This window comes from Carlito syrichta, unplaced genomic scaffold (assembly GCF_000164805.1).
Source record: "Carlito syrichta isolate Samal-C Ts95f unplaced genomic scaffold, Tarsius_syrichta-2.0.1 Scaffold287385, whole genome shotgun sequence".
Taxonomy (NCBI): Eukaryota; Metazoa; Chordata; class Mammalia; order Primates; family Tarsiidae; genus Carlito; species Carlito syrichta.
In genome coordinates this window covers 5,470-149,648 of record NW_007231481.1, presented here as the reverse complement: position 1 = coordinate 149,648, position 144,179 = coordinate 5,470, and the positions used below count along the sequence as shown (strand labels likewise).

At 35.9% G+C, this 144,179-nt stretch overlaps 2 protein-coding genes across 3 annotated transcripts in view; one reads left to right on the top strand and one right to left on the bottom strand.

The window, feature by feature from the left end:
* Positions 1 to 22,314, top strand: part of AZI2 (5-azacytidine induced 2) — a 23,481-nt gene extending 1,167 nt beyond the window's left edge. The window contains exons 1-8 of one of the 2 annotated variants that reach the window (XM_008052730.2): positions 3,622 to 3,646; positions 3,801 to 4,012; positions 5,409 to 5,534; positions 6,214 to 6,313; positions 8,034 to 8,182; positions 13,205 to 13,263; positions 17,697 to 17,815; positions 20,184 to 22,314. In XM_008052730.2, the coding sequence (XP_008050921.1) occupies positions 3,806 to 4,012; positions 5,409 to 5,534; positions 6,214 to 6,313; positions 8,034 to 8,182; positions 13,205 to 13,263; positions 17,697 to 17,815; positions 20,184 to 20,596 (1,173 nt within the window). In that variant the 5' untranslated portion in view covers positions 3,622 to 3,646; positions 3,801 to 3,805 and the 3' untranslated portion in view covers positions 20,597 to 22,314. Of the gene's footprint in view, positions 1 to 3,621; positions 3,647 to 3,800; positions 4,013 to 5,408; positions 5,535 to 6,213; positions 6,314 to 8,033; positions 8,183 to 13,204; positions 13,264 to 17,696; positions 17,816 to 20,183 lie in introns of those variants that run through there. The other variant, XM_008052729.1, reaches the window with a different exon arrangement.
* Positions 22,315 to 25,174: 2,860 nt separating this feature from the next.
* CMC1 (C-X9-C motif containing 1) lies at positions 25,175 to 114,433 on the bottom strand. The gene is made up of 4 exons (XM_008052728.1): positions 114,370 to 114,433; positions 84,579 to 84,668; positions 28,481 to 28,571; positions 25,175 to 25,452 (listed from the first exon to the last, which is right to left on the bottom strand). Exons 1-4 carry the CDS (start codon positions 114,386 to 114,388, stop codon positions 25,332 to 25,334), a joined length of 321 nt encoding a protein of 106 aa, XP_008050919.1. The 5' UTR covers positions 114,389 to 114,433; the 3' UTR covers positions 25,175 to 25,331.
* Positions 114,434 to 144,179: the final 29,746 nt, after the last annotated feature.

Below are 144,179 nucleotides of genomic sequence, written 5' to 3'. Positions count from 1 at the left end.
ATACTTTCCAACGCACCAAAGCAGTTTCTTAGAGTTGGACTGGCTTGGAGTCAGCAGCCTGATTTTCATTCCTGCCTCCCCCATTTTCCATTGTCTGCATGTCTCAGTTTCTCCACCTGTAATGTGGGGAGAGTTGCCCACCTCAGAGGTGTTATGTAGATTAATGAATTCTTATGAAGAAAAAATGGCATAGTTCCCCTAAAAGGCGAAGCTTACTGCCTGGTATACCATAAACAATTGCTATTAATTACCAACATAGAACATTGTCATGATTATTAAGTAAAATGAGACAATGAAGTTTTTTATAACCCATGGAGTGATAGAGAACTATGTAAATGTAACTTACTTTTTTCTGTTTTGTGGCATGTATATTCAGAATTGAGGTATAGTTGTCTTACTACTGTTGGAAAATAACTATTGATAAAAATCAGTAATATTTAATGTGTAATAGGTGCCTAGTGGCACCGAGATGTATTACTTTTTGAACGGAATGAAAAGAAGTAGACTGCCCTTCATACCTGCGCTAACCCTGAGAGTCATAAGATTCCACCCGGCCATACAGACTGATTTCTGGACTAATGCAGTTAGTGGGATAACTCATAAAAATGAAAATGGAGTTTTTCATATCGTGTATTTGATGCTGAGTACATTTTGGGGTACTCACTGAATTACAGAGCATTTGACTGTCTAATGTCCATAGATTAAACGATAGCATCTTGAAAAAGAGGCACTTGATGATCACTTCTTTATGAACTAGCTAGGCTGTGTCTGCACCTAATTTATTCATTACAGATAGAGGAAAGAAGAGTGAATGTTGATCTTTTCGCCTCCTTAAGACTTCATTCTTGCTCCCTAGTATCTTGACAATACTAGAGGTATGAAGTGGACTATTCTCACTTCTCAGAGGTAGAAAGCTGATGGAAATTCTAAATAAGGTTCACTTCAGGAGGCAATGTAGAATACAGAGTCTCCCATATAGGCCTTGATTCAAACCCTAGCTTTGTCACATACTGCTGTTGTGATTATAGGCATATTCATGTCACCTCTTTAGACTCGGTTTCCTTGTTGGGGTGGTGATATTACTTTTCTTACCAAGTGTGGTGTGAACTTGAGGTAATGTGTATACCTACCTTTTACTCTGTTTCTAGACATTTATGATAAGCAGACATTGTAGGTTGCTGTTGTGTATTTGGATGAAACTTCTGCCTTCACAAACAATCTAAGAAGGTGGCATCTTAGTGATATAGTCTCACCCTACCATTTCATTTCATTTATTTATTTATTTTTGTGTTGGGGTCTCATTGTCACCAGCTGGAATATAGAGGCACAGTCACGGCTCACTGCAGTCTTGAAATCCTGGGCTCAGGCAATCCTTCCACCTCAGCCTCTCCAGTAACTGGGACTGCAGGCACATGCCACCATGCTTGGCTTAACCCCATCATTTTATAGGTAGGAAAATTTAGGTCGGGAGAGGAGTGAACTAATCTATAATCAGGGTGGCAGATCCTAGGCTGGAATCTGTTTTTCTGAATCTTGGGTGAGTGTTTTTTCTACCAGAGGGTTATACATTGTCCAGATTCTTATTAGAAAAATCAGAATCTCTTTTGTGTTGCCTCTCAGAATGCTATTTTAAAAGCATAGATTTAAAAGACAGCTTAGCAGGGTTTACATCTCGGCTTTGCCACCGACTAATTATGTAGCTATAGGTAAGGTACTTAGCTTTTCTAAGACTTTGTTTATATTTGAGAATATACCTACCTAAGAAGTAATAGCATTAGTACCTGGTATATGGTAAGTGATCAGTAAATTATATATATATATAAAGATGGTAAATGTGGGATAATCACATTTAAAAAAAATTTTTAATGATGTGGGATACAATTCAGGATTAGGTATACAAGTGGTTATCCTACAGGTAAAGTTTGGACCTTTGTTTTGTCCCACTTTGCCTGGTGTGAAATCAGGTACCCTTATTGATGTTTTTATTTATTGATGTTCCTCCCTCATCCCTCCCCACCTCCCTTCCTTCCCCAGCAGTATCCCGCTACTGCCAATCCCTTTTTTATACTATTACGGTCAATGTTCCAGGTCCACTTATGAGTGAAAACATGTGGTACTCAGTTCTTTGTTTCTGTAATAGATCGTTGAGTATTATAGACTTTAGAAGAAAGATCAATCTGATGTCAGAAGATACTTTTCCTAGTGTCTCAAACCCTAGTAATGTAGAAATGAAGGTTCTTTCAACGTTGATTATGGTAAAGACTGAAATTTTAGACATTCTAAAAAAATTCTGATTTAATAATGTTGTGATCTTTTTTTCCTTGTGTTTCTCCCCAAGCCTTAGGTACTACTGTTCTCATTTCTGTCCCACCTTAGCTCACTGATTGTGCCCTTCTTTCTCCGTTATCTTCTTCGGAATTTCACTGTTTTCAACAGTAATTGTCAACATCTTTCACTTCAGTATTTTCATTCTTTTTTAATTTATATTTAAATAAATCTCTAAGATGAAACAAAATTTAATTGTCATATATAAAATATTTGCATGATTACATATAGATATATTTGCCTATAAATATGTTGTATCTGACTTTCCAAAATTAATGTGATGAGCTCATGAATGTGAAATTACTTTCTATAATATAGAAACAATTACTAGTAAGGAAAGAATATAGTAGGGTATGTATTAAGACTTCTGTAATAATGTGTTGTAATGAATTATGCTCAAAGAATTCTTGAAAATTTATAATTTGGGAATGATAAACTGGCAACTGATAGATCTAAGTAGAAATGTGGGCATAAAGTATTTAAACATTTTGATGGTTTTAATCCAAGTGATGTTTCAGATTTATATAGAATTTACTAATATTGGATTATGGCTTTAAATGCTTTATAGATATCAAACTATTTAAATCCTTTTTCTTTTTTTCTTTTTTTTTTGTAAAATAGGGTCTTGCTCTGTTGTCCAGGCTGGGTGATAATTGCATGATCATAGATTACTGCAGCCTCGAATTCCAGGACTCAAGAACTCCTCCTGCTTCAGCCTCCACTATAGGCATGCATTGCCATGCCCAGCTAATTTAAAAAATTTTTTTGTACAGAAGGGTCTCGATATATTATCCAAACTGGTCTTGAACTGCTGGTCTCAAGCAGTCCTCCTGTCTCGGCCTCCTAAAGTGCTGGGATTACAGGCATGAGCCACCAAACCTGACCTTATTTAATATTTTAAAGACTTTATGAGGTATTTGCTGTGATTTTTCTGTACTTTTAAGTAAGAAAACTGAGGCAAAGAGGTGACGCAACTTGCCCAGAGTCATACAAGCACTAACTGGTAGACGTTAGATTAGAAACCAGTCTGATACCAGAGTCTATAATGTTAACCACTATGCTGTACTGCCTCTGAAGGAAATAGGACTATTTAAACATTGTCCCAGCATTTATATTATTCTTTTTTTTTTTTTTGAGTTGGAGTCTCACTCTGTCGCCCAGACTGGAGTGCAGTGGCCGCTCCCAGCCACCGCAGCCTCGACCTGCTGGGCTCCGGCGATCCTTCCGCCTCAGCCTTCCAAGTAGCTGGAATTACAGGCACGCTCTACCATGCCCGGCTAATTTTTTATTTTATTGTAGAGATGAGGTCTCGCCTGCCCAGGTAGGTCTCGAACCCGAGGGCTCAGGCAGTCCACTCACCTCAGCCTCCCAAAGGCGCGGGATTACAGGCTGAGCCACCGAGCCCGGCTATATTATTCTAAAGATACCTTTTTTCCTGCTCATTTATTCATTCATATTTATTTTCTTTTAAATAGCTGTCATGGATGCACTGGTAGAAGATGATATCTGCATTCTGAATCACGAAAAGAGAGATCCAGTGACTCCAGTTTCAATATATTCAGGAGATGAGTCTGTGGCTTCTCATTTTGCCCTTGTTACTGCATATGAAGACATCAAAAAACGACTTAAGGATTCAGAAAAAGAGAACTCTTTGTTAAAGAAAAGAATAAGATTTTTGGAAGAAAAGGTAATTTTATTTTCTACCATCATGTTTCATGTCATAATGAATAATTCAATATATTGTTTATACTAAATTTTCAAGGATTACTCACTACTAATCTCAAAACTCTAGATGTTTTACTTGTCCTCCTGTGTTTCACACCATGTGCTTGGTGAATATTTGTAAAAGAGGATTAAACAACTTGGATGAGTTGTATTCCAAATAATTTCCTTTCTTCTTTTTTCAGATTGTCTCACTGTATAACTCTATGTATTTTATTCAGAATTTTAAAATCTGTGCAGAAAATAACATACCCACAAAGGAAATTAAGTGTCAAAGGAAGAAGTTTCTGGAACATTTTCATAATACATTAATACATTTAATAATATCTTCACTAGGATCTCAACATTCCTTTTTAAAATATATATAACACATTGATAGGAATAATACTTTTGACTGATAAATTAATGTTTTCTCTTTACATTTTCATAAGTAATAGTGACATACCTAAATGTTATAGAATATATAGCAAGGTAGCCTATTCAATATAGATCACAAAACCTAACTTGGTTTTATGTGTTGGGAAACTTCTTCAAAATCCATTTATTTTTGAGTTTTAAAGTTTTAACTTGGCTTAGTTTATATTTCTTCAGATCAGATCAGTGCATTTGACTCTCACAAATAGCAGCTTCCATAAGGGTAAAGAAAATGGATTCTTAGCAGCAAGGGAAATGAATTTTCCTGTATAAAAAAACTTGAGGGTGGTACCTGATATAATTCAGTTTATTTTCGGGAGGCAAGACGCAAAGAGTTCATTGTAAAAATAATCATAATTTCTTTGTATTCATATGATTTTTTTTTTACTTTAATGTTAAGTAAATTTGTAACATACTGGTTAGAATGAGAGAAGGGAACATTTTGGAGCTCATTGCTATTTTTATTTTAAAGTTGGGTAGAAAATGGGATTTGGTATATATTTAACATTGGAAATATTTCTGTTTTTTGTCACAGCAATCCTATTAATTCCTATTTTGTAATGATAAACTAGCATGTCTTTTCCTTAGAAAGTATGCCTTAACGTGATACTTTTTCTAATCCTGGATATTAGATACTATTGACTTGGAAAGCACCTAAACACTTCAGAAGAATACCGTACTCTGTTGTAGTTATGATAATTTAATATGCTATAAAGCAGATAACATGAAGTATAAAATACTGATTAAGTGAAAGCATAGAATAGAAGGCTTTTAAAAATATTCTGTACTTTTTTTGCTTTGTTAGTCAGTAAAGATTAATTATATGCAAGTTCAATGTTCACCTAATTATAATCCAGGCTTTAGCCCTGCATTACAATTAAAGTAAGAAGACATGGAGCCATCAGAAGTCTGACTTATTTTTTATGTGTATAATTTCATGCCATTAGCTTATAGGAGCTCGATTAGATGAAGAAACAAGTTCTGTAGGACGAGAACAAGTAAATAAAGCCTATCATGCATATCGAGAAGTTTGCATTGATAGAGATAATCTGAAGAGCAAATTGGATAAAATGGTAAGTTGGTTTGAAAAGAATGACATCTGTATGTTGCAAATGAGTCTTTCTCATATAAGAAGTTTAAAATTAGAAATAAGTATTTGCATTTAGTAATTAAACATTTAAAATATACCGAGGGGTTGCTACAAAAATGTACACATATTTTAAGAGCTGTTCACTGTAATCAGAAGTGTCTGGATGCTGGATGGCAACTACTTTGAACACCTCTTGTAATTGCAGAGACCAAATGTGACTTGTATTCATCTTATTGAGTATTACAATTTTAATACAGTTTTTTTCTTAAGATGCATATACATTTTTTTGGCACCATTTGTATATGTTGAAGTCAAAATGGAAAGTTTAATAATAATATTTGTTACTTCTATACAAAATAAATACTTAGTATGTAATAATGTTTAAGAATACATCTAGTACCACTAACTTATTTTGAAAAAGTTTGACCTGATAGAATTAGTCATTATGCTATTAAAAAAGAAAAAAAAAAAGCTAATGCATAATAATATCCTCAGCTAGCAAAAAGAAAAAAAAGAGATTCATGAGAAGCTTGAGCTCATTTTCTCCTTACCTTGCTTTTAAAGGCTAGAATGAGTTTTTCAATGTCTACCTGAAAATTACTATATAATACCAACCTATAGATTTTGTTGAATGTAATTTGGCATTTTCCCTTCTTAACTAGAATAAAGACAACTCTGAATCTTTGAAAATATTGAACGAACAGCTACAATCTAAAGAAGTAGAACTCCTCCAGCTAAGGACAGAGGTGGAAACTCAGCAGGGTATGCTACTTACTTGTTATAAATATTCTAACAGAATTATTATATTTTCCTTTTTGTGTTACATACATTATCAGTTTTCTTCATCTGTATGCTAAGGCCTTAGCTTATTTTTTTAATTTTAGGGCTATGTTAATTTCTTTTTTCTCCTTTCACACAGTATCAATCTCTTTTACCTTTTCCTTAGCTCTGCATTGCACTTTTCCTAGCGAAGATTTGATGTTTTTTATTCAGGGCTAGTTTGTGACAAAGTAGAGGAGGAAAAGAGTAGAACCCCAGAAACCGAAGCCAAAACTTGTTTTTTGTGTTTTTTTTTGCGTCGGAGTCTCACTCTGTCGCCCAGACCGGAGTGCAGTGGCCGCTCCCGGCCAGCACAGCCTCGACCCGCTGGGCTCCGGTGATCCTTCCGCCTCAGCCTTCCAAGTAGCTGGAACTACAGGCGTGCGCTACCACGCCCGGCTAATTTTTGACTTATTGTAGAGACGAGGTCTCGCCAAGTTGCCCAGGCGGGTCTCGAACCCGCGGGCTCAGGCAATCCACTCATCTCAGCCTCCCAAAGGCGCGGGATTACAGGCTGAGCCACCAAGCCCGGCTCGAAGCCAAAATTTCTAACCCACTGTGTGTCCTGGCCTTTCCCTCTTTGAGCATCTTGCCCACAGTTAGATACACTCGTGGAGTACATACAGAATTTTTCCTTTTTCTTTCTGAAGATTGTTAAAATAGTGCAGTTGAAATGTTGGGGTGGAAAGTTAGGTCTGGGGGATATGGAAAATAGCCTGAACATTCCAAATGAGACAAGCTAAAGGGTAGGCCTCTGAGAGACCATCTGATAGGAGACAGTTGAAATCTCTTATGTAGCTAGTTGGACTTTTTATAAATAGAAAGTCTAAGGTACTAAGTTCAGGATAAAGGACTATCCAGTTCTAGGTTTCTACAGGGAAATGTTTATTCAAAAAATTGTTTTGACATCATGTTCCAGGCCTGTTGGTAAGACTTTATTTACTCTCTGAGTATAAGTTTAGAATGATCAGCTGAGATTCCATTTATTCTGTTTTTTTTCATTTTTGTCACTGCCATAACCTTGACTTATGCAAAATAGATTATTGATTTGTCTGCAGTTTTTAAAAATTTTTTAATTATTTTTTTTGAGTTGGAGTCTCACTCTGTCACCCAGACTGGAGTGCAGTGGCCGCTCCCGGCCACCGCAGCCTTGACCTGCGATCCTTCCACCTCAGCCTTCCGAGTAGCCGGAATTACAGGCGCGTGCTACCACGCCCGGCTAATTTTTTGATTTTATTGTAGAGATGAGGTCTCGCCTGCCCAGGCGGGTCTCGAACCCATGGGCTCAGGCAATCCACTCACCTCAACCTCCCAAAGGCGCGAGATTACAGGCGGAGCCACTGAGCCCGGCTTGTCTGCAGTTTTAACATATGCTTGATTTTAGTGTGGTATCTTTTAAAATTCCAGACTGACAAATTTGAACTTTAACTTTATAGAAAATCATAGATGGGATAATTAGCATATTCTAAAACAAGATTGCTGTATCTCTTACTCTCATTAGCATAGATCTTTGAAAGTAATTACTATTTTTTAAGAAATACTAATTGTATATGTTTCATATTAGTTTTTTTTTATTATCTACATTTTATCAGCATAACCTTTCTAAAATTGAAGTCAACATAGAAGGCAAAGGTAACAGTTTTGGTGTTCATCCTTTCTGTAGTGATGAGGAATTTAAATCCACCGTCATCAAACTGGGAGGTGGAAAAGTTGAGCTACGACCTGAAGATTCATGGTTTGGAACAGGAGCTGGAACTAAAGAGAAAAGAATGTAGTGATCTCAAAATAGAACTACAAAAAGCTAAGCAAAAGGTACTACAGAATTATTAAATTGAGAAATTCAGTATTCTCTGTCTATCATATGTAGGATTTATAGCTAAGTATGTTTTAAACCATAGTGTTAACATAATTTGTAACTACTTAGAAATGTTCTAGTTCCTGAAAAATTCATGTTTATCTTTTTCTTGAACCATTTCTGGTAAAATTTGACACACCATATGCTTTTACTTTGATTCTCAAATTATATAATTTTGTTTTTTAAAATGTTTATTTTTTAAAAACCTTATTAGTGTGTTGTAACTGTTCTTTTCAACTCCCTTTCCTTCAGTTTTCGTGAGTTATTTATTTTCTCTGTAAAGTTTAAAGAGAACTCAGATTTTAAGTTTTTCATTTTATTCACCTTTTAATTTGATTAATTTAGATTTCACAAAAGACAACTTGATTTTTAGATTTCCTTTTTTTCCCTTAAGACTACCAACAACAAAGGAAACTTTACAGAACCCATTTATTTTCAGAAGACTAAAACTTGTGGGACAATTTTAACTACTAGCAAATAGCCAAGAATTCAAGAATAGGGAAAAACAATAAAAACTTGCCAAGCTACGGTGGTGTGGTTAGCCTGAATTCCTCAACTATAGTACAAACTGCCTCTCAGGTCTTCCCCAAGAGTTTGTTTACTAATACTTTAGATTGGATTCTAACTAGCTTGGGTATGTGATTTCAGATGGCATGACAGTGCTGAGAATAAAAAAGGAAATGACATGGATGCAGGGGAGTGTGAGAGCTTAAAGCAGAGTGAAAAACTCTCTAGTCTGGAGGAAGTGGCCTTTTTATGCATTTATGTACTTCAAACTAAAGTATAACCAGTTATGTAATTTTTTTCCTCAGCTCAACCATTTTGCTCATCAGAGCATTCAAAGACTGTTGAGGAACTGTGCTTTTTATTCTCTGTTCTCTGGAATGCCACCCCTGAAAGCCTCCTTCCATACTTTCTGCTGCCAGCAGATTCTGCCCTCAGGTGTCAACAGATGGAGCTGACACTTCTCTTTTCTGTGATGTAGTTTTTAAAGAAAGATGACCACTGGATAAGAATGAGATAGCTTTGAAAATAATACAGCGTTTTGCTTTGCCCTTGACCAGATGAATTATCTTGCACTGGGCAACAAGAACTTGCTTTGGTGCCCCCAGCCCTTATAAAAGGGAAACACTACAAAAATTCCTGTCAACTCCTGTTAGAACCAATTTTCCCCCCTACTTGACATCTTCCTGGCTTTGAACTTGTGACCACACACCATAATTCCCTCAAAGTCTTCCAGTATCTTGTTCTGCAAGCCCAGTTGCTGTAGCCACTGAGAAGCCCCTTTCAAAAAGATGTGCTTGCAAGAAGAGAGTTCTAAATTATAACTGTCAATATATACATTCTACTTGAAATAATTTTTTTTTTGAGTTGGAGTCTCACTCTGTCACCCAGACTGGAGTGCAGTGGCCGCTCCCGGCCACCGCAGCCTCGACCTGCTGGGCTCTGGCGATCCTTCTGCCTCAGCCTTCCAAGTAGCCGGGATTATAGGCATGCGCTACCATGCCCGGCTGATTTTTTGATTTATTGTAGAGATGAGGTCTCGCTGCCCAGGCGGGTCTCGAACCCGCAGGCTCAGGCAATCCACTCACCTCAGCCTCCTAAAGGCGCGGGATTACAGGCTGAGCCCGACTTACTTGAAATAATTTGATAGCATTAGTGAATATTTTGTCATAGAGTAGCAAGTAGTACCATAGAATCATAGAAACTTGGCTCATAATTGTGGTGCTTATTAACTATGCAACATTAGGAATGTCATTTAACTTCTTGGAACTTGTTCTCTATAAACAACATTAAATACCTAGGTTTTTTTCCTGGGGTTAATTAGTATATGCAAAGCAATTAGCATACTACCCAGTGTACAGTGTATTCAGTAAGTAAGTGCTTTTTAAAGAAAACTTAGAGTAATCCAGAAAAGCAGTGCTTTTAGGTATTTGTGTATGTGAATTACATGCAGTTTAAGTTTCTGATTTTCAGTTCCACTAGATGGTGCTAGAGAGTAAATTGCTTTTAGTTTATGTGTGGTAACCAAAATCACAGAAACAGACTTTTAGGGGTAGAAGAAACTTTAGAAATCACTTTTCTTTAATGGATGATGAAATTAAATCTGAAAGACAAGAAACTTTTAAGAGCTGAAGGTGAGATAAGAGACGAATATTGAAAAATTAGAAAAAGAAATACTTAAAACATGGACCTCATCTTCACAGGCATTTATTAGGGTTGAGGTGAGGCTGTGAAGTAAAAAATGCTCACTACTAATACTTTAAAAATGAACCAGGAAAAGGAATAGCGGAAATACCAGTTTATAAACAGTTTCAAGTTGAAATCTTGATGCCATGCGGTGCATACTTTCAACGCTTTTTTCATAGATGTTGCTGACTGCCCTCTTGGACGTGGGAATCGTTTGAGAGCAAGCCAAGGAAAGAAATCCATGTTTCATTACTCGAGCCATATTCACACATATTTTTAAGATGGCATTTTCTATGAAACGTATTTTATAATAATAGGTTTTGAAGTATGTACTAGTATCCATCATGTGGTGCTGCTGTTTTTAAGTATTTAGTTAATGAATGCATTTGATGTTCATGAGGTTCCAGGGGCATTCCAGTGTGGGCCTTTTAGACTTTCTCTATCCCCCCTATCCCTGCCATTTACATTCAGTACAACTGATCCTGTGAGAAAGACTCTAGGACCAAAGAAGCATAAAAAACACTGGATCATTAAAAATGGATTTGGTTTAGAAGATGTCTAAGCTTCCTAATAATAGCCCATTTATACATTCACAGTGTACTCTAGTATAGTAAAGGTTCTGAAAAGTCCTGTGGTGTAGGACCTTGTATAACCTGAACGTTGTTTCCCAAGATTTTGTAGCCATGGGCCACTCTTTATGTGAAATGCCCACATCATATTGCACTAGTTGGAAAACAGATCCATGTCCACCTTTAGAACATGGTAGAATGACTGTTGGCCAGGAGCTGGGTCTTTGAATACTAGAGACCATCCCTTTGAGCGTATTGCTGATTTATGTCTGGCTTTCTGAATTGCTAGACTGTCGCTGGAAAAATATTTTCCTATCCCATCAGATTTTTAAAATATTGTTGGCTTTAAAAATGAGAGTTTTCCAATGAACACATGTGCTTAAGTACAAGCTAGTTTTAATTTTTTTTCTTACTTAACAATACAAAGAATCTAAAAGTGATCTGATCTGATTCTTTTATTTCCTATAGAAAACAAGAGGACAACCCCTTCGGGTTCCCTCCCACTGTGGGAGCTTTTCTGTCCTCTCAATAAATCCTGCTTTCTCACCAAAAAAAAAAAAAAAAGGAAAGAACAATATCTAAGGATATGTACCTTCTTGGTCATATTGCCCCTGGCTGTGGACCAGTTCTGTTTCCCCTTTCCATAGGGCTCCCTAAGATGCAACTTAATTGTAATAGTATTCAAATTAGAGATCCAGAAATGCATTAACTCCCATTAGATGAATCATTTTTGAAATTTTACTCTTTGAGGTTCAGAGTACTCATATCCTTGTGTAGTTTTCTAATGTCCCACTTTAGAACATATAATTTAGATTATGTCAGAAATAGTAAAATTAAATTTTGTTCTCTTATACTGGCCACTTCTGCCAGTAGACTTAGTACCTGTGACAGTTATTTTTGTTTGTTACAGACCCTTAATGAGAATGTATTGTAAGCAAGCATGCTGCAGAGTTGTCTAGAGCATATTTAAAAGTATTTTTTACTTTTCTTCTGTCATGTCTGCAACCTAAATATACTACTGAAACTGGTTGGGTATGGTGGCTTACACCTGCAATCCCAGCACTTTTGAGGGGCCAAGGCCAGAGGATCTCTTGAGACCATGAGTTTGAGACTAGCCTGGGCAACATAGCAAGGCCCCATCTATGTGAGAAATTTAAAAATTATCCGGGTGCAGTTGTGCACACCTGTAGTCCTAGCTGCCTGAGAGGCTGATATGGGAGGATTGCTTGAGCCGTGGAGTTTGAGGTAAAAGGGAGCCTATGATTATGCCACTAAACTCCAGTCTGGGTGACAGCAAGACCCTGTCTTTTAAAAAAAAAAAAAAAAAAAAAAAGAGTAAATGGCAAGAACCTGTCTCAAAAAGATGAATGAATGAATGAATAAATAAAAGAATAAAGGACTAAAACTTCATAGTAAATGGGGATTTATGACATCCTTGCCAGGTCTTTTTTTTTTTTTTGTATCTAGAGAGAGAGAGGAAATTTATGCTGCTCTTTTAAAATAGTAACTTGTTAGAATTCTGTTACTTTTTAAAAAAAAAATAATAGTACAAAAAGTAAATACCAGAGAACTCCCATTTTCCTTTGGAATTCATTCAGCTTGAATAAACAGTAATGTGATAAATGTGTTACACTTTTTAAAGTATAAACTTCAGATTGGTGTTTTTAGAAATTTACTTGTAAAACTCCAAGTTTTTTTACGTGAGAGCATGTTTTTTTGAGTTGGGGTCTCACTCTGTCACCCAGACTAGAGTGCTCACAGCTCACCACAGACTGAACTTCCTGGGCTCAGACGACTCTTCTGACTCAGCCTCCCGAGTAACTTGGACTAAAGGCGCAGGTCACCACACCCAGTTAATTTTTTGTAGATTTGAGGTCTTGCTATTTTGCTCAGGCTGGTCTTGAACTTCTGGGCTCAAGTGATCCTCCCACCTGGGCCTTCCACAGTGTAGGATGACAGATGTGTGCCATGGTGTCCAACTCAGTTTTATTTTTTTAAGAAAATTAAAGCTTTAATGCTTTAATTGGAAGAGATTTAGAAATATTTGATATGGGTTGGAAATATTTTATTAAAACTGAGCATGAAATTTAGTTTTATGCTGCTATAGTTATTGATGTAATCTATAAAAGCTGAAACGTATCTCTGGTAATAAAACGTTGAGATTAAATAGAATGCAAAAAATTACAAATTTTAAACTTTTTTTTTTTAAACAAATGACAGGATCCGTATCAGGAAGACAATCTGAAGATCAGAGACCTCCAAAGACTAAGCATTTCAAGGTATGAGCGTTATGTAACAGAGTAATACATGTTCTCTTCCATTGCACTTTGTGTAGGTACCTTGATTTCTTTTTTTAACCTTAAAAACAAAACGAATAGGTACTATTTGGATACCGAATAGGTACTATTTGGATACTTATCATAATATATTTATTAAAAGATTTGTTACTTAACAGCAGGCGTGAACTTTTTAGTAGAAAGTTGCACATTGAGATGCTGTAAACAAAGTTTCTGAATATTTAGTAATATTTTAGATAGGATTTTAGGGAACTGGCTACGTGGAAGTATTTTGTGCTATTGATTTGTACATGAAAAATTAGCGATTTTTATATTCAGGACTAACTTGGGCAACCTTAATCTTTTGGATAGCATAAATTTTAAGAGACTGATTCCTTCTTAAGGTAAGAATAGGAATAGCTATCAGAGTTCACATGCTTAACTTCAACCCTTTTCCCATGTACTTATCATTTTTACTTAAGTTGCTTAAGTTCTGTGTTTTAAATTACCTAGTTATTTTTGTTTATACTATGTTAGAAACATGGAGACCTTCCATTTGATGAAAAATACTGACTTGGCTTTAGTGTTTGATCATTTAATGTCCAAAGTTTACTGACCTAAGTAAATAATATGAATTGTTCCTATCGAACACCTGCTGGGGAGAAATAATCAGTTGGGGAAAGTAATTTGAGGAAATGACATGTAGCCATTCTTTGAAATCAGGGCTCAGCAAACTTTTTCTATAAAGTACCAGCAGCCAATATTGTAAGGCTTATGAGCTAGCCATACAGTCTCTGTTGCAACTACTCAGCCCTGCCATTTGAATAGTACTTCAATTATGCCTTCAAATTTTATCCAGGTTTACAGCATGGAAGTTTTTTCTTTTCTGTTTTAAACAATGTGTCTAGTACAATGTCCATATAACTGTTTCTTAAAATTATGTTGTCAACATTATCCTCTTTTCTCCTGTCAGCCTAGGTTTGCCCTTATTACTTTTGCTACCGTTTGTATAAGCCATTCCAAAACATTTTTGGAAAGAAGCAGGGAGTGGATAAATACATTACAATCAGAGTAGATCAGATAAAAATGTTATATAATAAATAGTGTATTTGAAGTACATGATATAGAATGGGACTTTTCTTCCATTCTTGGGGGATTATGTAATTTGGATCACTTGCACTGAGAGTATCAAAAAGCTGACTTCCTTAAAAAAAAATCTGTTGAAGGCAACAGATAACTAACACGACAGTGAAGAATCTCTCTGCCAGGATTTGGGAGAGGGCGAGTGATGAGGAGGTGAGTACAGTTTTTGAGACTGCAGATACAATTGTGGCTTCCAAGTGCAGTCTTGAATTGTTTAAAACATCTGGGAGAAATAGTTTTTAGAGGGAATTGCCTTAACTACTATCTAAAAGTTACTTTGTGTTAAAGCCATATCAAGGACGTGGTATGTTAGAGAACCGTGTAATTTCAGCATTTCCTAATAGCTCCCTTAGTGCTCAGGTGCATTTGTGGCTCTTTGCAAATTGGTTTGTGATTATCTTATACAGGCAGCATCAACTGCAGAAATGATTAGGTTTTTCTCTTCTGCTTAGCCACTAGAAAACTTATGACCAAATTTGTGGTCTACTGTTGGTAAACTTTGAATCATACATTTTTATGTTAGTCTCACTCCCCACTGCATTTTTTTTAAACCTCATCATTTATACCCATTACCAGTTTATATTCCTGTGTTTTATTAATTTTTGTAAGTTACTTAAACCACTTTAATGGTTTATTAGCAGAACATACTAATATAGTAAACTTAATTTATCATTTGAATAGGGATATTTAATAGAGATATTTCCATAAATCCATTAACTAAGGGTTTAGATATCTTTAAGAATTATTTTTCAGCTATTTGGGAAACTCTTTTTGGAGCACTCCTCTTTTTTGTATTTCCTCCATTATGTTGCCAGGCAAATGAGGTAGTATATTGTTTCCTTAAGACAGAGTGAACCTTTTAATTAGTCCAGTAGACTCCTAGGCCTGTGTTCTCATGTGTGAAATGAGGTCACCCGCTGTGCCAAGTTGGTGTGAGGATGTGGATGAAGTGCCTAGCACATAACAAATGGTCAACCATCATTACTTTTGTTTCATCTATTTTATTTTTAGGGTTCTCATTTGGGATGCATTCATTTCATATTTCAGTATTTACGTAGTTAAATAAATTATTTATAGACAGCTGTATACGTTACTAGGATTTTGCTCGTGTGGCATTTAAGGCAAAACTTAACTACGTTTGTACGCCCAGCTGGGAAACTGGGAGGAGGATGGAGGGTCACAATCTATGCATAGTCTGAAAAATACCTAGATAAAAAGTTTAGTTGGAACCCTGCTAAAAATTTGAGGGATGACAATTTTCCCTTTCCAGTCTCACCTAAGTACTAATGTAAACATTCTGTTCAAGTAAATAGAATTAAACTTAACTTTGAAGACTGTAGCACTTTAGTAATAACTGTTTAAGTGGGTAACACTATCTGCAATTACTTTGTTATCCACCAGAGGGAGAGCTCATACTTAGTAATAATTTTAGATTTTTTGTATCTGCAGTTTGTTTTCAATTCAGGTGACATTAAGGGCAAAAGACAAAAAGACAAGATGTATATTAAACTCAGTGACCTAGTTTTCAACTTAACCTAAAGTTTAAGCAGTCTTTATTAAATTGCATTGAAAATTGTATAGTAGAAACTGACTTAACACTTCTATTACAATTTTTTCTTTTTTATTTTACATGCCTAGCTACTTTTAAATGATTGGATATGCTTGGTATTTCAGTATCCAAACACTGTCTTGAGTAATTGCTTTTCTTTTCTCCAAGTCAGGCACTGATTTATTGTCTCACACCAATAATAAACTATTTTTAAACTGTATTATTCATATCATGCCTGTCTGCATGAATTAGCATGTGCTCAGTGTTTGCGTTTACTGCTATATAATGTGAGTAACTCTTTGGGAAGCATACTGATGAGTACCCAGAATTGCACCAAGGAAACCAGCAGCTCTCTTCACACTTAAGACAGGTTCCTGTGTGAGACATTCATTGTAGCAAACATCTCAGATGTTTACTGGTGGAGTAGATGTGGATAGCTAATTTTTGTGAAGTAATTATTTCACACCTATCAAAAAACCTGTAAAAAGCCCTGTGATTTTTTTTAATACACTATAACGTAACAAAAACATTCATAACAGACTAAAACAAGTATGTAGATATTTCTCTATTCTCCTGCTTGTATTGATTTATAGTGTGAGTAGAATGGGAATATTTTGACGAAAGAGATATTTTACCTTACATAATTCAAAATAATTCTGTTTTTTAATATATCTGTTGTTTCTGTAATTGGGATATTAGATGTAGATTTCAAGAGTGTCACCCCTTGCAGTTTAAATGTTTGTGTATGGTTAGACAAAAATTGAAGTATGTGGTGACACATTTTTCTAGTTTGATATCTGTACTACTAAAATTACACTGATATCTCTCAGGGACAGTAATCGTTGTTTGAATACTATGAGATTATTCTTACGTTTTTAATATTTTGTGTATTTCTGTACAACAAAATAAGAATGCATGATTAAGATTTTAATGCATTAGTTGCATTTAAGAACCTGAAAAAGAAGAAAGTCATGAATGTCCAATTAAGAATGTTTAATGGAAAACAAAACCTATAAAAATTAGATCTAAAATAACTAATTCATAAATTCTTAGATAATTGAGGTAAAATAATTTTAATTATAAAAATGGGAGAGGCCTTTTTGAAGTTCTTATTTCTGTCTCATATAACCCTGCCTCTCTGGCTTCTTTTTCCTTACCAAGAAATCATCTGGCTCTTCATGTCTTGTGCTGTCATGTCACATTGGTTTAGAACCAACAATATGAGACAGCCCAGTCAAACATAAAGAATGTAATGCATGAAACCTAAATTTTTATTTTAATGTGGACTTGGGTATACATTCAGCAATTGATATGTCATTTTAGTTCACAGTGTTGAAACAATCAAAAGATAAGTACAAATTTACAATCCATATATGAATTAATGTAACTTTATTCTTGGTCAGATTTGCAAATGAAGAACATATTCTTTACTACTTACTAATTATATTAACAGCTACACATAGGCTATAATAAAATCTCAATTCTGAGAAAAGACCTATAAGAAACTCTCATCAGTTAGGATATTTCTTTTTATTATACCCTGCTACAAATCAGAAAGTGTTAGGTCTTTTCACTTATTAATGCCCTAATTAAATATCCTCCAATTGTTTTATTAATTTATATCATCTCCAGACTAATTGTGGCAAGAACTTGGAGCTTGGAGCTATTTATTTCTGTTTTAAATTTATTCGTTTTTGTCCATAAAAATAACAATGAGTTAACTTTTTTTAACCCTGTATTTCAGTGATAACATGCAGCATGCATACTGGGAACTGAAGAGAGAAATGTCTAATTTACATCTGGTGACTCAAGTACAAGCTGAACTACTAAGAAAACTGGAAACCCCAACTGCAATCAAGAAAGGCAAGTCACTATTTGCCGGAAACCACTGATTCCAGCCAAACTGCTTGAAGAGCAACCAGCTATTGTATCTTATCAAAATCTCATCAAATGAGTTTGATAAGCCAAAATATACATAGTGTATTTGCAGCCTACCTGTTCTCTGCTTTGGCTTCAGTCTCATACTGGTCAACTTCACACATAAAGGTGTTGCTGATGTGTTTTTTCTTCAGTACTGTATTCTTTTCCCCTTGTGGCTTTTCTCAGCCAAGTGTTGCTTATGTGTATAAGGCTGAGGTGTTAAAGTTTGCTCTAGTTGACCTTTTACCACAGCTACTTTATATATTAAAAAAAAGACACTAAACGCAATTTTTCATTCCATTGCTACAGAATACACCAAAAAACTAGCTTTAGGAAAAAAAAAACTTTGATTCATTATTTGGTTGTCTACATTTTTTATAAACTTAATTTTCTTTCCTTAAAGAATAGCTGACTAAAACAGAGACTAGGTGTTCTCCCCTTATGCCCTTTGGCTAAACAAAAATTTTCATCGCTTTGCCTTTCATATTTAACTACTTAACTGAACTTTTTGAGTTCTGTGTTAGTTAGTAGTGGCTACTCCTGCCAAAGCTGTTTTTAATACCTTGGGGGGGGGGGGGAAACCGGTGCACTTGTATCTAGTATTCTGAAAAGTTGTGTAATATAAATTTGAGTGCCCTAAAGTTTACTTTTTAAAGGAATGAGATGTGACTTTTTATAAAGTAATCACCATCTAATTTAAAATTGTTATTTGAACCTCACTTTGTCTTAAAGAGGACACAAAAGAATTGTGTTTCCTAAAGAGTTCTCCTCAGGAGTGCTTATTAGTGGGGGGAAATGTTGCATATGGGAAGGAAAATTAAATTCAGAATTCCTTTCAGTTTCTGGAGAGTTGGTTACATACAAATCAGGGAAAATAATATGGTATTTTAGCAAGTCTAATTTATGGTTCATTTTTTCTTGAATCCTCTAGTGGTCAAGGTTATTTATAAGACTATGTGCTGATGACAGAAATAAGATTTGCCTTTAAAGGGACTTGTAGAGTAATTTTGCAGTGAGTTTTCAATGTGGCTTTTTGTTTGCATAATAAATATAACTTCCAAAGAATATGAAAGGGGAAATGGTCTTTCAAGACTTAGAAGTGGCTCGTCTTTGTGTTCCCTTCCTAGCTAGTTAATGGTAATATTCTTTTATGCTTTGGAATCTAAGTTTTCTTTCATAACATTTCCTATGACAGTGCAGGCTTGAGGTCACCACTCCTTACTACAGAACTCATTGCTTTGAGAAGTACAGAGATGAGGTCACCTTTTTCCTGACCTCCGTGTCACCTTTGTCCAGAAGCTGAACACTGTTGGTTCCAGTTCTCCTCTATCCCTATGTACCTTCCCAAGAAACAAGGCAATAAAACCTTCTTTACTCGTAATGTGGTTCTTCAAACTACATGGAGTCAAACCTTAGTTACACTTGGCCTTCCTTCTTGGGCTGAGGATAAACTTATCTTTCCACCCTGGTAGGTTGAGTTGGAGGGGAGGAGAAACCTGTATTACTGTCTTTAAGCTGACATTTAGCCTGTGCTTTCTTTAGTTGTGGCTAAATAATAGCTGTCAAACAGTTTTTTTCTAAGCCATCACGTGTTTTTGTTATTTTTTTTCCTTGACCCATATTGTGACCATAGCAGAAATAAAAACATTTGCTATTATGTGTGTTTTACAAGAACAGGATTATTTTACAACTTTTATTTCAAATGCTTTATCCACAAAAGCCTGTGATATGTACGTGTTAAAACTTCATGTGGGTCCCACCAATTCAAAATGTAATTATTTCTGAAAAAAATTTACTTTTGGACTGTCTATGGAGAAACGATTTGACTTAAGCAAAGGTAAATTACATTTAACTAAAAAATGCTAAAACTTAAGAACAACTCTTCCTGTACACACTGACATGTAATAGTCTGCAAGCCTTCTCTGGACACAATTAAGAACCAAGAATAGGATCTTTATTGGTATTTTAACTTTAGTGGTTTCCAAATTTTTGCAATATGCAGTTCTTGATCTTTTAAAAGCTTTGTGACATAGGTGGGACAGGATTACTATATCCATTTTGCAGACGGGGAAAGTAACACCTGGGACAGTTAAGTGACAAGTATCTGAAGTCATAATATCAGCAAATAGCTAATCTAGGATCAGTACTCAGAACATCTTTTATCTCCAGGTCACAGTGCCTCAATAACCACACAAACTTGGACATGTTGATTTCATTACCAGTTCTAGAACTCAACCAAATCAATGAGGTGTTACAGTATTTTATCACAAGTGCCATGAAAACTGACCTTGAGCCTGTGCTTTTTCTTTAGCCTCTGCCCCAGTAGGATGCGTTGAAGACCTTGGGAAAGACAGCACCAAGCTGCACTTGACGAATTTTACTGCAACATACACAAGATATCCCCCTCTTTCACCAAATGGAAAAGCTCCTTGTCATACTACATCTTCCCCTTTACCAGGAGATACGAAGGTTTTGTCAGAGAAAGCAATCCTGCAGTCATGGACAGACAATGAGAGATCCATTCCTAATGATGGTACATACTTTCAGGAACACAATTCTTACGGCAGAAATTCTCTGGAAGATAACTCCTGGGTATTCCCAAGCCCTCCCAAGTCAGGTGAGACAGCATTTGGGGAAACTAAAAGTAAAACTCTGCCTTTACCCAACCTGCCACCACTGTATTACTTGGATCAACATAATCAAAACTGCCTTTATAAGAAATAATTCTGAAGAGATTCGTTATTTGATCATGAGGACACTCTCTCTTTCAGTGGCTCTCCCAAGAAATTATTTAACAAACTGAAAGTGGATTTTGATTAAAATTTTGCAGAGTTCTTCAGTATATACATTTGAACATACTGTACAGTATTATGTAGTTGATTTTCCAGTATGAAAGAGCACCCTCCAGCTCTGTATTCTACGAATCAGATATATGTTTACTATACTAATCAATAAACTTAAGGTGTTTAAAAAAGACAATTCTACCTTTGATAACAGTTGTAAAATTTCGCCTCTCAGAGAAAGAACGGAATTGGAGATTTTAGACATGGTTTTATGAAGTATGTGAAATGCTTAAAAATCCAGTCATAAAAAAAAAGGAAGTCATTAATATAGGAGAAAAGCTGTAAGTTGCTTCAAATTGCATAAAGATTAAATGGCAATGTAGATAGGTTATATTTCCATTGATCTTTTGATGCATAAAGATATGGAAAATATAATGGAATAAAAGTGTCTTATAACATCTCTAGATGATATTGTGTTTCAAAGTTTAAGATTTAAAATGAATTTTTGGTCACAACATTTGTTGATAAAATTTTAGCATTGCAGTTTGAATTGTAAGACCTGAAATAACCTATCATTGAAGCCAGCTTTGTCTCAGTAAATTCCCCAAGTTCCAATTCGAAAAAAAAAAAAAAACTTGGTGAAATAGTTGAAAAACTATGTGGTGTGTAAATAAATAACTATAACCCTATGCAGCATCCAATTAGAAGTAGAACGAGTATGACACAGGTTTCAGTCTAATCTGTCCCTTCACTGGTCCATAGTGAAAACCTAATTATATATATATATATGACTACATAAGGTCATTTTCTTCAAAGGTACTACTGCTGCTTGTTATATTGAACAGCTTCTAAATTGTTAGACCCTATTTTGAAATGTAATACTTATTGAGAAAGTGATGTTTAATTAGAAACTTTGATTCAAATAATCAAATTTTGGGCTATATAGTGCAATCATGAAATATCCCCAAACTTTTTTTATTCTAAATGGCCAATCACTTGTAAACAAGAAAATAACAAAATAGCTTCACATGGAAATTCATCTAAATTCTTTCAGGGTGGAAGTATTAAAAATATTAGTATATATTACTTTGTTCATATACCTATTGCTTGAGTTAAAGTGTTTTATGTAGGAGGACTTTATCCTTTTTGATAGTCTGGTTCATACACCTTGAACTCAAAAAAATCTCAGATCTCTTCTATATTACTGGATAGTATACATACATAGCCTGTGTTCACCATTCACCAGATATTTTTGTTTCTATTATCTGACACTTATTCAAGCTTGTCTGTGATTAATGGAATTGGTGTCAGATACTGGAATTTATTCTGACCAATGAACACAGCTGACTCAAGGGAGTGCAATCTCCTGCCAAGTAATAGAAACAAAACCCAATATGCATAAAACAAATACAATACTCCAGGCTTTAGCTGAAGGAAGCAACTACCTGTGTAATAACAAGGCAGCAAAAACTATTTCTCATGTGGCTGCATAGGCTGTATATTTCATCTAATCTCTAATGTAGCTTACTGGTTTGCTTTTTTTAAAACCAAGATTGGAAATTTTCCTTTGTAGAGCATACAAGTCTTGAGAGAGAACGGCTTGATTAATATTTTTAACAATGCAAGAAATTAATTAAATTATTTTTGTTTGAAATTGAAGTGGATATGAAATACCATCCTTGCCTATACATTTCAAAGTCTGGTACTGATTGTTAATATGATTCAAGAAACAGACGTGTTTTATTAAACCAACTTCCTTTGAGTGGAAAAAATTCTTTTCCATCTAAACAGAGTAATGATAGCTATCAAACAGGTATGCTACAAAGTCTGTCCTGTGTTCTTGACAGTTTGAAGTACTAAACAAATTAGGTGTTCTAAGGCTCCTTAGGAAAGAATAACCAAAAAATTTTTTTACCCAGTAGAACTTTTTAAATGTACACTTGATGCTCTCTGTTCTAGGTAAGACTCAAAAAGAAATGTGAGTAGCCCGTCTGTAACTTTTAATTTATTTAAATTTGACCTCTTTCATACTAGCTGAAAATTGCTCCAAAGAGCTTCCCTTGAAAATTTCTTCATAATCTTCAGATCTCTTATTTTAAGAAAACACAATTCTGTACGTGTATCACTCAAATAACAAATAACAACAACAACAACAAAAAAAACCTAGTCCTTCTTTCTCCCTTATGAGCTGTATTTACATCTTTATAAAGAAGATTGCTTTATGGAGTTGTTACTGCAATGGAACTTACTCATGCATGTGAAACATGAGAGAACCAAAATAAATGGGAAAATTCAGTCTTAAGTAACTGAATCATGTGACAACAAAATATTGATCTTATCCAGAAAGGCTACTTGGAAAAGATAGATCTGAAGGGGGAAAAAAATCCTGTGAATTGTCACTATGAACAGGGAATAATATAGACAGAGGTACCAACGAGCAAGCAAGATACAACTGACGCAGATGTACCAGTTGGCAAAGTGGTCTTGAGTGTGGCTAGACATGCGCATTCTGAAGGCTTACAAGTACAACGAACAGTTTAGTTTTTGTTTTTTGAGTCAGAGTTTCCGTTGCCCAGGCTGAAGTGCAGTGGCACAATCACAGCTCTCTGCAGCCTTGACCTGGACTCAGACGATCCTTCTGCCTCAGCCTCCTGAGTAGCTGGGATTACAGGTGCAAGCTACCACACCTGGCTCATATTTTGACTTTTTGTAGAGACACAGTCTCGCTATTGTTGCCTAGAGTGGTCTCAAACTCCTGAGCTCAAGCAATCCTCCCGCCTTGGCCTCCTAAAGAGCTGGGATTATAGGCGTGCAGCACCACACCCAGCCCAGTTTCCTTTTTGACATAAAAAGGATGAATATATTTATACTATATAATTTGTCTAGCATCTCTGTAAGTGAATTTTCCACATAAAACTGAAATTGGCTATGTAAGATTTAATCAAACTTATCACAGATTGTGTATTTCATTAGCTTCTTAAAAAGTAACTGCCTTTTCATTTGAGTCTTTAAAAACAATAAAGATCACGTGCTCTAGGAAATGCACCAATACCAAAAGGTCAACAGGCTTGCTTGCCCTAATCTGTGTGATCTCTAGATGCCCACATTTGCTTTCCTTTTGTCTGCACTAGTAATCTCCCTCCTTTCGATCTGTAACCTGGGAAAATGTGGTTTCTTTGTATTTCAGATAAGAACAAAATAGTTCTTTGAGTGGTTCACTCAAGAATAAAGTGTGGAACTTGAATATCCATTGGTTCTTTAGGGTCTTATTTGATTCAATTTAACTAAGTTCTTTAAAATAAAACAGCTCAAAAAAATAAATAAATAAAAATAAAATAAAATAAAACAGCTCAGATCTATTTCAAGGGCTTAGGCAAAAGTTAATTCTTGTCTTAATGGACAGTAATTTCTATCTGTGATTTTAATAAGGACTATGTGAAAACATACATAAAATTTACTTATCTGGAAACTTTATAATGGCTATGGGGAAAAAAACTTTAATATAAAAGCTTAACCTGAGACCAAATTATTGCATTGGGACATAATTTTTTTATACTACTTCCTGAGTCCATTACTGTCCACATGTATAGAGATGACTTTTTAAAATGAAAGATTAAAGTATTATCAGTAGTCAAGTTAACAGGTCAAGGAACATATATTTTAGAAAATTCTATGTCAAAGATGTTAATTAAAATTAATTCATGTAAGTACATAACTCCTTATCTATATTTCTGCTATGGCTCGAATGTACCTCAAAAGTTGGAAACCTGACTGCCAATGTCACAGTATGAAGAGGTGGGGACTTTAAGAGGCTCTACCCTCATAAACGAATCAATGACTTTACTGCAGGTGTGAGTTCTGGAGAGAACAAGCTGTTATAAATGCTAGTTCAGTGTGCTCTTGTCGTTTTTGGCGTGTGCTTGCTTGCTAGCTCTATTTGTTTTTAAAACCCTTGCCAGAAGCTGCTGTCATGCCCTTGGACTTACCAGCCTCTAAAACTGTGAGCCAAACACACTTCCTTATAAAGGACCCAGTGTCAGGTATTTGTTGTAGCAACAGAAAAAGGACTAAGGCAGTTCTCAAATAAGCCTCTACTACTAATAACAGTAACAACCAATTAAAGGCATCTGCCATGTCTGAGGCACTGTACTGTACACCTAATTGCAACACTCAGTAGTCACAGTATCTGTGTTAGATTTACTTCCACAGTTGTACAGACAGTAAGTGGTAGAACCAGGAAGGATTCTGGTTCATAGCCATTCTGTACTGCCTAGATATTATTAACATCTCTGAAGTTTGTCCATTCCTACTTTTCTTAAGTTACTTTTGGCCCCTATAATTAGCCATTAGCCTGAACATTGGAAGAAAATAATATAAGATCTATATGAAACTCCAAAAATCAGTATCACTGCTATAGAATCAGTTCTAGAAAAACTTATAAAAAGTCCAGAATGACCAGGAAAACTATATATTATTTCAGCATTTTACTCCTTTCCCGCCTAATAAACCAGAACTTTGATATTTTTAAAAAACCTTTACTTCAGATAAAATTAATATTTCCATAATTAGGATAAATCAAACACACATTTTTATCTTGAGCCCATTATTCAAGGTGATTCAGGCTATAAATGACTTTCATGAATATTAGAGTTCCTGAGTGTTATTTGAATATTTGCCTACATGCTTGTGGGAAGCTTCTGTAGCCTTTTTTTGGTAGGAATTCCAGTTTTCCTGAATTCTTCCCTTTCCTTCAGGTATTCCATTTTGCATTCTTCATAAAAGGCTGGATCATTATAGCTACAAGAAGGAAATAAAAATATTTTAAAATGAATAACTTTGCAAGTGTTCAGTGTGCTTACTTTAATAATATTCAGACATCTATTTCATCAGATTCAATCTTGGAAGCAGACTTTTAGAAATGGTCACAAATTCACTGTAAACATGCTGCCAAACTAAAGAAAAGACCTAATTATTCATTTTTCTATAGCACTGCCACAGAATAAAGCAATGAGAAACACAACTTTTGTCATCAAGGAGCCCGTGGTGTTACAGGCAGACAAGTCAAGACGGTATTACAATTAAGCGTACAAAGTACCATAATAGAGGTATGGTCCAGTATACCATGGAAACACAGAAGAAATGGGGAGGTGGAGATACCAAAGGGAAATGCTTGAGTTGCATTTTGAAGGACCAACGGAAATCCATGAAGAAGACACATGAGGGAAACTGTGATATGCAAAGAAGTGCAAGTAGACTGGCACCACTACGCAGAGAGTGCACAGAGAAGAGAGGCCCTTAAGTGAAGATGTAATGGACAAAGGCCAAACCATGATGGACCACTGACACCACACCAAGAGATTACCATCTATCCGAGGGCAATGGGGCATCATTAACAGCAACTGTGAGATCAGTTTTGTGACTTGGATGAATCTGACAGCAAGTGGCAGACAGGATGAAAGGGGGCCAGCAAGGCTAGAGGCAAGATGGCCAACACACCACTGAAATAATCCAGGCCGGAAATGAAGAGGGTGTAGGCCAGAGGAGGAGCAGCCGGAATGAAAAGGAAGATGGATGGGGGGAGATTTTGGAAATCAGCAGGAAATGACCAATTAGAGTTAAGAGACAAGTCGCTAGATTCTAGACAACTGGTGTAAATCACAAAGACACATGATGCAGGAGAAGCAAAAGGAGCCAAATCAGGTCTGGACTTGAAGAAGGAAATAGAGACGTGTCGTTTTCTATAGAAAGTAATGGAACCCATGGTACAAACGGAACTCCCTCAGACTGAAGAATGAGAAGAGAACCCCAGAAAACACCAACTTAAAGAAGCAGATTAAGGAAGTTTGAGAAGTACAGAGAGATGTTGGGGAAATGGGAAAGACAGTTATCAGAGAAGCCAGGAAGAGGAGAATTTTAAGAAAGGAATTGCCAGAGATAAGTAAAAGAGAAAGAACCACCTGTTGCATTTGGCTACTGTGAGCCCATTAGAACCTTTAGAAAGAGCGTTCCAGTAGAGTCAGGGCAGAAATCAGATCACAGTGTACTAAGGAATGAATGAGTATGAGACACAGAAATAAAGCACAAACCATTAATGTTTCAAGATGAGAGAGGACAGTGATTATAAAGCAGAGTACTTTTTTACTTAAAGATGAAAAATTACTGTTTCTTAGAGTATTGGGGAACCTAAGGTCAAGTGCAATTTTCCTTAATGCCTTTCCATTCATTTCGCAAATGTCACATCCCCTTGTTTTCCTCTCCACTTGTCTCTCTTCTATACACACAGAAGCAGCCTCCTCCACCCATCCTAGCACCTCCCCCAGGATGGACTAGAATCTGTTCATTTCTCCTCGTATTTCTAGGGTGGGAGATAGAAGGATATGAAAGTGATTCATATTCAGAGACATTTACTGAGTGCCTATTGTGTGCCAGGCATCGTGGGAGATGTAGTGACACACAGGACCTCATAGTCACTCCATGAGTGTCCTCATCCCTTTTTAGGGCAAAGCTGCTGAAGGTCATGTGGCTGGCTGAGCTCTCCCTCATCCCAAGGTTGAGCCCAGGCTGCCCTCCTGGTTGCTCTACTCCTGTCCACCCTGCTCTAGAGCTGCCCTGTCTGGAGGGACAATATGTCAAACTAGCAGTGACAATTCATTATGATGCCTGAATCTGAGGCATACAGATGTTTAAATTAATACATAAAACAGTTTAGCAATTCAGTCACACAACCGTTTAAGAGATTCATTTGCTCTTGGGAGCACTAGGGAAGACAACTAGAAGAACAGTAAGTCATACAATGAACTTTCTGTTGCTCCTCTATGTCTATGGTAAACCGAGTGCAGTTTTTGGACCATAAATTAAGGCTGCTGTTGATTTTATTAATATGAGAAAAAATATGAAGATTGAGTGTTTTCTCATCTACAAATGCAGAGATGAGTTTAGATGATCTCTAGAGTGTCTTCCAATTCCAGCTTTCTGAAAAAGTTTATAAACTTATGTGTACATAATTTGTTATTTTAAAAATGTATATATCTATATGTATATATGATCTAGGTAATCGTTATGTTCCTTTTTTATTTAATCCTGTAAGAACTCTCATACCATACTGACACATGCTTCACAAGCTAGAGGAGCAGAGATATAAAGGAAATAAAGGGCTTACCAAAAGTAAGAGCTCACAACTTTCAATTAACAATACTCACTACAGTATTCTGCAATATTATCTGTCCATTAATGTGGGTAATAAAACATGGGGAGATAAAACCACCTGAATTCAAACACTTCACATGTTTTTATTTAAAGATTTAAAGAACTACAACAAAATATTAGTAAACATGATATTTAAGATATATTTTTAAAATAAATATAACTTCAAAATTTTAAATTTACCTTTGTATCATTCATATGATTTATTGCAACTTTCCTAGGAATTAAACTTTATCAATCCAACAAATCACATGGCTGGAAAAGGTCTTAGAGATATTCTAATTCAGATATCTTTCCATTAGAAAAAATAAAAATCTGTCTATACTATATCCTACAGATCAACCTATCCATGAAAAGGGATTTGTTAAACCATGTAAAAAAAATCATGTATTATTGTTTGCTGAGTTCATATTTTTAATCAGATATAATTCTGACAAACATAAAGACTTTCATTAATATGTCGCTTTTTACAGAATATGCTTCAACATATTGGAACTTTAGACTCAGCCGACAATATGACAAATTTGGTAGGGGGCAGTACAGAAGACAATACATGCGATGAGTTAAATAGCATACTCTTAACTAACACATACACACAACAAACACTGAGGTAACTACTTACTAAGCAGTTAGACATTCTTTCAATGCAGAATTTTCTTTCCGGCATTTTACTACCATAAGGAGTCCAGAGTCCTTGCAACATTTGGTAAAATCTGAAATAAAAATTTTGGAAGGAAAAAATATCTTGTAATTGCATCTATATATACACATACACATTACATGTATTTTTAAATTTATTTTTCTTTTTGTTTCTTCTTTTTCACAGACAGAGCCTCACTCTGTCCCATAGCTCACTACAGTCTCAAACTAGTGGGCTCAAGCTATTCTTCTGTCTCAACCTCCTAATTAGCTGGACAGACATGTGCCACTATGCCCAGCGAATATAATTTTTTAATAGCTTTAAAATATTCATTCTTGTAATATCTATTCTCTAGCACACAGTACCTGCTCAACAAAAGACATGTGCACTAGTAAAAGGCAGAATAAGATGAATATTGTTCACTTTGTAGAAATAAATCAGATTTGAGAGAAGGAGGAGGGAGAACTACTGAGATAAAGGGTGAGGAGGCTTCATAGAGCCAAACAGGATGTAGAGACTGAGTAGGATTTCTAGCGAGTACAGTCATGCGTAGCTAACGACAAGAATGCGTTCTGAGACCTGTGCTCTTAGGTGATCTCATCATTAAGTGAACATCACAGTTACTTACACAAACCTAGGTGGTACAGCCCAGTACACACCTAGGATATACTGTATAGCCTATTGCTCCTAGGCTACAAACCTGTCAGCATGTTACTTACTGAATGTTGTCAGCAAGTATAACACAACGGTAAGTATTTGTGTATCTAAACATGCCTAAACACAGAAAAGGTATAGTAAAAATATTGTGCTATCATCTTATGGAACCACTGTCATATATGTGGTCCAATGTTGACCTGAACATTGTTATGTAGCACATGACACGATTTCTCAATATCTTTTGTAACATTCTAGGGTCAAAGTAGAATTGCCTCCTGACATTAGTATCTGGGGTCTTCTCAGTACATGGCAACAAAGCCACTGGATCCCCACCTGATAGAAATCTCCAGGCAACCTCTTTCTTTTACATGACCCATGCCATGGCACCTTAACTTCAAATAACAGGACTCCCAGTTCATTTCCAAGTCAGCTTTAGGTGCCCGAGAAGTTTCAAATGGCTTTCTGCCAAATTTCCATTCTGGTAGTTTGTCTTTTAACTTGTCCGAACCCCTTTGATATTCTGTCTTCTCAAGACGACCAATCCAGGAAAGCCTGATGCCAGTTTCTACCCACAGCTGGGCTGCTCACCATTTGCCTTGTGCTTGCTTTAGGTCAAACTCAGTCCTATCTTATCTCTTCCACAGGACGATGTGCTTGGCTCCCCACATTTTGCAGCTACTCTCTCCTGGACTATCCACGTCCTTCCTTCTGACCACTGGCCACTACAGTTCCAGGCTCTGCTAACTCTAATCTGCTATAACCAACCAACCATTTCCATGTCACATCTTAAAATGCATGTCACATCTTAAAATACAATGTCATCCTCACAAAGAAGTTGTAGGCAAAAAAAATGTTTTCTCAATATCTTTTGTAACTTTGTAAATACAAAATTATCAAGATTCACCTCTTTTCTTGAGCTATGTGTTATCCTTCTAATTACTAGGAACATAAATTATTCATAATTATTGTAAAGTATCTGCATAATTTCAGGAGTCTTCATAAAGATAAATATGTAAAAAAAATTTTTTAAACCACGAACAACCAAAAGTGATTGAGATTTGTTAGATGCGTTAAAAAAAACTCATCGGGAAGCTTTGTTGGGGCAAGAGCCTACAGCACAGATATCTGTATCCACCCACAGGGTCACAGTCACACTTAGAAGAAAATCGGTATAACAGGAACAAGGACAAAGGATGGAAGAAATGACTTTAGTGCAACTAACTTAATATGCAAGATCACATGACATCATGAGTGATGTGTAATATTCCCTTTCACAGAGACAGGATGGGCTTCCTTGAGTTTCTTGTTCACTAGTCTCAGCACTTCCACCATTTGCTCTCTCATTCCCAACTTTGCCTGTTAGACTCCGAACAGAATCGGGTATCTTCTTTATTCTAACTACTTTTGGTGCGAGTCCCTGAGTATAGGTCAAATCAAACCGAGGGAAAGCAGAGGCAAATTAGACTTATAGCCAGCTTGTTTTCAGAGGAGACACTGAAGGGTGGTCATGTGGCTACCAAAAAGTTTATTAGCTTTCACTCTGAAATTCTTGTCTAGTTATCAATGCTAATTTTTCTACTTATAGCGTAATGTTAAGATCTACTTTTATATAAGCAAAGACTATGATCCCAAATAAAATGGCATGGGTCATTCTCAAAGACTATGTACATAAAGCAATCCATAATTCACTAAACCTGGGTGAAGGCTTCTTTAAGAGAACTGCCATGTTCAATAGTGGTGGTAAACCACGGCCTGGCTACCGCTGCACCACCTTACTCTTACTGTCACTTCACCAGAGAAGTTCACGCAGATGATATCTAGAGGAAAGACCATTAGATTACAAATTCTGCCTAATGAAATTATGCTAGTTGACCAAACCCTAGACTTTTTCTGGAAAACACAAATACAATGGCTAACATCAAAGATCTACTTTCTAAATTTAACAAACATAATGTTTTTCCTTACTTGAGAAATTCACAGTAAGATTCTTTAGGCATTATATTGTTTAAAGATTCATTTTCCCTAATATTAATAAAAAATGTCCTTGGTAGCTAACTAATGCAAGATAGCATTTTTGTGTTCTGGTCACAATAAAGGCATAGTCTATCTATTTTCACACTTGTCCAACTCTCTTCAGGAATAACTGTGACTGACCTGAAGCCTCAAGCTGTTTGTAAGGTTTTTGTCACTTGTTTGGCAATAAGATTTTAATGAGGATGTTTCTTTCACCTTACATTAGCATATATTCATATAATACTGATATTGCTAATACTTACAACTGCTTTCTAAAATGGCATTCTGAAACAAATCCAATTTAAATTGCTTCCATTTTTCAATTCTACATTAAAGAGTTTATACATTTAATTCTGTTGATAATTTAATTTTAGTTACTATTAAAGACTATAAAAATCAAATTTCATTCAGTTATATCTATCTTAATACAAATGATATCAATAGACAGTGAGACTACAAGTACAAAGAGATTGTTCAGTTATTCAAAATCTTAAAGAAATATGCATTCAAGACCTTTTTTCTTTGAAATATCAAGAATATAAAATTCCATATCTTTCTTTTGTAAACACTTCATTTCTTCCAAAGAAATTACTTGATATTATATAATACAATATTGGAAAAAAATATTATTTGGATATAATGAAATTTGAATCAAGAACATCTAGGAAAAAACAAAGATAAAATCTTCTCCTAACTTTAGCTTAACTAAGATAGTGGACAAAATAATTATACATATTGTAATTAAGTACAAGTAATATGTGTAATTTCCAGTTTAACTATGATATTAAAAAACATGAAATCCTCCATATACAAGCAGTAACAGAAATAAAAACTTGAAATTGTTTTTAACTCTTTTGGTTTATGAAACCATTGGATATATTTAACCCCAATAATAGAGCTCCTTAGTTGAGCCAAGGGTAAGTACTCATGGAGCAACAGCTGGGCATCGAATAAAAAATTCCAGATATTTGAGCTTTTCTACTTTCTCTGCATGCAGTTAGTTTCAAGCAACATGTTACTTTAAAAATGCAGTTATTCAGTTAAAACTAAAGCATTCACTGAGAGGTGCCAATTTTAAAACATGACAAAATTTTTAAAAGAATCCCCATTATTTCTTTTATCTGACTAGAACCATTCTATTTATATCTCCATTGGCTTGCAATTTAAAGAGCAAATTTAAAGAACAAATTAGACATAGCAATTATTTCTGACTTTTCAGTTCTATAATTTCCTTAACCAGTAAAGTGTTTATAAAGTGTTTATAAAATGCTTGCCTTTTCCCAGTATTTCAAAAAGAATATATATTTGGATACCAATATAATTTAGAGTTTTAACATATAAGCTACTGGCAGTATTTCCATGGCTACACCATCATCTTAATGAGTTTCACCTCTAAACCTGAAACTCAAATTAATCTAAGTGAAAGACATTTAGGAGGTCCTGTTTATTAAAGAACTTAACAGGGCAGACTTTCAAAAAATTCACTCTGAATTCATAATATATCACATCAATTCTACAATGCAAAACTTAAGCACAAAACTTTCCTTATATGAAACTGCATAAGAATAAAAACATGAGATATACTTTAACCATAATGTAGAAAAGATCTTTTAACCAGTCATTTAATCATAAGAGGTTTTTAGAATATAGGACTAAAAATGCTGACTTTAGTAAGATTTCTCTTCAGACAAAGAAATCTGCAATTTCAAACTGTAATGTAGTTACAATCTGAAACTAAAATTTCTCCAGAAAAGTTATCTTTTATGTGAAGAATTCTGTAGTGAACAGCCTAATGTCAGGTCCCTGTAGAGAATGCCTAAGTGCTGTGTTGCTCTCAGTAATCATCCTCCCTTCTGGAAGCTGTGAAGTAAAAAGCGCCTGAAGGCAACAGGAGGTCACCATCAGGCTGGAGCTCCCCAGTTTCAGTGCAGTGATGAAGGCTTCAACCAAAGCAGAGACGAGGAGACCGTATTCTGTCCTCTTCTTTCTAGTGACCGCTCAGCTGAAGGAAACCAAGGCCACGGGGCCCCCAAGTGCATTTTTCTGCATAACCAGCATGCAGAATATTGCATGAACAGAATTTCATGAGATTCTGATTTTATGTACATTCATTTACAACATTTAGTAAAGAAGTTGGAGATCTCCTTGCTTCCCCTGTGTCAACTGTCTCTATAGTTTGACTTTTGGAAAGAATCTAATCCAACCTACAGACAAAGCCAAATAGTATATAAGTAAATCCAGACTGGAAGTAAATTAGGACAAGTTTAAGTAAGTTAAAACATGTGTATCAGTGAGTCTCTTCCAACAAACATTCTAGTAAAAAAAAAAAAAGCATTCTGTAGGTGATTTCCTAAGGATCCACAAGACTAATAGTTCAGATGGAAAAACACAATGTGCAGGAAAATAAGCTTATTTTATAAAAGACATACAATGAAATAGTGGCTTCTCCATTGCACTCACATTTCTAAAACTATTTCAGTTTCAAAAGGCATATCTATAGTAACTGCAGATGGGAAATCACCAAACTGTTTTTACCTTAAGGTTTAAAGACCATTTGTAAATACTGCATTATTTTTCTTTAATTACCAAAGTAGTACAAAAGAGAATAAAAATCACCTATATTTCCGCCTCCACAATAGCAGTAATAGTTAATATTTACTGTGTTTAACTATATGAGGGGGTACCCAAAAAAGCTGGAATGTATTTATTTTAAAAATTATGAATTGATTCTTGCATGTTTAAACTTCAGTCACCTTCAAAGTCTCTTTGTTTGAGGCAATACACCTAGCAAGACTTTTTTCCACTGCTCAAAATATTGTTTGAACTCATCAATTTTGATGCCTTTCAGTGCTTCTGCCCTTTTTTGTTTCACCTTTTCCACATCTGCAAAACGTTTTCTTTTGAGGACTTTTTACATCTGAGAAACAAAAAAAAGTTGCTCAGGCAAGATCAGGCAAATAAGGAGTGTAGGGCCCAGGGCTCATGATGTTTTCAGTCAAAAACTGCTGAACACTCAGCGGAGGTGTGCTTGTAAATCACCCACCATGAAATGGGCAAACATTTTAAGGGCCTCCAAAAAAATTTCACTGACGCTAAGCACAGCCTCTCACAACAATGCTAGCTGGTACACTGATGCCGATGGGTTCCTAGAATACTTACCTACCAGAGGAAGGCTGTATTACAAGAGGCCTGCCCTCCAAAAGATAATTTGGGGTTTTTTTTAGTCCCCCCTCATATACCAGGCATGCCCAATGAGTTAATTCGTGTTACATGTATTAGCTGAGTCAATCAATTAAAATATTTAATTATTTTCACATAGCCTTTCAGTACTTATCCAGAGGCTAATAAAATATCACTCATTCATTCAATAACCATTTTCAAAGTCCTTACTATGTGCTTTTAGCACTGTGTTAGGTTCTGGGGTTTCTTTGTTGAATAAGAAAGACAGGGTTTCTGCTCTGTCAGAGTTAACAGCAGTCCCTGAGGAAGACAGGCAATGTAAAAAACGTAACGGTTCAATTTGAGATTTGCTCTGGTAGAAAGGCAGGAGAGGTGCCACGGAAACACAGGACAGGAAACCCAAACATATTCAAGAGAAACTTTCCGTGAAGCACTTTTATTAAAACCTACACTGTATCGTGTCAGCTAAAGAAGAGGGGGAGCAGTATTCTGAACAAAGAAAAGAACACTGAAGAAGGTCTAAGGTGAACAGGCAGGACACAGGGCAGAGAGTAAATCGGGGGACCGAAACATTTGCTATTTGAGGTGTGTGTGTGTGTGTGTGTGTGTGTGTGTGTGTGTGTGTGTGTCTGCGTGCGTGTGTTTTGGATGTGAGGTGGAAGAGGAAAGGCTTGTACCAAGTATGACCTGTAGACAATGTTTAAATGTTTAGACGTTGTCCTAAGGGCTATGGAAATCTTCAGAAGGGTTTTAAACCACGGAATGACACGGCCATATTTTCTTCTGGAGAGAGCTTTAGAATAGGTATGTGAAACTGGACAGGAAATAAGACTAGTTGGGAAATTCAAGCAAGAGATGGCAAGAGGCTAAAAACATTTAAACCTGTGACAGAGGAAGTAGGAACAGACAGACGTGGATGAATACAACTAAAACTAGAGAACATAACATAACTAGAGTTATGAGGGTAAGGAGTCAAGGGTAACTCTTAAATGTCTTGCTGTGTGCATGACGGCAGTTTTGCAGACTTTAGAAACACCATATAAACAAACAAAAGCAATGTTTTATATAACATACACATACATCAGCAAAGGAACAGCATAGGATTTTGTGGTTTTGACAGGAGCCAGTGGAGGAAGAAGGAATAAAGAGGAGTATGACGATGAGTTGACTGCACATGCTCAGTTCAGGGGCCTGTGAAACATCCAAGCAGTTAGCTGTATGAGTCTGAAACAAGTACAGAAAATACTGTTTTGATAGTAGTCACTTACCATAAATAATGAAAAGAGGCCCTGGATAACCACTGAGGAATACTAATATTTAAAGTTCTAGAAAAGAAGGAAGAGACTGGAAAGATATGGAGGACTATGAGCATCATGGAAATCCAGGAAACCAAGTATTTGGCCCCAGCATATAATCACAGGCCACTAGTCCTTGGTGGACTAGCTTCAAAATTTTGTAAGTCATTCTACAACTATTGCAAGGAGGATATTTCATGTTTTTATTCTTTCTTATTTTTATGACACATTTTATTATTTCATCATTCTAGACATTATTTCATCATGACTTATCGGTTATTGCCAACTATGCTAAAAATGACTAAAATAATAAGAAAATAGAATGATTAAACTCCCTAGAAGGATGACACAACAGTGAAATAAGCACTGTTATATCCTCCTTACTATATTGCTCCATCTATTATGTCATAATTCATAAAAATATCAAAGTAAACCCCCCCTTTTTTTAAAGCTTTCATTGGACACAGTAGAGATTTGAAATTTTTTTCATCTTCTGTTAGGTAGAATAAGAGCCCCCAAAGATGTCCAAGTCATAATCCCTGAAACCTGGGAATGTGTTAGGTTACATGGCAGATAGGAATTAAAGATGCAGATAGAACAACATGTGCTAATCTGCTAACCTTAAAATAGGGAAGTTATCCTGCAATATCCAGACAGGCCCAAAGTAGTCATAAGGGTCCCAAAGAGTGAATGAGAGAGGTAAAAGAGAGTAAGATAAAAGAGATGTGAAGTTAGAGGCAGAGTCAGAGAGATGCTATATTGCTGTCTTTAAAGTTGGAGGCAGGGCAACACCTTCAGCTTTGCTGAAAAAGGCAAAGAAACAAACTTCCCCCTAAAGGCTCCAGAAATAAGCAGAGCTCTGCCAACACCTTGATATTAGCCCACTGAGACCAAGGTCATACTTTGGAACTACAAAACTGTACCATAATAGTTTTATGTTGTTTTAAGCTCCTAAATTTCTATAATTTGTTACAGCAGCAATAGAAAACTAATACACTGCCACAGTGGGGGATAAAACTGACCAAAAGATATTTCACAAGTATTAGATGAATTAAAAGAATGCAAAAAAAAAAAAAAAACCTGATGGCAGCATTGTACACTTTAATAATAATGATAAAATTGATGATATAAGGATATATCATAGACTGTGAGTCTTCAGATGACAATATGCTAAGTGAATTTTCTCAAAATTGGGAACTAGTAAGTGAATAATACATTTTTTAATGCTATATTTTTATGGACAAAAGGGAAATATAGTATTTTCATCCCATTAGTCATTCAACAGCAAAGATTTTTCATGCAGTATTATGTAACAAAGCCCTATAGTAGCCCATTTTTGCTAAAAGGACAAGATGTTGGTATTCTTCCATCTTTTATGATACCTATGTGATAAAATGTACTTGATCTAAACGCTGAAGGCAGGTGTATAAATAAAGATAATTAGAAGGAAATATATTTATACATCTTAAAAAGAAAATATTTGAAAATTATGAAGCAAAAAAGATGGCCATCCACACTTTAATACAATGAGTCACCAACGTTTTGAAAAATATTGCATTTTTAACTTACAGGTACAAGAAGAACTAGGATTAATGATAACTAGAACCAATAAGAGATATACTTGAAATCTAGAGTCAAAAATATACAAGATAGAGATGCTCCAGGTTCATAATAAGCAGTTATCTGCATTCAAAGGACAACGATCATTTCAAATATAAAACTTTCAAAACAAGGAAAATGTAAAATAAAAATTTGAGCTTGTTTAAATTCTTTTTTTTTAATTTTTAATTTTTTTATTTTAAAGATGTGGGGTACAATTCAGGGTTAGGTATACAAATGTTCATTACGCAGGTACCCGTGTTGATGAGGTGTGCCCCCCCTTCATGTGAAGTTCATGATTTTGTTCTTCCTTACAGTTGCATAATATTCCATGTGTATATGTACCACATTTTTAAATCCAGTTCTCTAAATACTTATACCTTCTAAAGTCACTATTTCTTTATTCTTCTATAAGCTATTTGAATATAATTTAAAAACTAAATAAATACAAGGTGTCCCTCAGATGACTATTTTTTTCTGGGATAGTCTGAGTTAAGGAAGGAACAGTCATTATTGCCAAACGCCACTGAGACATCTACTAAGATGAATGAAAGCTACCCATCGATTATTATGTTAAGAGTTCAGAGGTCACTGTTGTCCAGAAATATCTTTGATTCACATAATCCCAAGGAGAAAACGAGAACATATATAAATCCTTACTCCTTATCTCTGATGCATTAAACACAGCTTTTGCTTTCAATTCTCTAGAACAATTATCTCCTTAAATCAAGTGTTTATTAAATATACTATATGGTTCCTAGCATCAAGGTGTTTGTGATAGAATGGCAACACATAACAGAGCCAATGGTACCAGTTGTATCTTCATTAGGTCAACTTGGGTTTGTAAGCCTCTAGACCTGCACTGTGCAACATGTAGCCCCTAGTCACTTATGGCTTCTGAGTACTTGAAATGTGGCTTGTCTGAATTGCAATGTGTTGTCAGTGCAAAATACATACTGGATTTTATTGTATTTTAAAGATGTGGGGTACATTTCAGGGTTAGGTATACAAACGTTGATTATGCAGGTACCCTTGTTGATGGGGTATGCCCCTCCCTCCCCTAGCAGTTTCCCTCAACTGCCAATCCCACCTCCCCACCCCTGATAGTTGCCCACTACTCAATTGCTTTCTTATAGTATTATAAATGCTCAAGGTCCACTTATGAGTGAGAACATACAGTACTCTGTTATTTGTTTCTGTGATAGATCTAAATCCATCCAAATTGGTGTGAAGTCCACATTTTTTTATCCAGTCCAGCTTCAATGGGCAACAGAGTTGGTTCCATGTTTTTGCTATTGTGAAAAGAGCTGCAACACATATACGTGTGCAGGTATCTTTTTTGCAAATTGATTCGAGTTCCTCCGGGTATATTCCCAATAAAGGAATTGCTGGGTCACATGGAATGTCAATTTCTAATTCTTTCAGAAACTGCCACACTGTCTTCCAAAGAGGTTGCACTAGTTTGCATTCCCACCAGCAGTGTAGAAGTGTTACTTTTTCTCCACATCTTGGCCAGCATCTGTTGTTGTTTGTTTTATTAATGATGGCAATGCTTACTGGGGTTAGGTGGTATCTTAATGTGGTTTTGATTTGCAATTCTATGATGATGAGTGGGACTGAGCACTGTTTCATGTGTCTGTTTGCTGCCATATATCTTCTTTTGAAAAGTGTCTATTCATGTCTTTTGCTCACTTTTTAATGGGGCTGTTTTTTTTTCCTTTCGGTGCATTTGAGTTCCTTGTAGATCCTAGATGTTAGGCATTTGTCAGATATACAGTTGGCAAATATTTTTTCCCATTCTGTGGGCTGTCTCTCTGCTCTCTTGATGGTTTCTTTTGCTTTGCAGAAGCTTGTTAGTTTGATAAGGTCCCACTTGTCTATCTTATTTCTTAAGGTATGGGCATTGAGGGTTCTGAAGAGAAATTGGTTGCTGGTTCCAATTTACATAAGGGTATCTCCTGCATTTTCTAAGATTCTTATAGTTTGACGTTTTATGTTTAGGTCTTTGATCCATTTAGAGTTAATTTTTGTGTGTGGTGAGAGGTAGGGTCCTATTTCAATCTTCTGCATGTGATCAGTTCATTTTCCCAACACTATTTACTGAATAGGTTCTCCTCTCCCCAGTGGTTGTTGGAGGCTTTGTCAAAGATGAGTTAGTTGAGAAATTGAGGCTTTGCTTCCGGAATCTCTATCCTGTTCCATTGGTCTATGTGACTGTTCTTGTACCAGTACCAGGCTGTTTTTATTACTGTAACCTTTATAGTAAAGTTTGAAGTCTAGAAATATAATACCTCCTGCTTTGTTTGCTTTGCTGAGGATTGTTTTGTCTATTTGTGGTAGTTTATGTTTCCATATGAATTTCTGTATTATCATTTCCAGGTCTGAGAAGAATGATGGTAGTAACTTAATGGGTATTGCACAGAATCTGTAGAGTGCCTTTGGTAGGATGGACATTTTAACAATGTTGATTCTTCCTATCCATGAGCATGGAATATTTTTCCTTTTGTTTGTGTCTTCTTGGATTTCTCTGAGCAGTGTTTTGTAGTTCTCATTGTAAAGGTCTTCCCCTTCTCTAGTTAGGAAGATGCCAAGTATTTCTTTTCTTTTTTGGGGGGGGTGGCTTTTGTGAATGGGACTATGGGACTATGCTTTTAATTTGGGTCTCTGACTGCTTGTTGTTGGTGTTTGGGAATGCAACTATCTTTTGCACGTTTATTTTGTACCCTAAGACTTTGCCAAAGTCCTTTATCAATGCAAGCAGGTTATTGACAGATTCTCTTGGATTTTCAAGGTATAGGATCATATCATCAGCAAAGTGGGATAACTTGACTTCCTCTTTCCTTTTTGGATACCCTGATTTCCTTCTCCTGTCTAACTGCCCGAATGAGGACTTCCAACACAATGTTGCACAAGAGGGGTAAGAGTGGGTAGCCTTGTCTTGTTCCACTTTTTATTGTTCATTTAGCAATATGTTAGCTGTGGGTTTATCATAGATGGCACTTTCTATTTTGAGGTATCTTCCTTCTATACCTAGGTGTTTGAGGGTTTTTATTAAGAAGGGATGCTGGATTTTATCAAAAGCTTTTTCTGCATCTAATGGTATAATCATGTGGTTCTTGTTTTTACATCTGTTGATGTATTTAATTCTATTTATGGTCTTTCGAATGTTGAGCCAGCCCTGCATCCTGGGGATAAAGCCAACTTGGTCATCGTGGATGATTTTTGAGATGTCTTTTTGGATCCAATTTGCTAGAATCCTGTTGAGGATTTTTGCATCTATGTTCATAAGGGACATTGGCCTGTAGTTCTCTTATTTTTGTTGGATCTTTACCCTCTTTGGGTATCAATGTGATGTTATCTTTGTAAAATGATTTGAGGAGAATTCCATCTTTTTCAATTGCCTGAAATACTTTCAATAGTATTGGTATCAGCTCCTCCTTGAATGTTTTGTAGAATTCTGCTGGAAAGCCAGGGCTTTTTTTTTTTTTTTTTTGTAGGTAGTTTTTGTATGACAGAATCAATTTCCTGGATTGTTATTGATCTATTTAGTGTCTCAGTGTCTTCTTGTTTCAACCTGGGGAGGTTGTGTGATGTCATAAAGTCTTCCATTTCATTTAGGTCATCAAGTTGTTTCCATATAGGTGTACATAGTAATCTCTGATAATCTTTTGTATTTCTTCGGGGTCAGTTTTGTGATTTGATCTTTTGTATGTATGATTGTGTTTATTTGGGTTTTTTCTCTTTTTCTTGGTCATTCTGGCTAGGGGCCCATCAATCTTGTTAATCCTTTCAAAGAACCAGCTTTTTGTTTTGTTGATGTTTTCTACGATGTTTTTGTCTTCTATGTCCTGTATTTGGGTTTGTATTTTGGTGATTTGGAGTCTTATGTTAAAGTTGAGATTTTGTTCGTCTTCTCTTTCTAGTTCCCTTAGGTGAATTTTTAGGCTCTCCACTTGTGATCTTTCCATTTTCTTGATGTGTACTCGTAGATATATAAATTCCCCTCTTAGAACTGATTTCATGGCATCCCAGAGGTTTTGGTAAGATGTTTCTTCATTTCCATTTATCTCTAGGAATCTTTTAATTTCTGCTTTGATTTCAGTGTTGACCCAGCAGTTGTTCAGCATCATGCTATCTAGTGTCCATGTCTTTGTGAGCTTTAGGGAAATGTTGTTGGTACTGATATTTATTTTTATTCCACTGTGGTCTTGGAGCATGCATGGCAAGATTTCAACCTTATGGAATTTCTTTATGCTTGATTTATGGCCAAGGATGTGGTCGATCTTGGAGTATGTTCCATGTGGTGATGAGTAGAATATATATTATGTGGTTGTTGGGTGGAAAAACCTATAGGTATCTATTAAGTTCATTGGTCAAATGTCAAGTTTAGTTTCTGGATCTCCTTGATTTTTTGCCTTAATCTATCTAGGGCTGTTAGTGAGGTATTCTGCTATAATAGTGTTAAGAGTCAATATCTTTTTTTTAGTTTACCTAATAGTTGCTTTAAAAATGCTTGTGCTCCTGTGTTGGGTACATATATGTTTAGGATGGATATTTCTTGTTGATGGATTGAACCTTTTATCATTATATAGTGTCGTTTTGCATTTTTAAATTTTTGATAGCTTAATGGTTGCTTTTGTCTGATATTAAGATCACAACTCCTGCCTTCTTTTGTCATCCATTTACCTGCAAACTCATTTTCTATCCTTTAACTTTTGAGTCTGTGTGCATCCCTGATAGTGAGATGAGTCTCCTGGATGCAGCAAATAATTGGGTCATGGTTTTTTATCCAGTTTGCCATTGTGTGTCTTTTCAGTGGTGAATTTAGTCCATTCACATTCAGGCTGATTATTGAAATGTGATCGTTTATTGCTATCACAAGGTTCTTATAAAGTTTTGTCTTTGCTTGTTTTCTTTTGGCTTTGGGGTTAATGTATATGTGTGTTTTCAAGTTTCTTGTTGTGCTGTATTCTCTGTTGATTCTGTGATCTGCTGTTCTCTTGGGAATTTTGTGGTCATTCTTTTTTTTCCTTTTTTCTATGCTTAATATCTTTTTAAGTGTCTCCTGTAGAGCTGGTCTGGAAGCTGCATAATCTCTCAAAGATTGGATTTCTGGGAAGGATGTTAATTCTCCATCACTGATGAAGCTGAGCTTGGCTGAATAGGAATTCTTGGTTTAAATTGTTTATCTTTGAGGACTTTGAATATAGGGCTCCAGTCCCTTCTTGCTTGTAGTGTTTCTGCTGATAGGTCTGCTGCTATTCTGATTGGTTTTCCCCGGTAGGTAGTCTCATCTTTCTCTCTCTGCCTTTAGGATGTTTTCTTTTGTGCCTACTTTGTGTAGGCAAACTACTATGTATCTAGGGGTTGGTCTTCTCATTTGATGTCTTGTTGGGATTCTCTGTATCTCTTGTGCTTGGTTGGTCACATCTCTGGTGAAATGGGAAAAGTTTTCTTGGATTACATCCTGGAATACTTGCTCCAAGTTGTTCTCCATTTCCCTTTCTTCTTCTCTGATACCAATCAGGCATAGGTTCAGTCTCTTGATATATTCACACATCTCTTGTAGGCTTTGTTCTTTCTTTCTCAATCTTCTTTCCATGTTTTTTACAGATTGGGGTAATTCCATGTTCTGGTCTTCAAGTTCTGAGATTCTTTCTTCAACTAGATTAATTCTGCTTTCCATGCTTGTTATCTTATTTATTTCCTGGATGAATTTTTTTATTGCCAAAATCTCTGTTACAAGTTCTTTCAGTGTTGCATCTTGTCTTTCTTGAGTCTTATCACTCTTTCTCCATTTCCTAATCCCTGCCATATTCTGGGGCCAGTTGTTGGTGACTTCCATTGTTTTGGGCACTAAGGTCTGATTTTTCAGGAGTTTTGTCTTTGGTACACTTGAAATTGCTTGAGGTCTTCCTTTGGCTTTTCCTCATTTGTGACAGATCTCTTGATTTTCTCTTTAGTTCTGTTATTCAGTGTCAGTGGGAGAGGCTTTCCCTTCTGTTGTTTGCTCAGTCCTCTATTCTTCTCTGCTCCAGGTTCTGGATTTGTTCTATTTTGAAATAGGACAGTAGATGGGAAGCTTTGCTATCTCTTGTAGTTTTTGAAATGCGAATAAAGTAAGGGATGGGTTGCTAGAATTCAAAAACTACTTGCAAATTTCAATGCTCACTTATTGTGTGTGCTCCTTAAGACCCACTCCCCACCACCACTCTACATGATTACGCAAAGCAGAAAGCAATGCAAAAAAACAACTGAACACACACTCACAGAGGCATACACACACACACTCCAAAACAAACTGAAATAACAACAAAGTGAAACAAAACAAACAAAAAAACAACAAAACTAAATGCACATATACACACGCCTAGCATAAAGTGAATAAAGAAGAAAAACAGAAAGACCAGAAGAACAAAAGACCAAAAAAGACCAAAAACAACAAAATTGAAAGATAAACATTCAATCATTCACACATACACATAAACAGAAAATGACAAATAAAATAAAAAATAAACAGAAAAAGAAAAGAAAAACTATTTGGGTGGGAGCAGATCAAACCCTCACCCTCATATACACATTCATGCACAAAGGAAAAATATTTTTAAAATAGATGAACTAACAAACAGTCAAAAAAGTTTTAAAAATTATTTTAACAATTGAAAATTAAATTCAAAAACCTGCCCTCTTGTGGCTGACTCTGTAATTACTCCTCTAATTCTCTCCTGCAGAGCCACTTGTTTCACTTTCTCCTCAGTGTCCAAAGCAGGGAAGGAGAAGGGGCACTGGAGGTGGGTGGGGCTGCAGTGCTCCCCTCTCACTCTCATACCGTCAGGGAGAGCTCCTGCAGTGGGGAGGTATGGATGGGATTGTGTCTCTTCCCCAGGTATATACTTGCAGGGGGTGCCCCAGCCAGGCCTACCTTGGAATGGAGTTCTCTTATTGCGACTGATGTCCAGGCTCTGCCTGGGTTTGTCCCTCTCAGTCGTGGTCCAGCTGTGTGGGTCTGACATTCAGAGGACTGCTGGGGAGGTGGAGGTTTGAGTCAGCCCCGGACTCTTTGGATTTCTTCTTCATCCTTTTCTGGTCACACCCTTTGTCCTGCGACTAGATCAGGGTAGGGGGTGGGGCACCTGGAACTCAGCACTCATCTGGTCCCTCCGAAGTTTGTGCTTTCAGGATATTCCCTCTGGGTCACAATCAAGCCTTGAGTAGTTGATCCGCCAGTCACAGAGATCGGGTCTGTGGTGAACAAGTCAGAGCACTTTCCTGCCCCGCCTTCAAGATGGTGGCAGGGTGCCTCTCTTGTCCTCTTCCAAGGAATGTTGCCTCTGGACTCCTTCTGCAGCCCCTGCTACCGGTGCCCTACCAGGCGCTGAAGTGGTGAGGCAAACCCAGGAGTCAGCAGTGTCTCTCCTGCTACACTGGTGAGGGAGATCCTGGGGTGATATTTTCTCCCTGCTGCTTCTGTCCATTTAAAAAAAAAAAATGGTGCTCAGTTTCTGCAACGTGGCAGAATGACAATGCACCTGCCCACAGTACACTAAGTGTTCAGCAGTTTTTGACCAAAAACAGCATGAACCCTGTGCCCCACACTCCCTATTCACAGATATCACCCAAGTGACTTTTTTTTTCCTCCTGAATGAAAAAAGTCTTCAAAGGGAAACATTTTGCTGATGTAGAAGAGGTGAAACAAACAAACATAAAAACAACAGAAGCACTAAAAGGCATCAAAACTGACAAGTTCAAAACCTGTTTTTGAGCAGTGGAAAAAGCATCTTACTAGGTATATTGCATCAAATGAAGAGTACTTTGTAGTTGACTGAAGTTTAAATGTGCAAGAATCAATCCATAATTTTTTATAAATAAATTCATTTTTGAGGGTCCCTATTCTAATTAATGATAAATAGAGTCTTAAATCATTCTTAATTCATTTCTCCTTTGGAAGAAACTGTCTTATTTCAGGTGGCCTTTTTCTTCATTTTTCCGTTTTCCCATGTAACATCTTAATTATTTCTTTTTTGCAGGATATTTAGCAGTGTTGATAATAATAGCAATAAGAACAACATGATAACGGCAACTCAGATATACTGACTGACTACTGTGTCTACGATCTACACTACTAACTTGGTACTTTATGTTTGTTAGCTCACTGGAATTTTACAAAAACACTATCAAGTAGATACTAATATTATCTTTATTTGCCAGATGAGGAAACTGAGCTTTAAATAGGTTACATCATATTTGCAAGATTATAGTGTGGTATGGCCAAGTCTTTTTAATTTCTGAAAAATATCTGTAACTACTATTGGATCACTCTTATTCCTTTTCAGAACACAGGAAAATCCCCTATGCCAAGTAGAAATTTCCACACCTACAGAATAGTGACAATCTAAGCCAGTAATCTCCTATGCGGTCACAATAAGACCTGGGACATGAATGGCAATGGCTCAGCACATTCTATTACTACCACAGGAAGAAATTAGGTAGAGCTTTATTGCTCATTTTCTACTAAGTGACCACCTAGCAATCATATAAAATAAAATAGCATCAATTACTTCAACTCTAATCCCACACTCCATTCTCCAGAATCCCTATAAAATATGTTTAAATATTTCAAATGAGGATTTTACACACTAGAAAATGATTTCTCTACATTGTATACAATAAAGTGCTAAAATTTTGTTTCAGATTTTGAGTGCTACCAGAATTTGAAAGGGAAACATTAGCACGACCTGGTGTGGCCAAGGAAAATACTACATCACCCTATTTTTCTAAAAGACTGCATGGAAGAGACGCCCTAAGTCTCCTAAAATAGTAGAACCCATGAGCATTATTTATAAAGACACAGGTGGAAGATTTAGAAAAATGGCAAGCGAGTCTGATTTATACCACACAGTTTTGAAAAACAGACTTCCTCTTTGCTCCCCAATCAGTCTTCAGTGTTAAAAGACCTATATGCTAGAAGACCTATTTGTTAATCAGTATTGAGTAAAGCAACTGACAAAACAGCTGGGCATCCGAACATGGAGCGTTCTGGGATTTCTGGCCACCTCCCAGCAGCTGCTCTGCCTTCTCCTATGCCCTACACCAAAAGGCAGGGGGCGGGGGAGAGTAAAACCCATGTTTCTAGTAATGTGAGCAGTCATCTAATCTGCAGTACTTTTCCATACTTGCAAGTGGTTCTACAGCCCATTCTGGAAATAAGTAGGAGCCAACAGTGATCATTAAATACCACTCATCCAGGGTCCTGGACAGGACCTTGCTCTAAGACTTCTGGAATTAAAAAGGAAGGACCTTAGAGGTCACTTATTCTAAGTTCTCCATTCCTACCCCATCTTACTGTTTAAACATTTTAGGGGACAGAAAACTCCTTTCTCACAAGCTAGCCAGTTGCACCGTGTGTGAGTGTGTGTGTGTGTATGTGTACGATGGAGGCTGAGGGATTACAGGCTGAAAAAAACCTAGCCTAATGCTGTTTCTTCATCAAATACTATAGGAAATAACATTCATATCTTTTCTTCTGGCTATTAACAAATTCTGACTATTAACAAATTCTGGTCACCTTCCTCATAATATGATGGTTTGTCAAATTTATTTAACAGTTCGCTTTGAAACAGCTTGGCATGTCCCTTATTAAAAAACAAAAAACAAAAAACCAGCATCTATAAGGATAACAAGGTCTTCAAATTCAATTGCAGTAGAATTTTTCATTGAATTCAAATATAAAATAACTTCATATATGTCTTTCTTAACAAAAATAAATAAGTGAATAGGTTTCCAATTGTAGAAAATCACTAAGAGAATAACATATCACTAGCCATTCCTCATCCTATCTCCTCTTACCTAAAGCAAGAAAGATTTTTTCATGAGTGTGGCTTTTGGTGACAACATCAAATCTAACCCAGTCACATGAACTGCCAGAGTGAAAATACTATATCATGAAATATTACAGAGCCATTAAAAGTAGCACACTGATAGGGAATGATCTTCAAGACTTAAAGTGAAAATAGCAAGATGCAGAAAAGCATATTATAGAATATTATCATTTCTGTTTAGAATATATACACATACACCATATCTAAACACACGTGTGTGTGTGCGTGCGCGCGCACACACGCATGTGTGTGTGTAAGAACAAAATGGCTGTGGCAAAATATGTAAGAAGCTGGTGACCATGATTATCTCACAGGAGGAAAATTCATAGTCTGGGGGACAAGAATTGAAGAAAAACATTTGTATTGTGTTTTGGTACCCTATACATCTTACAGACTATAATGTAAAAAACAAAACAAAACAAAACAAAAAAACCTAAGATAGAAATAGCTTTTGGTGCAAGAAAGGAAAGAGTAGAGTCCAGATAAGGAAAGCCTTGGCTTGAAGAACAGATTAAAAAAGCGAGCCCCTTCTCTCTCATTTTTTTCCTAAGCAGTCCCTTTTTTGCTGAATCACTGTTTAGCAACAACTAGGTAAAGAACTCCACTATATCTCACTGTTCATCACTCTTTAGGGATGTCTCTGCATGTATGGCTTAATTTCATTAAATGCTAATTTTTCTCTTTGGATATTCCTTTTTGCAAAATATACAGCTACACAGATCCTACTATTCCCACTATACCAAGTGAAAAGCATTATTCCAAGGTAAATGACACTATCAAAAGTCACACTATTGGCTTCCTTTTAATTTAACACGGTCACATCAACTGCCAAAATCGAAGAAATCTGACAATGATAACATGTGCTACCTTGCTAATAAATAGGCCCAAATTCTCAATGTAAAGAGAAAAAAGAGGGAATAAAAGTCATGTTATACTAAATTTAATTAGATATTTAATAACTGTAGTATCCCTAGTTAACAAGCAAATTGATCCTTTCCGTTCTGGCTGCAGTTTATTTAAAGACTTTACAATTTTACTACTTAAGAACAAGTCCTATGGAGGTGTTATCTCACCATTTATATTTTCACAACACTTATGATATTGCTATCACACTCTTAAAATAAATTCAAAGCCCATGCCACATTTCAGACCAATATAATGCTACAGATTCCAGTTTTATTTCTGGAGATAAACATTAAAATAATTCTGTATTGCTCACTTTCTTCTTGCAATGTTGAACATTTAAAAAAGTCCATAAAACTAAGAGCTTTTTTAAGTCCCAGGTATACTTGAGAAGCAGAGGTTTAATCACTTGGCTTTAAAATTAGGCATTAGAAAATATATCATTATGAAATTCTGACAATAGCATTTTATGACAAAATTATTATGCTTTTAATTTTCTATTAAATTGTGATTTATTAGCTTGCTACTTTAAAGATTAGTCTGTGTATAGAATGAATTTAGTGGTGCATTTAATGAGACAAGAAGGTAGAAGGATGAACATGAAAAGATTATTTTACATTGTAGTGCATGAGCTATTTGATAATTCTAACATAGTACAAAAGAAAGCTTCTCTCTAGATTGATCATGGTTCAGTTAACATCACTGAATATCTAATACCTCCAACTCAATTAATTCTCACCTGATTAAGATCAGACTGATATTCAAACTAAATCATCTCTCCAGTCAAGTAGAAATCAATATTTCTGATTTTACTTTTAAATTACAATAGAAAATAAAATGCATGCATCTTCAATATGCCAAGAGTAGCTTTTCTATTCTAGTCTACCATGGCATGGATAACACAGTTGATTAAAGAATTATTCTAATTTGAGCACCAATATGTAGCAGAATCTGATTAATTTGAACACAGAGATAGAGTGAAGTAATTAAATATATCTTATACAGGGCAAATAGAAAATTGACATAAAATAAACTTGACTTGTTTAAAACAAACCTCACTATTTATCAGCTCAAGTAGTTAGGAATACAGTTTTATTAAAGATTGATTACGCTCAGAGATGAGGCTTGTTTCAGGCACAGACACTTATAAGGTGGGCAAAGAAGCAGCTCTTTTTATATCATATTCTTTCCACCGCCGCCTCTTCCAAAAGGCATGCATGTATTTAAAAACAATCAAACTATTTCTATACAATTTTTCTAGAAAAAAGGTAGAAAATACTGACTCATCCTTATTGAGCAGGGAAGTTAGTGAATCCAAAAATAACAAAATGCTTACATATTTGTAACTGTTACTACTAAAGAAAACATGAAGTAGATTTTCCTCCCTTCATTCCTTACTTCTCTTCAAATTTAAGATAAAGAAGAGTAAAGCCAAATTATTTGTTGGATTAATGGAACACAAATGATGGCATTACTGGTTAGCAAACTCAAAAATTTCAGTTGAAAATGACAGAAACATTTCAAATTTTAAGCAATATTTAAGAAAGCAAAATCACAGTTAAATGTACACTTTATTAGAATTAAAAATAATATAATTTAGAGAGTACTTAGTATGTGCCAAAACTGTATACTATGTATCTTTGCATATAAATAGATTTTATATAAAATATCGCATATGAAATATAAATTTAATATTTCTAAACCTCACAAACTAGGTTAACCATGTAGTAAGAATTCATAGGTGCTACTTACCTTAGAAGTGCTTTATCTCATGTATTAGATATACATTCCTTCATAGAAAAGAGTGTGAGGAACTAAGAATTAAGCAAGTTAATCTGGAATCATAGATTTCTGAAATACATAACCTACAAAAGCAGCCACAAAAGTTACTTATAGACCATAACTAAGAGCATGAAAGTCAAAATTTGATAGACATAATACTCTCAAGACTTGTATACTCTGATGCTAGCTACCTATGCAACTTGGAAGTTGGGCCATTTGCATGTTAAACCCAAAAGGATATTCTTTACTTTCATAAAAGATTTCATCTCATTTTCTTGAAATAGACAAGATATCATAGTTTGGTTTTTTATGAGTGAAGTGTAGTTGCAGAGAAATATTTCTCATATATATATATATACACATAACTTTATATATACACAGTGTATATATACATAATATGTGTGTTAAGTACATACACATACACACGCACGTGAACTAACAGTGCAGGCACAAAAGCGATAATGAACCAGTACAACCCATGCCCATGTTTACAGGTTCTGCTGCTACTTTAATTCTCGATCATTGTTTACCTTGCAGAAACAGAAACACAGAATCACCAGATCTGAGGATTTAGTTTTTTTAAAGCAGAAATTTCAGTTTTATATAAAATCTCACAATCTTAAATGGCTAACTTTATTTTCTAAAACACTGCACAGAGGAAAAACAAAAAATGTCTGCATAATGCCCCCAGCTGAAGGCTGATGGAAAGGCTGTTTGAAAGGCTTTCTTGAACATTGCAGCTCTAAAATAATTATGCATACAAGGTTCTCCCTACAAAAACTACCACCCACTCAACAATTACTAATGTAGAGGACTCCATAATTCTTCTAAATAACACTGTAGAAGCCATGGCAGAGGAATTAAACAGATTATTCCCATCTGTAATTCCACAGGCCTCATATTTTTCACCATGCTAGGAAGTCACCTCAAGTCACAGCGGATATAGTACATTTACTTCCTTTCCGTAGCCAACAGGAATTCAAAAGGGGCCCTTACCTAACAGTTTATGCTTCCTTTAAGCCCACACTGATTGTACTATGCATCAATTGCTAAACCTCTCCGATCCTATGTTCCAAGAAGCACTTGAGGTAAAAATGTTTGATTTAAATGGAAGCTATTTTATAAAGAGGTTCCCCCTTATTAAATAACCAGATATGCATTAAATTACTAAATGGTTTGTCTGCTACCTTCAAGAAGTCTCCAGTGGGGTAGGCAAAGCAGTGGCACACTTAAAAATTAAACAAATATGTAAATAAAACAACAATTGTGGAAAGATAAGAAATATCACACAGCAACATGCAATGACTAATAATAAGATTGTTCAAGGCCACATGCAATGACTAATAATAAGAGTTAGAAGGTAGAAGGGCTCACCATAGGCTACTAGAAAGGTAGCACAAAATCAAGAGACTAGTCCCACATTTGCAAAGACAGATGGAAGTGCTCCAAGAACTGTAAAGTAACAGTCTTTACCTTTTTTTCCTACTAGTCTATTAAACAATCTTTGAATACAAATGATGAAATAAATAATTGTTTATAATATTTCTAGTAATTTTACATCGTTAGAATCCAAGATAACAGCTGTTAAATCAAAATCACAGTGCTTAGTCTTAGAAGCCACTTAGAAGACATTTCTAATTAAGAATTTTACTTTTATTCTATATTTTATTAGTAACTTTTATTAAATAATAAAAATAAACAAAAAGTTCATCTCAGGATCTAGAAATCTTTATTATAAAAACAGAAGAAAGCAGAGAAAGTGGCTGTCATAGAGTCCAATTTGTTAGATTCCACAAAGAATATCGTTAATTTTAAAATAGAATGTCAAGAGGGTTGATTGAAATAAAGAGAAATAAATTAATGCTAAATAATTACTAAGGAAGTTTTGTTTATGGAAATGAATAATTCAGTGTTTTACAAAATAAATTCAAGCAGCAGCTGCTTTGCTGACATTAAGCTAAAAAGAGCTTCCTCAGAATGTACAAACTTGAAAACTGAAGAATCATCATAATTTTTATGTCACGCAGGAAGAAGTTATTTCCTAAGTATTCTTGTTTTAGTATAAAATATTACATGGTTACAGTGGTAATCAACCAGTCATTTAAGAAATCTCAGCACCACATTTTTCATGGGAGGTATCTGTCACAACCTAGTTTACTGAGTAGATGCAGAATTCCTGGCCTGTTAAGTCTTACAACAGCCGGGGAAGAGAGTAATTCAGATTTCTAACAATCTGTTCTCAACCTACTTGGTCCTAGACTTTATTCCAGTCTCAAAATGAATCCTAAGGCTGCCTTTTAACTCCAATGCAGTCCCATTTCTGGCTCCTGTGTGTTTGCCTTTATCAGGAAGAAGCGCTTTCTCTTTCAAGGAGAAACAAACTCAACGTTAAAAAAAAAAACAACACTAGGAGAAATTGCACATTTACAAATTAAGGGTTTTTTTTTTTTTTTTTTTTCTGCATAACTTATCCATAGTTCCTGTAACAGTTTCCCATAAAAGCAGCTAATACACATAAAAACTTAAAAACGAAAACGCTACCTCAAAGATCTTAAATTAAAAAAGAAAAATTCAGTCACATAAAAGAAAGGGAATTCAGGTTCTATATTTACAAGAAATTGTTTTTATCTATTGCCTCGTGTAAACTAAAGCCTACAACTCTTCAGTGGAGCATATACACTTAGTAGATTGCACGCAGTATTTGTTTTTAAAAATGAAACATAATAGGAAATACTAGAGTATACCGCACAGTTCCTTCTTTACAAATGCATACAGACACACGAAAACTCAAATGCGTGTGTACTCAAAGTTGTATTTTAAACTGTGTGTGTGTGTGTGTGTATTTCTTTTTCTTTTTCTTTCTTTTTTTTCGTTGGAGTCTCACTCCATTGCCCAGGCTGGAGTGCAGCGGCACACTCACCGCCACCCGAGCGCCGACCTGCTGGGCTCCGTCGATCCTCCCGCCTCAGCCTTCCAAGCAGCTGGAACTACAGGCGCGCACTATCACGCCCGGCTAATTATTTATTGTAGAGACGAGGGCTCACCAAGTTGCCCGGGCTGGTCTCGAACCCGCGGGCTCAAGAAATCCACTCACCTCAGCCTCCCAAAGTACTGGGATTACAGGCTGAGCCACCGAGCCCGGTCTTAAACTATACTTCTTCCTGTGGGCCAGGTGTGTCTTAAAGTGTAGGGTATGCTAATCCTGCATCAAGGGCATGCGAATTCTTAGCCTTTATAACAATTCAAACAATTCAGCCGACCCTTGACCGACACAGGTTTGAACTGGGCAGGTGCACTTAAACACGGGAGTTTTTCAATAAATACCCCTCTGCATAAGCGGTTCCACATCCGCACCCAAACGGAGATAAAAAACACAGGGTTCACAGTATGTGGAAACTCACAGATAGGAAGGGCAGTTTTCTTACACCTGGTGGTTCCATAGGGCTAACTGTGGAATCTGAGTAGGTTTTAGTTTCCTGTGGAGGGATGAGTGTTCTGGAACTAATCCCCAGCAGATACCAAGGGACAACTGTATACTCTCCGTTCGTTCTTGTGTTAAATATTTACCAAGCTCTTCCATGTACCAAGCCAGTTCTAGGTTTTGGGACATGTGAACAAAACAAATCAGGGTCTCTGCCTTTGTGAAACTTATTCTAAAGGGAAGAAACAGTCAAGAAACATAATACTGTGTAGTATGTTAGAATGTGCTAAGAGTTATGGAAAAAGAGCGAGGTAAAGGGTGTGGGGGAGGACCCAGTAGGTTACATTTTAAGTAGGGTCATCAAGGTAGGCCCCTCTGAGGAGATTTTTGAGGAAAAACCTAAAGGAAGCAAAAAAATCAACATTTTTATATTCAATGATATAAAGCAGATATTAAATTTCTAACTCTATACATGACATACCAAAAAATGCTGATAAGAAAATGAGCATGAAGAAAGAATAATTGCAGATACACGATACAAGTAGCCACTTCATCAGCCACTAAAGGGAAAGCAGAGAGAGCTACTAAAGCCAGTGTAAAAGTACCTAAGTTACTCTTGTGGAAATCAGACAAGGCTTAATTTTACAATGTCACTAAAATGAAAGTAAAGGCTAAAGGACACAGTCATAAATAAAAAGTGACCTAAAATCTTAGCGTAAAAATGGGCTCCTGTTAAAATGAATCTGTTGGAAAAACTTTATTCACTAGAGGTATTTCTGGGGTAGCAGAATGTGAACACTGCAGTCTTTGGTCCTTCTAGTATCTGCCGATTCTTTGTTCTGTTGTTCTAAGCATCTCTGCAACTTCTCATTGGTAACAAAAGAATGAAGAGTTCAGTTAATAATCTAACCCTGAGTTCTAATATAACTAGTTCTCTGAATAATGGAAAACGTGAGTACTAGCTGATGTTTTGGGATGACAAATCTAAAAATAACCACATCGACATGCACTAAGAAGAGCTTACGTCCTCTATTTTATACAAGTCAATGAACACAAACATATTTCCTAAAGAGAACATGGGGAAAATAAGATTGTAAAACTCCAGGTAAACATGATTTTAAAAATTCATAGAAATGACTAAAATAGCAGAGTAAATTTAGGATTCCTGGTATTACTACTTTATGTTGACTTTCATCAATTTCCATTAGCTTTTAAACTCACAATTAAAGCATTTTCTTTTTATTTATGAAATACGAGCAAACGAATAATTAACTTCTGATACTCACTAATGTCTATGTGGCTATACAAGTCTTTCCTCTTAGTTATTTTACTAAATCCTAGGACAAATTCTCCCAAATCCATGCGACATCTGTTATGGTTCATAAAGATTTATTTGTCCCATGTGATAAACAAGAAAATTTCATTTCATATGAAAAAAAGGAAATGTTCCATTCTAAAAGGAAAGGTTCTAAGACCCTTCATATTTTGGATATAAGATTAAATTTGAACTTTAGAAGCTATTTTATAAGAAAAGTCAAGCAAGTATTAAAATGTTCGCATATGGGGGGGAATTTTGTGTTCATAACCATTGAGTAAGGGTCTCATGACTGCCATCCATTTATATAACTCCGTTAACAGAGCTTATTTATGCAACTGCTCCACAGCTGGCATTGCATGCAGCATTAATGGGCAGGAAAAAGGGCGAGCCTGTGACAGCACTTTCTACATAACCAGACATTAATAATTCAAAGGGCTTCTTTAAAAAAATCACTAACTTCATATTTATTTTAGCCAACTAAAATGAGTTCTTCAAAAGATAGCAATTATTCCCTTTCCTTATTTGAAATTCATGTAGTTCAAATTTAATCTTATATCCAAAATATGAAAGGTCTTAGGAAAAAATTAACACAGATTTTATAGTGTTAAAAAAGTTTTCAAGTTAAAGGAAGAATACTTTAAAAAGATGATACGTTTTGTTTTAAAACCTAAAACCTAAGACTCAAAGCAAATTTTTGTTAAAAGGTAAATATCTTTTTAGATATCTCACTACCTCAAACTTAATGTGTCCAAGTTCACTGACTCTTACAAATCGCTTCAAATCAAACTCCTAGCACCATCATGCTTCTCTTTAGTGGTCTCTTCAAAGTCCCTGCAATGCCTTCCATTCCTACTGTCACCTTCTAGAAACACAGGCCCTCTACTTGCAGCTTAATGAAAGGAAAAGTTTCTCTTTCTATAATGTCAACTCCTCCAACCAGTTCGAGCCCATATACAGAACAACCACAGTTTTTATCGTTCATGTCACTGAGACAAGAGTAAGAAAATGAAACTGTATGAATTTAAAGGACGCAAAAAAATAATAGAACTACTGCATTTACTTTCCTACAAAATTGCTATTTTGATTACAGACCTATAGAAAATCACTAACATATACAAGGAGGTACCCCAAAAAATCCAGAATTATATTTTTGGAGGGCAGACCCCTTGCAGTACATTTGGAATTTGTTCCTCTGAATCAAACAGTCGACCAAAGTTTTTATCTGGAAATTTTGGGAAGGTTGCATCACAATTTGTGGAAGAAACATCCCGAGTTGTGGCAAATAACTCTGGTTCTTCCACCCTGATGAGGTGCTTGCCCACACCACACTGGGTGTTAAACTGTTTTTGACCAAAAAACAGTATGACCTCCATGTCCCACTCTCCCTATTCATCCAATCTTGCTTTTTTTTCTTTTTTGTTTTCCCAGATGAAAAAAGTCCTCAAACGAAAACGTTTTGCTGATATGGAAGAGGTGAAACAAAAAAGGACAAAAGCACTAAAAGGCATCAAAATTGATGAATTCAGAAACTTCTGAACAGTGGAAAAAGCATCTTGATAGGTGTATTGCATTAAACAGAGAGTACTTTGAAGGTGACTGAAGTTTAAACATGTAAGAATAAAGATACAATTTTTATAAATAAATTCTGTTTATTGATGGAGTCCCTCCTTGTAGAGATATAAGAGAGGAATGACATAAGATTCAAAATAATCTCAATAGTATGAACAACCAGGGCAATAACTTTTTTAAAGGCACAATTTTGTCTGATTTATGCAAATTCTTACATGTAAGTTAAAAAAAAATCTTTCAAATTTTAGAATATAACGGTGGCATTTGACAAAGTCAATGTGCTTCAATAATAGGACAAAGCATGACAGAACACCAAAACAAATCTTAATATCAGTGACCCAATCACAACTGCAAGGAGCTCACAGCTCACATGTGTGTTCATTTCTGGAGACCACATTTTTAGATGGATCTTGACAAATAAGTACATTTCTATAGAAAGGCAATCAAAAGATTGAGAGGTCTCTTTAAAAACCATCATGTATATGTACGGTCTATTGAAAACTAACCACACCTTGGAAATCTATCCAGGACATCAATGAAAAAATAGAAAATATTTAAATTTAGCCAGAAAGGAAACTCAGTAAAGGGAATGAGACTATGATTGATAAAGTAAGCTGAAGTAAAATCCTGTAACACCTTAAACTTAAGAGTTTAGACTTGATCCTATAAAACAGTGGGGAATGACATGAACTACACTGGTCAATTAAAAAAGTTTTACTTAGCAATGTTAAGGGTAAAATTGGGAAAGAAGAAGGAAAAGAAATTTTCTAGAGAAAGCTATTTACATGCTAAAACTATCCACTGAAGATAATTCTGTGTAAAAACTGTAGGACACTGTAAGCTCATAAACCTTTCCTCAGTACTTAATAAGAGAACATTTTAAACAGTCAAAAATTAGCTAGGTGCCACTATGCCATAAAAAAGGGATAGTCTCTCACCATCAACTTCAAAAACAAGAAAGAAAAGATTCTGGCAGGACTCAGCAAGGCACGGCTGGCACAGCATGGGTCCCAGCACCAATTCTACTCCCTAAAAGCCCTAGGGAAAGACAATGAGGTAAAATATCCTTCAAATTCCCACTAACAGCACTCCTCATTTTCAAAGAAGTCGACTGAGGGCATAGCTTGGAAGCTTAGAGAAAAGTGAAAACAACAAAGCAAAAGAAAACCACTTTAGTATAAAAGCCTCTACCCACCTCCAAAGGATTTCAGAAGAGGTTAGAAAAATCACCAGGATATGCCATTTTTCAGGGATCCACGCTTAATAGAGAAGATAACCCCAAGGTAACCCCACAGGAAAAGAGGAAACATTCCCGAAGGCTATTTAATAACAACACTGCATTGGCTGGTGTGCTTCCATGGCCACTCCCTCCAGGCTTCAGGAAAGTACACAAAAGAACACCCCAGACCTCACAGTATAGCCCACAGGGGAAGACAAACATCAGAAAAAGACGGCAGAAGTGTTAAAGAGCATTCACCCACAATTTTTCAGAGAAACAGCAGGGCAACTCTGCAAACATGCCTAAGGAAAAGAAGATTCATCTCAAATGTCACACTATATAAGAACTTAATAAAAACATAAATTCAAGAAAACTAGCGAAACAGTTGATAGAACAAAGGAGATGAAAGAGGAGATAAAATAAACTGAAGACCCAAACAAATCCTTAACAGTGCTAATAAATATATTAGAAATAGAAAAGGAATCACACAGACATAGCTAAAACTCATGTGGGAGATTTTATCACAATGACAAGATAATCACAGTAAATATAGAAGAATTTTTTTTTTTAAAAAAGGTTAGTGCAAAAAGAGAAAACCAATGTGTGGTAGGCAACTACTGTGGTTGCAGCTACAGCTTCTAAGATGGCCACCAGTGATACCAGCCTCCCCATGGTCACGCCCTGGTGTAAACCCCTCCCATTGAGGGTGGGTGAAATCTAATGACTTGCTTTTAACCAAGAATATGGTAATGTGGATGGGATGTCACTTCCATGACTAGGTTACAAAAGCTTGTGACTTGTCATGTTAGCAGACACTCTCTCTTATCTTCTTAGCTTACATGCTTTGATGAAGTAAACTTCCACGGAAGAAAGACTCAGGTGGCACAAAACTAATGCTGTCAGTCAGATATCCTATGGGAGACTGAATACTGTCAAAAACACTGAGTAAGCGTGGTAGCAGATCCTTCCCCAGTCAAGGCTTCAGATTAGACTGCAGACCCTAAACCATCATATAACTGCAGTCTTGTGAGAAACTGGAGTACTGGACCCAGTTAAGTCATGCTTGGATTCCTAACCTACAGAAACTGTGAAATTAACAAATATTTGCTATTTAAAACCACTAAGTTTTGGAAGAATTAGTTATCCAGCAAATAATATCAAATGTTAATCCTTGTTTCAGAATTCCAAGGATGATTGGTATCTTTCAGAGAGAAAACTCCAAAAAAGAAAAACAAAAAACATTTTAAGTTACAATTTTAGATAGGTTTTCCAACACAAGAAAGTGAATCTACAAATCAAAAAGGTACAGTATATTCCAGAAAGAATTGATACAAGATATATTATAGTTAAGTTACCAAACTCAAATAGAAAGAAAGAATTCTTCTGGTATACAAATAGAAAAATCAAGTCACTTATGTTTAGGGTGGTTGCAAGATTGGTTGGGATAAAAATCAACCTGGTCTCAGACTTCCCAGAGCAACTTTTAATGTCATAAAATACTGATGCAATATGTACACAGTTCCGAGGTAGACAAAATATGACCTGACAATATTATATCCACCCTACATGTCATAAGTGTGTAAGACAACAAATAGTCATTCACAATCTTGAAAGGTATTAAGGATTCTAGAACCCAATGTAACTTAAGTAAACAAATCAAGCAATGGATTAAAAAAAAACTAAAATGAAAAGAATGTGATGAACACTGGATTTCTGGTTACAGAAAAGAATGTAAATTATAAATTCTGACAAATGTAAAGTTACAACTTACAGAAACTGGGACCTGAAAGTGAGGAGGTGGAGTAAGTCTAATTATACTTTCATAGCAGTACTGTTCAAAATTAGAATACAGAGTTAAAACACAATGACTCAAACCTATTAATGGGTTTCACAATATTTTTTTTCTTATGAATGAGGCAAGAAATACACACCTTTATATAAAAATTAAGAAACATTTACATTAACTTTTACAAATCTTTTAGTTTTGTTTCCTCTGCTAAATTCAATTAAAAATAGTGCATATAATCCCTTTATATAGGTTCACAGAGAAATATCTGTATTTGTGAACAGTAGAATTTGGGTAATTTTATGGAATTTTATTTTTTCTATATTACTTATATATATTCAGTATTTATCATTTTTATTAAAAGAATGTTATTTTCTTCCAGCATAATAAAATGCAGGGGTAAGTACATAATGAAAGACTGAATTGGGTAAAAAGAATGAAGTCTAACATATTATTGGAAAGATTTCTGCATTGATACTAGTTCACATCAAAGGCTTCATCTAATGTTAAGTTGCTAAGATCCCAGACATCAGCCCCTAAATAAAAAATGTATGTTATAGGGAAACCCTGTTTTTTATTATAACAATTCTAGAAATCTTGCCTGGCTTTCAAGGAGCACCAAAAATGACCCAAAACTGCAACTGAATTGTTTGCCGTAATTAGGCTAATCTACTTACTTTCCCATATCTTGCGCTATACTCAGTTTTTGAAAATATTTAGAAGTATTCCAATATAGGCAAGTAGATGTTCCATTTCACAGACTATTCCTTTCCCAACACCTAGTAAGATAAACAAATAAGTTTAAATACACACACACACACACACACACACACACACACACAAACACACATGCACACAACTATCTAAATGCAACCTAGGAAGTCTATTTGCTACATGACATTCTTCCCAATCTCTTAGAATTTAACAAAATATTTCTTCATAATTCAAAGACTTTTCTATACTAAAACCTAATGTTAAATCAGTACTGCACTGTAGATTGTATTAGTCTTAATTCAAGAGACTTTCACCCCAAAGAATATAAAAATTAAAAATCTAACAGGTTAATATACTTAGTTTAACAAAACTCATCAAAAAGTTAAAAAGAAAGTAAGAATGATACAAAGAATCCTGATTTGAAATATATACTTAAACCATATTAGGTCTTTCTCAACCAAATATTTCATATTACATATTTTAAAAGATAAGCTCATGCATTTGTACAGAATGCTACAATTTATAAAGGGTTTTATTACTCATTTTTCTTTTACTATCAAAAATAATCTTATAATTACCTACAAAAAGGACTACAAGTATATTTTAAAACTATAAAAATGAAAATTATTCTGATTCTCTTGGTGGAAAACTAAAAACAAAATTATTTTAAAAAGCTATTATAGTAAGAAATAATTTATCAAACTTTATAAATTTATCACAGAAACATATTCATCATAATCCTCTTTAATAATACAAAGCTACATTTTCAAGTAAGCAGCTAACATTTCCTTTTTTAGTTTTTCTCTCAAGCATGATTAAAATGTTTTTATTTCTTGTTTTAATGTTTCAACACATTTTGAACTTTATATTCAAAATTTTATATTCAAAGTGTGGCAGTTGCAGTGCTACATTTCCCTTTAATATTTAAGTAACTATAAAACCTTGTTATTTTCAATTGGCTCCTTCAGTAGGATCCAAAACTGTCTAAAGAAACACTTAATGTTACATTTGCAGTAAAGGGAAAGAGCAAGGAGAAGTCAATATAAAGACGAATATGCCTTAACCACATCTTAAGAACAGGGTTTCCATCTATTTCTACCATAAGATGGCGATAGCAAAGATGTATTTACATTTTTCAAAAATATATAATTTGTATTGTTTGATGTAACTTGGCTCGCAGTCACAAATATATGCTAGTCTTCAAGATAATCTAAGGCAAAATCATTTCATATGTGACCAGTCTTAGTTACAGTTATTTCCAAAATACTCTTCTGATAAAAGAAAATAAAGAAAGACATAGAATGCTTTTATGTTTCAACTCATTTTACATAGGGAACTATCAGTATTAAGGTATTTTAAAAAACACACTGAAGAAGATTTGTATATCAATACCAGAGCTGTCCAACAGAATTTATCTGCAATGATAGAAATGATCAATGTCTGAATTGTTCTGTGTGGTGGTCACAATCCATGTCAGCTACTGAGCACCTGAAATGTGGCTAATACTCTAAGAAACTAAATTTAAAATTGATACAATTTTCATTAATTTATATTTAAAATTAAATAGCCAAAGTGATTACTGACTAACATACTGAATAGCAAAGATATGTATCACAGCTAATTTAATATTTTAGTATATATCAAAATCTGATGGTTTTTCAGAGTAAAATAATTAGTAGATAAAACCTGAACTTTTAAAAATAAAATTATTATAATTAATTATAATGATAAGATTCTGACCATTAATAATGAAGTCTTCTCCATAATCATGAGATAAAATAGAAAAGCTCAAAATAACTATAGAGGTTAAAAAAATGTAGATTATAGATTAAAAGAAGTAAAGTTTATAGCATCCTTCAAAGTAAAAAAAGAACACATACTAACACACACATATACACACAAATATTTTTAAGGTATATCAATAACCATGTGACATTTCATATTTGATATAGAAATGTACTTAAATATTTAAAAATTAAAATATCTGCACACACGATAAACATATTTACCATTTATGCAAGTCGAAGTTTAATTAATATTTTCAATAATGAAAAAAACAATTGCTCTCTCTTACCAAAACAGGAAGAATCTAACTCTGTAATAACCAAGTAGCGTACTCTGCAACAGAGGCAGATTCTAACATGAATTAAGTAGACCTCAAGCAATGTAGACTTCAAGCAATGCAAAAGTGGTTATCATTTAGACTAAAGAGCCAACAGGCATTTTGTTTCAAACTGGGAGAAGTATTCTCACCAAACAAACAAAGACGCCAATGAAACGATCTGATACCAAAAGGAAAAAAGTTTCACGATGCTTGCATCCTAAAAACATGAGAGAGGATTCATTATGAAACCACTTCACTGGATCTGTTCTTGGGTTTGGGCAGAGTAGGGGAGGAAGCTGACTTAAAAGTGCTATAGAGGTGACGCTGAGAAGACAAAAATGGGTTAGAAAAGAGTCTGTGAACTGGTCACTAAATAATACTAGAAAACATGTTGATGGCTGCATTGTTCTGGCACAAGTGCCCTAACTTTAAAAACAAAGAAGCAAACAAATAGGATGTTTAACTGCCTATGGGTTACAGAACTGGAATGTATCCTTCCTGTTTGCAATAAATAATCAAAGTCAGCTTTTTGTTGACCATACTCTAACACAAAATGAAAAATAGAGCTCTTCTGTTCAGCAGATCTACCCTTCCCCCAAGATCTCCACTAAGTTATTTCTACATATGCTGTGTTAAAACTGAACCCCTAGAGGGCAACTAAGCTTCAATTTTTACTTCATAATGCTCTTCAGTTCCTTACCAGTTTATAGATACCATGACCTACTTCCTTATACCTTGGAACTTTTCCTTTAAAACAAAAAGGAAATGGAAAGAAGAAAATTGATACATATTCAATTCACTAATGAAAAATATCATTATAGAATACATTTTTAACACTGATAATGCAAAGATGAAGACTATGGTACAAACAGGCATATTCTGAATAACAAACATTACAAAAGAGTATTTTAATGTTAACACTCTTAGTGGGAATCAAGTAACAGAGAGGAAAGACATACTTAACAAGTCTATTTAATATAAATGCTTTGCATAACTTTACATTCATTAAATGACATATTAAAATTTATAGAAAAAAGGTGAAGAAGCAATTTCAATAACAATTAACCCTATGTAAACTACCCAATATAACCCACTACAGAAAAACCAATGTTTCCTCAAGGTCAAAATGTCAAGAGATTCCTGACTGCCCAACTACTTATAAGTAAGAACATGCAGAATTTGACAGAAAGCCATGTTTCTTTTTAAAATCTAAATAAGATTTTTACATTATCAACTTTCCTACTTGCATATATATTCTAAAATATATACTCATCAACTGGAACAAAGTTATAATTCAATCCATAAACAGTTTTGAATATAAATCTGTATTATGTGTCACCATACAAGTTTGTTCCCCCCAGCAGGGCAGGTCACGAGAATATCCTTACTAACTGGTTCCATCACCTTGGTGAGGACAGAGAACACACACACTTACTGGCTAAAGACTCTTTCTCCATGTCACAGTAATTTACTCCACTAAATTATAAGCTAAATTATTAGCATTACATCCTGAGTACTAGGAAATCTAAATGATCCCAAATCAATTTCTGCTCACTTGGATTAGAATCCATGTATGAACTCTCACAAATAATGTACTGATGAACCTGCTGAGGAGGTGACGTTTATGTGCCACGAGGTTAGTACAGAAAGAATCCATATAATTTATAGGATAAAAAGGAGATCAAGGTTTAAGACTGCCAGAGCATACTTGACTTTATTATTTCCTAAGAATCCTTGGCCCATTGGAACAGAACTTGAAGGCTGGCCTAAATAATTTGGGGTTCAGTCTCCAAGACAGAAGTAAGGGAAGAAAAGGTCAAGAAACAGCAAATATAAACAAACAACAATAACAAAAAAACCAACAACAGCAACATCTGCAGCAACAAAATCAACAAGAAAAAACAATCAAAAACTTTTGGTTTGTATACAAAAGAATGCTCTAGCATTCTTTTTCTTCCATACAAAGGAACTTTGTAACCTTAAGATACACAAAGTAAGTAAAATCCGTATGGCCTGTTGCTATGTAATACTTTAAGGAGAAACTCTGTTCCTTTAGCTAATCCATTGCTTCTCAACCTTGACTGCACGTTCAAAAATCACCTTGTGAGCTCTGGGAAAAAATACCATGACCTGTCTCTGTGGAGAGAAACCTGTGCATTGCTTTGTTATTGTTGTTGTTGTTGTTGTTTTATCCTTTGAAAATTAAGAGGTACTAATGAAATTAAAGAACTCCTTAATAAGCTCAATCATAAGTAAGTCGTTTGAAGCTAAAACAAGAGGAAAAGAAATAGTTAAGATTTTTCACATTAGTACATCAATAATATCAGATATTCTAATTTTCAAAAGTTTAGATTTTATGATCTAGGCATAAAATACATCTATGGGAGATACACAAGACAGGAAATAACAAACAACACATCCTCAATTTAAGTCTGTATCCTGTACTGACACAATCTAGGATTCAGCGAATGTCTAGCTCCTTTTAAAGTGGGTTTCAAATGTCCAAATATAGCCTAGCCTCTTCTTCTAGGATGGTCTAGTTCAGTTTGTGTAGGTGAGTTACAAGAAATAAGCAAAGACTGCAACTGCATTAATCTGTATAGAGTTGGAATCATTCCTACTGAGTCAATAAAGGCATGGTCTTCCACCCTTCTAGAGGGCTATCCTCTCCTGGAAATGTAAGTCAGAATGAAGATGAAATAATCATGTAAAGAGCTCAACCATCCAGTAGGCTTAGAAAGACAACTAAAAGAGTGAGACAATGTTATTATAGAGGACTGGGTTCTAATCATGTGCTTGATGCTAACCCAGCTTGATGCTGACCTGAGGCTATTCAATTACCTAATTTTCTACATAAAGGATATTGGAAAAGATGATTTTTTTCCCCTTGACCCAGCTAGTGCTCAACCAACATCAAATGCTCAGCACAGGGAAAAATGATGATTTTTAAAGATTCTGTCCATCACATTAATTTTATGGAAGACGGTTCTTTGGCAATGTCATTGACTAGGTAGGTGTGAGTGTGGGGTTGAACTACAGAAATACTTTGCAATAAACACATGGCAAAGTTCCAAAAGTCAAGAAGCTGAACTTCTGTGTAAAAGTCTGAAAATTACAAAAATATATGTTCTAATGTGTCCAGTAAAGTCAAATCAGATTTTCTTACACTTTGCTAGTAGAGATAGCTGAAACAAGGAAAGACTTCTGATGTCTTCCTTATAAACTCAGAGGTAAAGTTACTCTGAGTTTTTGAGTTTGCTTGTGGTTAAGGAATGAAAATGTTCAGTGTAAACGGATCATCTGTTCATGCATTTAAAAAGTAACAACATAAGTATTATAATTGTTTGCAGGACAAAACTACTGGCAATCATTAGGGGGATAAAAGCAGTCTGACCACGTGACCCTTCAGATTATGTAAGCAGAAGTTAATAGCCATCAAATTAAGATAATTAGCTAGCCATTCTTAGACCAAAGGAAGTTTTTCTCTAGCTTTGAAAATTCTGAATAAAATGATACACTTAAAAATCTAACAAATCTGATGAATAAATTTCTTGAGAGAAGGTAAGGAATAATATATATCTAAGGACACCTATAAGAACACAAAAAAATTTAAATCTGTAGTACTACATTGCAGTTAATGCTCCTCTTCATACAGCAACCTGACACTTTTAATAAATGCCAGGGGTTATGCTACAGCAAAAAGAGACTGTGGTGTCCCTTGAGCAATGGCAAATATATATCACTATTAAGAAAAAACATCTTATTTTTTTTAAAATGCAAAAGCCAAAATTTAGAAAGCAAAGCTGCTAATCTGTCTTGTAATCATTGCAAAATTAATCTTCTTTCAAATCTATTTGTATAAGTCTTTTCCTGGGAAAGGACAGAAAAAGACAAGAATGGGGGGGAAGGGAAGAAAGGAGGTAAAAAGCACAGATTTCAGATGCTTCTGAGTTTTAACTAAAAATCAAATCTAAACTTTTGTTTCAGGTTGCTAAGACACTTCAAAATCAGCCTTAACTCCTAGTCTTTATTATCATGAGCTCTGCAATGCACCTCTGGTCTCCTACGGTCAAGTTGTCTGGACAAAACATGCCTGTTCTCACCTCTGTGCCTTCCATCCTGAGACTATGGTCTGAAATGTCTTGCCAGCTTCCCTACATTTAGCCAAATCACTAGCCATACTTTGAGGTCTAGCTGATATCCCACATATTCTGTTGAGTCTCGCCCGCCTACATCAGAATTCACTGGCGTTTATTTTACCTAAACTATCATGCAGGTATTTTATTATAAAGTGCTTTAAATGGTATAATTCTATTTTGTGTCTCACCAGTCTGACAGTGAGGTACTTAAAAGCAGTCTCAGGCTCTACTTCGCCTCTATAGCACATTTCACAATACCGAATATGCTATGTGATAGGCGTTCGATAGTAATTAATAGAAATGCTATTGGACTTAATTCTGTACATTGAACTTAAGTATGTGAATTAAGAGCAATATTCAAAAAAAGGTTTAAAACCTTCTGAAGCAGATTGCCTGACCCGGTGGGTTTGAGACCCGCCTGGGCAACTTGGTGAGCCCTCATCTCTACAATAAATCAAAAATTAGCTGGGCATGGTAGCGCGCGCCTGTAGTTTCAGCTACTTGGAAGGCTGAGGTGGAGGATCGCTGGAGCCCAGCAGGTCAAGGCTGCGGTGGCCGGGAGCGGCCACTGCACTCCAGTCTGGGCGACAATGAGACTCCAACGCAAAAAAAAAAAAAAAAAAAAACCTTCTGAAGCAAATGTCTAGTTGTCTACTTAATCTTCATTATTTTTTTCCAACGAAAAATAAATGATAAATGCAAAAAAATCCTAGAAAACTTAGAAAAAGAATCAATTTCTAAGAACAGTAGTATTACTAACTTATGAATATCTCCTGTTAACAGTTCCTCATAGCATTCCTTCTTTACAGTATTAATCATAGTTTTAATGTAAATATTGATTTGATAACTATCTTCCTTACCATACTTAAACGCATAAGGACTAAGTCTATTTCAGTCACATTTATTTAGACAGCTTGTGTGCTGTGCTGTGTACATGGTAAGTATTCATAAAGTTTTGGAATTAGTCAATTTAGGCAAGCCTTTCCTGTATTTTAAAAATTTAACTTAATTAAGCCAGGAGTCAGTAAATGTTGTCAGTGAAGAGACACATAGTAAACATTTTAGGCTTTGTGGGCCATATGGTCTTTGCTGCAACTACTCAACTCCATCACTGCAGCATGAAAGCAGCCTATGGGCACTACATAAGTAAATGAGTATGGCTGACTTCCAACAAAACCTAGGTTACAGAGGTTACAGAGATTTGGACATCAGGCTGCAGTCTGCCAACTTCTGAATGAAAACAATGTATTGTAACTAGTTTCTCATGTAGGTCAACACACTTGCTATGGCTGCAAATGCCTATGGCTATATTGTAATTCATATAAGTAAGCAGACTCTGTTGGTGCTTTTGGCAATATTCCACATGATATGTGATACTATGCTGAACACCCATATGCATATTTTATTGCACATCTCTAATCATTTCCTTAAGATAAAATCCTACTGGCAGAATTGCTAGGTCAAAGAGTAGCCACATTTATGAATTTTTGTTCATTTTAAAATCCAAACGCCTTTCATGATACTGTACTGATCCATATCCCCAGCCAGCGTTTTAAATACCTGCTTTTCCAAAGTCCTGTCAACACTACACATTACATGTTTTCTTACCCATAAATGCTTATCGTTCATAGGATTTGAGTTCATATTTGTCTGTTTTTCTAATTAGATAACATTGAAATAAAATGAAATAAACAAGTATTAAGTAGTGCATACCATTCAAAGAAAAAAGTTATGCCCCTGTGCAATATAAACCATCAAAAAACACAGGATATTAAAATCATTCCTGAAAGTTTCTTATGTTCTTTTCCAATCAATACTTGTCCCACTCCCAGCCCCACAGCACAAACTTAGTTTGGATTAATTTTGCCTGTTTTAGAACATGATATAAATGTTATCTGCTCTTTAACATAATGTTTTAAAAGGGTATACACTCTTTTATAGTTCCCTTATATTTATATTTCACTCAGCATAATAGTTTTGAAATTCATCTCCACTGTTTTATAGAACAGTAGTTTGTTCCATTTTACTGCTGAGAAGACACACTGTGGTAAGACACAACTAGTCTTAGCCCTTCTCCTTTGAGAGAAGTCTAGGCTATTTTCAATTTTTGGCTATTAATGAACAAGGCACTGGAAGTATTACTATACAGGTCTTCTTTTCTTTGTATACTTAAGTTTCATATTTCCTGGGTAGAGGTCCTAGGTCCCAGGGCAGATGTGTGTTCTGTGAATATCAGTGTTCTTAACTGTAACCATTCTGGCAGGTATGCCATTCCAATTATATGAAGGCTGTGCTTATGTTATTGACCAACAAGACCCTCTGGTTTCGATCATTTTTAAAATCCATTGTTCCCTCTGTGTTCTTTAGATTATACATTTTGATTGAACTATCTTTGGGTTCAAGTCTCCTGTCATTTTCATTCCAAAAGTTTTATGTCTGTATTGTATTTTTCAGTTCTAGAATTTCCATTTAGGTCTTTTTTATTACTCCAAATTCTCTGGCAAGACTTCCTATTTTTTAAGTCATTACAAGCATATTTTCCTTTACATTCTTAAGTAATCACAACAGCTGCCTTAAAAATTTTATCTGCTAATTCCAACATCTGTGTAATCTTAAAGTTAGCAAATATTGATTTCTTTTGAGAATGGGTCATGCTTTCCTGTTTCTGTGTATACTGAATAATTTTGCATTGCACTGTGAATATTATGAATGACATGATACAGAAAGCTTGGGTCCTGTTGCTAAAGAATACTTTTTCTTTTTCATTTAAGCAGGCAATTTAATTTACTTTGTGTGCACATGCACACATACACACACACTTTTTAGGGAATGCAGTTACATCAAACCCTGTCTTTGGTTCTTAAAACTAGCAAGACTAAAGGGTTTTGTTTTGTTTGTCAGAATTTTAGCCACTGTACCTGACAGAAACTCACCTAGTGCAATTTGCTTCCTTCAATTTTTGACTCCCCTCTATTTTCTGTCTGCTTTTGTTTACTCTCCAGTGCTTTCAGGTAGTTGTTTATCCTATGCTGTCCACAGGTTATAGTTGTTTTCTGCAGAAGGATTTGTGTGATAGAGTTACCAGGCCATGCCAGAAGCAGAACTTCTCCATTATGAACGTTTAAATCATACAAAGTATATTATAGGTAATATATGGTAATGTAGGGTGTGGTTTGCAATTAACTTGCTGAAAGGGAAAACATTTTTCATGTTGAATAATATGTAATTTGTTAGAAAGAAATTTTGTATCTGTTGCACATTTTTAAAATTATATGTTCAGACCAGGAACAGTGGCTCACGCCTGTAACTCCAGCACTTTGGGAGGCTGAGGCAAGAGGACTGCCTGAATCCAGGTGTTCAAGACCAGCCTGGGCAATATAGCAAGACATCATCTCTACAATAAAATTAAAACAAACAAACAAAAAACTAGTGGGGGCATGGTGGCGGGAGCATGTGGTCCCAGCAACTTGGAAGGTTGAGATGGAAGGGTAGCCTGTGCACAACAGATCGAGGCTGCAGTAGCCATAATCGTGCCACTGTACTTCAGCCTGGGTAACAGAGTGAGATTCCAACTTAAAAAAAAAAAAAAATCCTACTTTGTGATCTTTCTACGTTTACAGTATATAACACAGAAAATTCTACTTTTTTTATACTTATAGATTTTTCTATTACAAAGTAATATGTGCTGGGAAAACTGGCTGACCAATGCAGAAGATTGAAACAGGACCCCTATCTATCCCCATACACAAAAATTAACTCCAAATGGATCAGAAACCTAAATGTAAAACCTCAAACCTAAGAACCTTAGAAAATGAAGGACATACCGTCAAAATCGGAACTGGCATCCAATTCCCGAACAAAACCCGAAACCCACAGATAAGAGATAAGATAGACAAGTGAGACCTCATTAAACTGACATGCTTCTGCAAAGCTAAAGAAGCCATCAAGAGAGCAGGGAGTCAGCCTACAGACTGGGAAAAAGTATTTGCCAACTCCAGGTCTGACAAAGGCTTAACATCTTGGATCTACAAGGAACACAAACGTGCTGAAAAGAAAAAAACAAACAACCCCAATATAAAATGGGCAAGACACTTCACACAGGAAGACATCCGAGCAGCCAACAGACACATGAAGAAACGTTCAACCTCACTAATCATCAGGGAGATGCAAATCAAAACCACACTAAGATACCACCTAACTCCAGTCGGAATGGCAATTATCAATAACTCAAAAAATAACAGTTGCTGGAGAGGGTGTGGCGAAAAGAGAACACTTCTACACTGTTGGTGGGAGTGTAAACTAGTGCAATCTCTGTGGAAAGCAGTGTGGGGATTCCTAAAAGCTCTAAATATCAACCTCCCATATGACCCTGCAATCCCCCTACTGGAAATATACTCTGAAGAACTCAAATCACTCTATCAAAAAGATACCTGCACACGAATGTTCACTGCAGCCTTGTTCACAATAGCAAGAACCTGGAACCAACCATGCTGTCCATCAAAAGAGGACAGGATTAAAAAAATGTGGTACATATACAGGATGGAATTCTACACAGCCATAAAAAGAACAAAATCATGAATTTCTCAGCAACCTGGATGGAACTAGAGTCTATAATACTGAGTGACCTCTCACAGAAACAAAGATCTGAGTATCACATGTTCTCACTCATAAAGTAGACCTTGATCATCCAACGTATTACCATAAGAAAATGACTGATGGTTGTGGGAAACTATGGCGGGGAGGGGAAGGGAGATGGGATTAATGGTAGCAAAATAATATGACATTTGATTCTTTCGTTTTTTGAAGAAATAAAGATGGTCCCTGACCTATAATAAGTCAACTTTCGATTTCTCAACTTTATGATGGTGAGAAAGTGATTTAAATTCAGTAGAAATCATAAACTATCCATAAACCACTTGTTTTTTTACTTTCAGTATAGTATTCAATAAATTATATGAGATATTCAATGCTTTATTATAAAATACACTTTGTATTAGGTGATTTTTGCCTACCTTTAGAGCAATATAAGTGTTCTGAACAGATTAAAGGTAGGCTAGGCTAAGCCATGGTAGGTTAGGTATATTAAATGCATTTTTGACTTACAATATTTTCAACTTATGACAGGTTTATTGGGACACAGCCCCATCATAAGTCAAGAAACATCTATATATGCTCATTATGAAAAAAATTTTTAAAACAGTATGAAAATAAAAATCACCCATAATCTATCTTCCTCTTCCCATATATCTTTATGGCTATGTTTTTTTGCTTGTTTGTTTGTTTTGAGTTGAAGTCTCACTCTGTCACCCAGACTGGAGTGCAATGGCCATTCCCGGCCACCGCAGCCTCAATCTGCTGGGCTCCAGCGATCCTTCCGCCTCAGCCTTCCAAGTACCTGGAACTACAGGCTACCACACACAGCTAATTTTTTTGACTTAGTGTAGAGATGAGGTCTCGCCAAGTTGCCCAGGCGGGTCTCGAACCCACGGGTTCAGGCAATCCACTCACCTCAGCCTCCTAAAGCACGGGATTACAGAATCAGCCACCGAGCCTAGCATGGCTGTTTTATTAAAATTGGATATATTTTCAGTCATTTGGAAAACTGCTTAACATTATCTGCTTAAGTTGAAATTATATACATCCTATGATACAGAAATCCTACTTCTAGATATGCAACCAACAGAAATGCATACATATCGGTACCAAAGGACATGAACAAGAATGTTTTTAAAGGCATTATTTGTACAAAAATTGGAAATAACATAAATGTCCATCATAGTAGAATAGATGAATAAATTATAACATATTTGTATAATGGTGCTATATGACAATGAAAATGAAGAAACTAATGTTATATACAAAAACATGGATGAATCTAACAAACATAACATTGAGTAAAATAAGCCAGACACATATTGTATGGTTCCATCTAAATTTTTAAAAAGTGAAACTAATCTATGAAGTTTGTAGTGAATATAATGGTTATTTTTTGAGAAGAGGAAAAGGGTAGTGAGTGGGAGGAAACACAAAGAAGACTGGCTTCTGATAATTTCTATTTCTTGACCTTAATAGTGGTTACACAATTATGTTCACTCTGTCATAATTCATTAAACTATACATTTACAATGTGTGCATGAAGAATATGAAAGTGTATTTGAAAGAAACTAAAAAAAATGAAAGAACTATAAAGTAATATGAAATGTGAAGTAATATGAAATGAAAAGACACAGTCAAATAATGTAAAGTATTAAATTTTCACTTTGAAGAATAGGAAAAAATTATAGGAAAGAAAATAATTTATAATCTACCTTTTTCTGCTCGCATTTCATTTCCAGATACATATTATTAAATTTGAGAGGTATTTCTTCTTTCTTATATACATTTTTATCAACTTGCTACAAATAGGATAGCATATATTTTTTCTTAGCTTATGAATATGTTCATATGTGTTAATACTTTCTAAAATATCTATTAATTACTACATAATATTTTATTTAACAATATCTTTCGTAAGAAGATATACAGTAACAAAAATCAAGAAAGGAGTTTCAATTTCAGTAAAAACTTAGCAACGAAAAAGTGCATACTATTATAAACTATAAAAATGAAAAAAAATTAAACTCAACATGTAACTCAAATTATTATATTATGTGGGTATTAATGCATTTTTAATAATGGCCTATAGTTTGTATATGTTAAGTTAAAGCCCAAAAAGCAATGCCACAGGAAAGAATATTACAAATGTTCCCAGAAAATGAAATATAAACAAAAAAATTTCTTAAGCTATAGGAAGAAAATAACTTTTCTATATTGATGAAATCCTGTGTAAATAACACAGAGCACACACAATCCAGCAACTCAACAGTAATACCTAGAAATAAACTAGGAGACACCGGTCAGAAATGACAAATACTAGTCAAAGCACATAGCATCACTTGCCAAATTCACCACTCATGACAGACATAGCTAACTGATCTAACAACATTCTTTCTGATTGATCCCATTCATAACATGCTAGCTGTCACTATCAACTGATTAAAACTGATACAGATAAAACTGTATTTGCTATTTTTGATACAGTCAAATGGCATGTTATAATGGAAAGAACACTAGGCTGGGAATAAAAATAACTGAACTATAATAATGGCTCTGCTACATTAACAAGTCAGATGATACTGAACAGGTAATCTACTCTTTTTATTGAGGTATGAGACCATGTCTTTCTATTCTCCACTGTACCTAGCACTATATATTGCACACAGTAGGGCTGAAAGGTAGTTTGCTGAATTAACAAATGAATGTACTTATGGTTTATTCTGGAAGGGAAGTGGTCTATGTGTAATCTGAAAAGGAAAACCAAGGAATAAAAATGTCAGTGTTTAATCTATCACAGTCAAAGTTGAACACATTTACTAATAGTATACTAAGGAAACTTGCACAAACTGCACAAAAATATTAGAAAATTATAGAACTACCACAATTATACAAAGATTCTACTCCTGTGTCCCTTTAAAAAAGAGACTCGTTTTTACTACAGTCTAATAAAATGGTTTCAAACAGAGATCTCTAATAGACAGTTCAAAGTTAACATGTAAAAGCAAAACTATCCATCGACCAACAAAAATAAAATAATAAAACTTCTCCACAAACAGTCTTCCTCATCTCTGCTAACTATGACTCCAACCTTTTACTTGTTCAGGACAAATAACAGGGAATCATCTTGTCCTTTGCAGCCTCTACTTTCAACATATAACCTACCTCCATTTCTTCCAGCTTTCCAATCCATTAATTGGATTATCTCAGGCATAACAATTATACAATTACCAGTGTCCCAAATTCTGCCCTTGTCCCATTCCATCTACTTTTAACACAGCAGTGAGTGTTCTCTCTCTCCACTGTTCAAAGTAATCTTTGTCTGTCCGTTTCTTTCTGTAGTAGTCCTCCTTCAAGTCCTCCATACCTACAAGGCCCTAAGTTATTCGGCTGCCAATCATTTTGCTGAACTCTTCCCTTTTCATTCTACTCCTCTTTCATTCCAATCTAATCACAGTGAGCTTTTTGGTGTCCCCTGGTTATGCCAGCTTCACTTAGTGCCTCAGGGTCTTTGCACGTACTATTTCTTTTGCTCACACGATTCTTCTCAGAGATATCTGTGTATCTCACTTCTTCACCTCCTTCAAGAATTTTGCACAAAAGTCACTTTCGCAGTCTACCAGCACTCCCCATTGCCCCTAGCCAACTTGATTTTTCTCCAGGGCACTTACATTTACTCATGTTTATTATTTATATCTCTCCCCACTGAAATGTATGCCTGTAAAGATTTTTGTCTATTTTATTCATTGTTCATATAATAGTGAATGATATATAGAAAATAATAAATAATTTAAGCAATTATGTTCCATACTAGCCCTAAAGTTCCATTCAAATCCTCAAAGGAATCTGCTATTTTTTCAACAGGCATACAAGATCCCTATAAAAATATATTCCAGTCAAAATATAGTCATTTGTAGTTATTTACACAAAGGTTAACAGTAACAGGCTTTAATCATCTGGAAAGAATGCCAATTAACTGGAGGAATACCAGATAGCATAAGGGAAGTGTGAACACGTACTCAGATTTTTATATACAATGGTATGCACAGTTTTTTTTGTTGTTGCTGCTGCTCTCTTGTTGTTTTTGAGTCAAGGTTTCACTGAGGCTGGAGTGCAGTGGCATGATCATAGCTCACTGCAGCCTCAATCTGGGCTCAGGGAAGCCTTTCGCCTGAGACTCCCACATAGCTAGAACTACAGGCTCATGCTACCATGACCAGTTAATGTTTTCATTTTTTAGAGACAGCGTCTGGCCCAGGCTGGTCTCAAACTCCTGGACTCAAGCACTCCTCTCACCTTGACCTCCCAAAGGGTTGGGATTTACAGGCATGAGCTACCATGGCCAGCCAGGTATGGTACCGTTTAAAGACCGTAATTATTTATTTATTTAGACTGGGGAAACACATGCATATTTGTTACATGGACATAGTGTAGTGGTGGGGATTTGGTCTCAGGTGGCCCATTTCCCATATAGAGAACACTGTGTCTATAGGTAGTTTCTGAACCCTAACTCCCTTTCCTGCTCCTCCCTTATCGGTGTCCCCAGTATCTATTATTTCCATCTCTGAGCCCATTTAGCTCCCACATATGAGTGAGAACATGTGGTGTTTGGTTTTGTTTCTGAGTCAGTTTACTTAACATGATAATCTCAAACTCCATCCATGTTGCTGCAAAGGACATGATTTCTTTTTTTATGACTGTGTAGTATTCGACAGTGTATATATACCATGTTTTCACTATTCACTGATTGGTTGAAAGGGCTAGGTTGAGTCCACATCTTTGTAATTGTGAATTGTGCTGCAATAAACATGTAGGTGCAAGTGTCTGTTAGATAACAACCTCTGTTTTTTAGGGCAGATACCTAGCAGTGGGATTGCTGGATAAAATGATAGATCTACTTCTAGTTCTTTGAGTAATCTCCACACTTCTTCCCACAGAGGTTGTACTAATTTACACTCCCACCAACAGTATAAAGTGTTCCCTATTCTCCACATCTGTGCCAGCATCTATGGTTTTTTGATTTTTGAATAATGGCCATCATGACTGGTGTACAGTGGTATCTCATAGTGATTTTAATTTGCATTTCCCTGATTAAGAATTTTTCATGTTTGTTGGCCATTTGTATATCTTCTTTTGAGAGACATCTATAAGTGTTGTTTGCCCACTTTTTTATGTTTGTTTGTTTTTTTTTCTAGCTGGTTGGTTTGAGTTCTTTGTAGATTCTGGATATTAGTCCTTTGTCAGATGTATACTTTACGAATATCTTCTCCCATTCTATAGGCTGCCTATTTGCTCTGTTGATTATTTCTTTTGCTACACAGCTTTTTAGTTTAGTTAAGTCCCACTTACTTATTTTTGTTTTAGGTGCATTTGCTTTCAGGGTTTTAGCCATAAATTATATTCCCAGGCCGATGTCCATAAGAGTTTTTCCTAGGTTTTCTTCTAGGATTTTCATGGTTTCAGGTCTGATGTTTAAGTCTTTAATCCATCTTGAGTTAATTATTGTATATGGGGAGAAATAGAGATCAAGTTTCATTTTTCTGCATGTAGCTATCCAATTTTCCCAGCACCATTTGTTAAAGGTGTCCTTTCCCCAGTGTATGTTTTTGTTCGCTTTGTCAAAGATTGGTTGGTTGTAGGTATTTAGGTTTATATCTGGGTTATTTATTCTGTTCCACTGGTCCATGTGTCTACTCTTGTACCAGTACCATGCTATTTAGGTAACTACAGTCTTGTAGTATAATTTAAAGCCAGGTAATGTGAATTCTCCAGCTTTGTTCTTTTTGCTTAGGCTTGCTTTGACTATTCTGGCTCATTTTTGGTTCCATATGAATTTTAGGACTGTTTTTCTAATTCTATGAAAAATGACATTGGTCATTTGATAGGGGTTGCATTGAACCTGAAGATTACTTTGGGTAATACAGTCATTTTAATAATGGTGATTCTTCCAATCCATGAGCATGGAATGTTTCTCCATTTGTTTGTATCTTCTGCAATTTCTTTCATCAGGGTTTTGTAGTTCTCCTTTGAGAGATTTTTCATCTCCTTGGTCAAATACATTCCTAGGTATTTTAGCCTTTTGGTTGCCATTGTAAGTAGAATTTTGTTCTTGACTTGATTCTCAGCTTGGTCACCACTGGTGTATAGCAACGTTGCTGATTTGTAAGTGTTGATTTTGTATCCTGAAACTTTACCTCATTCATTTATTAAGTCCAGAAGTCTTTTGGAGGAGTCTTTAGGTAGTTGGACGGTAGTGGTGAACATGGGTATCCTTGCCTTGTTCCAGTTCTGAGGGGGAATATGTACAACTTTTCTCTATTAAGAATGACATTGACTGTGGGTTTGTTGTCATAGTTTTTATTATTTTGAGGAATGTTTCCTCTATGCCTATTTTGCTGAGGATTTTTATCATGAAGGGATGATGGATTTTATCAAATGTAAAGACCATATTTAATTTTAGATTAATTTCTCATAAGAAAGGATTTAAATCTATTATAGCAAAATAATTGAAAGTCAATGTCTAGGAAGATTAAAATTAAAATAAAAATGAAATGAAGTACTAGTATGAAAGCTATTACATTTTATAATGTATTATTCACTTTAACAATATTTTCAAGTTTCAAGATGTAATTATTTGCATTTATGTTCAAATATAGATTTTTCACAGTTATACCTTCAAAGATGAGATGCACAAATTAGTTGTTCAATATATTATATTCATCTGTCCTGACAAATTTACTCAGCTAGTCATTTAAATATTTATCATCTAAAAATTTCATTTCTGGTCAGGTGTAGGTGCTCACACCTATAATCTCAGCACTTTGAGAGGCCGAAATGGGAGAACTGCTTGAACCCAGGAGTTCAAGACCAGCCTAGGCCACATAGCAAGTTTTCGTTTCTACAAAAAAAATAAAAAAATTAGCTGGAAGTGGTGGCATGCACCTGTAGCTCCAACTACTTGGGAGGCTGAGGTGGAAGGATCACTTGCATTTATGAGGTCAAGGCTGAGGGGAGCCGTGACTGTGCCACTGCACTCCAGCCTAGGTAGCAGAGTAAGACACTGCAACAAATAAATAAAAATAATAATAAATAAAATATTACAAATTTCATTTCTTTCTGAAACTAAAACATACTGCACTCTCCCTGTGAGAAGAATACTAGCCATTTTATTGAAGGGTACTTATGTTCAATTACATATAATTTATTGTTAAACTGTCCTATTTTCAGAAACAATATAATCATAATAAGCCATTACATCTCATAATAGGGTATGAATTAACAATGCAACCAAGACCCACTAGTTCAATAAGTAACAACCACTCTATAGTAGTCTCCATGGCTCATACATGAGGAGTATGTTCCAAGACCCCTAGTAGATACCCAAAACTACAGATATTGCTGAACTTTATATATACTATGTTTTTTCTTATACATAAATGCCTATAATGAAATTTGATTTATAAATTAGGCACCTTAAGAGATAACAACTAATAATAAAATACAACAATCATAATGTACTGTAACAAAAGCTATATGAATGTGGTCTCGCTCTCTCTCAAAATAGCTTATTGTACTGTACTGACCATTCTTGTCATGATAGAATAAAATCCAAACCACAGCTGATCATAGGTAACTGAAACCCACAGAAAGTAAAACCACAGATAAGGGGCATGTGTATATTTCGTTCGGTTATTTAAAAAAATAATTTAGGTGTATTTGCAATTGATATGTCAATTACTACTCCACTGGCATAACATCAGGTATGATAGGCATAGATAAACAGTTACTGCTAATTAACTTTTATTTATGTCCATGTGCAGAACAGAGTCAACACAGCAGGCATAATACTGCTTGCCTTAGAAAAGTTTCCTTGCAAGGTTGGCTCTTAGCTAGCATCTGAAAACTCAGATTTGGGGTATGCTGCCACCACTACTTAATTAATAAGAATGACTCACTATGCCCAAACTTTTTGTACAAACAATAGGGTTTATGATGAAAACTTGCTTTCCTTCCAGGAATCTAAAATGTTGATACATGTTAGGCAGAGGGTGCCCATATGACCAACTCTCAATAAAAACTCTGTGGACTGAGTCTCTAATGAGCCTCTCTGGTAGACATTTCACATGTGTTATCAAAACTTAATGCTGGAGGATTTAAGCACATCCTGAGTGACACTACCGTAAGAGAACTCTCAATGCCCAAGTCTGGTTTCCCCTGAACTTTATCCCATCTGCCTTTTCCGTTTGTGGATTTTGTTTTGTTTCTTTCTGCTGTAGTAATCGTAGCCATAAATATGACTATATGATAAGTCCTGTTGAGTCTTCTTTGCAAATCACTGAACCCAAGGGTAGTCTTGGGGGAACCCATATCACAGTCCAGGGTAAGTCCAAAGAAACTGAGCCTTAAATCTATTTGTATTTCTTATTGTACATAGCATGCTCTTATACATGACAGATAATCATAATAGTCAGTGATTATTTTCCTCTTAATATAACCAAGCCAGCCTAAAGATGTGTTGTAACTCCATTTCAGTGTTAGTTAATATTAGTGAACTGGTTTAATGACAAAAACATATGTGATAACAATGGTACAATTCAAACAACAAATGGAAAGTTTTTGGCAAATCCAAGTGACATAGATGTACAAAAGATTGATTACCGTGACCAGGCATAGTCTGTAGCCTTCCAAATTTTTTCAATGTTGATTTGATAATTCTCTGCCTTCAAATTTCCTAAAAAATATTCCTAAGCATTCTTAATTTGATTCTCTTTTTTGCCTATTCACATATCTTTGGGATTTAGCAAAATGTAACATATTTCAGTTGTGTTTGACTAGCAGAAAAAGCATTTTATCAAGATTCTGTGTTATTTAACTACAGCTCTGTGATGTTTCCCAGAAACAAATAATCCATGCTTCCTTATATTTTATATAATTCCTTCAGAACCGTACCCTACCTATGAGACAAAAGATGAAAAAGGCTACAACACAGACATAAAAGAAACATTAAAGTAAGGTAAAAGAAGTCCCAAGGGATGAAAGGAGTCAGTGAGTAGAAGATAGCTCAGGCCTAGCCATCCTTGATGACAAAGTCTTGATCTGTCATAGCAAAAAGAAAAAAAAAAGCTTTATTATTATTATTTTTTTTTGGAGTCTCATTCTGTCGCCCAGACTGGAGTGCAGTGGCCGCTCCCGGCCACCGCAGCCTCGACCTGCTGGGCTCCAGCGATCCTTCCGTCTCAGCCTTCCAATTAGCCGGAATTACAGGCATGTGCTACCACGCCCGGCTGATTTTTTGATTTATTGTAGAGATGAGGTCTTGCTGCCCAGGCGGGTCTCGAACCCATGGGCTCGGCAATCCACTCACCTCAGCCTCCCAAGGCGTGGGATTACAGGCTGAGCCACCGAGCCCAGCTAGCTTTATTATTTTTAAAGAAAGCACCATTATCCAACAAAGTTGTATCAAATGTCAACTATGCACTTAAAAAAAAAGCAAATAAAAACAATGAGGATTTTTTACAAAACACAGCAATTCAGTGACTCTTCCTCTTATAGAAGCTCTATTTCCAGAAGAAAAAAAGTTAATACTAGAATGCACACTTTACCAATAAGTATGGCAAACAATATTTTTTTTTTTAAATTACTAACAGAGAAATTATAAATCACTAAGTTAGCTAAGTGAGACACACAGAAAAAAAGCACAAAATTGAAAGCAACCTCCAGAGTTTGTCAAAACATCTACCTAAAACACAAGTTGGTAACTCCTAGATCCAAAAAAGACCAATGATTCCATCATCACAGTTGGTGGGAGGGGATTTCTGTTTTGGCTTCTGGGAAGTGAGAATAGAAGAAAATAGTAAGAAAGAGAATTGGCCATTCCAGAACTTTCCTTCAGTTACATTCCCAGTGTACTCAGTGTTCAGTGTGTTAATGTCTACCAGTACTCTTCAGTCATTTATTTTAGTGGCTCTATTCACGGCCTGTAATATCACTGGTTTAACGTCTAGCAGTGTGATACCTCCTGCTTTGTAGGTTTTGCTGAGGATTGTTTTGGCTATTCGTAGTCGTTTATGTTTCCATAAGAATTCCTGTATTGTATTTCCAGGTCTGAGAAGAATGATTCTGGTAATTTAATGAGTATTGCATTAAATCTGTAGATTGCCTTGGGCAGGGCAGACATCTTAACAATGTTGATTCTTTCAATCCATGAAAATAGAATATATTACACAATGCAATATTACGCAGCCATAAAGAAGGAAAAATTATGAACTTTGCAGCAACTTGGATGGATTTAGAGTCTATCATACTCAGTGATCTATCACAGAAACAAAGAACTGAGTACCACATATTCTAACTCATAAGCGGACCATGAACAATTATCGTAATATTATAAGAAAGTGAATGGCAGTAGTGGGAAACTGCTGGTGTGTGGGGGGTAGGGGGAACTTCATCAATAAGGGTATCTGATCTCAAACTAGGTGAAGTGGGAACCAAAGTAAGGTCCAAACTTTATCTGTACAATGACCATTTGTATACCTAACCCTGAATTTTATCCCACACCTTCAAAATAAAAATTTTTTAAAAGGAATACTACAAAGTTGAATTTTATATTTAAAACAATACTTTTTGTTTTGATACCAGTAGAGTTTATAATCTTGTCAAAGTTTCCACAATAGCGAGATAAAAATTATTGATTCTATTTGTATATAATCTCTAAGTCAGTCCACTTTTACTAATCAAATCAAAGTTCCTTAAAAAAGGTGATAAGCACTATCTTTCTTTTCAAAAAGAAACACATGCTTTTTGTTTCTTATTTTACATTATTAAAAATGTATTTTATAAAGACAAAGATTCAAAAGTTGAATCATTTTAATAATACAACTACTGCTGAACTGTCATCCAAAAGCTGAGATTTTCTTGTATTAGGGTACAGTTTTCATTATATAAATGGCACAGTTATTAGGGCTTATACAAATTCGCTGTAGAATTACAATTAAGTAATTATAGATTAAAGTTAAATTTTAGAAGTACTAGGATACATAACGATAAAACATTCTAAATGTTATCTACTGCTTAAGACAAATTTTAATTGCATTTAAACATTAGGTAAAACATGTAACTCAGACTAAATCAGTGTATAGTTAAAAACCAATAGTGTAGAGATAACGAAGGTCTCACGTAAGCTGGTTAAAAATTCATAATGAAAAGAGAACTAGTAAGAATATGGCAACCTGGATGAAACTGATATTCATTAGGGTACTCCTCCCATCAATAGAGAGCATTTGGACTCTGTGGTCTTTATCAGTGTCCCAGCTGGTAATGGTTGAAGGTTAATGCCTTACCCAATTCTCTTCAATTTTCTATCCTAATTAGCCCTCCAAATCTATACCTCTGAGCACCAAGTGTCTGTGCTCAAAAGAAACTAATTAATGCTAGCAAATTAGATCAAGTCCAAAGATCCAACAGCCAAACTCTTAGTTAAATGCTCCTTGTTAATAGGAAGTGTAGCTGTCAATAGCTGCTGTTGGTGACTATAATGAGGCATCTTTCTTTCATTGAAAGTGATTTCATTTCTCTTTGTCCCTGGAAAAGCTGTTCCATTCCCTTCATAAACCTAAGTTGCTGGCGGTCTGACCCAATTCTTATGATCAGCTGGGTTAAAATGACATTAAGGGAAAAAAAAATCAAACAAAAAAGCCTTCCTACATAATCATGTTTCGGGCATTTAGCAGAAGTCAGATCACTTATTAAAATTCCTACATCTTTATCCAACCCATATAATTAGCATATATAATGCTTTTATGTAAAATCCTATAATCATGTAATAAAGCAAGGGCTATAAACAGTAAATAAACGACAGTAAAAGTGTCGTGATTCTAAATGCAGCTTTTGTCTGCTGCTTGAGTAATACCAGTGTACATTCTTCCCTAATTCACATGGCTAAACAGAGAAAATACTAAGGATTTATTATCTCCTATAAAATAATCAATTTTAGATTATAAAACACTATTTTAGACCATATGGTCTAAAACATTCAATATATGATTATCTATAAGAAACCCAAATATTCAGAAATCAATTATGCATTCTAATAAGGGCAAATTCATTTAAATAATCCAAATAAGTCTCAGATTTTAAGATGCTTTCAGTCTCAGAAGACTGAAGGGTATTAAAAAAAAGCTTGACCATGTCAACATCCAAAACAACTTTTGATGAAGTAAATATTGAACACTATTTGCCGTTTCATTATAAAGTAGTAGTTTTGCAACACAAACAAATATTTTAAAGTTGTACGTTATTTTTTCATTTCAAAAACCAAAAAGAAAGTGTCATTATTTAAGAGTAAGGAAAGGCAGTTCTGAAACCCAAAGCCATACAATCATTCTGTAGCTTCATCTGAATCATGTCAGTAAAAATTAAATCTATAATTGAGTTAGCTAGCTTTCTTTCATTCTAGGTATCAGGATAATGTGTTACAAAACAGTATGAATACAATTTATATTTATAACTTTGGAATGATATGTCAGTAATAAGTAAATGTTCCCAGCTGTGAAAAGTTAACCCTATAATCTTATCAATTGTTAAGTTTTATCCTCCCTCCATGAATCAAAATATATATACTATTCTAATGTTCCATGAGGCAGGCAGTAGATGTACCACTTGTGACTATCAGCATGACACCTGCCAATGCCAGATGTGCACTGAACCCTGTCTGCAGGTGCCAATAGGTTAATTTCTCCTGACACTGAAGGAAGGTGCTTTAATTAAACAGCTAATTCATGGCAAAAACAACAGTAAAACCACAGAATGATGATTTCTTTTAAACTACTAATTCATGAATTGACCTAAAATGGAATTAGGTCATGAAAAATCATGTCTTAAGAAACAGAAATGACCATCACACATTGTTGAATACAAGGAACTACTCTTATTTCATTGCCTCCATTCATCAATTGCAAAGGTCCTCTCTGAGGGCTGAAGGCGGGGAGGGAACAGAAATGTTCCTAGGTTCAAAACGTTATTGACACAGTCCCCAAACCGGAGTTTACATAGCCATGCTCCCTGTGGAGAAGCTTGCAGCCCATCATCCTCACGAAAAATTTCCTGAAAAAAGATGACCACAGGGGAAAGCAAAGGAGAGCCAGAAAAATAGCCTGGATCTGTAAAATTTTACTACTTCTTTTTGATGGCCATTCCAAGAGGTAGATTATTTTTTTAAAAAAGATATTTCTACAGTAATATTACCATCTGCTCATTTTTTAACCTTCCACTGCTTTGCTTACATTTTTTTTACTAGAAATGTGATATATTAATCAATACTATGTCTCTAGGTTTATAGAATATAGAAGTATTTCATGTTAAAAAATTTTTCCAGAAAAAAACATACACGTGTGGCTGCCTGATGCATGCATTTACAAAATATCTACCACTTAGAAACATAAAACAAAACAAAAAACACACCAAAAAGACTTAGACTCATTGTAAGTCCTATTAGGATTCCATTAACAATTCAGTAACAGACAATGACACCACAGAAAATCATCTAAGAATACATATATATGAATGAATTGATAGATGAAAAACAGGTACATGTTAGATTGATGTTTCTTCTTTCCCTATCAAAATTGCCAGAGTAACCTGTTTCTCAAAAATGCTCATATCAAGTTTTTCTCTATATATAACTCTACTTTTATGAGGAAAAAAATTGTTTTTTACTAGTAATTTGGGGAATATTTTTAAATTGTAAATGAATTGAACACCACTGGAAATTCTGAAAGCTGAAGTTCAGTGAAAGGGTGAGAAGCAATTCATACATATTAATTCATTGACTACTTGACTCTGAGGCTAAGGATTAAATTCAAATCATATTATTAAAAATAAATTTGATCTCTATATGAATATTTGAGTCTTACCTTGAACTTGTTCTGAACACCTCTCTCTGGCCTTTTCTCTCATTATTTTAGGGATCAAAACATCTTTTTCAACATGTCTGAGATGCTGCTCTGAAAAAAAAATTTAATAGTCTCAAGTAAATCACCAGATTAGGGGAAAAATAAGAACTCTGGTTTACTTATAATAAAAGCCTATGCAGATACATTCAAAATTGACTCTTTTACAACTTGATAAAATTTTGATTATTTTATTGTTATTATTTTAGTCACTGAAAATCATCATCAATATTTTTTAAATATAACAACAAAGGAATGTGAGGGACACCGGCAAAATATTTCTAGAAATTTTTGCAAACTATATTGCAACACTTTTACTTAATAATATATTCCACATAGTCTTGTCTAAATTATAGTCTAAATCATTATTTTCTTATTAGTATAATCCACAAAAAGAATTTTCATCAACACTAAGATTCAAGAATGGCTGAAGAGATACAAGATTAAGAGACACACAAGTAGTTTTTCTGCCTAGTAGTAATAACAGTAGCCTAAGAAAGAAAGCAGAAGAAAAAGTGGAACTACAGGCCCACATACAAAACAAAGCATAAGAGATTTCTGTGCATTTTTGACACAACTTCCACATGCTCCAGAGTTCCACTTGCTCCTTAAATGCTGAGAGGCCTCAAAAACAAGCAAGCAATAAGTGCCCCCAGAGAACCAAAAATAATGAGGAATCTCTGAAAGACAAAAGACAGATGCGATTAAAGGATGTACTCCTACAGAATATCCAGGAAAAAGACTCAAGTCAAAAGTGGGTGCTGTTCCATGCCCTGAAGTAGCAAAAATGGGAAGCAAGAAAACATCTCTGGAGGAAAACTGAAGTTTAAAGTGCCTCAGTAGAAGCCAAGTGATTACCTCCTCTGTTGCCTTCAGGCCATGGGTGAAAAAAGTAAATATAGGTATTTATCCCCCAAAGACCGGGAAGTTTTCCAGTATCTAGTGGAACCTAGGAAGACCAGGGACCCCCTAAACTCTTCCTGGTACTATGTTGTTCCCAACGACTTCTAGATGCAGGCAGCTATGAACTGACATATGCTTGCAGAGACAGTAACAGGGCATCTCAAAAAGAAAAAAGATCAACAAAACAGACAAGAATCACCCAAATTTGATTAAAGGGCAACATAGTGAAAGGCAAAAACCAATTATAATTAATCAAGAAGTAAACAATTCCTAAGAGGGCTATAAAAGAGAAAAGAAAAAAGATTTTAGAATACTTTAAGTATGATGAATATACTGAGGCAAATGAAAATACAAGACCTCAGACAGAAATGGTCCATGGATTACCTAAATGAACTCTGATGAAATATCTGAAACCCCAAAATTGTAAAAGCTTCAAAAGTGAAAAAACATGCCCACATAAAGGACTGAGAATCACACTTATATCATGTCTTACTGGCAAGACATGACGTAACAAGATAACAGAGAAATAACTTCAAAGTTCTGAGAGAGAATTACTTTATATTCAAGAATTCTAGAGTCAATTAGACCACCAATTAAGGGTGAGGTTAAGGACATTTTCACATATATAGGAACCAAAATGTTTACCACCCTCAAACCTTATAGAAAAAGAAGTAATTACCTTACCACATGGACACTTGAACAACGCAGGTTTGAACCAAATGTGTCCATATGCACAGATTTTGTTAAGTCAAATGTGGGGTGAAAATTCAGTATTTTGGGGAGGCAAACCCACATGGTATATGGAAGGCCAAGTTTTCATACACTCAGGTTGTACCTGGCTGAGAATGCAAAGATTTTGTTATATGCAGGGGTCCTGGAACTAATCTCCTGGGCATACTGAGAATTGACTATACTATTATTGTGCAACAACCACTAATCAAACTTAGTGAGGTAGAATAATAAACATTTTATTGTGCTTAGGGATTCTATAGGTCAGAAGGACCTCATCTGGGAAGACTCAAATGTCTGGTGTTGACTTCAGCAGGGCTGGAGGATTTACTTCCGAAATTACTTCTTTCTTCATCTATGTATCTGGCATCTGGCCTGGAATGGCCACAGGAAGTGCTCAGTTAGAACTGTAAACCATAGCACCTACCCCATGGCCTCTCTGTTTGGAGCCATGCAACACCATTCCTGATTTCAAGTCACTAAGGATAGGACATATTCAAATAGAGGAAAATTAGACTCCATTCTTTATGGCAAGACCGCATTACAGAAGAGTATGTAGGATAGGGGATAATGTTGTGACCTTCTTTGTAAAATAAAATCTGTCATAAGAAGTTATTAGAGGATATGCTCTGATAGAATAAAACTAAACCCATAATGTAAAATTTGAAATACATAAAGCGTATTAGAAAAATATACTTTAAAAATTTACTTGTTAAAATGGTAAAGTACTTGAACATTGTCAACTAATTTGACCTAATAACATTTATAGAATACTCCATCCAGTAATAGAATAGTTACTAAAATAACCCATAATCTGGCTATAAAACAAATCTCAACAAATTTGAAAGAATTCAAGCCATACAAAGTATATTCCCTGACATCACTGTAATTAAATAAGAAATCACTAACAGAAAGATCTTTGGATACATTCCAAATATTCAGAAGCTAAATAACACATTTCCAAATAACCCATGGATGTAAAAAGGGTATCAAAAGGGAAATTAGAAAGTATTTTGACAAGATTAATCAAAATGTTTGTGACACTATTAAAATGGTACTTAAAGGGAAATGCGTAGCACTAAAAGCCTACATAAAAGAAGAAAAGTCTTAAATCAACTTAAGTTTCTACACTGAGAAATCAGAAAAAGGATAAATTAAACACAAAGTAAATAAAAGAAAGGAAATGATAAAAGTCAAAGCATAAATCAATGAAATCAAAAATAATAATAATAAAAGAAAAGAAAAAACAGCAATGAAACCAAAAGCTGGTCCTTGGGTCCTTTGAGATGATCAAAAAAATGTATAAACCATAAGCCAGCCTGACCAAAAAATAAAAGATAGGTCATAAATTTCAAACATCAGAATAATAAATATTTTCAATGGCAATAAGGGAATATATAGACAAATTTTGGCCAATAACCTTGATAACTAAAATGAAATGCACAAATTCCTTTAAAAAGCACAAACAAAGCCGGGCTCGGTGGCTCAGCCTATAATCCCGCACCTTTGGGAGGCTGAGGTGAGTGGATTGCCTGAGTCCACGGGTTCGAGACCCGCCTGGGCAACGAGACCTCATCTCTACAATAAATCAAAAAATCAGCCGGGCGTGGTAGCACACGCCTGTAATTCCGGCTACGCAGAAGGCTGAGGCGGAAGGATTGCCGGAGCCCAGCAGGTCGAGGCTGCGGTGGCCGGAGAGGCCACTGCACTCCAGTCTGGGCGACAGAGTGAGACTCCAACTCAAAAAAAAAAAAAAAAAAAAGCACAAACAACTAAAGCTCATTCAAGTAGACACAGATAATCAAGACAGCTCCATATCTACTAAATAAGTTAAATTTAGAGTTAAAAATCTTCCCACAAAGAAAATTCCAGGCCTAGATAACTTCCCTGGTGAACTGACCCAACATCTAAGAAAATACATACCAATTATACACAAACTCTTTCAGAAAATTGCTCTGAGGCTAGCATTACCCTGATACCAAACCAGACACAATCATTACAAGAAAACTGCAATTCAATGTCCCTCATGAATAAAGACGTAAAACGTTTTAACAAAAGATAGGCAAATTAAATCCAGTAATATATAGTAACACATAATTCTTCATAATCAAGTGAGGTTTATCCCAGGATTTTAAGGTTTCCTTAATATGCAAAAATCAACAAGTATAATTCACAATATTAAAAAACTAAAAAAAGAAAACACACAGCTATCACAATGACACAAAAAATACATTTGACAAAAATTCAGCATCCATTCCTAATAAAAATCTCTCAGTAAATTAGAAATAAAAGGAAACTTCTTTCTTCAACATGATAAATGAAATCTATAGGAAAAAACCCACAGTTAAAATCATACGTAAAGGTGAAACACTGAATATTTTTCCCCCAAGATAGGAAATACGATAGAGAAGTCTGTTCTCACCACTTCTATTCAACATTATACTGGGTATTCTAGTCACTGCAATAAGGGAAGAAAAATTTTAAAAAGGCATCCAGACTGTAAGGAAAAAAGAAAACTGTAGTTATACAAAGATAACATTATTATCTATATAAAATCAAACATAATCTAGCAACTAGAACTAGTGAGTTTAGCAAGATTGCCAGATGCACGATCAATGTACAAAAATCAAATGGAGATGACAAAGGAAAAATATCAGAGAAACATAAGGTAATTTAAAACACAAATTAACAAATTTGAAAAGTTTTTTACAGGAAATAAATGATAACAAAAGGAAATTTAGAACAACAACAATGAAAAAAAGAGCAACAGAAAGGATAAATGCAGTAAACTTTTCTTGCGTTTTTAAAATTGTCCTTGACAGAATCAAAACTTACAGCATTCTCATTGTATGGAGAGGTAATATTAAAGATAACTAGATCACAAAGGTAAGAAGGTAAGGTAATTTTGGTGGTCGTATAATTTTTGAATGATAAAATGTTGATGTTAGTAGACTGTGATAAACCATATAAGTAAGGGGGAGCACATATAATCAATAAGGGTACCCACACTTTACCTGCATGATGACCACGTATATACCTAACACTCATTTGTACCCCACATTTTAAAAATAAAATAAAATAATTAAAAAAAAATTTTTTTTAATCACGTACGTTGGCAAATATTTTCTCCCATTCTGTGGGCTGTCTCCCAGCTCTCTTGATGGTTTCTTTTGCTTTGCAGAAGCTCGGTAGTTTGATGAGGTCCCACTTATCTATCTTATTTCTTAAGGTATTGATTGGCCTTTAGGGTTCTAAATAGGAATTGGTTGGCAGTTCCATTTCTGCGTTTTCTAAGATTCTTATAGTTTGAGGTTTTACATTTAGGTCTTTGATCCATTTAGAGTTAATTTTTGTGTATAGTGATAGGTAGGGGTTCTATTTCAATCTTCTGCATGTGGTCAGCCAGTTTTTCCAGCACCATTACTGAATAGGTTCTCCTCTCCCCAGTGGTTGTTGTTGGCCTTGTCAAAGATGAGTTGTTTGAGGAATTGAAGCTTTGCTTCCGGAATCTCTATCCCGTTCCATTGGTCTATGTGCCTGTTCTTGTACCAATACCAGGCTATTTTGATTACAGTAGCCTTATCTGACAAAGGCCTAACATCTAGGATCTACAAGAAACTCAAACACACCGAAAGGAAAAAAAACAGTATAAATAGTCCATTTAAAAAGTGGGCAAAAGACATGAATATATAAGAAGATATATGGGCAGCCAATAGACACATGAAAAAGTGCTCAGCCTCACTTATCAACAGAGAAATGCAAATCAAAACCACATTGAGATACCACCTAACCCCTGTAAGACTGGCCATTAATAAAACAAACAAAGAGATGCTGGCGAGGATGTGAAGAAAAAGGAACGCTTCTACACTGCTGGTGGGAATGCAAATAGTGCAACCTCTTTGGAAGACAGTGTGGCAATTCCTAAAAAGAACTAGAAATTGACCCTCCATATGACCCAGCAATTCCCCTATTGGGAATATACCCGGAGGAACTCAAATCATTCTATGACAAAGATACCTGTACACATATGCTTGTTGCAGCTCTATTCACAATAGCAAACATGGAACCAACCGTGTTGCCCACTGAAGCTGGACTGTATTTTAAAAACGTATATATACACGATGGAATATTATGCAGCCATAAAGAAGGACAAATATATGGACTTTGCAGCAACTTGGATGGATTTGGAGTCGATCATACCCAGTGATTTATCACAGAAACAAAGAACTGAGTTCCATATGTTCTCACTCATAAATGGACCTTGAACAATTATAATGCTATAAGAAGGTGATTGGCAGTAGTGGAAAACAGTCAGGGGAGGGAGGGTATGACTGACAGTTGAGGGAAACTGCTAGGGGAGGGATGGGTATACCTCACCAACAAGGGTACCTGCATGATTAATGTTTATATACCTAACCCTGAACTGTACCCCACATCTCTATAATAAATAAATAAATAATAAAAAGTGGGCAAAAGACATGAATAGACACTTCTCAAAAGAAGATATATGGGCAGCCAACAGACACATGAAAGCGTGCTTGGCCTCACTCATCATCAGAGAAATGCAAATCAAAACCACATTGAGATACCTTCTAACCCCAGTAAGCATCGCCATCATTAATAAAACAAACAACAGATGCTGGTGAGGATGTGGAGAAAAAAGAATGCCTCTACACTGCTGGTGGGAATGCAAACTAGTGCAACCTCTTTGGAAGACAATATGGTGATTTCTGAAAGAACTAGAAATTGACCTTCCATATGACCCAGCAATTCCCCTATTGGGAATATACCCAGAGGAACTCCAATCATTCTACAAAGAAGATACCTGCACACGTATGTTTGCTGCAGCTTTATTCACAATAGCAAAAACATGGAACCAACCATGTTGCCCATTGAAGTTGGACTGGATAAAAAAATGTGGTACATATACACAATGGAATATTATGCAGCCATAAAGGACAAACATATGGACTTCACAGCAACTTGGATGGATTTACTCTGATCTATCACAGAAACAAAGAACAGAGTACCATATGTTCTCACTCATAAGCAGACCTTGAGCATTTATAATACCATAAGAAAGTGACTGGCAGCAGTGGGAAACTGTCAGGGGAGACGGGGGCAGGATTGGCAGCTGAGGGAAACTGCTAGGGGAGGGAGGGCACACTTCATCAACAAGGATACCTGCATAATCAACGTTTGTATACCTGACCCTGAATTGTACCCCACATCTTTATAATAAAAAATAATTTTAAAAAACCACATATGTATAATTTCTAGAGATAATCACTCAAAAACATTATAAACTCAAAAACTATTATACTATAGTAAAAATACTATAAATAAATCAAAGAGTACACTAAAAAATTAAATTCAAGGTATTTTTTCTGACCAAAATGATATCAACCACAAATGTATAACAAAGATAAAAGGAAAAATCTCTTAATACGTGGAAATTAAACAGCACATGTCTAAAAAATCCACAGGACAGAGAGGAAGTACCAAAGAAAATGAAAGAATACCATATACTCATTGACAGGAATGAAAATGAAAAAAACAACAAATCAAAATCTGTAGACAAGTATTGGTAAGGCAGTGCTAATGAAAAAATGTATAACAATAAATGTTCACAGTAGAAAAAAAAGTCTCAAACCAATAATCTAAGTTTCCATCTGACAAAACTAGAAAAAGGACAAAATAAATTTAATGTAAAGATAATTAAAAAAAAATAAAGACCACAAATAAATAAAATTGACAACAGAAAAACAAATTAGATTATCAATTAAACTGAAGCTTGTTTTTAGAAAGATCAATAAAACTGATCTACATGGATTCATTAGCAAATTCTACAAAAATATTAAAAAAATAAATAACATCTATTCTGCCATCTTCTGCTAACACATTTTATGAGGTCGGCATTACCCTTATACCCAAAGCAAGAATATTATTTATAAAACACACATACACATACAACCCACAGAACAATATGCATTGTGAACACAGATGCACAAATCCTCAACAAAATATTAACATATAAAACCAACAATATGTAAAAAGAAAAATACATCACAGTCAAGTTGGATTTATTCCAGGGATGCAAGACCAGTTCACTATTTAAACTCAATTCATAATGTATGTTAGCAGTCTAAAAAAAGGAAAACCATGCAACCATATCAATTGATGCAGGAAAAAAAACTGGACAAAATACTTATTTAAAAAATTAATAGTTATACCAAAAAATCTTAGTTAAAGTGGAATAGTAGGAAACTTTTCTAACCTAACAAAGAGCATCTGCAAAAAACCTACACTTAACATCATACTTAATGGTAAAACACTGACTCCTTTCCCTAAAAGAACAGAAACATGGAATAAAATTGCACAGAACTGTAATACACAAATATGTGTGCATGTAAAAACTGATGACATCTGAAAACTATAATCTAGTTTGCAGTATTGTACCAACTTCACTTTCTTGGTTTTGATAAAGTAGTACAGTTATTTAAGATGTCACCACTGAGGGAAGTTCTACAAAGGGTACACAAGACTCTATATTCATGTTGATAGTATTTTTTGCAACTTAATTTGGGTCTATAATTATTTCCAAAACAAAGTTAAAGAAAAAAATTATAGAAATAATCATTTGAAAAAATCTTCATGACCCAGAGTTAGGCAAAGAGTCCTTATATATGACACAAACATATGATCCATTAAAAAAAAAAAACAATAAATTCGACTTCATCAAAATTACAAACTCTTACTCTGTGAAAATCTCTATTAAGATAAAAAAAATGAGCCAGAGACAAAAATCTTTTGCAAATTTCATATCTGACAAAGGACTTATATCCAGAATATACAGAGAATTATCTAAACTCAATAATAGAAAAGCAATGATCCAACCGGAAATGTTCAAACTACAACAAAGACAAACAGATGGTAATTAAAACCCTTTGCACTCAGATGTCCCCTCTGAGGGGACCACTGCAAATCTAGCAAACCACTCGGTTTTCCCCTCAGGGGACATAAAGAGATTACTGGTGATTATACAGGACAAATTTAAGTAAACACAAATTTTTTAAGACTGCATGTTTCCTTGAAGTTGTCCATTCTAATTGCAAGAAAAACCAAATAAAGAGATGGAATATATACTGAGACATGATCAGTCAATTGAGAAGTGGTTTTCAGAAATCACGAATGCCTCCTTCCACATCTTCTTCGAACAACAGACTGGGCAATACATTTCATATTATTAATGTGGGAGGAAGAAAACGAGACTGCATTGTCTGCAAGAAAAGAAAAACACCAGGCGGAAGATGTCAAATTGCTAATGCACAATATATATCAATGAACCTGCAATGTGCAATCTTTATGTAAGATATAAAATTTTGAATTTTTGGTCATAAAAACAGTTCCTCAATGTCAAAAATTCCATTATAAGCCAAATATCATTACAATAACATAATTGGTTCCAACGCTATCCTATTTACTATGAAGTGATTAGTTTTTCATTGTTTTGTAAAAAAGTATGGTCGAGTTGCTGGTAGATGACCTGCAAGATGTCTCCAAGTGTTAAGAATATGAAGAGAGGATCAATATCATTAGCCATTAGGAAATCCAAATGAAAGCTACAAAGACATACTATTAAAGACCTATTAAATGAGTAAAAATCTAAAACTATAATAATGCCAGATGCTATCAAGATGCAGAGCAACTGGATTGCTCTTTTAGACAATAACTAAGCACAGACTTACCCATATGACACATCAAACACTCTCTTCAGGATTTATCCTAGAGAAATAAAAACTTGTGTTCACACAGAAACCTGTAAACAAATGTTCACTGGAGCTTTATTTGCAATAGCCCAAACCTGGAAACAACTCAAAATTCCTTCACTAGGCAAATGGATAAACAATGGTTCATCCAGACCCTGGAATATTATTCAACAATAAAGCAGAATGAACTTTTGATATGTAACAACAATTCAGATGTAATTTAAGGGTACAGAGCTGAATAAAAAAGATCATTTCAAAGGGTACATATGGTATGACTTCATATATATAACATTCTTGAAATGACAGAATTATAGTGATGGATAACAGATCCTGGTTGCCAGTAGTGAGAGTTCAGAAAAGGGTATCGTTACTGATTTGCTTCGTGGTGATAGTACAGCTCTGTATGCTAATTATGGTCATGGTTACTCAAACCTTCACAAATGATAAAATGTCATATAACTATAGAACAAAAACGTTAATGTAAAAACTGGTGAAATCTGTCTACAATATGTACCTACGTCAACAGTATTATACCAATGTTAATTTCCAGTTTCCCTCTTGACAATTAATTATAGGAGTGTGTCCCAACCTTTTTTTCACTCTTACCCTGAAAGGAGCCTTTTTTGACATTTTTCCTAATGTCTCCCTGTGAAATAGGAGTATCACAGATACACTGCATCTGTTTATGTACTGCATGCATAACAGTGTTTTATATATTTAAAAACTAAGACTTTTGACTCTATCAATATCAAATGTTTGCCCTTTCGAGGGCAGTATCACAACCACTGGAAATTCAGCGAGCTAGGGTTATTATGTAAGATAGTATCATTAGAGAAAGCTGAGAAACGGTACATGGAAACTACTATTTTGCAGTTTCTTCTGAGTATTAAGTTATTAAAAATAAAGTCAACATTTAAAACTCAAAAATGTGTAAGGAATAGCCAAAACAACATTAAAACGAAAGAACAAATTTGGATGACATTCAGCAATTACTTGACTTCAAGTCTTACTATAAAGCTATAACAATCAAGGTGGTGTCGTATTGGCATAATTAGGATAACAAATAAAGAGTAATGTAACAGGAATCCAGAAATACTTCCACATATACACAATTTACTGACAAATGCAACAAGAGTGGTCAATAAAGTAATAAAAGTATTTTCAATAAATGGTGGTAGAAAAGCTGTGTAAACATGAAAAAAATCAACCTGAACCCTTTTACACCCTACTTCACAGCAGCCACAAAAATTAACCCTTTGCACTTGGAGACATCTCGTGGATCACCTACCAGCAACTTGACCACACATTTTTATGAAACAATGGAAAATAAATCATGTCATCTTAACTAGTACACTACTGGAACCAAAGATTGTAATGATCTTTGGCTTATAATGAAATTTTAGATATTGAGGAACTTATTTATGACAAAAAAAATCAAAATTTTACATCTTACATTTTTCTAATGTGTGGTAACGTGTGAAACAGTCACCAACAGTCAGCATTGTAAGTTCATTGATACATGTTGCGTAATAGTAATTTGCCTGACATCTTCCACCTGGTATTTTTCTATTTCAGTAGAAAATGTAGTCTCATGTTCTTCCTCCCACATTAATAATATGCAATTTATTGTCTAGTCTATTATTCAAAGATGTGGAAGGGTGCACTCATGGTTCCTGAAAATCACTTCTCAATTGACCTTTCAGAAGCTTGACAAATTTCAAACGGGACATAGGTTTCCATTTTTTAATGCTCAGTACAGTACACAGGAGTTAATAATGCATATTTCTAGTCCCCAGAATAATAATTTCCCTGACCATTTAAAAGATTTTCAAAGAAAACACTATGTAGAAGCACACGAAGTCTGACAGTTCAGCTCACAAACTTATCCTAAAAAAAGTGCTATATATCTCATTGCTGAATATCACTATGGTCACCTTTGAAGTGCTCCCTTTGGGAAGCTATGCACCAACACCAGCTCCTACTCTACCTGTCAAAGCAATTTTGGAGCTCTTTTTCTTAAATGGTCATCAAAGCAGTTATCCTATTACTCTTGCTGTCCCGAATGTCATTAAAATGTCTTCCTTTCAAGATTTCCTTTATCTTCAGGTAAATAAAAAAGTCATTGGGGCCAGATCAGGTGAGTAGGGAGGGTGTTCCAATACAGTTATTTGTTTACTGGCTAAAATCTCCCTCATAGACAATGCTGTGTGAGCTGGTGCATTGCCATGATGCAAGAGCTCCTTCAGTATCATTTTTGCACACACCTTTCTCATACCAAGATTTTCGGTTAAGATTTTCCTGTTTCTCTAACGATGTTAATTTGGTCTGCTCTGCTTCTCACAGTGCTGACAATTTTGACGCACAATTCAACGAATTTTTGCAATGCTTTTGCCAGCTCTGCTTGTTACTGGCCGTCCTGACCTCTCTTCATCAGTGATGCTTTCTCTACCCCTAAGAAAAATATTTAACCCATGGCACTATCCTCATAAACTAGAACTAATATGTCCCAGATTGCACTTCCACTCTTGCCAAGTTTAACAATAAATTTAACGATTGTCTGTTGCTCTAATTCAAATTCCAACATTCTTGCAACGACAGCTCTAATGGCTATCCCAGAAAAAAGAGTTCCAAAACTGCTTTGACAGCTGGACTAGGCTAGGCATAGCTTCCTGAGGAGAGTACTTCAAAGGTGACTGTAGTGATATTCAGCAATGAGGTATGTAGCATCTTTTCTAGAATGTGTTCTCATACTTAATTGTCAGACAGTGTATTGATCCATACAATCAACACCACTCATATTTGCAATATAATTTAGAATCACTTCAGGCTTTTTGACAGATACAATATTTCCACCACGTACTGTCCTTGTGGTAGATTTCATTCCTGCATGATTCCAAACACTGAGAACAATACTTTCGGCCTTCCATGCAAGAAATGTAAGATTATTTTTCCTATATGCTGTTTTTTTTCATGAAACACTTTGGTTTTTTTATTGTGCTGGTATTCTATTTCGGATGACTTTGAATGTACCAGTAAGATGACATTTCATCTTTAGTAGCTCTTCTGCTATGACAATACTAGTCGAATACCTGTCAGTAAACATGAGCTGCATTGGGAACTTTTCCCAACAACTTTTTACATAAATGTAATGGAATTTTGGTGCTTACTGGAAGAACAGATTGAATAATGTTTTCGGATGTTATGCTGCCATAGGAGGGAAGCATTGGAAAAAGATACCCTGTTTTTGAGTAAGCTAGTGCATAAATGTGTACACCCCATTTGGTAGGGAATTGTATGTTATAAATGATATTCAACCTTTAAATTGAAGAACGAATTCGTTAAAACAAATTTCCTGATATGGTATAAAATACTGTGAAAATTTTGAAAATAACAAGTGGTCTTTTGAATGCAAGCTCTGATCGTCCCATCACTCACTACAGGTGTATTCAAATGAAGCATCCAGAAGATCTACATAAACTTTTCTCTACTGAATGTTTCTGAAGAGTATTTTACTACTGAAAGCAGCTGACCAGTACTCTTGCAAATTTGGTACTTGAATTATTTCCATATCTAGAATAACTGATAAAAGCTAAAAATTCCTGTTAGTCACTGTCATACCACTTATGCCAAATCAATAGCTGCTTTTTCCTTACGTATCAATAACGTCTACATATCAATAACAAAAACACAACAATGATTTGTTTCTTTTATTACACTATCCACTAATTCATTTGTAAAATACAGAGCAAAATAGACAATTGGTTATCTTATATTACTTGCTATTTATGGTCTTATTGTTTGAGGATATATAACAAAATTTATTCTGTTGGAGGATCAGTTTTTTCTGTAACAACTTCCCATTCTTCACTTAACATGTTGTCTTCCACTTCTTTGAAACTACTAACATTTTCATCACTATCACTTTTTATTATATTCACCCATTTTCTTCGTGATGGGAAGAGATCACTGTTGCTACTATCGTTTTCTTCTACATCAATGTTTATTTTTTCTAACTCATCTGTATAAAAGTCTAAATGTAACTCATCTTTGCTGCTACTCATAATTCTCACTTTTGTCTTTTGCTTTTGCTGCTATTCTGCAAACTAAATAAATGGAAAGTTTTTAATTGTAAATTACAAAATGAATTTATCAAAAGAATATTACTTTTCCAATTTTACTTTTCTGATTTAGCACAGATATATTCAATCTGTGTCCCTTGATACTTCAATATGACCTACCTTCAACTTCCAAAGTCTCTCTCTTTTAAGGCTACAATAACTTATCTATAATTTCAAGTTATGCCATATGATATAAAGGATATACCCACAGTGGCCTTTCTTATACAAATGCTCTTTATCGCTACCTTCTGTTACAAAGAAGTGTGGGCACCACTGTGAAAGTATTTCACACATTCTCTTTCTATTTAACACCAGCTGACTTTTTTCTTACATATATCTCAGTATAATATTCCATCTCTTTATTTGCTTTCTCAGCAAGTCAAATGGAAATCTTCAAGGTATATACATTTTTGAAAAATCTTCATTTGCGTAAGTTTGTTCTGCATAATTACCAGCAACCTCATGTCCCCTGACAGGGGACATCTAAGTGGTTTGTTAGATTTATGATGTCCCCTCAGAGGGAACATCTGCATGCAAAAGATTAATTTGCCATGGATCATAAACCTAAATGTAAAAACTAAAATGATTAAACAAAAAAAGCCCTTCAATTCCTTGGAGCAGACAGATTTTTTAAGAGAATACAAGGCACTAAATAAAAAATTTAGAAATATAAATGACTTCACCAAATATAAAATCATCTGTTCATTAAAAGATACCACAAGAAAATTAAAAGGCAAGCCACAGACCAGGAAAGTTTACATTTTATAAATATATCTGACAAAGGACTTGAGTCCAAAATATAAAAAGAACACCTACGTATCAATAGCAAAAACACAACCCAATTAAAAACAAAGGCAAAAGGCTTGAACGGATGTTTCATAAAAGAAGATACACAAATTATAAATATGTACTACATGAAAAGGTGTTCAAAATCATTAATCATTAAGAAAGTGCAAGCAAAACCCTTTATAACATTTCACACACATCAGGAAGACTAACGTTACAAACAATGACTATCAAATGTAGGACAGAATATAGAAAACTTGCTAGTGAGACTGTGATATAATAAATTTTCTTGCAAAATTGTTTGCTGAGTTATAAAGTTAAATATGTTCCATTCATTTACCCAAACAGATGAACTACATGTCTAGAAAACAACTTGTACAAGTCTGTTTAGGGTAGCATTATTCATAATAGCCAAAAATTACTCAACAATAAAAACAATGATACTACTGATACACTACTACTATCAGTAATATACTGCTGATACACTCCAAATGTATGAACCTCAAAAAACATTTGTTGAACAAAATAAACCAGACACAAGAGAATATAGACATAATTCAAGAACATACTAATCTAAGGTAAAAAAAAAATTAAAACAGTGGTTGTCTATGGGAGTGGAGAAGAGTACTTGCTGATAAAAGTCTTGATTGGGGGGTGTATACATTTATGAAAACACACTTTAGATCTGTAAATTCCACTGTACATTTTGCCTCAATTTAAAAAGCTTAGCTTTAAAAAAGATACAAATCTGTACTCAGTTGGAGGTTTTAGCACATAACCAGTAGAAAATGGATAATTAAGTAAACAAGAGTCATAATTTTCTCTTTAAAAATATTCATCTGTTACTAGATTTGTTTCTATTGGTAAAGGTATCTTTTCATAAATAACTTGTAATTATTTATTGCTGGTATATAGGTCCAATTGATTTTCCATATTGTCCTTATAATCAACATAATCTTACTAAAGTGTATCATTAATTTTAATAATTTGATAGTAGACTATCTTCCGATTTTTATGGAATAATAGGGACAGTTTTGCATCTTCTCTGTTAATTCTTACGATGTGATTTTAAAAAGTGGTAAGTTTTAACTAACAAGACTCCTGTCTTGGATGCTCAAATTTTGTTTAGAATATTTTCAGTTTATCATGTTGAGATTTGCCTATGACTTTCTTCTCTTAACTTGGCATTGTTTTAGCATCAAAGTTATGTTATTTGACAATAAATGAGGAAACATTTTCTCCCTTTATATCCTCTGGAACACTCTGTATAAATAAAGGTTATCATTAAAAGTCTGATAGAAACCACCTGTGATTGTCAGCTTTATGGGTCAATTTGGCTAGGTTATAGCCCCCAATTATTTATGCAAACACTAATTCAGGTGTTTGCTGAGGAGGTATTTTGCAGATTTACATGAGAGATTAACCGAGATGATTTGGGTGGGCCTGATTAATAGATTAACCGAGATGATTTGGGTGGGCCTGATTCAGTCAGCTGGAAGGCAGATCTGAGGTTTTCTTGTAGAATTCCACCTGCTGACTGCAGCTTCAGTTCATGACCAAGAGTTCCAAACCTGCCCTTCCTGATAACCTGCCTGCTCTGTGCATTTCGGACTCACCCCATCTGGCCTTCACAATCACATAAACCAATCTCTTGCAATAAATCTCTTTGTGCACACACACAGATATACCATATACCATGCACGCGTGTGCATTTGTGTGTGTGTGTGTGTGTGTGTATGTGTATGTTTTTCTCCTGCTGATTTTTTCCATGGTGGAACCTGACCAATATACTACCTCTCAGAGACTGAATTTGGAGGTGTATGTGACACACACAGACAGTTTTAACTACTACTTCAATTTTGTAAGAACTTTTTATTTACTCCTGAGTCTGTTACAGTTTTAGCACATTTATATTCCTAAAAGGCACTATCCATTGTACCTAATGTTAAAAAAAAATGATATGAAGGTGTTCACGTGATTTTTTTTTTTCCTCTTTACCACACCTTGGAATTGTATCCCAATTTTCATTGTCTATGCCAAGTGTAAACTAACTTTTTCTGTTAAGAACCAAAGTGTGGTTTAAACTTTGCAGCCCACATACCATTTCTGTGAAATATTATGTATATATGTTTATATACATACATATGTTTTAAAACAAGCAACCTTTTAAAAATGTTACTAACCATATCCAGCTTGCAGGTCTCACTAGATTTGTCCCACAGGCCATAGTTTGGTTTGCTGAACTCTCTGCTATACTGCTTATACATTCTTTTTCCTTAGCTTTGCCAGAAACTGCCAGGAAAAAACCACACTGAATTTATAGAAGGAAATGGAAGCATGGATGGAGAGAAAAGGATAGATTCAGAAGGGGGTCCTTCAAGATTAGTGGTGCCTGAAGAAGCTGAGGGAAAGGGATGATTCAAGGAGGATTCCCAGTTTTCTGGCTCCAAGGAAAATGATGTGACCACTCACTGAGATAGGGAATACAAAAGAAAAAGCAGGTAAGTGAGGAATTTATTTGTGAACATGCTGAATTTGAAGTGACTGTGAGACATCTTATAGAGTGGAAAGCTGGTGTCTACTTAAAGAGAAAATAATAAAACCAGGACCCATCTTCACAAATTACTTTTTTCCTTGCCTACAATATAAATCATAACTAGGCATCAATAATTAGTAGTGTAATTATTGAACAGATTAGAAAACAAGTTCAAAATGTTATTTATAAAAACAAGTTCAAAATGTTATTTCTTCCTTTCATTTATATTGCTTTAATCTCCACAACTTATTTATAATGTGTTCTGATGAATCTACTCTTTGCTCTATAAATCTTGCAAAGGTCTTAGTTAAAGAAGGCGATATTATTTTCAATCAGTCTGTTGAATACACACATAGCTTTATAATATTTAATCACTTTTACATAAATAAATTATAATAGAAACTTACTTGCATTATGCTTTCTAAGTTATAATATTCCTATCAAACACATTTTAAAGTGACCTACCAAGACTTCTGATCATTCTTCTAAAATATCCTAAGGCAAAGAAACAATTCTAGAACTTCATGAATATTGATTTCAATTTTCCAAACTCTTGGTGTTAAATCAGAAATGGCAATGCTAAAAATATATGAATTCTAGCAGAGCACAGTAGCTTACACCTGTAATCCCAGCACTTTGGGAGGCCGAGGCGAGAGGACTGCCTGAGCCCAGGGATTCTCTATGTAGCCTGGGCAACATAGAGAGACCTCATCTCTATAATAATTCCAAAAATTAGATGTGTGGAGGTATGTGCCTATAGTTCCAGCTACTTGGAAGGCTGAGGCAGGAGGATTGCCTGAGACCAGTAGGTTGAGGCTGTGGTGGCCATGAGCATACACTGTACTCTAGCCTGGGCAACAGTGAAACTCTGAGTCAACAACAATAACAACAAATATAAAATACACACATATATGAATTCTACTAAAGATTTTCCCATTTTATAGCATACCAGCCACTAAATACTGATCATTAATTAATTATAATTTTTGAAAAGGCTATCTTCAACACTACAAATATTATAAACAGGGTATTTTTATTCAAAAACTTACAAAGTGATTTCCTTAATGCCAATCTGGTGTATATATGTTATACATTTGTGGAGCACTTGCAAAATTAAAAATCAAATTGTGAAAGTTTGCTACTATACAGTCACACAAATTTATACTGAGATAAAGAATCAGGATAACATCACCAGGGAAAATTTCCAAAGCACTAACTTCTCAACATTCTATCATCACCTGAAAGTCAATTTTCACCTTTTTCACTGGCTGAATTTGTTAGCTCAGATTTTGCTTTGGGGCTCATGTGTTCTCAAAATATGGCAGAACTAGATTATAAGGCTACTGACAACAGCACTTGCTATGAATCCACAAAGACAACAGCGAAGCAAATCAGAATATTATAGAATCTTTCACAGGAAAGAATGTGACACATAAAGGACAAGATATGTCTTTTTTCAATAATGAAAATGTTCTAATTTAGTTAATCTGATTCTTATTTAGATAATGTCACTTAAAAATTTCCCAGTTACATTTGTTTGCTCCTGAAGACACTTTGGTGCAATTATTTACTCTAGAGGAAAAAACAAAAACAAACAAACAAAATGATAAATGCTTGTAATAAACCTGCAACAATGTTCTCATTAGCAATAGGTTCATCTTCTTTCCTAGGTACCAAGAACCTCAAAAGGAATAACTCCAAAAGATGGCATCCTGTACAATTGATAAGACCAGAGCTCTCAATTTTTAGTGCTCACTACCTGCTTCACACCAGGAAGCTACATAGACTCCAGTTCCCAACAGCACGAAGACATGGATGCTCATGACTAGACTTTCATGTTCTTTCTAGCTGGTTTATAACCTTCTTGCTACAAGGATAGTGTAAAATAAGGAAGGGGGTAGGGGGAGAGGTCTTTGAATGGGAAAATTAAGACAGTGAGGATCGGTATTCATTTCACCTTCTTCCTTTGAAGTCATACTTGAACTGACAAAACAAAAGCAAAAGGGGCAATAGTAGGAGAGATCCTCTCCCCCCGCATTGCTCTAGCCTGACTCTGGCTGTGAAACCAGGAGATGAGGCCAATGAACGCATACAGTCTTCATACCAGCCCTTCCAATTAAGTGTTTTAATTCCATTTTGCAGATAAAGAAGTGTAGGCTCACAAAAGTAAAATCACCCCAGTCTCTGATAAAATGGCAATGCCAACATCATATAACCCAGGTCCCAAACCTTCTATGACACCACAATGCACATGGGGTGGTGGCCTATTTAGGAAGACTACAGCAAAGAAGGTTAAGTGAGCTTCCGCAGTTATGCTGAAACATGAAAATACCCTTTAGGTAATAAGACCGTATGTTTCAGAAGCATCATTTTGAAGAAGCAAAATTCAAAACTTCAGTTTCCATTTTTTGATTTTCTGATTCCCACCATGGAAAAATTTTTTTTGGAAAAAATATTTTTTTAAAAAAAGCAAGAGGAGCATTTTGTCAGTTGGCTGAAAACACATTCGAAGAGAGTAATTGTGAAATATTAGGTCAATCAGTAACAATCTAATTTTATATAAGCTCAAACTCTCACAAAATTCTGCAAGTACATCAGTGAGGTAGATGTAACTATTTCTGTTTAGCTTCTGGGTCAAATACCACCCATATCACACAACAGTATGCTTCATCTGAACTTCTCTGTCCTATCAGCTTTCACTGTTAAAAACCACCTTGTTCACACTAGACGTGCCCATTTCCCAATAGCACCTATTTCTTGGACCTCAGATTCTGCAGATTGCTAGGTGTGAAAACTTCCTCTTCCACCCACATTGCTTTAACCAAGACGAGACTAGAAAGGGACAACTAATCTAAAAGTATACCAAAGCAGGAAATCAACTTATGCAATAAGACATACCAATTTTAGAAATATTCTGCAACCTCCATTGTGGCCATATTTCTTAAATGAACAAGTTTCACATTTACTTTATTTGGTAAAACTTCAAAACTATCTTTTCCTACAAGCATAGTTTCCCACTGATATCTGGCAGAAAATTATCAGTGTTATGGGGGAAAGAAGCAGAAAGGAATAAATGACAACACGCCTCTGATCTTCTTAGCAATATAATGCCTAATTGATTATTTTTCTCTCATGTCCACATCTAGAAGACTGTAGAACATTTTCAACAATAAGAATGCTCCTCAATGCCTTGGTCCACCCTATGTCTACTGGTGCTTCTTCTTCAGCTTACAATATTTCATAAAATTCCTATAAAGAAAATATATGACTTTGATAATTTTACATTGAGAGGTTATTCATTTTCAAAAGATTCAACCTTTGCTCAAATCATATTATCCTTTTTGGTAAGGATTTTGGAGCTAGTTTGCATAACATGAAAATCAGTTCCACGCTATATCATTTGGGGGTGGTGGTTGGAGTGTGCTATGGTTTGGATACAGTTTGTTTGTCCCCACTAAATCTCATGTTGAAATTTGACCCCCAGTGTGGTGGTGTTAGAAGGTGGGGCCTAGTGAGAAGTGTTTGGGTTATGGGGGCAGTCCGTTCATGAATGGCTTTGAGCCCTTCTTGTAATAGTGAGTTCTTGCTTTTTCAAAACTGGATTAATTCCCAAAAGAGTGGGTTGTTATAAAGCCAGGATACTTTGCAGGTTTGGTCCATCTTCACACATGCCCATTTCCCCTTTGACTTTCTCTACCATGTGTTGACACAGCACAAAAACCCTTACAAGAAGCCAAGCAGATGCTGGTGCCATGTTTCCTGTACAGCCTGCAGAACTATGAGCTAAATACAAATTACTCATTGTCAGGTAGTCCTTTACAGCAACACTAAACCATCTGAGACAGCAGGAAGGTAGCATTTCCCAGGATGATCATCTACCACCCTCACCAGACTGTCTCTGGCTAAACTTAGGATGAGATTCAAATTCACTTTCAGAACAAAGATTTGCTGAAATGATAATATAAAGATTATTGTAGAGTCTGAAGAGAAATTTCAAAGGACTCTCAAAAATATCCTGAACAATGTGACAATACTCAAAAAAGCACGCATACATCCAAGATAATATCTGCTCCTATTCCTCCATGGCAATCCCACAAGGTTCTATCATAAAGCTGGTATTTATGATGCTGAATTTTCAGTGCTCATCTCCATCTTCGACTTTACTCTGCCCACATTTTCTTTTTTTTTTTTTGAGTTGGAGTCTCATTCTGTCACCCAGACTGGAGTGCAGTGGCCACTCCCGACCACCGCAGCCTCGACCTGGTGAGCTCTGGCGATCCTTCTGTCTCAGCCTTCCGAGTAGCCGGAATTACAGGCATGCGCTACCACGCCCGGCTAATTTATGATTTATTGTAGAGATGAAGTCTCACCTGCCCAGGTGGGTCTCGAACCCATGGGCTCAGGCAATCCACTCACCTCAGCCTCCCAAAGGCGCGGGATTACAGGCTGAGCCACCGAACCCGGCTCCACATTTTCAACTATCTACTGGTAATTCCCAAGTCCCACCAGCATTTCAAGTCCACCTTAAATTTTCTACAATTTAAACATTTATTTTGCCAACCTGGTGGTGACATTATCCTTCTTATATAAAAAATCAGCTAACATTTAAATAGTACACAAAAGAAGCACAATAAATATTTGCAGAGGAAGGAAAAAGTGATGGAAGGAACTGTTTTACAAACATTATATCATTCAGAAGCAGGTATGATGAAACTTAAGACTCAGAGAACTCAAAGCAATCTTGCAGCATTACCCAGAAAATAACTGGAAAAGTCAAACTCCAGTTCAATCTTTTGTTCTCCATCTTCTACCCCTTATTTTTCATAATTAAAGTTTACTTATTCAAAATCTAACTCAACACTTCTCCATCCCAAAAGTCTTTCTGATCACCAACACCCAAAAGTGATTTTTCCTTTCTTTAGCCCCATGATTTTGCCTACACCAATTCTGTTGCTCTAATCAGATCTGGCCTTAAAAGACATTACATCACACTCTATCTGCAATCTTCTCCTGCTAGATCAGTGATTGCTATGGACAGAATTGTGCTCACCCTTCCCCAAATTCACATGTTGAAGACCTAACCCCTAAGGACTGTATTTAGGAATACAATGTGACTGTGCTTTTAGGAAATAGTTTTAGTAAAATGAGGTCCTAAAAGTGGGGTCCTAATTTGATAGAATTTGTGGCCTTATAAAAGGTGAGCGTCTCTCATTCTCTCTCTCTCTACCATGTGAGAACATAAGAGAGAGGGCAGCCATTTGCAAGTCAGGAAAAGAGTCCTCACCAGAAACTAAATCAGGCTGCACCTCAGTCTTACACTTCCTGGCCTCCAGAACAGTAATAAAATAAATGTATGTTGCTTAAGTCATCCAGTTTATGTTGTGTGAGGCACCCAGTCTACGGTATTTTGTTATGGCAGCCCAAGCAGACTAAGATAGATTTAGGGCCTGGGAGGGCTCTACAAAATTCTGATGCTTGCGTCCCACTCCAGATCAGTTAAATCAGAAACACTGGAGTAAAACTCAGACATTGGATTTTTAAAATATCCCCAGATAATTCTAATACATGGTTAGATTAAGAACTACTACTTGAAAGAGTTAAGTTTATTGAAGTCAGAAACCATGTTTTAACTCATCTTTCTAATCTCCTCTGACTCCCAGCAGGTGGTAAACAGGCAATAAAACTGCTTAATAAATGACACATATTTTTAAAAGTTTTGGTATTTGATAGTCACAGAATCTCTGTTAACAAATACGTATTACACACCTATTAGGCATCAATCACCAAGCTAGGGATTGTGCATACAATAATGCATAAGACAAGCAGGTGTCCTTATTCTGCAGCATAAATATTTGGCATTCTATGTTCCAATTAATTTTGCTCAGTTAATTAATATATATTATGGTCTGTAAAAATCTCCCAATAACTGTTCTTTTGCAAAACATCACATTCTTTAAAAAAGTATTCTTCAATCTCCTTACTTAAGAATGCAGGATTGTGGTGGGAGAATGTTAACTTGGGTATCAATGTTCTTATTTGGGTACAATTTTGTTTGGCTCACTAGATCAAGTACAAGGCAACACGTATATTTTTGATATCTGTAATCATATAGATTTTTACACACGGCTATTCAATATAAAATGATACTAATCTCGTCCAGAAGCATAAACTTGAAGTTAACTTTTTTCGGTGCTAAGTCAAGAATCCCTCGAGACGACGAAAAGTATTTAATATCATGTAAGTCTAAGGCTTGAAGCTACATCAGCAGTTACCTCATATGTCTTACTCGCCCTATCGCTCATCCTCAGACCTCAGGTTACATCATTTAGAACAGGTTAATGGCAAAGTCTGAAACAAGAAGTCAGGCCTACTAACTCGTAAACTCTGTGTTCATTCCACAACAGTGCACTGCGCACCTGGGGGTTGGTAGGCAACCTTCCACTATCTAGGTGAAATGAACTGGCCTACCCTTTCTAGTCCTCTAACGTGAACAAGAACTAGACAGATTCAGAGATAAGGAAGAAGGGAAAATTCTAGAGAGAATAGCATGTGCAATGGCCTAGAAGACAAAAAAAACACTGCTTGGCCTATCTTAGATATGTATTAGACCAATGTTATTCAAACTTTTTGGCTATATAAACCCGTGATACTTTACTGAATGCAGTGCATACACCTGTGCAAATGTATACTTATGGGCAAGTACCCCTTCCTAATAACCTATCATTATCCAAACTCTCACTATCCAACTAAGACTCCTAATAGATTCAAATAAATTATTTTTAGAATAGAGCAGGTATCCCTCCCATAGCAGAGACTGTTGAAGCATGCACACCTGCAACCTTCTCAGGACTGTCTTGGGCATGGTATCCTTGCTACTGCCCCTCTCCCAACTCCTGCAGCAACCAATGACTGAGAGATGGTACAAAAACCCAGCTCCCTTGCCTATGAAGCGGAATAAACTGTGGTTTGTGGTATACCAGAGCTGATCAGGCTGAGACAAGCCTTTCTCAAAGCCACATCCATCCTTAGCTTCCTCCCCTTCCCTGTCTTGTTTTTCTTACTCACTTACAGGTTATTTTATTTGTTTTTTTAATATATATTTTATTTGAAAGATATGGGGTACAATTCAGGATTAGGCATGCAATACAATTGGACATCGTACAGGTAAAGTTTGGGCCTCCCTTTGGTCCCCACTTTGCCTGGTTTGAGATCAGACACCCTTATTGATATTGCCCCACCCCTACTCCGGCAGTATCCCGCTACTGCTAATTCTTTTCTTATAGTATTATGATAAATGTTCAGGGTCCGCTTATGAGCCCTGGTCCAGGCTTTTATTTTTAAGGACAATCCATTAGTAAATAATTTGCTGACCACTTATGTACCTAACCCTGAATTGTACCCCATATCTTTCAAATAAAAACAAAAATTTAGTAAGTAAATAATCACTTGCATATGCAACACTCAAATGATACCCACACCCAGTGACCAGATTTATTCTCTAATACTGTACCCAAATAAAAGAAACCAGGGCTTTTCAGAGAAATAGCTAATTCTATGGATTCGTCAGGGTAGGTACAAGATGAGCTAGTGATATCTTGCGTGAGACAAAGAAGAAGATGCTCAAAAGATGGTAAGAGCATATGAGAAAGAGTCCAGCTAGCTTGAAGGAACTCTCACTGGCCAAATCTGGGAAAATTTGAACACAAAAATAATTATGTACATTAACAAAGTATAAACCATTATAAAAATAGGAATTCATGAGTTCTTACCAATAACAAATTTATAAATAAATGAATAGAAAATAAAGCAGTCTCTCATAGCAAAATGTCAATGACCATTTAGTAAATGTGGATGCAGAGCTGGAAGTAGGAAAAAAAATTATTTTGCAACCATCATGAGAAGACTACATCAGGTAAAAATCACCAATAGATGCTAAGGCAAAAGGGGAATTTTTTAGGGGAAGCTGATATTTACATGGTCTTGAATAACTTTCCTACAAATTACTTATTAATTGTAAGAGAGGAAAAAACAAATAGCAAAGCAATGGGGCAAAACCATGAGTGGGCAATTAAAATTAGCTCCACCCGAGAGACAGACAGAGTTCACGCACCTCCAGATGTGACATGCTGAGGAAGACAGATCACTTGGGCAAGGTTCAGCTGAAATCGACGTTACCTTTGATCCACACAAAAGTCACATCGGCACAACATGAGGAACATTCTACCTGTCACCCCCTTATATAAAAACTTGCAGTGTCTTCCCATGTTCTCAGTATAAAATTCAAACTCCTTGAAATCGTTTACAGGGTATATCACGATTCACAAGCGAAATCCCTTTACTGCCTAGCACACTCTCCTCTTTGATTTCAATTCTTTGTTCTCCTTTTCTCTGCTAAAGTCAGTGTTTTTCACATTCCACAGAGTATCAGAGGGTAGTTAAATTAGTCTAGTGAGGTAAAAAAATGATTTTCTATGACAAATACACTTTTAATTTAGAAATATACAAATGTAGACGTTAGGCTTTTTAAAGCTCTGAACTACCAACATATACAATACATACCAATATACTCTAGAGATATAGAGGCATAATAAAATTGAGATTTTTTCTAATCAACTCCATAATCTTTTTTATTAATCACACAATGCTCAGAAAAAAAAGATTCTTCAAATCTGTTTAGATGTGTAACTTAAAAAATTTTCCAGTAAATTTGAGAGCTAGTACTGTGTTAGTACCCCTGAAGCTAATCCACCTACATCCCCACAGGAACCCCTAAAAGAACTTCTGCAATACAAATACTCCAAGAGCAGTCATAAGAATATTGTCTCAAGACATATATGCCTTAAACACCCTCTCATGGAATGTCATGAGATTCTTGACCCTACTTTCTACAACCTGAGTCCTATCTCTGTCTTATCTTCCTCCCCTTATGAGATTCTTGGAAGAAAACAGTAATGAAGAAGCCCATGAATAAATGCACACCTCCCCACTCCCCACAAACACACTTGATTAAGGAAACTTCCTTTAGGTTACCATTGCCACTTTGTGCCAAAGTAGAGAATGAATCTAACTAATTGACAGGGGAAAGAGAAACCTCCTACCCTGCTAAAAAGGTAAAAGGTGAAAGAGAAGGGAGAATCACTTCTAGTTGGCAGAGAAAGTAAGAATCAAAACGAACAGGCCCAGGTTCCTGTGGGCAGTCAACTGAGCATATAACCATATCCAAAAATTGGTCTGGAACATGGCAATAGGCAAAAGCATAACCAGGAGTTCTTCCAGTACTTGTGATTATTGGGCTATTCTACAACTTGTTGGGGCAGAGGTTAACTTTTAGAATTTTGTCAAGTAAAGACAGAAATCATTTCAGACCAGAGGAAATATAACTGAATAGATTACACTTTATGGCCCTGTTATGACCAGTTTGTATTTAAGGCAGTAACCTATGAAACTATCTAGTTATCTAGCTTCTCAAATACTTTTTGGACCGATTTTTACATCTTACTGGTTCCCTCAGTAATTTGTAAGATGAAGAAATTCTTCAACACATATTCATTTTGCATTTGCATGAATCATAATTTTATCTTTTCAAAAATCATAATTTAGCAAGCACTATTTTAAGTGTTTCTATAGGTAATCATGCATTGTACATTAGAAATAAACAACCTTTTAAATTTTTAATCACTTAAGTTTGACTAGATTTTCAAAATACAAAGTCCTCGTAGATAGGATTATTAATTAGTAAAGAAACTGTAACTTGGAATAAGACTAAGCATGCCTAAGTGTATATTTCTGAATCATCACCATAAATTCAAAATGGCTAAAACATATAGGGAGAATTTCCTCTAGGAATAGGGAGAAGATTAGGCTGACCAAAAAAACCAAAAAGAACGAAAAACAAAACTAAAGAACAAGTCAAGAAAACTGGGATAGTGTTTCTCCTCTATTCAGTATGCATATTAGAAGTGTCTATGAAACATTTTTAACTGTTGGAGGCTTGGACCCAAACCCAGACAAATTAAATTTGAATATCCAGGAGTGCAACCCAGGCATCAGTATCATTTTAAAGTTTAATGCCCCCCATAGTCATTTCTCCTAGGTGTTTTGGACTCTCTCCAGCCTTCTTCTGTGCATTCAAATTGTAAGAGAAACAATGAACATACAGCTGATAACCCTACAAAGAGCACTGTTATCACCTCTACATTCACAAAAAAGGAAAATACTATAAATAAAACTACATAAAAATCTGTAACCTGTATTTCATTACTGGATTTAGCGTTTCTTGAGGAAAATGAATCCTACAAAGTTAGCTAAATGTTGTTGCCAAATGGTAATCAAACTTATATAGCCTTGTATATAAGTCTCAGAATATGCAATATAAACCAATGTGAAAACAGATTTTGCTCTATAAACCTCACTGGGCATAACTATCTACTCATCTACGCAATATGAGTGCATACCATCATGGACTATAAAAAGCAGTAAACTTCCAAAACGTAAGCCTAAATTTCAATTTACAAACAAAGCAAAATTGAATTTTCTTTTTTCAAAAAAGCTGGCTTCAAAACACTTTATTCTGCAATTTAAAGACAAGGCAGTTTAGAAAAAAATCTCTCTACTTGCTGACTATACTTTCTTACTTTTCATTGCTTCCTTCCCTGTTTTTGTGGACGTTTCCAATGATCTTCATGTTATATTTGACCGTCACCATCTACCTAACTGCTGAAGTAAAAAGTCTGGAATTAACCCTAATTCCTCACTTTGTCTCACAACATTTATCCAAGGCAACAGCAAGTCAATTTCTCCTTCTAAACATAAACTAGCATATTTCTTTCCACCTTTTCTAATACCATCTGAGGCTATGATGCAACCATACTAGGCCTGGACTACTGCTGCCATCTCTTTACCTGTCTCCCTGCTTCCACTCATGACCTGACACCTCTGTAACCTTCAAAAGCCTCTGACAGCTTTTGATGACGTTTAAAAAAAAATTCAAATGCTTTATTACCATAGCCTTCAAAACCTTGCAGCATCTAGGTATTTAGCTCCTGCCTACATTCCGAGAATCTTTCTGTGTGGACCCTCCCCACACTCTAATTTAAGTACTTGCAACCTGTGGACCTAGCACACTCTTTCCATAGGTCTTCACAAAGCTGCTTCCTCTCATCCCTCAGACTCCAGTTCAAATACTACTTCCTCATAGAGCTCTTCACTGATCACCATCTACCACATGACACTGCCTATTTTCTTCATAATGTTTATCACAGTCTGTAAAAGTATTATGTGTGTATGTCCGGGGAGGGAGTGTTAATTCTCTTTCTTCTACTGCATCCTAGGGCTTAGAACATGTAGCAAAGGCTAGACATTCAACAAGTAACTGTTTAATCAATAAATGCTCAGTGGTGGCGAGGTCTACAGTGCTAGACTGGAAATGGTATTACCTTCATTCTACCTAGACTTGGCTCTATCAGCAAATAGTTGTGTGGCCATGGGTACATCCCAAGATTGGAATTGAGTAACTGGAAGGTGAGAAAGTGAAAACAGCAAGTATGAAGGGTTTTCCCCCCCCTAAATTTCCGTGTTTGTCTAAACCCAAGAAGAAAGATATATGGAAGCGTTTTATTTCTCTGAGGCTGTGTCCTCATCTATATGAGATTACTCAGGTCACTTCCAGTTCAGAAATACCAGAATTATAGGGGCCTCAGCCTGACTTCTTTACTTATACCCCTCCTGCCCCAGGAACCACATCAAGATATTCATCTTGAAATCAAACATCACACGGGGCACTTTACTACTTACACCTTTGCTCATACTGCTGCCTCTTCTCCAACTCCAATCACCGGAAAATGTATCCTTCAAAGCCTAGATCAGTTGCTAACTGCTTCATAAAGTCTGATCCAATCACTTAGCCCAAAACTAATACAGTCTTTACATGTCCTAGAATTCCTCTATAAGCTTCAAATTAGAGTACACCCTGATCTTACCACGCCCTTCTTGAACTAGTAACTTAACCTCTCTCTCAGCCTGTTTCCTAATGTGTAAAATGGAGATAAAAGAACCTATCATACCAAACACTATTGTTGGATAATTGAGAATACTTAGCTCGATAATAAAATGTTCACATATTATTTGTGCGCTACACATATTTTTCGTGCTCCTTGAGAGCTTCCAGAACATCTTTTTCATTTCTGAATCTCTAAAGTGTTAAAGACATTTCACTAGCCATAACTAGACAAATGACCATGCCCTCCAAAAACTGTTCTCTATCTATACCTTACAAAAATAGCCTCAAGCAAACATACGGTAAGCTTCTCTAAGGACTGGCATTCGGGGAACTAAACTATTGCGGCAAACCAAAGTGGGTGGAAGCCTGAAAGTTAAAATAACATTCAAGACTTTGGAGATCCTTCCAAAGAAACTGACTCCTGCCACAGCGATAGATCTTTCGAACTGCTGTTTTCAAGTTGGGTTACAAGGATGAACTTTGGGGACTGTGAATTGCTCAAAAAGAGATGCAAAATAGTGCACTGGCACAAACAGGCAAATGGGGGGGGGGGGGGGCAAGAGTGTCAACACCAGACAAGATTTAAAGAAGTCTGTACCAAGGGGCGAAAAAGAGGGTGACGATGAAGCGACCAGTCGCATTAAGAATGAAACCACAAGGGACGAGAGTGTAGACAACAAACCCAATCTCACCTAACCGTAACTCCCCCCACCCGCTGCCCCCCGCCCCCCGCCCCCCGCCAGTGAGTAGGTGACCTAGGACCGAGGGAGGCGGCCGGACGGGCGCGAGGAGACCTTAGGGAAATCGGTGCGCCCTCGGAGCGCGGCACCTGTCCTAGGTGGGCCTCCAGCCCGCACCGCCCGCAGCGCGGACCCGGCCGAGGCCCCTCGGCCAACTCTGCTTCCCGCCCCGGTACCTGCGGGGTCGAGCGCCATCTCGGCGGCAGGCGGGGAGAAAGGCAGCCGAGGGGCGGCTCCGGGGCAGGGAGCGGGGCGGGACGGGGCGGAGAAGGAGGAGCGCGGCGCCCTGGGCGAGGCCGGGCCGGGCTCCTTCCCCGCTTCCTCCCCCCGCTTCCTACTTCCGCCGCCCACTGCGCCTGCGCCCTCTCGGCCCCGCCCCTAGGCCTAAATCGCGGGTGGAATCGACTTCGCAGAGGGAGGGACCCAGGGAAGGGGGCGTGGCTGCACGCGCCTCGGGGGCGGGACCTCCCGTCTCGGCCTCGCTTTGGAAGGCTCGATCGCCGGGTCGCAGCCCGCTTCTGCGCTCACCCGAGCCCAATCCGAAGTCCTTCGGGACGGCGCCTGCCAGGGCGACCAGGTCAAAGTCCGAGGCCCGCCCTGCATACCCGCCTGCGGAGAAGCAAAAGAATCTTCCCGTTCCTTTCATTGTTTTTTTCGTAAGGTTCACTCATTCGTACCTGTCTATTTCATGCCTGCCAGCTTCCAGCCACGATTCCGAATACTACGGGAAAATAATAAACATAAGATCAGTATTCTCAGTGATCAGTGTTGGCAGGGGAGTCCAATAAAAACAGCACGATGTTTCCCACTGGGTGCATGCTGTAAGAATTGTGTCTCTCACAGAAAAAAACAAGACAAAACAAAACAAAAAAACCACGCTGTTAAATGCTCCACGCGCGCAAGATGTGCACAGCTTGTTCCACCATGAAGGGGGGTGTGGCGTGTGCATTATCATTACTTCTCCCCCCGATCAGAGGCCTGTGGCTCTCCTGGAGGTTAAAATGAAAATGTGGGCTCTAGGGTGTACCTCTGTGCTGTGAAATAATAATACTCACCATTTAACAGTTTGATTTGGGTGATACTACAAATCCCCTCTGTCAGTCAAAGTTGTATAGCCGTCCCGTGTAAGACCTCTAACTGCCCTCTGCTAGGAGAAGAAACTTTCTGGGTGGCACTTAGGTTGGTTTCTACTCACGAACCAGCCTTCTGAAGCGCTTCCTTGCCAAATCCACGTTTAACTGGCTCAAGCCTCCGAAGGATGAGTTGCGGCCTGGGACAGATGGGACAGATGTTTAGAAAAACAAGGAGCAGCTGCTTCTTCCCTGCGAGGGATTTAGGGCTTTCAAAATGATCCCCTCCCCACCTACCTGCAGTCCCTCCTCCCCTGCTGCTGTTTCCGCCTGGTCAGTTGGCAGAAAAGCTGAGGCCATTGAGCAAGGCTGGGAAAGTGGGTCCCTGCTCAGCAGGTCTTCCGTTTAAGGGCCTATTTGGGTATAAGGGCCCTTATTACAGCTGTAGGTTGAGGTGCCAAGGTGAAGAATTAACGTTTTTCTCAGCCAGCCGGGAAACCGGATCCTTTTCTTTGCATGTTTTATGGTAGTAAGCGTGCTTAGCAACACAACCAAAACTCACTCTGGTGACCCTTTTCTTTTTCTAGAGATGAAGGATTTAATTTAGAAAGTTAAAGCAAATATTTTCGAAGAGATGAGGTGGAATATAAAAACACAGGTCAGACACCCATATTCAAGTATTATATTAAACTAAATCTCTTTGTATGCAAAAGGGTATCATGCTTAAGGGGGAACATTGCAGAGCTTCAGACAGAGAGACTTGGCTTCCTTTACTTGAGTCCTGTAGTTTGATCTATTGGCTTCGTGACTTGAATAAGTTCCAATGTTTTTGTAAACTTTAGTGTCTTTTTTTCTTCTTTATTATGATTTTATTTTTTAATTTTTTATTTTAAAGATGTGGGGTACAATTCAGGGTTAGGTATACAAATGTTCATTATGCAGTTACCCTTGTTGAGGTTTCCCCTGCCCCCGCCGCAGTTTCCCGCTGCTGCCAATCCTTTTCTTATAGTATTACAATAATTGTTCAAGGTCCGTTGTAAACTTTAGTTTCTAATTGGCAAGGATGTCTGAGGAATAAATGGGATCTCATATAACATATTTGAAGTCCACCCTCTAAAGTTTGTTCAATAACTATCACTTGAAACATTACTATTTCATATTTTGTATTTAAATCAACTCACTAAAAAAATTTAAGTAGAGACTATTTACTTTAGCCTTATTCTGAGTAAGTACATTTATAGAATCATGAGTTTCATGTGCCCTACAAAAATGGACCGCTAGACGTATCACATCAGGAGAGGCACTTGCAAAAATAGCCCCAATGCCTCTCCACTCTTCTGTTAAACTGGATACTTTCAGGGGTAAACAGAGTCTTTACACTCTAGGGAGGATAAGTCATTTTTTTAAAAGTTAAGGTAGAAAAAATTGAATTGGAAACTCAAAACAGAAAAATTTTTTGAGGCATCACATTATTAATTGACAATTACTCCGGCAGTAACTTCAATACGAGCTTAAAGAGAAAGAACACATCGTCAGTTAAAGACCAGAAATGTGAGATCAAGGTGTCAGAGGGTTGGTTTCTTCTGCAGCCTCTGGTCTCAGGTTGTAGATGGACTTCTTTTTGTGTCTTCACATGGTCTTCCCTTTTGTGTGTCTCAATATCTTCTTGTAAAGAATCCAGGCATATTGGATTTGAGACCCTCCTAATGACCTCATTTTGACTAAACTACCTTTTTAAAAGTTCTATCTCCAAACACAGTCACATTCTGAGGTACTGGAAATTAGGATTTCAACATATAAATTTGAAGAGACACAATGCAACCCATAGCACCACTATTCGAAGTTTTGTTTTGCTTTAACTTGCTAGATGTTTCTTTTTAATTTCTTTTTTTAATTTAAAAATTATATTATACAGTTGTGTGGTATAAGTGAGGATTTACTACATAAGGCAGCTGCATGCAGGTGAACTTTGGGCTTCTAGCTGGTCCTTACTTTCACTGGTAGTTTTTTAAGTACTAAAATTCATTCCTGAATTCCAAATCATTTGGCTAGGTTCTTGACAAAATTCCTAGCTTTAGCCTCTATCCAGAGCAATATACTTTGTCTCTGTTTTTCTGATGGTTGAATACAGCCTGCTTCATTCTTGGACGGCCCAACTATCCACGTCAGTCTGCCCTTGTTTACTCTTATACCCCAAATCTGATTGTTCAGAGCATCCACTCAGTTATCCTTCCATAATATATCTTTATGTCATCTACCAACTACACTATCATAACTCTTAGCCCAAGATTCACCCATTTTTTGCAGAGATTATTGTCATAGCCTTCTAACTGGCTTTCTGTCCCTAGGCATTTCCTCTTCCCACCCATTCTCTCTAATCTATTTCACCTACAGCAGCAAATATGATCACAAAATTTCTTATATAAAATCCCTCCTCAGTAAGAGATAAACCATGAAGTAAGAGGATATGCAGACCATACATCTGATAAGGCATTGATATCCAAAATATATAAGGAACTCAAACTACTCAATAGCAAGAAAGCAAATAACCTTTAAAAAATGGGCAATGGACCTGAATACATATTTCTCAAAAGAAGACTTGTAAATGGCCAACAGGTATATATATATAAAAAAAAATGCTCGACCTCACTAATCATCAGGGAAATTCAAATTAAAACCATGATGAGATATCACCTCATATCTGTTAGAATGGCTAACAAAAGACAGTAAGGCAAAAAGACAAAAGATAGTGTTAGTGTAGATATGGAGAAAAGGAAACATTTGCACACTGTTGGTTGGTATATAAATTAGTATAGCTATTATGGAAAACAGCATGGAAGTTCCCTCCAAAATTAAAAATAAAATACCATGAGATCCAGCAATCCCACTACTGAGTATATAGTAAAAGGATATAAAATTAACATGTTGAAGAGACACCTGCACTCCCATGTTCATTGTAGCATTATTCACAATAGCCAAGATATGGGATCAACCAAAACGTTCAACAGGTGAATGGATAAAGAAAATGTGGTATATATACACAGTGGAATACTATTCAGTCCTAGAAAGGGAAATTCTGTCATTTAAGACCACATGGATGAAACTGGAGAACATCAGGTTACATGAAATAAACCAAGCACAGAAAGACAAATATCACCGTGATCTCACATAAATGTGCAGTGTGAAAAAGCCAAACTTATATAAATAAAGATTAAAATGGTGATCACCAAAGGCTAGGGATTGGGATCACTGGAGGGATGTTAGTATAAGAATACAAAATTTCAGTTAGGCAGTAGGAATAAGTTCAAGAGATCTGTTGTACCTCATGATGACTTCAATTAGCAACAATATGTTGTATATTTGAAAATTGCCAAGAGAATAGATCTTAAGTGTTGTAACCATAAAAAATGATAAGTATGTGAGGTAATACATGTGTTAAATAACTTGATTTAGGCTGGGCTCTGTGACTCAGCCTGTAATCCCAGCATTTTGGGAGTCTGAGGCGAGTGAATTGCCTGAGCCCGTGGATTCAAGACCAGCCTAGGCAATGTGGCAAAACCTCATCTCTACAAATAAATAAAAAATTAACTGGGTGTGATAGTGAGCATCTGTAGTTCCCGCTGCTTGGAAGGATGAGGCGGAAGGATTGCTGTAGCCCAGCAGGTCAACACTGGGATGGCCACGAGTGTGCCATTGCACTCCAGCCTGGACAATGGAGTGAGACTTCAACTCAAAAAACTAAAAAATCAAAACTTGATTTAGCTATTTCATAATGTATACATATAATAGAACAATATGTCGTGTACCATAACTACATACAACTTATATTTGTCCATTGAATAAATAAATACAAAAATAAATCCTCATGGTTCTCCATAAAATAAGAATCCAAATCCTTTCCTTTAACAAGATTCACAAAACTCTTTATAAACTCATCCCATATTACTACACCATCCTTTCATAACCAACCTCCTTGTAATCTGCAATTTCTGCTACATTAACTTACATGCAATAGTTGATTAATCATCTGTGGAGACATCTCCGAACTATTCTGGATAAATGGGTGGGAGTCTGTGTTTAACATAAAACCTTGAAACTGACTGCCAAAAAGATTTTCCAGTAGGAGAGTTTTGGTCTTTGGAATTAAATAGAGCTAAGCTCATTTTTCTCTTCTATTTTTACTTTTTAACATTTTTATTGGGAGATAACATATATAGTAAATTACACAAATCCTTCTGCAGCTAAATGAGTGTTTGCATATGTATACACTTTGAACCATCACCCATTTTAAGATAAAGAACATTTCTAGTAACCCAAAAGGTTCCTTGATGCCCTCTCCTAATAATAATAATAATCCACTCCACAAAAGTGACTACTCTCCTAATTTCTATGAGTAGTGGTTAGTTTTGCCTGTTTTGGAACTTTGTGTAAATGTAATTATACAGTGTATAGTCTTTCATTATCTGCCTCTTTTGCTCAACTCCTTAGCTATGAGTTCCACTCATGTTGTTGCAAATACCTATATATCTGATCTCCTAATGTGACATTTGGTAAATCATTTATTCTTCTGAGCCTCAGTCCTCCCATCAGAAATATAATCCATTTCTGCATGATTAATTTGAGACACTCAATGCCCTTTACAAACACTGGTGGTGGTGTCTGGCACACAGTAGGCCATTCACAAATTGTAACTATTATTACTGTGATGATTATCCTTTAGATCTTCTATTTGCACTTTTGTAAAACTGTTCTTTTGAGCTGTTACTGAATATAAATAATATAATTACTATATAATTTAATTGATATACTATTGCTGTATTTAAAACAATGTAATAGCTCATAGTTAGTCGGCCCTCAGGACTGAAATCTAAGTAGCAATGGGTTTAAATCAGTATTATGTGAAACACTCTTCAAATGAGCAAAGGAGATTTAGCAGTGTGCCCTGTCACTTACCAGGTGAGAAAAAAAAGTGTGAAAAAATCACCTCTCACCTCTGCAGAAGGCTTTCTATATTTAAGTTTTGTTTTTGCCATATATTGTTTTCTGGGTGGCCTCCTCTGAGACAAACCACTGTTTTCTCTGAGGTCAGGGACTCTTATTCTAAAAAATAATAATAATAATATGACATGACAAACTGGATTTCTCTTGGTTTTGTGCAAATGCTATGATCCTTTGCAGAATTTGCACAGGAACTGACAAACTTGACAAAATACAGTAGTACTTTCTGTTGTACACTGAGACTGAAATACCAGTGACATTCTAATTAGTTGGCCAACTGCACTGAAAACATATTTGTTCCCATTTCAAGTTACACCATTACTATTTTTCTTACTGATTTTCATATTATCTTTCTATATTAAGGGTATTGAGTCTTTTTCTATACTGTTTGTAGCATTTTTTTGTAATTTTTGTTTTACTTTTACAATACCAATTTGACAACTTATCCTTTATTTTTTGAATTCTTAGCTATAATTCATCTTGTCCTTGAAATTTTCTTTTGTTTTTCTGTTTTTTTAAAAATAGATTTCTTCTTTATATTTATATTTTTATTTCATTTTATAAATGCGTAGGAATTGAATATCCAACTTTTTTTTTCAAATAGTTCATCAATTTTACTAACACTATTTTTCCAGAAGTATTTACTGAATACCCTATTTTTTCTTTTTCAGTTCTTTCTTATCTTGAGTCAATTTCAAGACTTTCTGTCCCTCTTCCTGCCCATTTCTATGAATGTTTCTTGGTCTTTTCAACTGACCCAAACTCTAGATAGGTAAGGTGAAGTACATATGATGTTTTCATCTTTTCCAGTATCCCCTTTTTGAAGCACATTTGACCATCAGATTTATTGAGGGCTCACGATGGGATCTGTGACTGGTCAGTGTCAGAACAACGAACAGTGTCACCCTTTGCTTACCCTGCTTCTGTGCCTGCTGGCTTCTAGTCTGTGAGCAGAAGGTGAGGAATGGGCTGTGGAAACCCATATCCTCCTTCTCAGGTTCAGATAAGAATCCTGATTTCCCTTTCTTGGTTGCATTGCATGTTTATGTTTATTCCATACAAACTTGCTACTGCAGGTTGTGCCCCTAGGAAGCAGGCTCTGAGATGCAGATTATCACATGGAAGTTGGTTAGGAAGTGCTCTGGTGGTCAATATTTTTGGAGGGGAAGGAAAAGAAACAACTAGGGAAAAGGAGAAGTTGAGCCATAAGGAAGTCACAACAAGAACTTAGCCACCTCCATGAAAATCTCTGGATCTAAGATGACCCTTCAGAGTTGTCCTGAATTGGAGAAAGAGAGCTAGGCTTTATACTCCTACATTGACCAGTCATTGGTAGAATGCTGCCCCAGGAAGACGGCATGGCCTTGGAGGAGACATGCCCGTAGCACTGATTAAAATTACAAACTAACATAAATAAGTGAGATTCATTCGTTGTTATGTTCTATTCCTACATCATAAGTTTTAGGAAGAAAAGGATTATTTCTGTTTTTAATCTTCATTTTAGCCTTAGAACATAGCAATTATTCGTTGAATACCTAGTATGTACAAAGCGCTCAATAAATAACTTTAAATAAATAACTGTGGAAGCAATAGTATCCTCACTGCCTGATTTTACAATGAAAAAACTAATGTGTAAAGATATAGCCAGTGAGTAACAGAGTTGGGATTTAAATCCACATCTGTTTGGTTCAGAGGTCATGTTCTTTCCCTATAGTAGTATATTAATCAGCTCAAGCTGCCATAGCAAAATACCACAGATTGGGTACTTAAGCAACAAGCATGTATTTTATCATATTTCTGGAGGCTAGAAGTCCAAGGGCAAGATGCTATCAGGGTTAATATCTGGTGAGACCTCTCTTCCTAGCATATAGGGCTTTCTCACTGTATTCTCACATGGCTTCTTCTCAGTGTGCATCTAGGGAGAGACAGAGAGAGAGCAAGAGAGAGGGAAAGAGAGAGAGAGAGATCTGTTGTCTTTTCCTTTTTTTATAATGACACCTGTCCTGTTGGATTAAGGCCCTACTCCTATGACCTCATTTAACCTTTGTTGCCGCTTTATAGGCTCTATCTCCAAATACAGTCACATTGAGAGTCAAAGTTTCAATGTACGAACTTTGAGGGGAATATAATTTAGTCTGCAACAGAAAGATTTCCAGAGTTTACAATAAAGACAGAAAGATTTAGGGGAATCTACCCAAGGAAGGACTATGGGGTTCTTCAGGGTCTTCTGAACTCCTATTATTGAAGTTAGGCTGCCACTAATGTGAAAAATAGAAAAATATTGCAATGAATGGCTTAAGAAACTTTAAAAATGGACAGAAGTACTTCAGGGATTAGAAACGTTGAGAGAAGAAGGTTATTTGTTACTCTACTGGTTAGATGACTTCAAATTGCCAGACCAGGAAGTACCTTCTTCACCACCATATCAAATTCTGACCCATATTTTCTCAATACAGATATTTGACTTTCGGCCTCTCTTTTTTTATTTTGCAATAGCCAGTCTTCAACCATTCTTCCAACCCATTCTCCATACTGCGCTAGTGTTCATCCTAAGAAGAAAGTATTGCCTTGTCACTTCTTTCCTTCACTATTCCCTGTGGTCTCACTTTTCTCTGTATCAGACCAAGGTTCTCAAACTTCATTGTGCATCAGAATCACCTGGAAGGATCATTAAACCACAGATTACTGGGGCCCCTCCTCTTTCCCAGAGCTTCTAATTTTGTAGCACCGCTGTGGGGTCTGAGAATTTGCATTTCTTACCAGTTACCAGGTGATGCTAATGCTACTGTTCCTGGGATCCTACTCTGAGAACCACTGCCCTGTGGCTAAGGCTAGTCACGGCTCCTGTGTCTGTCTGGCTCCATTTTGCTCTTCTTGATCATCAGTCTGCGCTTATCTATCTCACACTCCGTCCCCATGTTTTCACCACACCTCAAACACTTCGGGCTCCATCGAACTGAATGTTTTCATACTTGGCAAAGTCTATTTCCTAGCCAGCTTACCTGTGCCTCCTCTCCCGCCTTCCTTTATTTTCTCAGGGTATTCTAATGGTGACTCCACACACTGTGTTTCTATTTGTGTTTTATATTAATGCTTTATTTGGATTGTTTTCATGCCTTTCTCCTTCACTCGATTATAGGATTCAGCCACACAGGGATCATCCCTCACTTTTGTATTTCTATAGATTCACATAGTATCTGGCAAGAATAGCTGCCTGGTATTTAATTTAAGGTCAGTTACGCTGAATTATTTGTAAAAGGGTTCAATCATGAATAGGATATATGATCACCCTGACATCTTATAAAGTTCCTTTCACTCTATCAGGATTTAACCAAAAACTCTGCCTAAGAGCGTTTCAACTCTTCTCAGCTACTGCCTCACTCACTAGCTTTTACAATCAACATGTCTATGTAACTGACTTCTGTCCCAGGCTTTGCTGCCCATGCTTTTGTCTGTCACCCTTCAGCTTTCTCTCTGCCTTACCTTTGCTTCTTGAAGTTCAGATTCAGCTCTCTAGCTCTCTGTTCACCTGTCTCCTTGTTCTCCCCCTTTCTACCAGAATAGAATGACCACTTTGCTTGATCTGATTTGGCTCACTGATTCCTGAATTTTGAAACTGGTTCCAACCATTAGACTAATGGCCCATCCAGTTGCAGTTACTGTAATCTGGAGGGAGGCCCATGGTTGAGACTCCCTCTTTCCTTTTCCCTTTTCCTAGTGCCTCGATCAACACTTTTCTTCTGACCCTGATTTATTACTGAGCCATTCTTCAATTCATTCATTCATTCATTCTTCAACTCAGGGTCTGCAGGAGACAAAGGGTATAATGTCATCTATTATATTTCTGCTTCAAGCTCTTTATTATTATACTCTGAAATCATAAGAGAGAAAAAAGTCTGGGCAGAAAAAAAAATTTAAAAATTTCAATCACAATCCACCTGTGAAATATTGCTAATGACAGCCTCTTCAGCTTACCATTTGGAGGGCAGCATAAGATGGATTTTCAGAAAAGATGAATAACCCAACTCTTCACTAATTATACTGGAAATATTCTAATTACAGAAATCATTAGCCATGAAAGATTGTATACCCTGGTTACTTTCAAGGGTGAAATGCACCTTGAATTATAGATTGCTTTTATTTTGAAGGCTAGGTTTAAGTATAAATGATAGTATATTTTCCCCATAAGCTAAATAAGTTAAAACAACAAAGAAAAACTGTCAACTTCTGATGAACTAGATGCAAGTAATGATAGCTAAGTTATTATGTCACATTCGTGATTAAAAGTTTTAATCCTGCCTGGGTCAAATAAACTGACTTAGAAATTCCTTACTCAGAGATTATGGTATTTCTCATTTATATAAGGGGTTCAATGTTATTTCTACAAGATGAAATTCCTTATAATTTGTGATTTCAAATAATCACTGGTAACATGCCAGAAGAATAAGTGATATATGGTCTATTAAACATTATTCTTCAGTGCTGAAATGCTTTTCTAATTTCAATTCTTTGATCTCTTGGTCGAAGAGTAGACCATTCTCTCAGCTTTCAAAGGTATAGAGGTATACTGTCCTTCACTACTAAGGAATAAGACAATTTTGGAATACTACTCCAAAAAATGGGGAAAATACTGTCAATTAATGTTCAACCTGCAGTATTGTTTAGACAAGGAAATAATTATGAAAATAGTAGCCAGTGCATGGCACTCAACTGGTGGTCAATAAATGTTAGATATTCTATAGTAGTACTTTTGTAATCTGTGAATCCCAGAAGTACCATAGGCATGCATGGGTTTACTCTCAGGATATAGAAATGACCATAAGTGGTCATATCTTCCAGTCAAGTAAAGTAAAATTCTCCTTGGAGTGGTCCTGAGAAGAATTTCGGAACATGGTAAATGCCCAGTTACATATTACCTTGTGTTGAAGGGGAACTGGAAAAGTTTGACACTTTGAGGAATATGTGTCTTCCACGCTGCAAAACAGAATCAAATTCACTAGAGGAGGTTTATTGTCAAGACAGTAGACAAGAAGGAAATCCCTCTAGTTGCCACTTCAATCCATTTGAAAGTTTCATGTAGAACCTCTTTGGGCATCCAACAATATTCCCTCCTCCCTTTCCCCCATTTTCTTATTTGGGGCATAAGTCTTTTTTTTTTTTCCCCTTTGAACGAGATTGGAACTAGACTCACCTACTTCTCCAATAAATTCTGTTCTTTTTTTGCTCTCTGACTAACCCTTTTCCATTTTTAAATCTTTGACTAGTCTACTGTGTTCTATCTTGAGAGCTCTGACCTTCTCTGTGCTCTTTCTCTTAAGAGAATTAGTTCATTCTGGGAGATTCAACATGGAGATTTCCTGAAAAACACTCGAGTTCTGATTTCTCTCCAGTTTCGAGTTTGCATCGCTAGCTCTTTGCTGAATAATCTTGATGTTGTGTTAATACCTCAGACTACAACACATTCAGGATCTACAAGGAACTCAAATGTGCCAAAAGGAAAAAAGCAAACAGCCCCATTAAAAAGTGGGCAAAAGACATGAATAGACACTTCTCAAAAGAAGACATATGAGCATCCAACAGACACATGAAAAAGTGCTAAGCATCACAAATTATCAGAGAAATGCAAAGCAAAACCACATTGAGATACCACCTAACCCCAGTAAGAATGGTCATCATTAATAAAACAAATAGCAACCGATGCTGGCAAGGATGCAGAGAAAAGGAAATGCTTCTACACTGCTGGTGGGAATCCAAACTAGTTCAACTCTATGGAAAACGGTGTGGTGATTGCTTTTCTTTTCTTTCTTTTTTTTTGAATTGGAGTCTTACTCTGTTGCCAAGGCTGGAGTGCAGTGGCATGTTCACGGCCACCACAGCCTCGACCTGCTGGGCTCCAGCAATCTTTCTGCCTCAGCCTTCCAAGTAGCCAGAACTACAGGCTTTTGCTACCATACCCAGCTAATTTTTTTTTTTTGTAGAGACGTGATCTCACCAAGTTTCCCGGACTAGTCTCAAACCTGTAGGCTCAGGCAATCCACTCGCCTTGGCCTTCCAAAGTCCTGGGATTACAGGCTGAACTACTGAGCCCCACCCAGTGTGGCGATTTCTGAAAGAACTAAAAATTGGCTTTCCATAAGACCCAGCAGTCCTCCTACTGGGAATATACCCAGAGGAACTCAACTCATTCTACAGAAAGAATACCTTCACACACATGTTTATTGCAGCACTATTCAAAATAGCAAAAACTTGAAACCAACCATGCTGCCCATCAAAACTGGACTGGAGTAAAAAAATGTGGTACATACACAATGAAATATTATGCAGCCATAAAAAAGGACAAATAGATGGATTTAGCAGCAACTTGGATGGATTTAGACTCTATAATACTCAGTGATCTATCACTAAAACAAAGAACTGTGTACTACATGCTCTCACTTATAAGCTTATAATATATAAGAAAGGAATTGACAGTAGTGGGATACTGCTGGGGTAGGGTGGGTGGGGGGCTACTGCATTAACAAGGGTCCCTGAAATCAAAGCACGCAAAGTGGGGACCAAAGGGAAGCCCAAACTTTACCTGTATGCTGTCCATATATATACCTAATCCTGAACTGTATCCCACATCTTTAAAATAAAATTAAAAAAAAAAAAAACAGAAGAGAAAATGTCCCAAATGGAGGAAAACACGTGCAAAGATATGGAAGAAAAGAAGGCCTGGTAGGTTTGAAAAATCTGAGGAAGTTCAATCTGGCTGATGCTTAAGTGCAAGGGTAAGAAGTCAGGTTGCAGACACAGGCAGAGGTTGATGTGGACCTCTGATCTTATAGGCAAGAGAAATGGGCTCACCCTTGATCCTGAGAGCAAAGAGAGACTCTTTAGAGGTTAAGCAGTCAAGTGACATGACATTATGTTTAGAATAAAAGACATCACATTTGAGTAGGCTCATTGACTTGTGTTCAAGGCATCACAGGCACAGAGAATTTTCAGCGATCAATTTTAAGGTCCTCAACTTCCTTTTGTACCTTTTCTGCTTGGAAATGCACACACCTGTCATGAGGGTTTTCCTTATCCTCTTACCCTTGTCATAATGATCATTCTCCCCTTACAAAGAAAGAGATGCATGTCATTCATTGTGCATCTGGCTATGGTGGGTTATCCAGGAGCACCAAACAAATGGACAATTTGAAATATTGGTATTGGGGAAGACTTCTCCTGTCAACACACAATAAACCTAATTGAAGGATTTGAGATTTGTCCCTGTTTAAAAAATGTCTTTATTAAGGGCAAAATGTGATATCGGAAATGAGATGTCATTATGTTTGGGAGTCATATCTACTGCAGAGCGAAGATACTGGAGTAATGATCATTTGTACTTCATTTTGTCTCTTTCACTTATCATCAAATAATGCAATCTACCTGAAAAGAAAGAAAACGTTGGTCAAAAACATTGAGGATGGTGGCATCTCACTTCATTAAAGCAACAGCTTCTGTCAAAGTTCCTTGCGTTTTCTACTTCAGAATTGGAGCATTCCAAATTGTAAAAAGCGTGTTTGGAAATAAGAATCTGCAACAGAGTCTGTTCTCTGGACATCCTCATACTCCTGGGAAAGGAGAAAGTTTTTTCAAACCAACAAGAAAACTCATTCACCTATGTTTCAACTGCATGATTTGCCCGACTTCAAGGAGAAAATACTGGAAAATAATTTATTTTCAAAAGAATTTACAACTTCAGTAAAAGGAACATATAACAAAGGTAAGTCTGTGTTTTATATTTTTGTTTAGATTGCAGAGAAACAATTCCTTATTTTTCTTACAAAATTATTGAATACTGTAAACTCATTGGCTTTTTACTTGACCAAGTCTCCTGGTCTCTGTCACTTATCAACATCTTTAATCATCTCTACTTTCCTCCCAAGTATTTATTACAATGAGACTAACTTAAAGAAATATATTGTCACTTCTACTCTTAATAGTACAATTAATAGCAATCATTACTATATGGTGAAACCTTTTCTTCTGTTTGCTATTGAGTTTTGCTAGTATATTTATCCAATGCTCTGAACCAAAAATCATCGTCAGTTTATTATGATTAATGCTACTGTTTCAAATGTGGATTTGCTGCTCTAATTCTGTATTGTTTTTTACTATGAAATGACACTACTATACTATCTAACTATAATAATTCTAAAGAGCTCATCTTTATGCCAATCTGTCATGCCTTTTAAAGAATCATGAAATGACCTAAAAAACTAAACTTTGGCACAGATATAAAGATCTTTTCTTAAATAGATGGCAGTAAATATCTTAACATGAACTATAGAAATATATATATTACATATATAAGGAATTTATACATACACATACACTCAAAGAAAAACAAAGAGAAAGAGAGACAGACAGAGAAAGAGAGAGAGAGAGAGAGAGAGAGACCAGTTTTGACTAATTTTAGTTTCATGGATAAGGTTTCTCCAAGTGAAAGAATAAAATTAATTGTCATGTGATAAATTTTGCTTACACTTTTTGGTATACTTCTCAAATATTGACCGAGTAAATAACTCTAATGACTGGTAAGACATCCTTTCACAAGTTAGAGATTGTCCAATTGTTTACTTTTTGAAGGAGGATCCAACTGAGTTGCCAAGTGATAAATAATTATAAAGTAATTATTACTAATATATCATGTCAACCTGGTCAACATAGCAAGACTTTCTACAAAAAATAATTTAAAAACTGCATTGGTGGCGCACAGCTGTAGTCCTAGCTACTCAGGAGACTGAGGCAGAAAGTTTGCTTGAGCCAAGGAGTTTGAGGTTACAGTGAGCTATGATCATGCCACTGCACTCCAGCCTACGTGACAGAGAGAGAGACAGAGAGAGAGAGAGAGAGAGAGAGAGAGAGAGAGAGAGAGAGAGACACCCTGTCTCTAACTAATATTAATAGTAATAATTTATCATGTGATTTTTGGTATGCTACTTGGAAGAAGTTTAAAGAAATTACTGACATTGTTATAATAAAATTGTTTCTTGACCCATGTAGTTATTTATGGGAATAAAGCTTCTTAAAATGTGTAAGATCAAATATAAGCATAGAATGTATACTGAATGTTCATTCTAGAAATGAGTAATGTTAATTCACAGGCACATTAACAAATAGAAAGACTTCTCTATCTCATTGAGAGGTGGTTTTCTTATAAGATTTTACTCATATTTAATGAGCATTTTTCTAAACATGTAATAAATTATGTTGTTTTCATCAAATGTACTGTAATGACATGTGTAACAGTAAATCAACCTGTAAGAAATTATTTAATATGTAGAGCTTTATGGTTATAGGAAATAAGCAAAACTTCAGTTTATGTGTATGATTTTGTTACAGTGTCAGTCAGAATAAGCAATTAAAGACAAAATTATTCTGTTAGGATAAAATCTGTGGGGGAAGTAGAATAGAAACACAAGTTCAAGGGAAATAAAAACATAAAATTACCAACTATTAGGGAAGAACTTCTTCATGTACAAGTATTTTTTAAGACGACAATGGCAAGTACCAAATAACTGTGTCCTCTTTTGAATGTATCCAAATGAATGTCCTTTATTTTTTTTCTGTATCAGTGTTCACATTGTATCAGATGTTTCATCCTTTCTAATTATTTAAACTTACAATAAAATAATTTTATGTCAACTTAAAAATGTATATGAGGGTACGTATATTTTTCAAAATTTCTATGGGGGTTTGTGAACCAAAAAATTAAAAACTACTGTTGGAAAATCACTGTATAAGTTTAAACGCAGTATAAGAATGAACAGAAGGGGTCACGACTGGAGACAAGAAGATAAGCTAGCAGAATGTTGCAATATATGAAGACAGACGGTGGTGGGGCAGTGAAGATGAATAGAAGGGAACAAACGAGAAATATTTGGGAAACTGAATAGACTATGGTGAGAGATTGGATGTGAGGTATGTGAGAGGGAAGAGTAGAAGGTTTCTACCTGAGTAAATGAGCGAATAGATTCTCAGTCACTGAAAGAGGAAAACAGAAGGAACAGGCTTGGGGGACAGAGTGGTGCCCGTGTGTGTGTGTGTGTGTGTGTGTGTGTGTGTGTGTGTGTGTGTGTGTGTGTGTTTGTGTGTGTATACATACATTTGAATATGTATATGAGACTGAAAATGAGAAGAGAATTAAACCCTGAATTAGAGGGTTAAACTTGGCAGGCAAACAACTACATACATAGGAACTGAATCCACAGGAGTGGATGAGATCATCCAAGAAGCAACTTAGAGGACAACTAGGAGTATGTAATGGCATGGAAACTTCAAGAAACTAATGTTTCAAAAAGGAAGGAGTATTGAGTGGTGTCAAATGCTATTGAGAAGTCAAAGTAAAGAAGAATGGAAAAGACATCAACCCAGATGCTTGCAGTAAAGACACAGACAGAAGTCAGACTGGAGGGTGGAGAATAGGTATTATGTGTACATCTCCACCCCTACACATATTCAAGGTGGGCAGTAGTTAACTACAAGGTCAAACAGTTGACAGAGTATTTACTTGGTGCTCTATTGTTAATATCATTTCCATTTTCTATGTAACAAAGAATTATGTGACTAATTTACAAACTGAAAATCATGCTTTTTTATGCTTCGCATAATCAAGTATTTCCACGAAAATGAAACTTTGTAGCAACTTTTATCTCATCGTTTACTATTCACCATGTATTCATTAGATAAGATGCCCTTTTAGTATAAAGCATTGGGCTAATTAGGCAGAGTAATGAGTCAGATGTGTAGCCAAATCTCAAGGCATGAGAGGGGAGTTAAGATGTCCTTAAAATACCACACCAAAGCCATAAGTGATATGTACCACTAATAGATGCTTTGACTTTAAAACGTAAATATAGATAAAGACTTTTATTTCAAAGGCTGTTAATACAATGTGCATGGAATACTGAATTTATTCTATTTTTATTATTATTTTTTTCTTTTTTTTCAGCAGGTCGAGGTTGTGGTGGCTGTGAGTGGAAATACTGATTTTAAAACTTCAGTTATTAGATCTACATTCTTTTCTTTTTCTTTCTTTTCTTTTTTATTTTTATTTTTTGTTTTTGAGTTGGAGTCTCACTCCATCTTCCAGGTTGGAGTGCAGGGGCACTCTCATGGCCACCCCAGCCCTGCTGGACTCCGGCGATCCTTCCGCCTCAGTCTTCCAAGCAGCCAGAACTATAGGCGCATGCTACCATGCCTGGCTCATTTCTTATTTATTGTAGAGACGAGGTCTCGCCAAGTTGCCCTGGCTGGTCTTGAACCCGAGGGCTCGGGCAATCAACTCGCCTCGGCCTCCCAAAGTGCTGGGATTACAGGTTGAGCCTCTGAGCTCTGCCAGATCTGCATTCTTTTAAGTGTCACTGCCTTCTTCCAATTATCGTTTTTAAAAGTGTACACACAGGTAAACTTAGAAAATTAATGAATTAGTGACTACAGGGGCCTCTTAATTTGGACTTTTATACGTCAGACTATCAAAAGAGAACTTGCTGGGATAGACTGAGTATTCAATTACCTATTCAGATTAGTCTGCATTTTAAATGGAAATTACAAGGTCCAGAGGAAAAAAAAATGGACTATTCACTCAACTGTGGTTTTCCTTTCTTGGCTCCTTTTGGCCTGTGGTCTTGAGCTAAACATCTCTTTTCCTTTTTAACCTCTTGTATTTAGAAACGCTTCATTAGGGGGAAATCTGAAATTTTCTTCCTTCTTTTTTTTGAGGAGTCATGCAATTAAAAAGTTGAGAATCTGCTTAGATGTTTGAGGAGCACAGATTACACTGAACAATCCACCCTTAAAAATTAAATAGAATGTTATAATCATAAATAGCTCTGCCTCGCAGTCATTTCTGTAATTTTGTCTAACATTCATATTGCTATTTGATTAGTTAATCATCCATTTTCAAAGGTGTGAATGTGTTTTCACACTTCTGCTAAGACAGTGTTAACTATGAAACTATAGATAGCAATAGAGATTAATTATCTATTGCACAAGTTTCCACACCTTGTGCTTACCAGATAGAGGAAAAGAGTGCATGTCTAAACACAGGTGTGATTTCAAAAATGGGAGAAAAATGCTTGGTCAAATGAGTTTAGGGAGTGCTTTCAATTGACATATCTTTACAATGTTAACAGCATTTACACTTTTCACCTTACTTCATAAGACAATTGATCTCCCATGTACAACAAGATTTTTTTTCTGAGTGGATTGGTGCATATCTTCAGTTACAAATGAGTGAATGAAATGGAGGCATTTTACGAATGAGTCAGTCTTTCATGGAATTAGAAAATGGAAGAGAAACTACCAGATTTTAACAATGGCTTCAACTTCAATAGGGCAAAGCCAGTGAAACTTCTGAACAGTCAGATAACACAAAATAATAGTAATAATAATAATAATAATAATGACAATAATATAACAAATATTAATAATAAGCTTTCCAATTGACTTTTTACTTGCTGCTGCCCCCTTACCCTAATGATGAAGGCTATTACTTTAGAATTTGCCTCTCTTTAGATCTGATTTTTCTGTTTCAGTGAGTTAGCTTTGATGTATAAGATATTATGACTGAAAAGAAAGACTAAGGGATGGAAGCTTATCTCAAATCACATATGTTTTTGCAGTAAAAAATAAACTCAAATTATATTTATTTATTTATTTATTTTTAATTTTTAATTTTAAAGATGTAGGGTACAAGTCAGGATTGGGTACATAAGTGGTTGACATACAGGTGAAGTTTGGGCCTCTCACTGAACGTCACTTTGCCTGGATTGGTGGAATCATGCACCTTTACTGATGATAAATTCAAATTTTAATCCATCGTGAAAGAGAATAATTCCCAGTTCAGTATTAGCCTTGGTCCTATATTTGTTCATTAATATACTTAGTCTTCTTTAAAATTTAAACCAAGTACTGAAAATGAATTAACATTTACTTCTCTCATTCAGAAAATATCTCTTTCATCTCATATGCTTTCTTCTTTCTTCAGATATGTGGGTGCAAGCATTTTCCAGCTGTGATTCTGTGTGGACAGACATGCAGACAAGCTTGAAGATCTCTGAGCAACAACCTTGCTCTTTAAGTGCTTCTTATTATTATTAATTATAATAATACATAGTTCCAAGAAGCTTATTCTTTCTTGGCTGACATCAGGCAAGCAAATGCTGCGCCATTAGGGTTTTAGATAGCAGGAAAATGAGAAAAAATAGTTGGAGAAAAGAGCATAACATTCCAATATTTCTAACCAGTCTACGGTCTTCTGATAGCATACTATTTTGCATCCTTGGAAATAGGTTAGTCAATGTATGTGTAATTACTCTTCCTTAATCTAAATTCCCAACTCCAAGCTAGTGCACTCTCCAGTCACTGACTAAGACTGGCCATAATTTATCGCCACAGCTCCACTTGGGTTTCGGATACTTTGGCTCATTCTCAGGCTTATTCTGACCTTCCTGAAAGGCTTGACTTAACGTACATCTCCTGAAAATGCTTAGCTCTAGCAGCAGCATTGATATGTTTGCAACCTTACAACAACAATTTTTTGGGGAGAATATTCATTGAAAAGCAAAGAGTGAAATGTGATCAAGGCCAGAGACTTGTTTCTGTCAAAGAGATTCCAGAAGTGTAACCTTCATCACCACTGACCATGTCTCCCAAGGAAGAGGCATGTCATGCCCTAGTGGGCTTATTCTAAACCTACTATTTGGTCATCTGCAGACCTAAGAGAGATTACACACAGGTGGGTTGAAAAAGAGGTGTGTGTACGGTCTAGAAGACTAAGAGGCCTTTGAGCAGATCTGATCCTTGAGCATCTCTTCAGGTTTAAGATTGGGAATTCTTTGATCACGTCCAAAAGTGGAACACACTTCCTTAAGAGCACTACATCTTATAATGTGTTCATTAAAATCCCACACAGGCTAACCTCATTGTCTATAGGCCCTCTAATTTGGGGCAAAAAATATAATAACGCTGAAGTTCCTCTTAAGTTCAGAATTGGTTCTGAAGCAGAAAGGTTTCCTGGCACATAAAGAACATTACTTTTCCCATTGCTGGATTGGTCTAAATCAGAGAAGACCTTGTGTGGAACATGAATCTCCTTTTCATCTCCATTTTTGGGACATTTTCTGGAATAATCTTGAGACCTACCAGAGTCATCCAGAGATTTAGGAGTATAAATCAATGTTTCTCCAAGGTGAGCTCACATGCATCAATGCCTTTGCAACTTCCTACCCACCATTTACAAATATTATTTATAAACTTTTGAGACAATAATAAAATACAATCATTTCAGTTAATATATCTCAGTATTTTCTGTTTGTTTTTTTTCTTGTATATTATATGTTGCAAGTAATTCCTTTGACATAGGATTTCTATAGGAATAAGGACTAATAATATATTTATATCATTATGCCTCATATTTTAATGTGTTAGACATTCAATGAAATACTTTTAACCTTTATTTAATTATCCAAACAAAATTATGACATAGGTATTATTATCCTCACTTAACAGATGAGGGAAATGAAGTACAGAAAGGTGAAATAATTTATCCATGATTACATAACACAGAGAATATTAAGAAAAGCTAATTTGTAGGATAAAGAATGCTTATTTGTAGGATAAAGAATGGTGATGTTGTAATACTTCTTATTAGTCTTTAAGTGACATACTACTTTTGTACCATATATAGTATCAAGTATCCAAATATTTTCTTCCAATAAGCCTCTATGTTCCTTTCCTCTTTTGTCCCCTGATCCCCAGGTCCTGTGACTCACTCATAGCTAGTAAAATGTGGAAGAAGTGACACATTGTTTGTCTTCCAAAGCTAAGTCATAAGAAGCTTTTGCTTTGGTCCCTTAAAATACACTCTCTGGAAGTTCTGATGTGCTTTGTAAGAATTCCAACACCCTGAGACCATCATGCTGAAGAGGCTACACATAGGTATTCCATTTAAGCCCAGACTTCCAACCATCCCCATCAAAGTACTTCAGACATGAAGAAATTCTATTGGCCTCTCCAAACCAATCCACTTTCCATAGCTGAATACCACTGAGCTACATCAGTCAATGTAATATAGTGCAGAAGAATCACTCTGCTGAGCCCTGCCCAAATTCCTAACCCTCAAAATAGTGAGTTATACTTAAATGACTCTTGTTTTATGTTGTTATATTTTTGTATAAATTTTACAGCAATGGTACCTGGAAAGAAGATGCTTCATAACAAAAACTTTAAACATGTGATTTTGGCTTTGGAACTGGGCTGTGAGTAGATGTGGGTGAAGTCTCAAGAAGACTGTAAAAGCCCAACAGGCCTCAAGAGGCCATTGCTGAGGGATCTTATGATGGTGAGGAAAGCGTATTTGAGAATGAACTAAAAAAGATTCTTTTGACACATATTTTGTCAACACTGTTACCTGTGGGAACTTGGAAAATAGACAAGATACATAAAGTACTTGTGGACTTGGCTACAGAGATTTCCAGGCAGAATGTAGAAACTGCCATCTGGCTTCTTTTACTGATTATGATAATTTATAAGTTGACTTCTTAACTGCTTGTAAGAAGAAAGAGATTAAATAAGGTAACCGTTAAGTTTTTTAGTCAAACTTAGAGGAAATAGAAAATATTCATGACTTGCTGGACTTGCAGATAGAACTGTTTTTCATCACCAGTGTCTCCGTGTAAAATACTTTAAATTAAGAAATAGTGAGATCTAATCTAATACTGTCAACAAAATATGGTCTTAGGGTGACTATCTCAAGTATATAGCTGTAAGATCCTTTGTTAGAATCTCAAAAAGATTTAAGGGCAGGTTTTTATAGAGCCTTCAATTAAATAATAAGGCTTTAAAATTTGTAAGTTGTTGTCCCATAGCAGTCTTATACATGGCCCAGATACAGAAGGACTTGTCTCAGAAAGAAATGTGAATTTCTTGGGATTTATTATAAGTTGGTATAAGAAACTCACGACATTGTTAAAACAATGAAAACAGCTTGAAAAGAAAGAGACAGAGATAGTACAAAATTAATTGATTTCTATGGTCAGGAAGCCGGTTAAGAAAGTTACCTTGCCTCAAGCACAGACCCTTTTTTATGGAAGTGAAATAATAATTCAAAAGGAAGAGCCCAAGAGTCAAAGCTAAGAGCCAAAGATAATTATTCACAGGAAGCTGAGCTGGACTCTTATCAAGGGTTTGGCACCATGCGTTGGTGCAAACTTCAAAATTGCTGTGGATCTATGACTGCTATGTAATCTTCTGTCCCTCCCTTTTTGGATAGGACTATCCATATGGCTGTTCAATCTCTATCTCACCTTTATAGGTTGAGAAAATTTTTCTCTTCTATTCATAGGTTCTATGTCAACAGGAGCTATACTCAGTGACCTATACTCAAGGAACTTCACCTGAGCACCAGCAGGTAGACCTATGCTAGGGACTGAATTGTTTCCCCCCAAATTAATATGTTGAAGGCCTAATTTCCATTGTGACTGTATCTGGTGAGAGGATGATTAGTAGATAATTAAGGTTAGATGAAGTAATAAGGGTGAGGCTCTGATTCAATAGAACTGAGACCTTATAAGAAGAGGAAGAAAGGGAGATTCATAGTCCCACTGATATCTCTTTCTCTCTCTCTGCCATGTAGAGGACATAGCAAAATGGCAATCATCTATAGGCCAGGAAGAGAGCCCTCATCAGAAATGTGGGAAAATAAATTTTTGTTGTTTAAGCCACTCAGTCTTTGGTACTTTGTTATAGCAGTCTAAGTTGACTAATACAGCCTAATTTAGATGACAACATTTAGGTATTTAGATGACAATACCTTGAACCTGAGCCTGATGTAGCAATGGGATGAGACATTCTTGATAGACAGTGAGTGTATTTTGCATGTGGAAGGATTATACATACTTTTTTTCCTCAGAGAGTATATTGTGTAGATTAAAGTGACTGAAAATTCTTTGATGCTCCTTCCGTTGAGGGATAAGCATTTATATCCCCTCCCCTTGAATCTGGGAAGTCTCTAAGACTGCTTCAACCAATAGAATATAGCGGAAGTGATGCTTTGTTTGGGATCCATGCCTTAAGAAATCAGATCCCTTTCCTTCCTCACAACACTTATTCTTAGAGGTCAGTTTCCATGATGTGAGAAAGTTCAAGCAACCCTCTGGAAAAGCTCACACGGAAAGAAATCAAGACTCTTGGTTAACAACTTCAATCGAGCACTCATCTGACAATAAGCATCAACCTGTCAATCATGTGAGGGAACCATCTTGGAAATGGACACTCTAACGTCAGCAGATGCTACATACAAGAGTGATACGCTGTTTTCCCTGGGTCCTCCTAAAATTGCAGATTTGTGAGAAAAGCAAATGTGTTTTGATGTCTCAAACACTAAATTTTGGAGGAGTTCATTGTATGGCATAGATGACTAGCACATCATAACATGGATTAGAGACTTGTGTTGTTGGTCATCCTTCGACCTCTGAATATGAAATACCTAACCAGTCAGGATAAAGAGTAAGGTAAAATAAATATGAAAAAGATGAGAAGTAAATATGAAAGATTAAGGGCAGGAGTAGTATTAATAAATAAGATCAGGAATAAGGCCAACACAAAATGCATACTACTAAATCCTAAATTTGGAAAACTGTTCATTTTGAATAAAGATAAGCATACATCCAATCTATAACTCAACAATTCCACATCTACATATATACCAAATGAAGACATATGCCCACCAAAAGACTTTTAAAAGACTTATGGTAGCTTCATTCATGATGACCCCAAACAGAAACGATGGAAATGTCATTCAACAATGAAAAAGTCCAGCTGCAAAAGATTACATATTGTATGATTTCATTAATATTAAGTTCAAGAACATGCAAATTAAACTATGACAATAGGGGTTGCAGTAGTGGTTAGCTACCTTTGGAGGAAGAGGAAATGACTGGAAAGGGTCATAAAAATCTAAGTGGGTAATGGTTACATGAACACACATACACATGAAAATTAATTGTGTTGTACACTAAAAGTAATGACTATTTAAGAATTAGAAATAAATAAATTGGATTTATACTGGAAAATCCAAATGTGGCTACACTGCCTGTTATTTAGTCAGGCACATGCAGGCATTGAAAAAATTCTTTCAGTATTTCACTATTCTTGGGGCCAGTTATTAGGAAGGCCTAGAAGGGTTTCTCTCTCTCTTCCTTTTCTCTGTATATTAGCTAAGAGAGAACTGCATTTTTGTATCAGTGAATTATATTTCTTATTTTCTGTTATAATAAGAATTCCTTCATTTCTTATCATTCTCTTTGGAGGTTCTTGCTATTTCATTTTGACTTTCCTCCATTTTGGAATTTATCATTTTTCATTATCACTTTGCCTTTATAATCTCTCAGTGTCAGCATTCCCCAAATCAAGCTTCAAATCACAATCTAACAATTAATAAATAATTAGAGCCATATTTATTTATGGCACACATTGGCATTATGCAAGTGAACTCAATTTATAGCACAATAGTTTTTATAGCTAGAAACAGTGACATTATTTTATGCATTAAGTTATATTTTATTTTCAAATGGGTAATCTAAGGTTTTGTTTCTTCCTTCTTCTTTTTTTACCTTTGCTTGAGAATAATTCACTGCATATTGCATGTTCCAAATTTAAACTTGACACCTAGATAGAAAGCTGACAAACAGGAAACGACTAAAAGAAAAGGCTCTTTCTACCTTGTTTGATACCATCAAAACACACTTTTTTGCCAAATTCTTGTTTCTTTTTTTGAGGGCAAAAGGGTGTGGGACAGTAACGATGTCAGTTTATACACTTATACCTCTGTGATTATATTAATAAAAGCAGTTGTACAGTCTCTTCCAGTACTTGCTTTATAATTTGGTCTAGATCAAATTCTTTAACTCAGATTTGGTTCAGAGTATTTCGCTGAAGTTTTACAAACCAATAATAATAATGAAATGCAATGTGTCCCTTTTAGAGTATTTTTCCTAACACTTAAAGAAGAATAATTACATTTTCCTATGTCTTTCATTCCAATAAATGAGGCCAATCAGGGCACAGGTGAACTGAGAAGATCATTGTCTATTGACTTAATGCATAAGCTTCAAATTACAAGTCAATCACTTAGATGCAAATACTTCCATCTGTTAAGTAAAAATGAGACCTGGAAATAGTTCATGGATTAGTGTGAAGTTCAGGATATTTTATAACTAGCCATGCAGGCCACCCTGAATTAACTTAAAAAAATTTTTTTTAATTGTAAGAGTAGTAAATACTCATCATAAACACTGAAACAGCGCAGAAAGCATGTTTAAACAAACAACCAAACAAACTCCCCTGGCCAATCTACCAGTCAACTCTGTTCCCCCACAAAGTAACCACCATTAATAGTTTTTAGAAATCTTTTTATGTCTATGTACTTCACTCTTAAATACAGCCTGAATCTACCTACCAGGCTTTCTCTCTCTCTCTCTCTCTCTCTCTCTCTCTTTATCCAAATGAAGTTATACTCTACGTACTGTTTTGAAACTTTCCTTGTTCAACTTAAAGTTATAATGTGAACATCTCATTTTGTTCCTAATACTTAATAACCTACCTCTTTAAACATTTTGAAATAAAACATTTGTGGTTAGTTTTTAAATTATTTTTATTTTTGGCCGGGTGCAATGGTTTAGCCTGTAATCCCAGAACTGTGGGAGTCCGAGGCGAGAAGATTGCCTAAGCCCGGGTGTTTGAGACCAGCCTGGGCTACTTGGTGAGATCTCATCTCTACAATAAATCACACACACACACACACACACACACACACACACACACACACACACACACACACACACACTAGCTGGTCGTGGTGGCGTGTGTCTGTAGTTCCAGCTACTTGGAAGACAGAAATGGAAGAATCGCCTGAACCCAGCAGGTTGAGGCTGCGGGGACCGTGAGCACGCCACTGCACTCCAGCCTGGGTGACAGAGTGAGACTCCAACTAAAAAAATAAATAAATAAATAAAAAAAATTATTTTTATTTTTTACAAATAGTCTTGATAGAAATTCAAATATTACAGGTGGAGCTACAGTCTTTTTTAATCCTTGCTTTGAATTTCCGCCCCCACCCTCAATATCTCTTCAGCTTACTGCCATCAGCCACCCTGTAAATGTCCTTTCAGATCTTATTCTCTGCATTTATGTGTCAGTATTACAAAATCATGACAATTGATGGTGTTGTTTTTGTTTAACATAAATAGAATTCCTATATAATATATAATATCCTATCATGTTCTTTTTACTTGAAACTTGTTCCGGAAACCAGCACATGTTGTCATTGGAAACACATGCCTGGAAACACATGCCTTTGAACACATGCCTTGGCACCTCCCTTAGTGATGATCATTTAGCCTATTTTTTTTTTTTCATACTTGCAAATAATGCTATATAACCCTATTAACTTTTACCATGATTCCTTATACATAATAATTGTACCAAACACATCAAATATATTATTAACACATTCAAGATCATGCCTGCCTGCAGAAACTTCTTGGTTACAGCTAGTAAACCAAACATTTTATTTAACTGTTATTAAATAATGTGATACAATATGTAACTTGGTCAATAATTTTGACAACATCAAAATGCTTCCTTTTGTATAGGAACAAGGAATGCTAGTGAGAAGTGGAATTACTGGGTCACAGACGGTGTATATTTTTTTGTTTCAATAAATACTACTGACTTGGTCTCTGAGATACCTTACAAATTTTCAGATCTATCAGCAGTTCCCATTTCTTCAGAGTATTGTCAAATTTTAAATTTTATCAATCTGGTAGGTGCAGAATACTATTACATTGATTGTAATTTACCAGTTCCCGATTATTAGTAAGGTTTAGCAGCTTTTCTTGATTATTTGTATTTTTACTTTTGGGAATGACTTATTTATATCCTTTGTACATTTTTCTCTCATGTGGTTTATCTTTTTCTATAGATTTGTCGTCTTTTCTTATAAGAAATTGGATACTAATCCGCAGTCTTCAAATAAGACCATGAATATATTCTTTTTTTGTGTTGCAGTCACTCTGTCGCCCAGGCTGGAGTGCAGTGGCATGCTCACAACCACTGAAGCCTCAGGCAATACTCCTATCTCAGCCTTCCAAGTAGCTGGAACTACAGACGTGCCCTACCACGCCCCGCTATTTTTTTTGATTTATTGTAGAGATGAGGTCTCGCCAAGTTGCCCAGGCGGGTCTCGAACCCCTGAACTCAGGCAATTCTCTCGCCTCAGCCTCTCAAAGTGCTGGTATTACAGACTTGAGCCACTGTGACTGGCCCACCATGAGCATATTCTATATTTTCTTTGCCAGTGTTTAATCTATTACCTATTATCTAGCCATAATGTATCTAATTTTGCAAACAATTGGCATGTCAACATGTTTTTGTGTAATTACTATATACTACTATTGTGCTAAACGCTGCAAGATTTATTCCAAGGGGTAAGGCATAGTGTTAACCCTTGGGATGAAATGATGGCAACAAGGCAAGGAAGCAAAGTAGCTGTCATTCGAAACACATGCCTTAAAACAGAATTGCTATGATGTTGAGGGAACTTAAAAAAGAGATTTCTCTCTTTGCTGTTGGTGGTAGCAGTGGTATATCTGGGAGAAGACAGGATTTCAGAAGGTCTTCGTGAAACTCTGCTAGCATTTAAGGTATATTTTGATTTTATAGAAGATCATAAATTACTTGACACTGCTCCCATTGAATCTGGGCTGGTGGGAGAAGTGACACTATGTCAATTTCAGACCTAGGCTTTTTAAGGACTAATATCTTCGGCTTTGCTCTCTGCAAACCCTGAGGCAGTCTGACACGCCATGTAGCGATCCAACTACTTTGCTGGAGAATGACAGAGGCTAAGGTGAGCACAGCCCTCCAGCTGTCTTTGCCAAGGCATCAAGCATGCCAGTAAAGTTGTCTTGGATATTCCAAATTAGCCTAGCTGCCAGCTGAATACCACCTAGCAATCCTATTTGATACCTGAATTCCTGACTCAGAAAATTGTGAAATGTAGCATTCTAGTTTATTTTCTAAATAACTAAATTTGGGGATGACTTGTTACACAGCAATAGATAATTAGAGTAAAAACCAGTATAAGAATATGATCTATAAAAAATGCTGCAGTTGTACTAGATTAATTCTCAAGGTGACAGAGCTTATGATGTGAGTTCTTGCAATGTAAATCTTTTACTTAACTTGCAACGACACAACTCCATTCCTTCTTTCATATATATCTTTGCACTCCATATACATACTACTTTCAGGGCAAAAAATAAATCCTAACAGAATCATTTAGAAATAAATAGCAACTCTCTGCCCTTGACTTAATTAGGTGTTTTTAGGTAGTTTCAATCTTAACGTAGCATCTGAGGTCACGTCTTGACTCATCCTAGGTATCGTATTTTAAATATTAGAACTGGAGAAGACTTAGGAGATCAGCTGTCATTGCAAATCCTTTTACATGTGAAAATCTGCATTTGAGAGAGACCGGGTGATTTAGTTAAGGACTTGTGAATGATTAGTGGCAGAATCTGGAATAGAAGTTTGATTTGTTAACTCTTCTTTTAGAGCCTTTTACTATACTGCATTGCCAGCCATGTGCACAGACCCACAGGCACAAAAAAGATGATATAGTTTTACAATTTCAGAAGTCAACCATTTTAACACGGTTACAATCTGATTTCTAAGAGCAAACAAACATTTTAGCTACCAGTGCATATAGTGGTGTGATAGTCAATGTTTAACAACTGGCTCTTGGGAAAACAAAAAAAGTCCTGATATGTAACATTTGCTGATTTCCATGGTATAAATATTCCTCACTACGATCACATTCAAGCTACTCTTGTGATGTCACATAACACGAAGTTGGGAGTTGGGAAGAGATGTCCAAAATCTACTTCAGAGCTAACACAAGCCGGTTCTAGCATGCTACAGCATATAGTACATTAAGAAAAGCAAATATAAACAAATGGTTTTTTTTTTAAAAGAGAGATGCTTGAAGTGATTATTCACAAAAGACTCCTTACAAAATGGGTCATGGTACTGCTTCTCTGAAGAGCTGGAACTTCCTAAATGTGTTAAAATATAATTTTGGAAGCGACATCTTGTGGTTCGCTTATAGCTTATACATGGTGAATCATTGCCAAAAGCAGCATTTGTAACTATTGTGGACAAGACAGTGGTGCCCACCAAATACTGTTCTCTGTGCCCTTTACACTTCCCAGACTGCCTTGTAGTTGGGCCAAGGTGACTGGTTCAGGCCAATGTCTTCTGAGTTGAATGATATGTGTCACCTCTGGACCAAGGCATTTAAAGACTGTGAGTTCTTTGTGATTCGTGCTGACACAACAGCCTCGGAAGCCGTAGGTTGAAATGGTGGCATCACAAAATGATGACAATATGGACTGAATCACTGGACAGAAGACAAGTTTGCTGACTCTTTTCAGACTTTGTAAGAAGAAAAAATAATTTAATCTGTGTGTAAAGTCATTGCGATTTGGGAATTTGTTACCACTACACAGCAGGTATTATAAAAGCAGTTTCAGAGACAATTTTCTTTTCAAGGTAGTTTTGAGACATGATTTAGAAAAAAAATAAAAATGTGATAGAGGAAATTGAAGAGGGAGTCTCTATTTCCTTATTAACTAGCAACTTTTCTAACTTTAAACTTCTGGTACCTTTTAAATATAGAAGTGATGCTTCGTGGACAATTAGTGTGCTTTTTATACATAGTATCGATTTTTATTTGAAGGCCAAATTAGTTAAACTTGTAACATTATTGTGCATATGTCTCTTTAGCGCTATCAAATCATTTTCATATCCTATATTAGCTAATT

Excerpts from the sequence above, each read along its gene's own strand:
- CMC1 (XM_008052728.1), bottom strand. Across the intron at positions 28,572-84,578 it reads GTGTTCAGAACAAGTTCAAG|ATTTTACCAAATGTTGCAAG; the intron begins GTAAGACTCAAA and ends TTTTTATTTCAG. Across the intron at positions 25,453-28,480 it reads AAAGAATGTCTAACTGCTTA|CTATAATGATCCAGCCTTTT; the intron begins GTAAGTAGTTAC and ends TCCTTCTTGTAG.